The sequence below is a fragment of the Schistocerca cancellata genome, chromosome 6 (genome assembly GCF_023864275.1).
Source record: "Schistocerca cancellata isolate TAMUIC-IGC-003103 chromosome 6, iqSchCanc2.1, whole genome shotgun sequence".
Taxonomy (NCBI): domain Eukaryota; kingdom Metazoa; phylum Arthropoda; class Insecta; order Orthoptera; family Acrididae; genus Schistocerca; species Schistocerca cancellata.
Genome location: NC_064631.1, coordinates 548,971,012 through 549,115,190, shown reverse-complemented (window position 1 = coordinate 549,115,190; position 144,179 = coordinate 548,971,012). Strand labels below are relative to the sequence as shown.

The 144,179-nt window shown below is 40.8% G+C and overlaps 1 protein-coding gene across 8 annotated transcripts; it reads left to right on the top strand.

Moving 5' to 3' along the window:
* The first annotated feature begins 36,826 nt into the window (after positions 1 to 36,826).
* Positions 36,827 to 126,381, top strand: LOC126191291 (probable RNA-binding protein CG14230). 8 transcript variants are annotated; one of them, XM_049932108.1, is made up of 10 exons: positions 36,827 to 36,993; positions 45,757 to 45,971; positions 61,296 to 61,452; positions 63,660 to 63,842; positions 78,563 to 79,260; positions 86,269 to 86,457; positions 97,614 to 97,816; positions 112,977 to 113,272; positions 114,950 to 115,186; positions 125,827 to 126,381. In XM_049932108.1, the coding sequence occupies exons 4-10, from the start codon at positions 63,662 to 63,664 to the stop codon at positions 126,006 to 126,008; spliced, it is 1,986 nt and encodes a 661-aa protein (XP_049788065.1). In that variant the 5' UTR covers positions 36,827 to 36,993; positions 45,757 to 45,971; positions 61,296 to 61,452; positions 63,660 to 63,661; the 3' UTR covers positions 126,009 to 126,381. The 8 variants fall into 8 exon arrangements, with proteins under 8 accessions (XP_049788065.1, XP_049788064.1, XP_049788071.1 ...); XM_049932107.1 differs by having other exon boundaries at positions 61,229 to 61,452; XM_049932114.1 differs by lacking the exon at positions 45,757 to 45,971.
* Positions 126,382 to 144,179: the final 17,798 nt, after the last annotated feature.

Sequence of the window (144,179 nt, the reverse complement as noted above, 5' to 3'; positions counted from 1 at the left end):
AAATATTTTGGAACAGCTGAGAGGCATGTAAAAATGTTTTTCCACTCTTGCAGCATACAACAAAATAATTACCTGAAACTGAATCTGTCTAAATGTCAAATATGCACTTTTCATCTATGAAACAAAGATGCTAACAGCAAAATAAAAGTCATATCCAATGGCATGAAGATGGATCTCTGTCATAATCTAAAATACCTAGGGACACACTGTACCATGTGCTGACATTTAGGAAGCACTGTCTAAAAAAACAAAAATTAGCTGTCTGCAATAACTTCTTCAGAAAGTTCACGAGTATGAGATGGGGTGCCCAAGTGACAGTATCAAGAGCAAGGACACTTGCGTTATGTTACTCTACCGCTGATTATGCCTGCCCTGTCTGCTACAGTTCTGTTCATGCCAGGCATGTGGATGTTGCCCTCAATGAGACTTGTAGAATAAAATCGGGGTCCTTGACAACAACACCTACCTACAAACTCTGGTGGAGAAAGCTCCAAAAGATATAAGACAGGAACGTGCTGCAAACACAGAGAGATATAAAGTGGAATAAAACGCTGCTCACCCATTGCATGGACATCAACGTTCCCTAACTAGGCCGAAATCTAGGAAGAGGTTTCTAAAAACTTTTGTCAATGATAGTGCATCACCATCAATGGCATGACAAAATCTATGGACAACCAGAAATGCAGATATTGCATTATTGCCCCCACCTAAGAAGCCGGGTGTGTAGAATAAAGGATAACATGGCCAAAGTGAACTATCTACGGGATTCATCAACTTTTTGGAAATGTGGAACCAGAAAACCACCAAGCACCTGTGCAATTGTCGTCAGTGTCTAGCTTCCTGCATGCTGGAGGATCTATTGCAGGCCAGGGAGAATGTCATCAAGATCCTTAATTTTGAGTCTGATTATATTTAGTGTTTTTAATATGTTTATACATATTACTTTATGTCTGTATCTCACATTTGTAGTATTAATGTTGTGTAATTGGCCTGTTTCTCTTTTCTTGTCTATTATGTACACAATGCTTTTAACATGAATAAAAAAAAAGGTGTCGAAGAAAATGCGTTCATTTCCTGCTACACGCAAGTATTCTCCTTCCCATTTTCGCTTTTGTAATAGATTCTGGTTCTGGTTATTCATGTAACTGTAATATGCTCTGCACTCTTCAATGTTATTTATGTGCAGGATGTTCATTTAAACTGCAGTCTTTGAAACATTTCGAAAACTGCACATTGAGTCAAAAAAGCTATAATTCCAATTTGTTTGTTGTGAAGGGGGACATTCAGTGATGCCACACTCGACCTCCCTTCCCATCCTGTGTGTGGATGGTGGAGGGGCAACTTTGAAATCTTCAATGGGAATCCACCATTTTTTATTGCATATTACGATTCTATGGCAAAATCAACATACGTTTTGTCTGAAGCATTTTCTTTGCTTTCTCACAAGAGGTGCTGTAATTGGAGAAATAGAAATGGGTACACAATCGTAATTTACGACTTGCCACTCAATGACCCTTGAATATCCAATGCCACATGGAAGCCCACCTCCATGCTGTGAGGGTTGGACAGGGCAGTATTTCCTAACTTATAATTGGAAACCCCATTCACAATATTGTATCCCTCCCATAAATCGAACAGGGGAGTATTTGGCTCACCACGTGGCTGTGGCCTGAGGCAAATGCTACTCTATTTTTCCAATTAAAATGTGTTCAAACTTAGTACTGCCAACTTCAATTTACTTAATTATCTACTTTTCAAATAACCATAGACAGGACATACCTGTGGGAATGTGAGCACAGGTATTTCTTTTGTGGTTGACCATGCCTTTGTAGCCTGTTGGCACTAGCTGGAACACCTTATCATTTAAATGTCCCCAAAGAAAGAAATCCAGTTCTATCAAATCAGGTGACCTAGTTGGCCAGTTAATAGGATGACCTCTGCCATTCCAAAGTCTTCGAGGGTCTCATACCTCCTGTGCTTCAGCTGCATAATGTACTAGGCAAATGTTATGTTGAAACCACATACGTTGTCAAATGTCCAGAACAACATTCTGCATTAGTACCAGTAGTTCTTGTTCCAAAGTGTTCGATATTTTCAACCATTCAACGAGATGTCGATAAAATATGGACCACTGAGTTTCTTCCCCATGATGCTGAACCATACATTATCTGACCAAGGATGTTGATGATCAGCTTTCCACAATCAGTGGTAATTGTCTACCCTCTAGTATTGCATGCTGTGCCAGTTAACACTACTATGGTTTGTGAATGTAGACTCATCAGAAAATAGTATCTTTCCACATGTGGGTTGTTTGCATTTGTTGATGTCTCCATTTGCAAAACGCTGTCTGGTTATAGAAATGAAGTTCTTGATGCAGTGACATATGGTATGGATGATACTTACAACGATGCAGTATTTTGACAATACTACCTATGGACACGTCAGAATCATGGTGTAATTTCCGGGCACTTATCTGTGGGTTGTGGTGCACTGCTTCCAGTACGACTATTTCACAAGCATCTCCTGTGAAACCTTGGTTGCATTTCCTTTTGCCAGTCTGCGTACTGCCGTCAGACACAAAGGTTGTCATAACCTAGTAAAAGAATGAACGAGAGCGAGCTTTCTCCAGAAAACATTCGGTGTACAAGTCAACAGCAGCTTCAACATTTCTCCTACATTGTTCATAAATGAGATCCATTTCAATTCTTCTGTGGTTGCAACATTCATCATTCACTTGCACGTCTGTTCTCCAAATGATAGCTGGGTGTCCAGGCAATAAACATTGCACAAGTATTGCTATCTTTAGAGCCTCTGTCTATTCTATGCCTGCACGAAATGTGAGCTCCAGTTGCAGTGTACTGGCTGTTATGAGACGTTGTAGGTCCCTACACCACATGGTGGTGCGTCGAGTAGCCCCTGTTCGATATATGAGAGGAATTTAGCGTTGTGTATGGGGTTTCCAAGTAGATATTGTGTAATACTGGCCTGTCCTACTATCGGAGCATGGGGTGGAGCCCAACATGTCATTGGATATTCAAGGGCAATTGAATAGCGTTTCGTAAATTACGATTGTGTAACCATTTCTATTCCTCCGATTACAGCACCATCTGTGACGAAAAGAAGAAAGTACTTCAGACAAAATGAATGTAGATTTTGCCATAGAATCGTAATCTACAATAAAAAATGGAGCGTTCCGATTGAAAATATCAAAGTTACCCGCCGGCGCCGATGCACAGGGTGGGGTGGCACGTCTAGTGTGGTATCATTGGATGCTCGTCCAAGAGAAACAAATTGGAATTATAACTTTTTTTGATCCAATGTGTAGTTTTCGAGATATTTCAATATCATCAGCTAAACTGAACACACTGGGTAAGAGCATCCTCTTTAAGCAAAGTATTTCTTCGATTTTATGATTTCTGTCTGATTAAAAAGCGAAATATGAAACTCCTGCAAGTGAAACGACAAGCAATGTGTGGGATTGTGGGATTTTTACAATTTTAACAGTTGCTAAAAGCATCATTTCTTATGTGTCTGTTGTATTAGGTGATTTGCACGATCACTGTGTGCAATCTTTCTTCTTCAAATTTGAAATGAGTTTCTTAAACTTATAGGACATCTTTTATGCTTCTTACACATAAATAGATTAATAACGTTTACATGAACATATTTTCTTTTATTTATTTTACTTTACCATGATGTATTTCCTCAGTCAACTATAAATCACATTACATGCTTCAGGGATCGTTTTAGTTAATAATTGTGTGATACAAGAGCTCTGAATCTGAGGTCTTCTTAACTTCTGCCACTGGATAGAAATCCACCCTCCCCTTGCAGGTTACAGCCTATCTCTTGACTGTGTTCTTTTTCTTTAAGAATGGCTTGATGATGTTCAGCAGCTCCGAAATGCACAATTCATCCATTCTCAGATACTTACGAAAATCATTGGCTCCCAAATGCTTCAGTAACGGAACTTACATTAGCCAATTCTTTCTCCAAGCTTTCTCCTGGCTTTTTTACGTTGTTACCTCTAAAACAGCCAAGGCAACAGTCCCATTTTTATTTTTGTGTAAAGCCAAATGTGGTCTCATAGAACGCAGACTCAATGAACTTCATATAAACAAATTACAACAACAGAACAGCCGTGTAATTATTGAGTACAATCGGTCCGGATGTGTGTAGGTTGCCACGAAATTTGTCGGTCGGCTGGTCAGACGATACATTGGTGCATGAGTAGCAGCCTTAGGAGTACAGCTTAAAAATGAATTTGCTGTGAGCTTCAAATAGGCAAAACAAAACGAGAATACGAAGCACGTAATTTAAACTTGCACACGGGTGAAACTGTGTTTTTCGATTGGCCTCCCAGTACTGACTTTTCATTGGTCAGTTGGTTAGAGATCAGACAGCACCAACACATCAGGAGCACTTATCACTAAATCCCTTTCAAGGCAATGGCGCATTGAAGATTTATCACAAACGTCATTCTTTGTAGATTTGTTACATATAAATGTCAGGTAACGACACATCAACAGTAAAAAGCATTCAGCAGATTCTAAGATAAACAGTACTAAGGCCACCATTTGCATGTGAACGCTGTAGTCTCGTGGTCAGACACGAGTGTTATGGTGTCAGAGAAAGTGCCATTTTTGTGAGGCCCAGTCTAGCAATACTCCCAATTTCTCTAACAGAGGAGAACGATATTGAAATCTTAACAATAGAGCTAAGCAGTTGTAGAGTAACAACTGTCCACAAGCCTCCTCATGAAACGTTTAACCTCAGTCCTCCAGTGAATTTTTTAAATCACCCCACTCGCTTCATTGTGGGTGACTTTAACAGCCACAGTAGCCATTGGGGACACAAGGATGGTGATGTAAATGAAGGGGTGGTACTGGACTGGGCTGATTGCAGAAGATTAACTCTGTTACAGGAGTACAAGTTACCAACTTCATTTAACACTGACCGCTGGAAAAGGGGATATAACATTGACCTGCTTTTGGCCAGGACACAGTGTCTCATCAGTGTGTGAAGACTGTATCATCACCTGCACTTGGCAGCCAACATAGGCTTATCTAGTTTCAAGTATTTGGAGCCATCAAACCACAGGTGATCACATTCCATAGGCGGTTCAGCTTGAAGAAGGCCAACTGGAGGGACTTTGTGGGAACTCTGGATGAGGCAATACTAAGCATCAAACACATACAAGACGTCATAATGGTTTTGTAGACACTGTGGAGAGGTCCTCTCATGCTTTGAGCCCCAGAAGCTGCTGTAAGATGTCCATTCCGATTATGAACAAAGAATTGGCGTCAAAACTACTAGAATACCTTAGACTATTTGATGAAGATCGATAAAATATGGATACAGCAAAATCAGGACAGACACTATCCCAGGAATTTGCGAAAGCCAAACAAAATTGATGGATTGAAATGGTAGAGATTACTAACATGCCTAAGAGTAGGAGAGAAGCTTGGCAACTGCTCAAACAGCTCAGTAATTACCCTGTTGCATCAAAAGTAAGATCCAATATTACCCCAAATGAAGTCGCTCACAAGGTGCTGCTGAATGGCAAAACTGAAGGAAGAAAGGAAAAAATAGGGTTGACCTCACAACATCTAGGAACAAATGTGCTGTCCACTAAATTTACTTTGGAATACATGAAAGCTGGTATAGTGTAAATTTGGCAAGGCACCAGGATTTTATGATTTATTCATAGAGCAATAAAGCATTTTGGGCCTGTGACTATGGGTTGACTACTGCAATTCTAGAATGACTAATACAGTAGCACATTCCTATTATCTGGAGAAGGACAAGGAACAGCGCCATACTGAAATCCAACAAACTAGCTTTGGATGCCAGAACTTTCATCCTATATTTATTTTGTGCCATCTTTATAGAACCCCTGAACTAATGTTGCTTAATTGTCTGAGCGCTGTTACTAAGCCACTGATCCCGCAACAAGCTGGATTTAGAGCAAAATCCTCAATCTGGCACAGAATAATGAGGAAGGATTTGAGAGGGGCTTGATTATGTGAGCAGTATTCATGGGTCTCTCTGCAGCTTATGATACTGGGCAGCATAATATCATGTTTCACAAACTATATCAATTAATGAGAGAGAGGTTATGATTTTACCAGCTTCATAGGAACTCTCCTTCAGCACTGTAGATTCTATGTCAACTGGACGGCAAGAAAAACAGATGGAGAATGCAAAAAAGCTATCTGCCCCAAGGTAGTGTCCTAACAGCAACTTTGTTTATCATCTGTCATAATGATCTGCCACAACTTCTTAACACAAAATCTTCATCTATGCTGACCATCAGGCCTTAATATCTCAAGCCAAATATTTTGGAACAGCTGAGAGGCATGTAAAAATGTTTTTCCACTCTTGCAGCATACAACAAAATAATTACCTGAAACTGAATCTGTCTAAATGTCAAATATGCACTTTTCATCTATGAAACAAAGATGCTAACAGCAAAATAAAAGTCATATCCAATGGCATGAAGATGGATCTCTGTCATAATCTAAAATACCTAGGGACACACTGTACCATGTGCTGACATTTAGGAAGCACTGTCTAAAAAAACAAAAATTAGCTGTCTGCAATAACTTCTTCAGAAAGTTCACGAGTATGAGATGGGGTGCCCAAGTGACAGTATCAAGAGCAAGGACACTTGCGTTATGTTACTCTACCGCTGATTATGCCTGCCCTGTCTGCTACAGTTCTGTTCATGCCAGGCATGTGGATGTTGCCCTCAATGAGACTTGTAGAATAAAATCGGGGTCCTTGACAACAACACCTACCTACAAACTCTGGTGGAGAAAGCTCCAAAAGATATAAGACAGGAACGTGCTGCAAACACAGAGAGATATAAAGTGGAATAAAACGCTGCTCACCCATTGCATGGACATCAACGTTCCCTAACTAGGCCGAAATCTAGGAAGAGGTTTCTAAAAACTTTTGTCAATGATAGTGCATCACCATCAATGGCATGACAAAATCTATGGACAACCAGAAATGCAGATATTGCATTATTGCCCCCACCTAAGAAGCCGGGTGTGTAGAATAAAGGATAACATGGCCAAAGTGAACTATCTACGGGATTCATCAACTTTTTGGAAATGTGGAACCAGAAAACCACCAAGCACCTGTGCAATTGTCGTCAGTGTCTAGCTTCCTGCATGCTGGAGGATCTATTGCAGGCCAGGGAGAATGTCATCAAGATCCTTAATTTTGAGTCTGATTATATTTAGTGTTTTTAATATGTTTATACATATTACTTTATGTCTGTATCTCACATTTGTAGTATTAATGTTGTGTAATTGGCCTGTTTCTCTTTTCTTGTCTATTATGTACACAATGCTTTTAACATGAATAAAAAAAAAGGTGTCGAAGAAAATGCGTTCATTTCCTGCTACACGCAAGTATTCTCCTTCCCATTTTCGCTTTTGTAATAGATTCTGGTTCTGGTTATTCATGTAACTGTAATATGCTCTGCACTCTTCAATGTTATTTATGTGCAGGATGTTCATTTAAACTGCAGTCTTTGAAACATTTCGAAAACTGCACATTGAGTCAAAAAAGCTATAATTCCAATTTGTTTGTTGTGAAGGGGGACATTCAGTGATGCCACACTCGACCTCCCTTCCCATCCTGTGTGTGGATGGTGGAGGGGCAACTTTGAAATCTTCAATGGGAATCCACCATTTTTTATTGCATATTACGATTCTATGGCAAAATCAACATACGTTTTGTCTGAAGCATTTTCTTTGCTTTCTCACAAGAGGTGCTGTAATTGGAGAAATAGAAATGGGTACACAATCGTAATTTACGACTTGCCACTCAATGACCCTTGAATATCCAATGCCACATGGAAGCCCACCTCCATGCTGTGAGGGTTGGACAGGGCAGTATTTCCTAACTTATAATTGGAAACCCCATTCACAATATTGTATCCCTCCCATAAATCGAACAGGGGAGTATTTGGCTCACCACGTGGCTGTGGCCTGAGGCAAATGCTACTCTATTTTTCCAATTAAAATGTGTTCAAACTTAGTACTGCCAACTTCAATTTACTTAATTATCTACTTTTCAAATAACCATAGACAGGACATACCTGTGGGAATGTGAGCACAGGTATTTCTTTTGTGGTTGACCATGCCTTTGTAGCCTGTTGGCACTAGCTGGAACACCTTATCATTTAAATGTCCCCAAAGAAAGAAATCCAGTTCTATCAAATCAGGTGACCTAGTTGGCCAGTTAATAGGATGACCTCTGCCATTCCAAAGTCTTCGAGGGTCTCATACCTCCTGTGCTTCAGCTGCATAATGTACTAGGCAAATGTTATGTTGAAACCACATACGTTGTCAAATGTCCAGAACAACATTCTGCATTAGTACCAGTAGTTCTTGTTCCAAAGTGTTCGATATTTTCAACCATTCAACGAGATGTCGATAAAATATGGACCACTGAGTTTCTTCCCCATGATGCTGAACCATACATTATCTGACCAAGGATGTTGATGATCAGCTTTCCACAATCAGTGGTAATTGTCTACCCTCTAGTATTGCATGCTGTGCCAGTTAACACTACTATGGTTTGTGAATGTAGACTCATCAGAAAATAGTATCTTTCCACATGTGGGTTGTTTGCATTTGTTGATGTCTCCATTTGCAAAACGCTGTCTGGTTATAGAAGTGAAGTTCTTGATGCAGTGACATATGGTATGGATGATACTTACAACGATGCAGTATTTTGACAATACTACCTATGGACACGTCAGAATCATGGTGTAATTTCCGGGCACTTATCTGTGGGTTGTGGTGCACTGCTTCCAGTACGACTATTTCACAAGCATCTCCTGTGAAACCTTGGTTGCATTTCCTTTTGCCAGTCTGCGTACTGCCGTCAGACACAAAGGTTGTCATAACCTAGTAAAAGAATGAACGAGAGCGAGCTTTCTCCAGAAAACATTCGGTGTACAAGTCAACAGCAGCTTCAACATTTCTCCTACATTGTTCATAAATGAGATCCATTTCAATTCTTCTGTGGTTGCAACATTCATCATTCACTTGCACGTCTGTTCTCCAAATGATAGCTGGGCGTCCAGGCAATAAACATTGCACAAGTATTGCTATCTTTAGAGCCTCTGTCTATTCTATGCCTGCACGAAATGTGAGCTCCAGTTGCAGTGTACTGGCTGTTATGAGACGTTGTAGGTCCCTACACCACATGGTGGTGCGTCGAGTAGCCCCTGTTCGATATATGAGAGGAATTTAGCGTTGTGTATGGGGTTTCCAAGTAGATATTGTGTAATACTGGCCTGTCCTACTATCGGAGCATGGGGTGGAGCCCAACATGTCATTGGATATTCAAGGGCAATTGAATAGCGTTTCGTAAATTACGATTGTGTAACCATTTCTATTCCTCCGATTACAGCACCATCTGTGACGAAAAGAAGAAAGTACTTCAGACAAAATGAATGTAGATTTTGCCATAGAATCGTAATCTACAATAAAAAATGGAGCGTTCCGATTGAAAATATCAAAGTTACCCGCCGGCGCCGATGCACAGGGTGGGGTGGCACGTCTAGTGTGGTATCATTGGATGCTCGTCCAAGAGAAACAAATTGGAATTATAACTTTTTTTGATCCAATGTGTAGTTTTCGAGATATTTCAATATCATCAGCTAAACTGAACACACTGGGTAAGAGCATCCTCTTTAAGCAAAGTATTTCTTCGATTTTATGATTTCTGTCTGATTAAAAAGCGAAATATGAAACTCCTGCAAGTGAAACGACAAGCAATGATATTTGTATTCTAATTTGTTATCAATACCTTGATGTATATTCCTAATATGTCGCAATTTCCTAGAGTGCAAACAGGCAGGACTCTAAAACGACTTCTTAACCTACTGTGAGTGAAACAATCAGCAATGACATTTACACTATGTGATCAATAGTATTCGAACACCTGGCTGAAAATGACTTACAAGCTTGTGGCGCCCACCTTCGGTAATGCTGGAATTCAATATGGTGTTGGCTCACCCTTAGCCTTGATGACAGCTTCCACTCTCGCATGCATATTTTCAATCAGGTGCTGGAAGGTTTCTTGGGGAATGGCAGCCAATTCTTCATGGAGTGCTGCACTAAGGAGAGGTATTGAGGTCGTTCGGTGAGGCCTGGCACGAAGTCGGCGTTCCAAAACATCTCAAAGGTGTACTGTGGGATTCAGGTCAGGACTCTGTGCAGGCCCGTCCATTACGGGGATGTTACTGTCGTGTAATCAATCCACCACAGACCCTGAATTATGAACAGGTGCTCGATCGTGTTGAAAGATGCAATCGCCATCCCTGAACTGCTCTTCAACAGTGGGAAGCAAGAAGGTGCTTAAAACATTGAAAGGTCTCTGTTCGATTCCTTTCACCCCATTTATTGGTGTTTTTTTAGACGTTGACTATTGTACTTTCAGAGCTGTTTTATTTATTAATGTTTGTTTTTGTGTGATGTATTAGATCTGTGATATTTTGTTTCGTAAATTCATTGCTGTGGCATTGCTTCGTTTATCAGTCAGATAGCTTTTCATTCTCATTGGACTGTGATCGATTAGCCTTTGTATGGGGCATATTTATAGAGAGGAACCCCATAAGGGTAACAATCACATAATTAATTGTGGTTTCAGTATAATGACACAGTGATCATTGTTTGCTAATTAACTGAAATATAGTAGAGTGATTAAATTAGTGCCACAAAGTTATTTTAATTCTACAAATTATTAGTTTTATAAGATATAGAAGTTTTTTGTGATAACCACATTGTAAAACATGTTTTTTTCTCTTATCATTTTTTTTGCTTCTGCGGATTGGGCATTGTAATGTTCTGCTTTATAATACTGATGTCATTTTCATGTTCTTTTTTAATTGCTGTGCCATCTTTGCTATTTTCATAAATTTTACTTGTTAATAAACATTTTCCTGTGGTCAGTTGGCTCTTGCAATGAGCAAATACTGATAAACTCCATAAGGGTAACAACCAGAAATTGTTTTCATATTAATGACACAGGGACCATTGTTTTTACTTGCTGACCGAAAAAGGTCTACGTGATCTTTTAAATAGGTGTCACAGATTGTGTTCTTTTTCTGTTTGAAATTGGTAGATTTTAAAGATTTGTTGAAATTATTGTGTTTTAGCAAGTAGCTGGTGACCGTTTCCCTTTTCTTTACACTTTTGGTTTAAGTAGGGTGTGAGAAGCCTGCTTGGGAATGTCCTAGCATGGCCAGAAAATTCCCTGCACAGTCTTTTCCCGGAGCGTTGGGGTTATGAAAGGTCTCTGTTGGATTCCTTTCATGTTAATTTCTTAAATCTGTTGTCATTTACGGCATAAATTCCTCTTCTAAATTTACTGTGGCGTTTCTGACTATCTGGGAGGAGACTGAGTAGTGGAACGTGTTACTTTTACACATAAACAAGAACGATCTGTCACACTACTACACTTTAAAACACAGTTTATATGTAATTCATGTCACACAGTCTCATATGGAACCTACATCCGCTTTCTTTTATATACTGTATATGATAAGATACTGTCATCCCCCTTCCCTTCTGTGTGAGAAGATGAATGAGCAAATGTATTTCTAGTTGCATGCTTCAGGATAGCAGACAAGCCTGTCTGCTAGAGAACAGTAGGACCAATGTCGGAACAGGTAGCTACGCTTTCTAAATGCAAAGAGGTTTCTATCCTTAGTATGGTCCTGTCCATCCCTTGTCATGTTGGTATAGGAAGCTGCCCCTCTGGCCACTTCCGTTTGTATTTGTGAGCCACCCTCAGGAAGGGACCACGTCAGTCTGTCCGTGGCGAGCGTTTGAAGTGGTAAGATCTCCGGCTAAGCGCGTCTCTGCTACGTCCGTAACACAATGGATTTCTTAAGTTCAGCCTAACTGAAAATTTAATTACCTTTATTTCAGGTTTAGCTCTAAAATATCTAATGTTATCTTAAATTGCAACACAGTGTAATTCACGTGTGAAGTTCAGAATATCTTCCGGTAGTTGCTTTGTCACTACTTTTTGAGTAAAGTGGAACCACATGTTGATCAGTAACTCTAACTAGCATCATCAATCTTCAGTGCGAATGTGCGTGAGATTATAACGTCTTGTCTTGACAATATTTTTCAATATAGCAACTTTTCTTTATGTTCAACCCACATGGGGTGTACTTTGTGAGACCAGTACCACGTGATTATACAATTGTTTGACCCATCAGGTTAATAGTAAGACGATAGTAACCAGTTTGAGGTTTTTCTTTTGTAAATTGCTTTTCGATCTAATTTATTTTAATTATCAAAATTATTGTGGAGTTACACTCTTTGTGTAAACCAAGTTGACCACGTGAAGCATGTGGTGTAATCATCAAAGTAGCCCTCAGCTATTCTTTTCGGGAAGATTTCACAGAGAGTTAGTATGAATTTAGTATACCAGTATGTGGTAATTACATGACGGACAGGATTGTGCTACGAACGTAACTTCTTTGGGTGAAAGTTGAATCGGTTGGTTGTGGTTAATTTCCTCTTGCATTGTTTCAATGTTCTTCATGTGTTATTTTTTGAATGCAGTGTTGTATGCAGTCTCCCAATCTTGGCTCCATATTTGATGTGTTCTGTAAGATTACAAACTCACATTTTCACAGTCCTAAATAAGGCACCAGCTTAGTTATGACTCACGTTTAATATGCTGAAATTTTAATGATCAATGTTAAAATAAATTTCCAAATATAAACTGATTTATTTATTTTTATTTAATTTCTCACACACACACACACACACACATATATATATATATATATATATATATATATATATATATATAAATCACCGGTTATTGTATGCCTATTAAAAGATTATAATTCATGTTAGTCTGGTTGGGAATTTGGTAAGCTAAACAGGATACCTGGTGAAACAGTTGCTTAGTAATGCAAGATTAACTTCCCCAGACAGCACACAGCTTTTAACCCGCTTTTATTGTCTAGCAGCACCGCTTACACCACAAATTGAAGCGACAACATTACACATGGCGACCCTGTTCTGTGATTCCGCTAGACTCTGGAATCTCTGAAACGTTAGATTGTGAGCGTTGTATAATCTTATTTTCTTTTCCCTACAGCGCTCAAACAACTTCTGCGTTGTTTCTGAGCAGACTTTCAAAAGATTCACGGCGTTGTTGAGCGGCGTTGTGTTGTTTGTCTTGTTTTGTTTTCTATATTTGTTTGTTTTATATGTATGTGTTTTTTTTCTCGCTTGTAGATTGCACTGACTTCGATCAAAGATATAAATTTGTTTTGCGTGTGAAAAAGTGCGTATGATGTTGTGTACCTTTCGTGTGGCTGTCGTAATTTTTGGGGGATGCGTTTATTCCGATTAGTGTGTTGCGTACTGGGTATAAATCGAACTAATGCAGACACGTAACCAAGCTAAAAGTAGGCGGTCCAACAACTTAAGCAACATGGACCAAGGGGTAATTTGATTTCGAATATTAACGCGTCAGACGGTTCCGAAAATGCATTGGGGAATACTTCAGAGGAAATGCAAATCAGGACAAACGGGCTCACATCAGAGCCAGAAATTAATTTGCCTCCAACTAACCAAATTGATTTGGCAGAACTCATGAAAGCCTTATTGCAACAAAATAAAGAAAACGCAGGGAAATCAGAAAAATCGTTCAGAGAACAAAAAGAATCATCCGAAAAATCGATGCGCGTGCTAGGCGAACAAATGACACAGAAATCTGAAAAATCGATCCACGAGCTAGGCAAACAAATGACGCAGAAATCTGAAAAATCGATCCGCGAGCTAGGCGAACAAATAGACGAAAAACTAATCCAGCAGACAAATAAAGTCGACAAGTCGATGCAGAGAGTGTCCGATGATATCTCACAAAGAATAAACAATCTGGCAAGTGAAATAAAAAGTGATATTATGAAAGAATTAGGCCGTACATTTGAGCAAATCGATGACTGTCTGCAAGCCTTAGAACAGGGCAAGCGGAGTCGCGATGCAGAATCTAAAGAGAGCGAAGAACAGCTACTTAGGAATTTCCAAGCGCTGAGACAAGAATGCCAAAGAGAACACCAGCAGGTACTCTCGAGGGTCCAAGAGGTGGAAACGCATTGTCCCACGTCCGTTAGCAACACAGTAGCGGACAACAGTCAAGCGATTCACGCACTGGAACAGCAAGTAGAACAATTGAAGCAGACTGGGGCGGAGGACAACAGACAAATACATGATAAGATTGCGGTATTAGCGGACATGGTAGGCACGATGAAGGTGACGGACAGCGAGAACAATACTACACCGGTAGCGGCCGCAGAGACCGAAGAAGTGCGTTCGCTTCTTAGATTTCAGAAGGGACAGTTCGAAGTGAACAGGTGGCACAAAGCTGTAACAGGCGAATTACAAGAACGCGTGGCGCATCTGGAAAACCGCATGGCGTGCGATTCCGAACTCGCCAATAGCACTAAAAATAGCCGTATGAACGGTGCAGAGAGGGACTCCGGCCACGAGGGAGATTTTGACGACAGGGAAGAATGTATTTTGAGGGGCAGACATGAGAAAAATAGAAACATTCAAGGGCCTCGCCGGGAGGAAATGCGGGGATTTGATTTCAAACATTTCCTTACGGTGAGAAAGTTTGAGATATTTCGAAATTCGCAAAAAGGAATACATCCACGAGCATGGCTCGAGCAATTTGAGTTTTGTCTTCCCCCTGACTGGGCAACTTCACATAAGATAGAATATATGCGTGGCTATTTGGAAGGCGAACCGGCGATTCGCATGAGGTCGGCAGCGTGTCACTGCAACTCCACTCCAGAGGTTCGACAAGCCTTTCTGTCCGCCTATTGGTCGGAAGCGGCACAAGATAGGGTCAAGCATGGCATAATTATGCTGCCAAATTTGAACCAGTCTGGTTTCGGCAGCCCAGCACACCTATTCGACCACATGCTGCAGGCAAATCAATTTTTATACGATCCATACGGACCTGCGGAACTAATTAGGACATGCATCACCAAATTGCCGATGAACTTGCGCCACGTCATTCTTGCGGGACGATGCAAAGAGGACGTGGAAACGTTTAAGACACTTCTCCAAGAGTTGGAATATAATACAGCAGAATGCCCGCCTAATCAGGCACAAAGTTATTACGGGGCACAGCAGTGCGAGCGCAGTCGTGGCCGTAGTACTAATCAACGGCGTGACTGGTCGTCACTAGAGATGGGGCATCCGCTCCTGAACTGATTCATAGAGTTGAATCTTTCAAAGGAGTGAACAATCAGTGATTCAGAAAAAAAGAACGGTAACTCCAAACGTTTCCCACAGCAGAGAGAAAGAGAGAGAGAGAGAGAGAGAAAGCGCCGGCCTCTGCCCTGCTTCTACCTTGGCTGCCTGCATTGTGCAGTGCCCCATTGGATTTTGTGTTTGTTTCACATATGCCGTGCCTTCACTGTGCTTCCTCTGCCGCGTGCAGTGTCTGGCGCAGCTTAACTTAGCATCGTACTCCGTTGGCGATCGTTTCAGTCGCACGTCCTGCCCTCTGGGCAGTTGATGCGAGCAACAGGACAGAGAGCATCCTAGCGGAGAACATAAGAACTACTTGCAACAACCTGCTCGCAAGAGAACGGACGATTTGTCTCGGAGCAGGTGAATGGTGGCCGTTCACCGCTCCCCCCACCCTCGGAACTCGCCTGCTCAACGCTCATCCCACCGTTCTCGACTCTAGCCAGAGCGTTGAGCAAAGCAACTCAGGTGTCACTCTGGTCTCTGCGGTCTTAGCTCACACAGTAATACAGCTCGCGGCACGACCTGCTTGACTCAGCGCCTCTGCATCAGAGTTCGTCTCTACTGGATATTGTTCTTCGTAGTAAGACCGCTATGTATATTACATTATTATGTTATGTATACATCATTTGTTTTTATTTTATTTTTATTTGTGTAAACTGATCTGATTAGATTCCTGACGACTCCTCTTACTATAGGATTTTTATTATGGACACTCGCATTTACGCTTTAATTACGAGCGAACTGATAAACGTATCGCAAAATGTGATACACCAATATTTTCCTTGTTTTATTCTGCGTAAGGCTATATGCAGCACTTTAGTCTTATAGTCAAATTTATATATTTTTTTCTTATTCTGGTACGGATTTTGCGATTTTAGGCATCTTCGGAAGGAAACGTTCACTTTAAAAATATATGGCTTGCGATGTATTTGTACGAGGTTAATGAAATTTTAATACATTATAGCCAAATATATTGTTAATGTAAATCTCGAGTTACAATATTTTCTGATCATCCAAAAAACCACGATAGTACAAAATAAATCAATAATCAAAAACTTTGCCATATTGTGGAAATTTCAATAAACAATACAAAATTCTTACTCATTATCTGTGTTACAAAATAGGATCAAATAAGATCAAAATACAGGTATAGTACTGGAATAAACCAAGTTTAAAGGGCAATGTGCCTTCCATTTATTTTCTATTGTGAATGAGTGGTGAGTCATGAAAAAGAGCTAGTTCATTTCAGGGAGTGAACAGTTCTGATCCGATCTCTGAAAAGAACAATTTTGCCCATCACTAGTCGTCACGACGCGAACGGAACAATAATCGAAACCGGCTGTGTAGAAACTGGGGTAACAGTCGCGAACACAGGTGGAACAACGGAAATGATCGAGTACGTGGTCAAGATCATGAATGCTACAGGTACGGCAACCAGAATCGATACTACGATGAATACGCTGGGAATAGGACTGTAGGCGGAGCACCTCATGATGTTGAAATTCGGCCGGCTAACCCTAGACATAATCCAGCAAATGGAAATGAACAAAACCGGTAATGACAAACGATCAGCGCAGAAGGCACCCAATCGGAACGAATGAGCGACATGGCAAATGTGTGGAAAGGACAGTGAAAAGTAGAGAGGACGGTGAGGAGAAAGAATTGATTAGTTTAAATTTGTGACATATGCATTTTGAATAATATGTTGGTAAAAATAATGATAAAGATGTTTCTATGTGATTGATTGAAGTGATGTTTTTAATTTTTTTTCTTTCCTTGTGCAATTAGGATTTAGGTTGGTTCAAAGGTGAAGATAAAAGGTTTCTTTGTGAACGAGTGAAATGCTGTTTATGTTTTTTTTGTCTAAATTGAAACGAGTCGCTCCTGGAGAAGCAAGATCTGTGTTGAATTAATGCAAAACTCAGGGGAATATCCGATCTGTGGGTATTATGGGACTGGCAAACCTAGGTCCCCAGCTGTTAGTAGCCTTGTTTCCGATTTTCTGCTTTCAGTGCTACTATCTATCTATTACTATTCTATATCTGTCAGTATAAATGAGGATCTCTTAATATAGTATGCGTGTTGTATAAATATTTTAAGATAGGATAACTCTGAGAAAGGAATGAGTAAGTATGGAATCTTGAAAACAGGATGCGATAATACGATTGTTTAACCAATGGCTTCCCAATATACGCTAATATGTTAATATTGATGATATATGTCTTTTTTGTTCTTTATAGCTGAGTACGTAAAGTGCTATCTGTGGATTTCGTAAGTAGATTGATTCCCTTCAAGATGGAAGAAGAGTTGTGGTTTGTGTAATTTACGTGGCCCTGAAATAGTATTATGGCAGTCAAATGATGAGCAGTTTTTCAGCAAATGGAGAATGGAACAGAAATATGGATCCTTTCTGTAGTCTTGATTGATGTTGAGCCAGAGCCTGAAAAATTATTTTGCGTTAATACTTGTCCTAGAAAAGCGACGTTTATGTGTTTTGCTGATGCTGTGAGCATTACAGCTTAATGTTTTCGCTGGTGCGGGATGCACTGCAGCCTATATGATTTGTACTGAGGAAATTTCCCTCTTGAAGGTAGAGGAAGATTAAATAATTTGGATTATGGGACCGAAGGAAAGCTTGGTTTAAGGTAATAAGGATGAAGCAAAACATTTGTCATTTAAACTACAGGAGGATTCGGATCTTTTGTGTCTGTTGTAAGTTCAATATGTTAAGATGAAACTGTTTTACAGAATAGAGGAGACCACAATTTTGCCATTCGTGAGAAATGAATCCAGAATAACCACCACAGGCGAAATAACTGATGTGGAAGCGAAAGGTAACTCAAAGAAGGAACGAAATCGCAGCAAAATGGGTAAGAAAATGTAGTATAACCTGTATGATGCAGATATTTTTACCGTTCTCAGAGTCATCTGTGTGATTAATTCTTGTGATGACGTAATTTTAGATGAAATTGTCTTACTGTTTTATGTATAAACATATGAGTATGATAGATGTATAATTGCGAGTCTCTTATCAGGTGTGTCAACTGGTATAAATGTTTTTGCGTGTAAATAACCAATGTTCTTTTTACTATGTATGTTTAAGGAAAGTATCTCCATATTTATCATGTGACAAGACATATGCCACGAGCGTCAAGAAGAGGACGAATTAGAACAATGTTGTAGTGGTATAAACACTGTGTTGAAGTAGCATTGAAGTAGCTTGTTGGATTAACTAGTAGTGGATTGAAGTAAAATTTTGAGTAATGCATGTTTATGGGTAGTTAGTTTGTAGAATAGACAACAGGTGTGCATCTGTGTGTGTAAATAACATGTGAACCCTATGCTGTCCTGACCTATACTTGCGCAAGGCATAATCCTATTCATTTTAGTGAATTAATAAGTAGCATTTGATTTATTAAAACACAAGTGAACCACATTAGTGCTGTGGATTTAGGTATTATATTGTTAGTTCATTCAATTTTTATTTTTATACTGTCAAGTCATTTCACTTTTATTTTTATGTTGTCAAGTCATTTAACTTTTAATTTTATATTGTCGATTCATCTAACTTTTTTTATTTAAAAAAAATTAAGTCTCACTTTTGTTCTTAAAAATTGTGGAAGACAATACTAAGTGGTATTATGTATGACATTTTGTAATCACGTAACTATGATGAACAGTTTCTGCGAATGCAGTTGAGAACGTGAAAGCAAACCGGCTAAACTCTTACGAGACAGCGGGAGCAGCCGAACTAGTTTTAAACTGGCGGGTTTCCCAGCAGGACACGCTGTCAACCGGGCCACTTCGGTAGCACGGTCGACAACAAAAGAAGGGCACGCGACAAACACATTCCCTTGCACCTGGAGCTAATGGGCGGCCGCCCCAGTGCGACCCTTCACGGAGGCGATGACCTGAGATGTCCGAGCGGTCCACCGCAAGGAAGTCCATCTGCTGGCAACGCACCAAACGCACGCGAACGTGACGAGACGGCCGCGGTGAAACGACAGAAGACAGGGGATAAAGGGGCGTGGAGCCTTTTGACAGGTACTGTCCAGAGAAACTTGCAGACGTCAACGACACCTATCGACATTTCCTGACGGATGCCTACTGTCAAGCAACAGTAAATCATGGTTCGATGTTCTCTGGTCGCTAAGGGTGGCACGAAGAAGAGCCATTAAGTGTCATCCTTGCCCAGGAATATCAACCTGGCGTGTCAAACGAGAATACCGCACGAATTTGACAACATAAACATGGAACCAAATCGAGATGCACGTGACACGGGCCACCAAGAGAAACTTCATGAGAGGGCAGAGACGGCAGGATTGCACGCAACAGATGGACAAAAATCTCTACTGACAGCTGCGGCGACGAACCCGCCCCCCCTCCCCCGCCCCTTATATTGTGCCTCAGAACAGTGGAAGTACTGAGTGTGTCAGTGAACAGTGATTATACGGTTCTTAGTCCAGTGCATATACGTGTGTTTCTGTCACAGAAACTTTGACTCGTGTGTTTTGCAGGGGTTCGATTTATTGGTGTTTATTAGACTGACTCTTGTATTTTGCAGGTGTTCTATTTATTGTTTTTTTAGACTTTGACTCTTGTATTTTGCAGGTGTTTTATTTATTGGTGTTTTTTTTAGACGTTGACTATTGTACTTTCAGAGCTGTTTTATTTATTAATGTTTGTTTTTGTGTGATGTATTAGATTTGTGATATTTTGTTTCGTAAATTCATTGCTGTGGCATTGCTTCGTTTATCAGTCAGATAGCTTTTCATTCTCATTGGACTGTGATCGATTAGCCTTTGTATGGGGCATATTTATAGAGAGGAACCCCATAAGGGTAACAATCACATAATTAATTGTGGTTTCAGTATAATGACACAGTGATCATTGTTTGCTAATTAACTGAAATATAGTAGAGTGATTAAATTAGTGCCACAAAGTTATTTTAATTCTACAAATTATTAGTTTTATAAGATATAGAAGTTTTTTGTGATAACCACATTGTAAAACATGTTTTTTTCTCTTATCATTTTTTTTGCTTCTGCGGATTGGGCATTGTAATGTTCTGCTTTATAATACTGATGTCATTTTCATGTTCTTTTTTAATTGCTGTGCCATCTTTGCTATTTTCATAAATTTTACTTGTTAATAAACATTTTCCTGTGGTCAGTTGGCTCTTGCAGGGACCATTGTTTTTACTTGCTGACCGAAAAAGGTCTACGTGATCTTTTAAATAGGTGTCACAGATTGTGTTCTTTTTCTGTTTGAAATTGGTAGATTTTAAAGATTTGTTGAAATTATTGTGTTTTAGCAAGTAGCTGGTGACCTTTTCCCTTTTCTTTACACTTTTGGTTTAAGTAGGGTGTGAGAAGCCTGCTTGGGAATGTCCTAGCATGGCCAGAAAATTCCCTGCACAGTCTTTTCCCGGAGCGTTGGGGTTATGAAAGGTCTCTGTTGGATTCCTTTCATGTTAATTTCTTAAATCTGTTGTCATTTACGGCATAAATTCCTCTTCTAAATTTACTGTGGCGTTTCTGACTATCTGGGAGGAGACTGAGTAGTGGAACGTGTTACTTTTATACATAAACAAGAACGATCTGTCACACTACTACACTTTAAAACACAGTTTATATGAAATTCATGTCACACAGTCTCATATGGAACCTACATCCGCTTTCTTTTATATACTGTATATGATAAGATACTGTCATCCCCCTTCCCTTCTGTGTGAGAGAATGAATGAGCAAATGTATTTCTAGTTGCATGCTTGAGGGTAGCAGGCAAGCCTGTCTGCTAGAGAACAGTAGGACCAACGTTGGAACAGGTAGCTACGATTTCTAAAAGCAAAGAGGTTTCTATCCTTAGTATGGTCCTGTCTGTCCCTTGTCATGTTGGTATAGGAAGCTGCCCCTCTGGCCTCTTCTGTTTGTATTTGTGAGCCACTCTCAGGAAGGGACCTCGTCAGTCTGTCCGTGGCGAGCGTCTGAAGTGGTAAGATCTCCGGCTAAGCGCGTCTCTGCTAAGTCTGTAGGACAATGGATTTCTTAAGTTCAGCCTAACTGAAAATTTAATCACCTTTATTTCAGGTTTAGCTCTAAAATATCTAATGTTATCTTAAATTGCAACGCAGTGTAATTTGCGTGTGAAGTTCAGAATATCTTCCGGTAGTTGCTTTGTCACTACTTTTTGAGTAAAGTGGAACCACGTGTTGATCAGTAACTCTAACTAGCATCATCAATCTTCAGTGCGAATGTGCGTGAGATTATAACGTCTTGTCTTGACAATATTTTTCAATATAGCAACTTTTCTTTATGTTCAACCCACGTGGGGTGTACTTTGTGAGACCAGTACCACGTGATTATACAATTGTTTGACCCATCAGGTTAATAGTAAGACGATAGTAACCAGTTTGAGGTCTTTCTTTTGTAAATTGCTTTTCGATCTAATTTATTTTAATTATCAAAATTATTGTGGAGTTACACTCTTTGTGTAAACCAAGTTGACCACGTGAAGCATGTGGTGTAATCATCAAAGTAGCCCTCAGCTATTCTTTTCGGGAAGATTTCACAGAGAGTTAGTATGAATTTAGTATACCAGTATGTGGTAATTACATGACGGACAGGATTGTGCTATGAACGTAACTTCTTTGGGTGAAAATTGAATCGGTTGGTTGTGGTTAATTTCCTCTTGCATATGTTTCAACGTTCTTCATGTGTTATTTTATGAATGCAGTGTTGTATGCAGTCTCCCAATCTTGGCTCCATATTTGATGTGTTCCGTAAGATTACAAACTCACATTTTCACAGTCCTAAATAAGGCACCAGCTTAGTTATGACTCACATTTAATATGCTGAAATTTTAATGATCAATGTTAAAATAAATTTCCAAATATAAACTGATTTATTTCTTTTATTTAAATTCTCTTATATATATATATATATATATATATATATATATATATCACAAGTTATCATATGCCTATTAGAAGATTATAATTCATGTTAGTCTGGTTGGGAATTTGGTAAGCTAAACTGGATACCTGGTGAAACAGTTGCTCAGTAATGTAAGATTAACTTCCCCAGACAGCACACAACTTTTAACCCGCTTTTATTGTCTAGCAGCACTGCTTACACCACAAATTAAAGCGACAACATTACAACATCAATGTAGACCTGAACTGTGATAGTGCCACGCAAAATAACAAGAGATGCAAGCCCCCTCCTTGGGAAACACTACCACACAGTAACAACATCGCCTCCGAATTTTACTTTTGGCACTACAAACGCTGGCAGATGACGTTCACCGGGCATTCGCCATACCCACACCCTGCCATCGGATCGTAACTTTGTGTAGCGTCTTTCGACAGTCCACACAACTTTTTCTACTGTTTAATCGTCCAGTGTTTGCGCTCCTTACACCAAGCTAGGCGTCGTTTTGCATTTACCGGCGTGATGCGTGGCTTATGAACAGCCGCTTGACCATGAAATCCAAGTTTTCTCACCTCCTGACTAACTGTCATAGCAATTGTAGTGGATCCTGATGCAATTTGGAATTCCTGTGTGATGGTCTGGATAGATGTCTGCCTATTACACATTATAACCCTCTTCAACTGTCAGCGGTCTCTGTCAGTTAACAGACAAGGTCGACCTGAACGCTTTTGTGCTGTACGTGTCCCTTCACGTTTCCACTTCACTATCACATCGGAAACAGTGGACCTTGGGATGTTTAGGAGAGTGGAAATCTCGCGTACAGACGTATCACACAAGTGACACTCAATCACCTGACCACGTTCGAAATCCGTGAGTTCTGCAGAGTGCCCCATTCTGCTCTCTCACGATGTCTAATGACTACTGAGGTCGCTGATATGGAGTACCTGGCAGTAGGTAGCAACACAATGCAGGTAATATGAAAAACGTATACTTGTTACAAATATTTAGTTATGATTGAATCGTTGACAGCAGTTCTGAAAATTCAGTGCTCAAGACACACTTTGCACCACACAGTGAGAGATAATGAACTTTGTGCAAAATATAGAATGGACACTGATGTTATATTGTCTGACTGAATTTTACCATACTTTCCATAGTTGAAGTTTTGTGTCTCACTAAATGATATTCGAAGATGAAATATACAGTTAATTGTATCAAATAACACTGTTCGCCAATTCAATTATTCAATACAAATTCTGTTACAAATTACAGATGAGTTTTGATTGGTTGGTTGATTTTGGGGGAGGGAACCAAACAGCGATGTTATCAGTCCCATTGGATTAGGGAAGGATGGGAAGGGAAGTCGGCTATGCCCTTTCAAAGAAACCATCATGGCACTTGCCTGGAGCGTTTTAGGGAAATCACAGAAAACCTAAATCAGGATGCTGATGCGGATTTGAACTGTTGTCCTCCCAAATGGAAGTTCAGGAAAGTTTTCAGTGAATCTTTATAATACATTAGCGTTTCAGAAGCAGAAGCTGGGATCATGAGCACTCACGTATTGAAAACATGGATCAAGTTATATTTTCCTCCCCTTTCTCACAACTGCTGTGACAAAATACACTATTGACAAATTATTCCCACAATGTTTCACATGTAAACATTCAGTTTCGTTATGTCTGCCATGGTGCTCACAGAACCAATTATTCTGGACTAAGATACAATGCACTTTCATGCGGTCTTTAGTTGTGGTATTGTCTTTGGAACTGTCAATTTTTTTTTTTACTTTTTGTTCTGTAAAACTGTCGTTTAACATCATAAATCACATTTTATGGTTTGTCAATACCATGTATGGCAACAATTAGAATTATTTAGAATACACATTATTACAAAATTACAACTTTTTGGTATTTCTTGTAAACAGTTGCACTGGACACTAATTGTTGGTTATACAACAGCGATGTTTTCTTTGGAGGTTACATTTTGTTATTAGAAAAATTGTGCATTAATAAATACCAATTATTTCATTGTTACAGTTGAGTTACAGTTAGGAATGTAAACACATAAGGGATATTACATTATATTGGGGTGTGAATTTGTTTACTATTGGGCCACTTTGTGGTTAGTAGCAGGTTTACTGTATTATGTAAAGTTTAAGAGTAGTTATGTGCTCAGTAGCAATTGGTCATTTAGAACCAGCTGAGGATTTAGGGCTAAGTCTTTGTTAATTTCAAGTGCTTCTAGTAGTCTGTTTTTCCTGCACTTATTGGCTTCCATGTTTCTTTTTGTTTCATAGTTAACAGAAGTTGGTTTCAGTATATTGTGCTTCTAAATACGACTTCCTATGTGTAAATATGTTGCTCATATTCTGACTGAGTTCTGCTGACATACATAATATAGGATGGAGTAAATGAGTCCATTTTTGGTTTTGTGTCACATAAAACAGAAGCTGGTTTCGCTACATAGTGTTGTGTCGACTTTTGTGTATTTGTTACTGCTTACAAGTCTGTGTGTCAACAGCATAATATTAAACATATTGGTTTTATTCTACTTTAGTTTTGTTTGCATCCTCATTCCATACTTTCTCGCATTTAATGGAAAACTCCATGTTAGCAGGTTTTAATAATACCAGTCTTTAGCTTTGTTACATCTTGTCACGGGATGAGCATGTAGAATGGTGTTGCTTCTTGCCACTGAGTGCCATGATTTCACAAAGGCTTACGGAGTGTGGGTTTAGATGTAGATGAGTATGGTTTGTAGTCTTGGTGACGAGAAATTCTTTCTTGGAAATGCTAAGAATGCGAGACAGTTATTCAAATGTTTTCACGTGTTACTAACAGGTACTAAAAACATTATATTATACCTGAAGTCAATTCAAATGTCTGTGACCTCCATTAGACGTGAGAGTGCGAAAAACGGATGGGTACAAAAATAACATTGAATATGGGCAATACACTTACATTGCATTTAAGCCGTGCAGTTCAAACATGGATTCATAAGCAGTAACAAACACACGTGAGTCTTCAGAATACCAAGTGACGAAAACAGCTTTGAATCATTTTCCCCACCCAATATTATGGATGAGAGCAAAAATTAAGCAGAATACAAGCAACATATTTACAGTGGTATTAGAAGAGTACAATAAACACAAGAAGTCGTGGCCAGGAACATAATTTCCATTTGTTCCACATGTTCAAAAATGCAGTATTGTGTTTTGTAAATAAATTCACTTTACCACTAGACTTCCATATCCACCCATAAAGTATAAATGAACAAATTTATCATATAGTATTCGTATTTCACAAAGCAAGTATACAGGTTATTGTGGCATATTTTCCCGAATTAGAAGGTCACTATGTTGGAATTGTGTGAATAATATATTTCGTGTGAAACAGCTGCAAAGTGCATCACGTTGAATATAATAGAACTTTCTGGTGCTATTGTACCCTCTGAGTTTTTGCGCATATAATGAATGTTCCTTGGTTGTTGTTTCAATGTATTTTACCTGGAAGTGCAAATACAGTTACTGGCACTCAGTGTGTTTTCCTCACTATTACTTATTCACCGGTGTCGACTCCAGTAGGTTATGGGTCCAGCGATGCATTTGGAATAAGTATATACATAATATAATAGTGAGGAAGTGTTGGAAAAGTTCCAAGTAGTGCACTTGCGTAATGTACGAGTTATCCTTACGAGACGAACCCAACTCTTTTGTATTATTCTTAGGTATTATTCTTTTCATCAAGAAAGATCAAAATTACCATTAAAATGAGCACGGAAAAAATTCCGCAGATTGAAAGACTAATCGGTCGCGAAAATTATGCAATGTCGAAATTTGCAATAGAAGCGTATTTACATTTAGACGACCTATGGGATTTGGTGGGTGGGACAGATTATATTTATTCAAGTAAGGATAGAAAAGCAAAGTCAAAGTTGATATTGCTAGTTGACCGAGTGAATTATGTTCACGTTGAAAAGCTGCAAAGGCGAAAGTAGTCTGGGATAAATTACGAAGTGCATTTGAGAATGGAGGTCTTACAAGGAAAGTATGATTATTACATGAGTTAATTACCACTCAGCTGAACAAATGCAAAAGTTTAGACGAATAATTCAGCAAAATAATAGCCACGTCGACCCGACTGAGAAACATTGGGTTTGAGATCACTGACGAATGGATACGGACACTGCTGTTGGCAGGACTGTCCGAAAGGTGTGCACCTACGATTATGGGACTGGAAAGCTCAGGTGTGCTGATCACGGGTGACAGTGTTAAAGTGAAAATCCTACAGGATGTAAAGAGTACTTTAAGCTGTCATGTACTGAAGAAAGAAACTGCATCTTCTCTTTATTAAAAAAAAGAAGAAGAAATCAGTGAGGTGCTATAGATGTCAGAAGAAGTTGCATATTGCATCTCAGTGCAGAGAAAAGTAAACCCAAGGTCAGACACACAGAAAAAGAGGTACATTGCTGATAGCCCAGAGAGGGAGACCAATAATAAAGGTAAGGCACTCTCATGTTTTTATTCTTTTGGAGATGTTGGTAATCATCAACTGGAATGGATTTTAGACTCAGGTGCATCAGTGCATATTGTTAAAGGCAAATCTCTTCTTTGTGATGTTAAAGATCAGACTCATATGCGAATATCTACTGCTGATGGCAGCAAGCTTCAGTGTCATGTGGCTGGAAAACTAGACATACAAGTAAGTGTAAATAGTGAACCCAATATGGTTACAGCACATGATGTTCATTAAGTAAAAAAATGTTGTGACTAACCTACTGTCTGTAGGGGAAATTGTCAAGAACGGAAATACAGTCATTTTTGACATGCATGGAGCAAGAGTAATCAACGAAAATGGTGGAGTTATAACTACAGCAAGTAACAAAAGGAGTATTTTTAAATTGGATACGATTGACAGTAAAAATAGAAATGTCATTCAGAATACTCAGTGGAAGGTTTTTTATTGCACCACAGACTTGGGCACCTAAATAGAAAGAGTATATCTTTAATGAGGGATATGGTAAAGGGAATACAGAATGATAGTGTGACCAAGGACCCTTGTGAGATAAACATAAAAGGAAAACAAGCGAGGCTACCTTTTAAGACTAGTAAAAGTAAATGTACACAGGTCTTACAGTTAATCCATACAGATGTATGTGGCCAGATTGAGTGCGAATCTATAGATGGGAGCCATTATTTCCTTAAGTTTATTGATAATTATTCACGATATACTAATGTTTATTTTCTTGGTTCCTAAGGCCAAGTAAATGACATTTTTGAGGAATATTGTAATATGGTCGAAAGGTGGACATGAAAGAAGATTAAGATCATCAGGTCTGATAATGGGAGAGAATGTATTAACCAGAAGTTAAAGACACTTCTGGCAAAAATGGGAATCAGGAATCAAACTACCATAAGGTACAGCCCATCTCAAAATGGGTTGCTGAGAGGGTTAGAAGCATGCTAACTGATCCTGGATTACCAAAAGATTTTTGGACAGAGGCGATATCAACAGATTTTTCGGCAGAGGCGGTATCAAGAGCCGCATATTTGAACAACAGATCACCTACAAAAGCATTAAGGAATAAAATACCCTACGAGATATGGGTAGAAAGGAAATCTGACCTAAGCAACATGAGGGTTTTTGGTGTGATTCAATGGTGCACATTCCAAAACAGCTAAGAGGAAAATGGGACCCAAAAGCTAAAAAGTATATTTTTGTATGCTACTGTGAGAATTCAGAGGGCTACCGATTAATGGAGCCATTGAATAAAAGGATAGGCAGAAGCACAGATGTAATATTCTTTGAAAATAGAAAGGAGTCTGAAGAGGGTAAGACTACTAAGTTAACTGCACCTAGTTCCGAGAGTGAAACCTTATGTGACAAAAGAGAAAGTCAAGAATAGGAAGAGGACAGTCGAAGACAAATGTAGACTATTTATGATGACAATAAGTTTGAGGACGATCAAAATGAAGAGAATAATGTAAGGCGTTCTTCTCGCCTACCAAAACCAAAAGAATATCTGGATTTTGATATGTGTGTAGTCCACTCTTTTAATGACGCGCCAGCAACACCAGAAGCAGCAATGGGCGGCTCGAACACTCAAGAATGGAAAGAAGCGATGGAGAGAGAATTGGATTCTTTATCTCAGAACAAAACCTATGAATGGGTAAATATGCCAGCAGATAAGAAGCCATTACAGGCAAGATGGGTATTCACTTTGAAGAGCTTCGAAAATTCATCACCAAGATATAAAGCACGACTTGTAATAAAAGGATATTCGCAAAAACAAGGGGTAGACTACAAAGAAACATTTTCACCTGTAACCGATTATGCCTCACTGAGACATCTTTTAGCCTTTGCAGCAAAACGAAATTTAACAATTCATCAAATGGATGTAGAAACAGCATATTTGAATGGGAAATTGGAGGAGGGGATATATGTCTTTCCACCAAGAGAGGCAATGAAAACCAGATCAGAAAGGAAAAAGATTTGGCGTTTGCGGAAAAGTATTGATGGACTTAAACAGAGTGGACATTGCTGGAATCGATGTCTACATAAAACTCTAATATGAATCTAAGGCAGATCCCAGTACATACTATAAAAGGGAAAGAGAAGGGATAATAATAATGGCAGTATGGGTGGACAACTTCTTTATCCTGGCTGAAAACGAAAGTCAAATGAGAATTTTTAAGAAACAGCTGCAAACCAAGTTAAGGTGCATGATTTGGGGGGAAGTTAAACGTTATTTAGGTATGCAGATCACTAAGAATGAAGAGAGACAAGAATTGAGAATAAATCAATCATCATCAATTTTAAAGAAATTTTGCATGAGTGATTGTAAACCCATAACTACTTCAATGGAAGTAGGAGTGAAGTTAAATATAAATGAGACAGATATGGAATGTGATAAGAATGTTCCATATTTAGAAGCAGTAGGGAGTCTGTTATATACATCTCAAACGTCACGACCAGGCATTGGTTTTGCCACTAATGCAGTGAGCAGATATTGCAGAGACCCAAAGGAAAAGCACTGGAAAGCTGTGGAAAGGATATTCTGATACCTAAGAGGGACTTCAAACAACGAATTAAGATATCATAGAGGAGGTAACGCAATACTAGAAGGCTACAGCGATGCAGACTAGGGTAGTGAATTGGGTGATAGGCACTCCACTATTGTCTGCTGCTTTAAATTAATGGGGAGGCTCATTTCATGGTCCTGTCAAAAGCAAAAAACCGTTGCATTGAGTGCTGTAGAGGCCGAGTATATGGTGCTATCTTACACCACACAGAAAGCATTGTAGCTGAAACATTAATGTATGAAATGGAACCCAATTTAATAGTGGAACCCATAACACTCTTCTGTGACAATAAAGGAGCTATTAACCTAGCTAAAAATGATGTCACTAGTGCTAGAACAAAACTTATTGATACGAGGGTAATCCCAAAAGTAAGGTCCCCTATTTTTTTTTATAAGTACAGAACTCTGTTTGTGTGGCAGTTGGTCACACTGTTATGAAGAGTGTTTCAAATGCTGTGTTTACTCAACTGTCACGCGTGACGAAACCTGGGCATTCTACTTTACACCTGAGACACAGCAACAATCACGCAAGTGGCGGCATCCTTCTTCGCCAAACCCACCGAAATTCAAACAAACACAGTCTGCAGTAAAGTCATGACAACCGTTTTTTAGGATCGGAAATGGGTATTGTGGGTCGACTTTATGCCCACCGGGACTACAATTGACGCTGACAGTACCGTGAGGCTCTGAAAAAACTCAAACAAGCAATTCAGAACCGGAGAAGAAGAATGTTGAGCGAGGGCGTACACATTCTCCATGACAACGCTCGCCCACACATTGCTCGGCAAACCATTGCTCTCCTGTAACGGTTTCAGTGGAACATAAACACCCACCTACCCTATAGTCCGTCAGCCACCTTCTCCAGTTTGCCGATGACACAGCCTTCCAGGTCCTTGCCTCCACCCTACAGCGCTCCCAACACCTTCTCCAATCCCATCTTGACCGGTTCACCGCTTGGTGCAACCAGTGGTTGCTCAAGGTCAATCCCTCCAAAACCCAGGCGATCATTGTAGGCCAAACCACCCCCTCCTTCCGCCTCCTTGATTTCTATCTCACCATTTATGGCCATCCTATCGCCCTCACTCCCACCCTTAAGTACCTTGGCGTCACCCTCGACCGTCGCCTCTCCTGGACTCCCCACCTCCGGACAATCCAAGCCAAGGCACGCGCCCGACTCAGTCTCCTCAAGCTCCTCTCCGGCTGTACGTGGGGTCTGGACCCCTCCACCATCCTCCACACCTATAAGTCCCTCTCCGTCCTATCCTTTGTTATGCCCATCCGGCTTGGATCTCCGCCCCCCTACCTTTTACAAATCCCTCCAAATCCTTGAACGCCATGCTCTCTGCCTCGCCTATCGCATCCGTCTCCCCTCCCCCACGCGGATCCTGTACGATCTCATCCCCTTCCCCCACCTCCTCCTTTTCCTTGAAAGAATACGGATCCTGCACACCTCCCATAAACTTGATCCTCCTCACCCGCTAGTCTCCCCGATCCTCTCCCACCCCCGCCCACTGCCGCGCCTGTATTCCCACGTCCCACCCGGTCTCCATCTCTCCACCCTCCTTACCCTCTCCCAAGGTGGTTTCCGCCAGCTCCCCCTCCCTGATGATGTCCTCCTCCCCTCCATCTACCCCTCCTACCAACTTTGATCCTCCCCCTCACTTCATGTGTCCCTTCCTTTCGGCACCCTCCCTCCCTTCTCTTCCCTTTTCTTTCCTTTTCCCCTGTCTCCTCCCTCCTCCCCTCTTCCCCCGGGCTTCCCCTCCCCCTTCCTCCCGTCTACCCTGCCCTTGGCATCTGCTCTCCCCTTTCCCTCTCCCTCTCCCTCTCCCACCCCCCTCCTCCTTTCTTGGCAGGTCCCCGGACTCGTACACGGTTAGTGAACATTCGCGCGCCAGAGATCTACGCCTCGTGTTCTGTGTGTATCGTCGTTTCGTGCTTTAGTGGCTCTGTATTATTCGTTTTGGGCACCTCTGTTCATGTGTGACAATATTCGTCTCTGTCCAAGTGTCTGAACAAATTTTATCTTGGACTCTACGCCTGTGAACGGCTCCATGTGTTTTAAATAGTGATTTTCTCCGTTTCTATGTCCACCATGTTTTTTCTTTCGATGTCTTCCTTTATATCTTGTGTGTATCTCTGAGGCCAAAGAGCGGCGTAGCATGCTGCTGCTGGCCTGCCTGTACCCAGGTTTGAAAATAACAATAAAGAAAAAAAAAAAAGCTTACACTACTGGACGTGAAATTAATGTGTATGAATTGCAAAGTGCTAAAAAAACAATAAAAGTCCTAAAAGCAAAGCTATGTGAATTGAATGGCGTATCATCACTTAACACAAACTCCGAAATCTACAGCACATCTATTCTTCCAAAACGAGTGTAAATTTAAAAAAATACGAACTAAAAGCAACTAAAAAGATCGCTGTACAAAACAGATACAATGCTCTGGAAATATGTGACGAAATAAAATCTTGCGGAGAGAGAGTGGAAGCAGTAAGTGTCGTGAGAACTGAAAGTAAACAAGCCTCCGAAAAGTTCGTTGCACCTAACATACAAGCAACTGTTAACAGAAACCTCGAGCGAAAACTTAACAATTCAGCCCATAATGTGCTCAAAACGTTAAAATCTGTTAATAATATAATACATAGAGACTGTGAAAAGAAAGAAGATCGTATAATAGACTGCAAAACTTCGGAAGACTTGAGCACAACAAATAATGCTTTTACTTTACATATACTTGCCGATAGTCTCGGAAAAAGACTGGCAGAAACCCTATATAACTCAGGATGCAGTGTTACTAGCGTAATAAAACATGATGCTCCACTGAAAGAGATCGTCAACAACTGCGAAAATCTGAGTATCAACATAAAGAAAAATGATTGTGTTCTAATCCTAGGGGGCGGAGTAGACGCCCGCTGCAATGATGTATTATCAGCAAGACGAGCGCTAAGAGAGACGCTCGAAAAGCTCAAAAATGTACATGTGATGGTAACCAGCATTCCATACGATTTTTTTAAGAACTCTCGTGTTAATGAAGAAATAAAAAAAACTAACAAACTGCTTCACAAAATAACAAAGTGCTACCCAAATTCAACATTTGTCCAGCTAGATTTCAGAAAACAACATTTCATAAACAGTGGAGATCTCCTAAATAGAGCAGGACAACTGTATGTCTGTGCTCAAATTATGAAAACAATAAATAATTTCAATGATCAACACAAACTGCCTGGTATCCTCACCATAGCAGTAACTGAGCAAATGAAAATTTGCAAGGAAACGTCTAAGATGAGAGAGATACCTAACATACCGGTACCAGTATCTGAAGGAGTGGTAGAATATGGGGTACCAGCAGAAATGTCAGGAACATCTAGCAGAGTTGAAGAGGAAACAATTTCTTCAGATGAGAAAGCCTACAAACCTGGTGTAAACTCATGTGCACCTGAAACCTCCAAGGATGAAGCTTTCAGCACATTCGACACACTTAATGCTTCATGCTCACTTGTAACTAGGACTGCAACCACACCAACAGCCAAGAACCATTCAATTAGATCCAGAAACTCATCAGCTGCTCTGCAGACATCTCAAAGGAAGAGCCTCAGGATAAGAAGAGCTGCTGTGCGTAGTGACTATTTTTTATGGGATCTTCGCAATTTGAAGAAGAAGAAAAGGCAGAATCTTTACAGTGTCAGCAACAAGAAAGTACAAAGGTAAATAGTGCAGCAAATCCACTACATGAAACTTTAACAGTTGTATACCAAAAAGTGCAAGGACTAGAAAGTAAATTAGCTGAAATAGAAGTTCTATTAACTGACTATCTAAAAGACATTAACATACTATGCATAAGTGAGCACTGGGTAAAAGAAATGCAAGTGTCTAGCATAATTATTCCAAATTTTGAAATGATTAGCAAATTTTGTAGAATCAACCATAAAGGGGGTGGGACATGTATTTATGTTAGGACAGGGGTAGAATCAAGAGAAATTAAATGTAAACTATAATGCATAGAAAAATATTTTGAATACAGTATATGTGAACTAACCAAATTAAAAATTACTATTGTGTGTTTGTACCGATCACCACTAGGCAACTTTGCCATTTTTATGGAAAACCTTGAGGGACTGCTGAATGAACTTAAACATAATCTAATTGTTCTTGGTGATTTTAATGTTAACTTTAAGAATGATTGTAGTAAACAACAGCAACTGTGCAATCTGTTTTTGTGTCATAATATGATGGCAACTGTAAATGAAGTTACCAGATGCGGAAATATGTCTGAAACTATAATAGATCAAGTATTTATAAACAAGGACAAGTGTGAATATAACACTGAAGTAATGGACACTGGTTTCTCAGATCACAAGGGTATCAAATTGAGTTTAAATGACACATCTTACAAGGACCCTGTTATCAATAAGAATTACAGAGAAAGGAGATTTATAAATGATGACAGCATAAGAATTTTTAATTACATTCTGGAAAATAACAACTGGGGTAGTGAATCAAGTGGTGATGTCAACAGAAAGTTTGACTCATTCCTTGAAAGCTACAAACACTGCTTCGATGTTGCCTTTCCTATAAAAATAGTCAAAACTAAACATAAAACCAAAACATGGGTTACACAGGGGATTAGAAAGTCATCAGACACTCTCAGAAAGTTAAATAAATCAGCCAGGAAGAATGTAGTACTGAAAGCACATGTGAAATGTTATAGAAGCCTGTACAAGAAAGTAATAATTGCAGCTAAGAAGCTTGATAATGATACCTTTATTGAGAAAGGTAACAACAAAATGAAGTCAACTTGGGAGGTAATAAATAAAAATATAGGTAGACACAAAAGAAAAGATAACAGCTTTGTCATTAAAAGTGGGGGTAAAACTGTTAAGGACGCACTTCAGATTGCCAACATATTTAATGAACATTTCACAAATATAGCCACAAATTTAATTAAAACTAAATGCAATTCCAACAGCAAGGTAAAAATCCCCATGAATGACATGACAATGTTCCTTTATCCAGTAACTAATTCAGAGGTACTAAATGCTATAAATAAGTTAAAAAATAAAATGTCATGTGGGTGTGATGGGATTCCTGACAAAGTCATTAAGCAAAGTGCTAGAAACATAGCCTCGCATCTCACTGAAATTATAAATGAATCTTTTAAGACAGGGGTGTTTCCATCAAAACTTAAAATGTCTACTATAAAGCTACTTTACAAGAATGGTGATAAATATGATGTTAGTAACTTTAGGCCTTTATCAATGTTGTCAGGTTTCTCAAAAATAATAGAAAGTATAATGTATCAGAGACTATACAAATTTCTTATTAAGAATAGAATATTGGTTAATGCGCAAAATGGTTTCCGTAAAAATAAATCAACTGAAACAGGTATCTTCAATTTTTTGTAATTTGTTCTAAATTCCATAAACAGAAAGGAATTAAATTGTGGATTGTCTTTAGACTTATCAAAGGCCTTTGATGTCATCGACCATAAGTTACTACTTAGGAAGTTATATGCCTATGGGATACGTGGAGTTGCCCACAAATGGTTTTAATCATATCTGTCAGACAGGTATCAGAAGGTGAAGATAAGCCAGGCAGATAGGACATATTCATCAAGATTCGAGAGAGTTTTGTATGGAGTACCCCAGGGATCTGTATTAGGGCCATTACTCTTTTTAATATTTATCAATGACCTACCAAGTCAACTACCTGAAGCAGAGGCAGTACTGTTTGCTGATGATACAAGTTTGTTTGTTAAAGCAAATAGTGAAGCTGACTTACAGGAAAAAGTCACATTAGCAACAGACGAAGCAGACAGATGGTTTAATGAAAACAGACTCATTGTGAATGCCAAAAAAAACAACGTGGATCAACTTCAGACATATTACAAATAAAATAAAAACTAACCTTACAGTAGAACTGGGTAAGAGTAAGATTGAACAAGCATCATACACTAAATTCTTGGGAGTATGGTTTGATGAACACTTAAGATGGGAAAAGCATGTAATATCATTGAACAAAAAATTAAGTCAAACATGTTATATACTTAGAATGCTTCAAAGCTCATGTAATATTAAAACAGTGTTATGTGTTTATTTCTCATTCATGCACAGTTTATTAAGATACGGCGTACAGTTTTGGGGGAACATCAGTCTAACAAAACACTCATTTAGACTACAAAAGAAGGCAGTCAGAATAATAAAAGGTATAGGATATAGAGACTCTTGTAGGCAAGCTTTCAAAGAATTAAAAATCATGACACTACCATCTTTATACATATATGAAAGCGTATGTTTCTTAAAAGAACACGAGGAATTTTCTACATTAAACAGAGAATTTCACAACTACGAAACAAGGAATAGGAATGATTTCCACAGAGAAATTCATAAAACAGCTATGTATCACAAAAGTGTACTATACCAACCCAAAATCCTCTACAGTGCTCTCCCCAAAGAACTAAAAATAATACCAAAACTGTACATATTTAAAAGAGAATTAAAAAAAACATGTTATTGAGCAATAGTTTTTACAGTATTGAAGAGTTTATGAATCGTTGACAATAAAAGCGCAGTTAATATTTCCCTGACATAATAAATATGTGTAATTGCCCACATTTAAATACTTGCTGTTTGTATGAAAGTGTGAAACAGTGTTAATGTAAGAATGTAAATAATCTTTGATGTGAGAATGACTAACTTTGTTTTTTTTTTGTACGTTGTTATCCTACTTGTAAATTTTTATGTTAATGTTCTAAAAGTTCTATTAAAATTGTAATGTCTAAGTGACAAGTAAATTCAATTACAAATTTTCATGTATATGTATTTTAAATTGTAATGTTTATTGACAAGTCCTATGTCATTTCGATGATGTACTACAAGGACGCTAATAAATTGAATTGAATTGAATAATACACAAGTTATACAATGTTTGGTCTCACGAGTTACGAAGTTTATATGACTCGCTTTTTTGGTTATATTTATTAAGTTCATTTATTTTTTCATTTGTGGGATGTGCCATGGGTTTGAGCACACACACACACACAAACACACACACACACACACACACACACACTGGTGCAGAAAATCAAACATAAGTTGCTGTTCTTGTGGTTCTAGAAGCTGCGAAAGTGTATATGCCGACTGTTTTCATTTTTTTTCGAAAATAAAATAAAAACACACTGAAATCGAATGGAGTAGGCTGCAGCAGCAATTATTGCACGATAACTGCGACAGAATGCTTGTGTTTCGAGATACTGTCACCAGGGAGCAATGGTGGTAGGAAAGTGGCTCAACAAAATACAATCAAGCTGAACTTTCTGTGATGTGACGAAAGATGCGTCTCGTAAGTTGCGCCACTAAAAACTGGGAGTTTACACATGTAACTGGAGTATGCCACTTGCTATGGCGACACCTTCGTTGCAGGTGCGAACCCGGCTTTATGAAACCTTCGATTTTATTTTTTTGGATCTGGCAACACTGGTTGTTGTGGTTCAAGCACAGTACGATAAGTGTGATCTCTGAGATGTGTACACTCACTACACTGCGTGTGAGGGACAGTGGGAACGTGTTGTTTGTGTACAGGCGAGGAGCACTTGTTATTAATGTTATACAGTAACAGGCTCAGTATTTGTTACTGTGTAGGTGTCAACTTGTGTACAGAGGTATGGTTCATTTACCCTTTTTTTCTTTTTCTTTTGGTTGGCAGTAGCACGTGCTAACTTATGTTGACATGATAGATCTCTCAATATTCAATATAAGCTTAAACCGTGATCCATTTTCTGTACTAGATGAATAAGTTAAAATTTGCACCTATTGAACGTCTTTTTCATCACTTAAGGCATCAGATTCTATTTGACGTCACAAATTTTCCTTGGTTTGGTTGGCGCCACATTTGAAAGTGTTAGAATCAAAGTAATTTATGTGCATAGAAATAATTGCTAGCTTATAGAACTTGGTGTTCAGTCCAACAGTTTGTTAGCGTTACTTAGCTGTTGGCGTAGTAAACATCAATTTACAAAGGAAATGTGACACGATTACCAATGAACTGCTAACAGCAGAAAACTTCATAGTCCAAGATTCGAGAGAGGCATGCTGTCATCATCGGATCTTATGCTTTAAAATATTACTATTATTAAGTGAGCATAGTTTACCCTCCATGGCCGAATAGATTACCTCACATCTTAGCATTTATATTTTGAAACTACTACTAAAACTAAGATAACGGACAAAAGCATTACACAACACTGATGTTATAAATAATGGTAGTAAACAACACTGTACAACTCTTAAATGTTTCCAGTTTGTGGCTTCACATGTGATGGTGTCATGTTGAGCAGTTTAGAATTCTACTTATAGAGAAAAATTGATTTACAGAATATAGTGGCTGTTGATTGAGCACACTCATTAGTCTATTTCAAAAAGAATATTGGCATCCTTTAGTGCCTCAGCTGAATTTCTATGCTTAGTCATTAATGTTGTATCATCTGCCAAGAGCAGAGCATGGCTGTCACTTCTTGGGTCATTGACAAATATTAAAAAGAGCAGATGGGCAAGTATGGAGCTGTGTGATTCACAGTGTTAAAGTGCCTTTTCACAAGACATTCTCCCTGGATATAGGGACCAATCATGCAGTTTGGTCCCTTCCACCCTCTTTAAACCAACTAACTTGGATCCAGACACTTTGCCACCAGTCTCTTAGGTAAGATGACAGTCTCAAAAGTGACACCCTTTATACTGTAAGAGTTAATTTTTCTAATAGTATCTTACAAGTGCCTTGTTTGGATCACAAAGAACTGAAGCCCTGCAGTTCTTTTCTTCAAATGCATCCACTATTTTTGTTATTACACCAAGCATTTTAGTAAATCTACATTTCCCTCTTCAAAATCCTTGTTGATTGTCCAGGAACAGGCTGTTGTCTTTGAAGTAACACAACAGTTGATTTGTTGTTATAGTTTCAATCACATTCGCTAGTATAGGTATTATGGAAATTGGTCTATATCTGGCTGGACTGTTACGATCACTTTGTTTATACACTGGTACTGCCTTTGCCGGTTTAAGAAGTCTGCAAAAATACCAACCCCAAGGCACTGGTTAATGGCAGCAACCAAGGTTTCAGCGTCAAATACTGTTTTCTTCAGTTCAGCACACATCATGTCATATATAGGGTGGAGAAAAATTGTGTCATGAAATTTTAATCCTGGATAGTTGATGCCAGTAGGAACCAAAGTTACTTATATTGTGTTGGCTGACAACACACAATTTTTAAACTACGCAAACTTGGCGCCATGCATTCCAATTGGCTGTGGGATTGCCATGTTACCGGATGCTCCGGGCAACACATGACTGTGAATGCTTTGCCTGCCGGAGATCGTGATGTATCTGACAAGGGAACCTCCCCATCGCACCCCCCTCAGATTTAGTTATAAGTTGGCACAGTGGATAGGCCTTGAAAAACTGAACACAGATCAATCGAGTAAACAGGAAGAAGTTGCGTGGAATTATGAAAAAAATAAGCAAAATATACAAACTGAGTAGTCCATGTGCAGGATAGGCAACATCAAGGAGACTGTGAGCTCCGGAGCGCCGTGGTCCCGTGGTTAGCGTGAGCAGCTGCTGAATCAGAGGTCCTTGGTTCAAGTCTTCCTTCGAGTGAAAAGTTTAATTTTTTTTATTTTCAGACAGCTATTATCTGTTTGTCTGATGCGAGGTAACTGTGCCCTAGTATGGGGACGTTGCAACTAAACAAACATCGAAACATCCACAAGAAAACCTAAATCGGGCAAGGTAGTAGTTTTTACCCATTTGTCAAGTGTACAAGTTAGGTGGGTCAACAACATGTTCCTGTCATGTGACGCAGATGCTGTCACCAGTGTCGTATAGAATATATCAGACGTGTTTTCCTCTGGAGGAATCGGTTGACCTATGACCATGCTATCAAATGTTTTCGGTTCCCATTGGAGAGGCACGTCCTTTCGTCTACTGATCGCACGGTTTTGCGTGAGGTCACAAAACACAGACACTAAACTTATTACAGTGAACAGAGATGTCAATGAATGAACGGACAGATCTTAACTCTGCGAAAATAAAAAAAGTAAACTTTTCACTAGAGGGAAGATTTGAACCAAGGACCTCTCGTTCCGCAGTTGCTCATGCTAACCATGGGACCACTGCGCTCCTGAGGTCACACGTGTCCTTGATGTTGCCTATCTTGTGCATGGACTATTCAGTTTGTATATTTTGCTATTTTTTTTCATAGTTCCACACAACTTCTTCCTGTTTTCTCGATTGATCTGTGTTCAGTTTTTCAAGGCTTATCCACTGTGGCAACTTATAACTAAATCTGAGGGGGTGCATTGGGGAGGTTCCCATGTGAGGTGGCCCCCATGCTCTGTTGTATTGCACCAGCCTTCCACTCTTGAGGCGAATCTGCCGGGATCCCGGCATATGTATTGTAGCGTCGTGATAAGACGTACCGGGAACAAACCCATCAACAGCTGTCAGTTCGCATAGAAAGTCTTTTGCAAATTATGTCGGTTCTGAGAAGGGCCTTTTTTGTAGCTAGGACCTTGTTTACTTAAAGCAGGTGCTCGAGCTGGCAATCCTCAGATGCAACACAAGCTTGGTAATGTCGAACAGTGTTTCGCCAAACTCTTTCAAAGATTCCTGGCATAGCTCTGATGTGATTGGTGGCCCGTTGAATGCGATCCATTAATTCCTCTTCATTTCTAGGTGGGTCGTGTCTGGGTGGTTGAACTGAAACCTTGAAGAATCCCCACAGTAAAAGGTCTGGTGGCATGAGGGCTGGTGATTGTTGGGGCCGTGTCCTACGAGCACCTCTGCCAATTACCAGGCCGTCAAAGAGATCATTTAAATATCCGTGCACAGCATGACTTGTTATGTGCGGGCGCCCCATTGTGCTGCAACCGCATGCATAGCCCTATGTCCAGGGGAACATCTTCCAGTAGGCCGGGTAGAGTTTGTTTGCAAGGAGTGATGGTAATTTGCCCTGGCAAGTCAAGGAGGTGGACGGACTGACCCAATCAAATGGTCACCCACAGTGCCTGCCAAAATGTTGAGCAAAAATCGTTCCTGGTGTCTGTGGACTTATGTGACATGAGGATTTCCCCTTGCCTAGTAATGAATGTTTTGAGTGTTGTAAAGGCCATCCTGATGGAAGGTGCAATTGTTGGTAAACAACACAATGGCGGGGAAGTTGGGATCTCATGCAACATGTCGCAGAAACCAACGGCAAAACCCTAGCCCATGTTCATTGTCCACCACAGGATTTTGGCCTTGGACAGGGTGGAAACTAAATGGATACTGTCCCGTCATTCCTCAAAACAGTCTCTCCAAATGCAATATCCCATTGTGTTCGAGGTCTTCCGGCATCACCATGATATCTTGCAAGCGAGCCTTTTTCGCCAAGTAGCCGGTGAATTGCTGTAAATGGTTGCAGGTGTGGGTGGTGTCTTTCTGGGTAATGTTCCTCATACAACCGTCGAGTTTCATGCACATTACCGTCGGCTAGTCCATTAATAAAAACCATGTCTCATTGTTCTTCAGACTAATACTGTGCTGCCATGCTTACTGTATGAGTAAATCGTACGTGACGTGTGTGCTTCGAAGCGAAGCTTACATGTGAATGCCTCTGACATGAGGTGGAGACAAACAGCAAGACCTATTTGACATGTGGTTGTATCACGTTGGGGCATGATGGGGGCAGGGATGCTTGCATGTGTGAACTCAGACAACCATAGCACTGCCCGTCAACTGACGAAGGGCAAAAGGGCAATCCCACGGCCAATTGGAGTATGTGGCACCAAGTTTCCGTAGTTTAAAAATTGTACGTTGTTGACGTACACAACATTAGTAATTTTGGTTCCTACTGGCATCAGTTATCGGGGGTTAAAATTTTGTGGCACAATTTTCTCTGGCCTTTACATCTTTGCAAATGGAGCATTTAAAATCTTTCACAATTTTTACTTTGTCCTCTGGGATCTTCCTCCTGGTCAAGGCGTAACTGTTGCTAATGCTTATATTGCTTGTAATATCAATTTCTAAAATTTATTACTCCAGCCACATTATTTCCAACAACGTCAATAAAATGTTTGCTAAAATCATCAGGGCTGCAAGCATTTAATGGGGAAACTGGGCTTTTCCTGTGTTCATTAACTGATGCCCGCTTTGCATGGGTTGTGGGCATCAGAAAGGAACCTAACATTATATGGCTGCTTTTGCTTCCTTCCTTTACATTCTTGTATCTTTCAGATAATAAGAATGAAACATATCTTTGGCCCTGGCAGCTGTTGCTGTTTTAGCTGAGTCATATGGCAGCAAAATAATACCCTTAATGTTTTCCAGCTTGGGAGTGTACCATGGTTTGTCTCTACCTATTTTTATTTTACTTTGAAGTATATCTCAGGAATTCTTTATCACTACTGATGGGAAACAGTTGTCAAAATTTATTTTGAGTAGCTGGAAAATACATTTGAGAGCATCACTTGGTTCCAATCCTAGAACTTTAGACAATATGTTGTAATTTTTTAAAGCATATGATCCGATAATGACAACATGACTGTTGAAACCCATCAAACAATAAGAATACTTGTTTTAGCGATGTTGGCTTGTGAAGTTTTCATCAGTTATTGTAGATCACCCCCATACTTACAATTTCAGGAATATATTATAATTAAATGTGCCCTGTACTGCCCATGACTTAGCCTGTTTGATTTTTTTGCTGATATTGTAATTAGTTGAACCTGAGACCATTACAAAATAAACAACAGCTATACTTAACTGTCACAACTGAATGTATGCAGTGTTTTATTTATGCCATATGTAATCATTTCATGTTATGATGCATAGTCCTTATTCACTACTCTTGAGTTAGGGTTCAGTACCATTTTATGATCAGTAGAGTGCAGTCGTGTAAATGCAACCAATGATGATGATTCTGCAAAAACACAGTAATATGGTTTTCACTTTTTTGTTACAGCTTGGGTGTACTAATACCATTTTCTGTTTTTTTTAGACAGACTCTTGTCCAAATACACACTCCAGTCTCAGATCTCATGGATGTAAACCTATGATTTTGTGGTGTATGCATTTGCACAATTAAATTTTTGTTTGGGACCATCGTACGTATGAGTTCTGTAACCTATTCAACCAATGCAAATTACTGACCGATAAGAAGTACCTAACATATTTTTGAATGTGTTTTGCTTCCCCCTTGAGGCTGCATCCCAGTCATAAACCCTAAGAAGATACTTATCCGTCTCAGAAATATATTCAGTCTTAAGAAATTTCTCATTTTCAGAAATGCGTTTCCCTCTGTTATCAGCCTACATTTTGTATCCTCCCTATTTTGGCAGTTGTAAGTTGTTTTGCTGCCCAGTTAATAAATTTTTCAGAAGATATTTTCTAGAATAGTATCCAACCTGAGCAATAATCATATCCTCTGTACATATACACCAACATGATTACTCTGCAATTCAAAATTAAGTGCCTGGCAGAGGGTTCTGTGAACCACATTCAAGCTATTTCTCTAATGTCCACTCACCAGATATTAAAAGCATTAAATAACAAAATTGCGCTACTTGGCATTTTATGTGACATATGTAAGGCATTTGACTGTGTTAATCACAATATTTTCCTAGATATACCAAGATTTTATGAGCTTGATGGTATAGTGACACAGTGGTTTGTCATATCTTTCCCCCTTACTGGTTGAGAATAGTGTTGCAATCGCTGGCTGGGGTGGCCGAGCGGTTCTAGGCACTACATTCTGGAACTGTGTGGCCGCTACGGTCGCAGGTTCGAATCCTGCCTCAGGCATGAATGTGTGTGATGTCGTTAGGTTAGTTAAGTTTAAGTAGTTCTAAGTTCTAGGGGACTGTTGACCTCAGAAGTTAAGTCCCATAGTGCTCAGAGCCATTTGTTGCAATCAGTCCAAACATTCATACGGCAACAGATGACATAGCAGGTTAAATAATGTCCAAAAAAGTATTATTGAGTCTTTTCTGCCACCAAAATTTTGGTCACTTACCCAATGATGTATAATGTCCGACAGAAAGCAAAGTAAAATTTGAAAACAGGCTGATAAAGTTTCCTGTTGACAACTCGTGTTCTGTAGTATGAATTCTATTATTGTAATGTGTAAAAGGTGTGGGTAGGAATTACTAACTCACATAAGTATGCTTTAAAAAAAATTAAAAATAAAAACACATGCAAATGATGTACGTGTAACCTTTTTTTACAAAATAATTTGTCATATGAATATAAAATGACTCATTCCACATCATTATGATTTATCTTGCCAGTGATTCATGGAATGTGGAATTAGCCAAACTACTTTTAATGTCTCGTTTGCTAATCTGATTCTTTCAGCAGCACATATTTTACTACATTTCATTAATGTTGACGATAAAAATGTCAGTGAAACAAACATAGAATATATATATTTTCCAGTTATTCCCTTGTAGGAGAGGATGTGAACTTGACAGCTTCACTTGTTTTCTTTTTTTCCTTCTTCCCAAAACCTCCTTATTAATTCCCTGTGTTTTTGCTTCCTTTGGTCTGTCCATTTTTTCCCTATTGCTTTTCTTGAGACTTGTTCAGTTTTCCAGTATCTAATTTTATTCTTTTAATTGTTTTTTTGTCCGTAATTCCTTCTGAAATTTTCAGTCATTCCAGGTTTTCCTGTGTTATTTTTTTCCATCTAACTGGCCTTTAATTTGCTGCATTAATGATGTTAAAAATGTTTTAGTGAGTCTGCTTTCACCCATCCAAACACGTGACATCTTTTCCTAAATTAAACTGTTTTCATAGAGTTCCTCTGTAGGTTGACAAACCCAAGTTCCAGCTTGGAGAACAGTACTATAGGTTTTTCTAAGAACTTTTTATTCGTGTTTCTAAATTTCAAGACTTTTTGTCAACCTTCTAATTACTGTGGATTCTGCTGCATACAAGACTTCTTCTGAAATAATCATTGAGTGAACTGGCGCAGTGGTTAACACACTGGACTCGCATTCAGGAGGACAATGGTTCAATCCCGCATCTGGCCATCCTGATTCAGGTTTCCCGTGATTTCCCTAGATCACTTCAGGCAAATGCTGGGCTGGTTCCTTTGAAAGGGTATGGCCGATTTCCTTCCCCATCCTTCTCTAATCCAAGCTTATGCTTTGTCTCTAATGACCTCATTGTCAACGGGACTTGAAACACTAAACTCCTCCTCCTTCTAAAATAATCATGGTATAGTGTCATAGTTGTACCTTATGTGGTACCATTCTTTTGTGGTAGTGATTCCTTGTCAGATTGATGAAGACCGTGTTCAGTCCTGTGGGCTGTATGGCCTCTCCTAAGTACATGAGGTGAGAGACCTGTGGGATTTTTCCATCCTGTGCTTCCAGGGATGGTTTTCCTGTTGATTTGGTTTCTGTATCCTGAGATTTGTTTTTTTTATAGGAAATTTGGAGACTGGTTTTATAGATTTCATGGTAGTTTGGCTTTATCATTTTTGTTTGTTAATGTAACCATGTCATCTACAAAGGCCAAACGTTACACAGTGGGTCTTTTTCCTTTATGTAATTTGGATACATTTGATGTATTTTTTGCCATTCTGTGATTATTTTTTCCAGTGAATAAAAAAATGTGGTATTCGTATGACGACATGCTGGCTAGATACAAGATTTTTTTTTTTCTGTAAAAAATACTGTTTGCATTCAAGATTACTTTTAAAGTATAGAGAGAGTAGTTAAGGAGAAACATCTTAGATCTACATTTCAAAACACCTCTGCTATCTGTGAGCCATTTTATTTTAGGTAAATTGTCAACCAGTTTTACAGTTACATATATCACCTTTTTCTGTGCCAAAGATAGATTCACCATAGGGTAATGCAGGACATTTTCCCTTCTAGTGGTGTACGTGTGAATATTTCTGTTATTTTATTTTTAATTCAGATGGGTTTTTGAAAGCAGATTTCATAACTGAATACATGTAGTATGAGAATGTGGCTAATATTCCAAGCTGCTTAGAGACAGGCCTGCAAAATGTATATGAGTGAAACCTGCTCATAACTCTAAAGTGAGAAGTTACCCCTGAACATTATTCCATAAGACATCAGTGAATGAAAGTATGTTATCTTACAGACTTCTGTTGACTACCAACAAAGTTGGCAATTATTTTTATGACAAAAGCAACTGAACCTAAACTCTTTTTCTGCTTTCAAGTTTTTATCAATACGCATACCTAAGAATTTAGAATATTCTACCCTGTTTATTATTTTTTGTTGGCACACTATGTAAATAGGTGGTGAGATGGATAAGCTATGTTTTTTCCAAAGTTTAAAATTAAACCCTTTGTACGAAATCAAACAGTAATTTTCACAAACATATTGTTTATTATTTTTTATGTTGATGTTTTTTAGCTTGGTTTCAGAAGAATGGTTGTGCCATTTGCAAATGGGACTAATTATGGATCTAATACAAATGAAATGGTGGATCATTAACATAAACCAAGAACAGGATACTGAAGATTGTAGTACCATACATTGACTTTGACTTAGGACATCATCAAGATGGCAGACATACCAGTTTCAAGCTTATACAATATGGCAATCATGATATGACATTACACATGCAGGTAGGCACAAATAATATGCAAAATATTTCATTGCAGAAATAAAGTGAAACTAACAGAATGACACTGGAATTGAAGGCTTTGGCCTCACGTGATCTGTATAGTACACACACACACACACACACACACACACACACACACACACACACACACACACCTCCAAAAACTGGTACCAGATATTTCACTTTATCTGTTTAACTCAATCAAAGTCCACAATACTACAAAATCACACATAACTTTACACATAGGGTATAAAGCACTTCTCTTGATTTATATAGCTGACACAAAGTTTGCATTACCACAACATCAAAATCTATGATACACCTGATACAAAAATGTAACTCCAGCAATTTCGGTGGAACATACTCCATGTTAGCTACCAATCACAATCCAGCATAATTACCTATCACTAATAACATAACCCAAAAATTTGGGGAAAAATTGCATTAACACCAATTTTGAAAAACAAGGAACATACAAATCTGCCAGGAAGTTTCATATCAGCGCACACTCCGCTGCAGAGTGAAAATCTCATTCAAGGAACATACAGTTATGCACATAAATTCACATACTCTACATGCTACAGCTAAAATCAACTGTAAAAATATACTTATTCACCTGTTTGTGTGTGCACACGCATTCTCTCTCTCTCTCTCTCTCTCTCTCTCTCTCCCTCCCCCTCCTCTCTCTCTCTCTCTCTCTCTCTCTCTCTCTCTCTCTCTCTCTCTCTCTCTCTCTCTCTCTCACACACACACACACACACACACACACACACACACACACACACACACACACACACAGAGAGAGAGAGACAGATATATATCACATCATCAACATACTGTCTCGAATGGCCAGCCTAGAATTCTCAAACTGGGAACCTCTCCACATAGAATGGTCCGAGATGCCAGAGATTTGCCCAGTCTCATACCTTCTCCACGTACTTTACCATACTGGGCAACAGTAGCTTTGATTAATCTCATACCTTCCCCACAAACATACTACTACTACTTGACACTACTGCCCTTGTTGGGCCTTGGCCTCCCGGACAACCTCCGCCTACGCTTCTCTGGTGGCTGCCTTGGCTCTTCCATCTTCTCACTCCCATCCTTCTCAAGTCCACTTCCATTTTGTCTAGCCATCTGGTCCTTGGTCTGCCCCTTATATGACATCAACTGGGTTTTCCTTTGAAAACTGTCTTGACTGTTCTGTTCTCCAGCATTCTTTCTACATGTCCCAACCAAATCAGTCTTCCCCCTCCCCCCCCAGGGGGTTCACAACTCTTTTGTGGACACGTGCGTAACGAGCACGGGACCCCGAGCTAATGTGGCCCTCCTTCCTTTCCGGGCTGCATACCTTCCCTTTCCTCATCCGTCCCCCTCCCCCATCTTCGCCTCCCCCTCACCTCTGGCTCTTTCCTTCCCTTTCTCCCTCTCTGGGAGTATGGTTTGTGCCTACGTCCGGAGACGGACGCTCTAAACTGTTACAAATTCCTTGCTCTCTATACTTGCAAGTCTTCGTCCTTCCTCTGTCCTTCTCGTTTCCTTCCCGCTTCTCTCTGCACTTTTCTCCGCTGCGGCGTTTGAGACCCCTCTTCTTTCCTTTCCCTTTCTCTTTTTTCCTCCCTGTGCGTGTCTGAAGGCCGACCCACGCACTTCCATGCGTAGCCGGTGACGGGGTAACGCGTAATTCCCCGCCCCGGGTAGACAGGTAGGACACGTACGTACCCCCTGGTAACGGCCAGGCGCAGGGAGGGGTGATTACCTGAGCTGATACCTTCCGAAAGTGCTGATTGGTCCCTCCGTCCGTTTGTCGGGAGGTGTGACCTGAGGTGTGAACAATCACCTAAGGCGGGAGTGCCCTCAGTGAGGGCCCCCACAAGGGAGGAGCGCGCCATCGGAGACGCTGGTAATCATGGGGATTCTTCCGCAATGGTTTCCTCACATTCCACTATGTCTGCTCACAAACGAAAGTTCACTGAGTCTCAGCCACAGACAGTTCTTCCATCGTTGCCACAGTTCCTTGTTGTTTCTCGGTCTGACGAAGGTCACGACTTCTCCACGGTCAACCCTTTCATTATTCAGAAAGGTGTCGACGCAATTGCAGGTCCTGTAAAGTCTTGTTCCAGATTACGGAATGGCACCCTGTTGTTAGAAACAGTCAGTGCCCTCCAGGCACAAAAATTGTTGCGTACTTCTCTGCTCCACACCTTCCCTGTCTGGGTGGAACCGCACCGTACCTTAAATTCCTCGCGTGGCGTCGTTTATACATGCTCCCTCGATGGATTGTCTGACGAAGAAATTCAGCACTACCTGTCTGACCAGGGCGTAACGGCTGTTCATAGAGTTATGAAAAGGGTTGACACGAACATCATTCCAACCCGCACTGTCTTCTTAACATTTGACAAAGTTCAACTCCCATCGAAAATCAAAGCAGGCTATGAAATAATTTCCGTTCGCCCTTATGTCCCAAACCCTACGCGTTGCTATCGGTGTCAGCGGTTCAATCACACCAGCCAGTCCTGTTCCAATCCGGCCAAATGTGTTACGTGTGGCAAGGATGCCCATGAGGGTGCTTGTCCACCTCCATCCCCTCGCTGCATCAACTGTATGGGTGACCACGCTGCTTCCTCTCGAGATTGCCCTGTTTTTAAGGACGAAAAGCTCATCCAGGAAATAAGAGTGAAGGAAAAGGTGTCGACCTTTGCTGCTCGAAAATTATTCGCCAGTCTACAGCCTACCGTGCCTCAGGCAGGAAAATACAGCACTGTACTTGCTTCTCCTCGGCCAACAAAGGAGGCGGCCACGCAGACTTGCGACCTCACCTTTAGTGCCACGGTCGTCCGATCGGCCAGCGCAAAGATCGCCCGTTCAACCTCACCACTTTCGCCTGCCCACTCTATGGCTCACCCTTCATCGGGTTCTGCTAAATCTCGAGCCCAAAAGTCAGACACCAAGCCTTCCAAAAAAGAGCATACTCGTGAAGAGTTTTTACGTACCGCAACTTCCCAACCATCGGTTCCTCCTTCATCTAAACATCATACTTCTAAGAAGGCTACAAAGAAACCCAGTTCCTCTCCTTCTCCGCCAAGGCGCGTCCCATCTACAGCACCACCTGGCGGAAATCGCCCTCGGCCGTCTTCTGTCTCGCCGAGGCGCACTGCTGGTGGCCGGTCAACCGGCCGATCGCTGGTGGCAGGAGCTGCTCCTGACCAACCTATGGATCAGGATCTTCTGCCTTCGACTGAATGCCATTCCATGCTGTCGGTCGCTAGCTCCGAGCAGTCTTTGAGTTGACAGCACCTTTGGTCACATTCCTCCATTTTCTGTTCACCCCATGTCCATTATCCACTGGAATATCCGCGGCATTCGAGCCAATAGGAATGAATTGTCGATCCTCTTACGATCCTACTCGCCGGTCATCTTCTGTCTTCAGGAAACAAAGCTGCGTCCCCATGACCGCTTTGTTCTCCCTCATTTTCAGTCCGTCCGATATGATCTCCCCTCTGTTGAAGGCACTCCAGCCCGTGGAGGACTCATGATTCTTCTCCATGATACTCTCCATTATCACCCAATCCCCTTAAACACTTCCTTCCAAGCTGTCGCCGTCCGTCTTTCCCTTTCCGGATACACGTTCTCTCTTTGTACTGTATACATTCCATCGTCCACACCAATGGCACGAGCTGATCTCCATCATCTTCTTGGTCAGCTTCCACCCCCCTATTTGCTGGTTGGGGACTTCAATGCCCACCACCCGCTTTGGGGATCTCCACATCCTTGTCCACGTGGCTCCCTATTGCTAGACGTCTTCCACCAAGCGGATCTAGTTTGCCTCAACACTGGGGTCCCTACATTTTTGTCTGCCTCCACGACAAATTTATCTCATTTGGACCTTGCGGTCGGTACTGTTCCGCTGGCTCGGCGCTTCGAATGGTTCGCCCTTGATGATACACACTCGAGTGACCGCTTTCCATGTGTCCTTAGACTGCAGCCTCAACTGCCATATATGCGTCCGAGACGCTGGAAGTTTGCCCAGGCCGACTGGACACTTTTTTCGTCTCTAGTGACCTTCGATGACCATCACTTTCCCAGCGTTGACGATGAGGTCACACACGTTACCGACGTTATTCTTACAGCTGCGGAAAGTTCAATACCACGCACCTCCGAATTGCCCCGGCGCCCCCCAGTTCCTTGGTGGAACGAGGCATGCCGTGACGCAATACACGAGCGGCGACATGCTCTCCGCGTTTTCCGCCACCATCCTACTTTGGCCAACTGTATCCGCTATAAGCAGTTCCGTGCGCGATGCCGTCGCGTCATCCGCGATAGCAAGAAGGCAAGCTGGAAATTCTTTATTAGCTCATTTAACACCTTCACTCCGTCCTCGGAAGTTTGGAGTCGGCTTCGACAGTTCTAAGGCGCGCCTAGTTTCTCCCCGGTCTCTGGGCTCACTGTTGCGCATGATACATTCGTGGACCCCGTCGCAATTTCTAACTCATTGGGTCAGCACTTTGCTGAGATTTCGAGCTCTTCCAATTACCCGCCAGCGTTTCTCCTGAAGAAACGTGCAGCGGAAGTGCGACCTCTTGCTTTCTCCTCTCAAAATCGCGAAAGCTATAATACTGTTTTCTCCATGCGGGAACTCCAACATGCACTCTCTTCTTCTCGCTCCTCCGCCCCAGGACCAGATGGTATCCACATCCAAATGTTGCTGCATTTATCAACCCATAGTCTGCATTACCTCCTTCGCCTTTATAATCGAATTTGGACCGACAGTACTTTTCCCAGACGATGGCGGGAAGCTATCGTCGTTCCCATTCCGAAACCTGGAAAGGACAAACATCTCCCCTCTAGCTATCGCCCCATTTCTCTCACGAGTAGTGTCTGTAAGGTTTTGGAGCGTATGGTGAATTACCGTCTAGCGTGGTGGCTGGAGTCCCGCAGTCTTTTAACACCTGCCCAATGCGGATTCCGACAGCATCGTTCTGCCGTTGACCATCTTGTTGCTCTCTCCACTTATATCATGAACAATTTTCTCTGGAAACGCCAAACAGTAGCAATATTTTTTGATCTGGAGAGAGCATACGATACCTGTTGGAGGACGGGCATCCTCCGCACACTGTTCTCTTGGGGCTTTCGAGGTCGGCTGCCCCTTTTTCTTCGTGAATTTATGGCAGAGCACACATTTAGGGTGCGGGTGAACACTACTCTCTCCCGTACTTTCTCCCAAGAAAACGGGGTACCCCAGGGCTCCTTGCTGAGTGTTGTACTGTTTGCCATTGCCATCAATCCAATTATGAATTGTCTCCTTCCTGATGTCTCGGGCTCCCTCTTTGTGGACGATTTTGCGATCTACTACAGCTCTCAACGGACCAGCCTTCTTGAACGGCGTCTTCAAGGATGTCTCGATCGCCTCCACTCTTGGAGCATCGAAACCGGCTTCCGTTTCTCTCCCAGTAAGACCGTTTGTGTTAATTTTTGGCGACGTAAGTAGTTTCTTCCACCCTCCTTACATCTAGGACCTGTCAACCTTCCGTTTTCAGACGTCGCTAAATTCTTGGGTTTTATGTTTGACAGAAAACTCTGCTGGTCCTCCCACATTTCGTATCTTTCGGCTTGCTGTCTGCGATCCCTCAACACCCTCCGTGTCCTGAATGGTACCTCCTGGGGAGCGGACCGAGTGGTCCTTCTCCGCCTCTATCGCGCCTTAGTGCGCTCGAAATTGGACTATGGAAGCATAGTCTACTCCTCTGCTCGGCCGTCTATTCTTCGGCGTCTCGACTCTATCCACCACCGTGGATTACGTTTAGTGTCTGGAGCTTTTTACACCAGCCCTGTGGAATGCCTTTATGCTGAGACTGCTGAACCTCCGCTGTCCAATCGGCGAGCAGTCCTTCTGAGTCGTTATGCCAGCCATCTGTCTTCCATGCCTGCTAATCCAGCCCATGATATATTTTTCGACGCCTCCTTTGATGTAGGGTATGCAGGCCGCCCCTCCTCCCTACTACCACCGGGAGTCCGCTTCCGTCAACTGCTCCATTCTCTTTCCTTCCGCTTTCCTAAAACCTTCTTGACAACTTGGGGTACAGCACCGCCTTGGCTCCGTCCCCGGATCTGCCTGCTCCGTGACCTTTGTCGATTTCCCAAGGATGGTACCCCTTCACTTGTTTATCGTCGGGCATTTGCTGCTCTCTGTGCACAAATGACGGAAGCCACATTTATTTACACCGATGGCTCGAAAACGTCGTTAGGTGTAGGGAGTGCCTATGTTGTTGGCGACACCCCAAATCACTTTCGGCTTCCCGACCAGTGTTCGGTCTATACTGCGGAGCTTTACGCTGTTCTCCAGGCTGTCCACTACATCCGCTGCCATCAGCGGATACAGTACGTTATCTGCTCCGATTCTCTCAGCTCTCTCCTCAGTCTCAAAGCTCTTTATCCTGTGCACCCTCTGGTCCACCGGATTCAGGACTGTCTGCGCTTGCTCCACCTGGGGGGCGTCTCGGTGGCGTTCCTCTGGCTCCCGGGACACGTTGGTATCTGCGGAAATGAGGCGGCCGATATTGCAGCCAAGGCTGCAGTCTCTCTTCTTCAGCCAGCAATTCAATCGATTCCTGTCGCCGATCTCCGGAACGTTTTAAGTCGTCGTGTTGTTCATTTGTGGCGCGCGCACTGGTCGACACTTCACCAAAATAAATTGCGGGACGTAAAAACTCTTCCTTGTGCTTGGACCTCTTCCTCCCGAACGCGTCGTCGGGAGGAGGTAATTTTAACTAGACTCCGGATAGGGCACTGTCTTTTTAGCCATCGACATCTTTTAAGCGGCGATCCTCCCCCACTCTGTCCCCACTGCTCTCAGTTGTGGACGGTAAGACACCTTTTAATTGAGTGCCCTTATTTTACTCCGTTACGCGCCCGTCTCCAGCTGTCGCCTGATATATCGTCAATTTTAGCAGATGACACGCGATTGGTCGATCGCGTTCTAGAGTTCATTCGTGCCAGTGAAATGACGTCAGTCATTTGAAGTTTTTTTGGGGGGTACCCAACCCCTTTCTGTAATGGATTTTTAAGCCTTCCTTCTACTTTTAGTTTCTCCAATTTTATGACTTTCGTTCCCACTGCTGCTGGTTTCTATTTTAAGTTTTTTACTGTTTCTTAAGTCCCGGACCGGGTGCTAATGACCTTAGCAGTTTTGCGCCCTAAAACCACAAAAAAAAAAAAAAAAAAAAAAAAAAAAAAAAAAAAAATCAGTCTTATTACTCTTTATTTCAGTCACGATATCTGGTTTGTTGTACAACTCTCTAATCTCCTTATTATTTCTGATTCTCCAAAAATTCCTATCATTCACTGGCCCATAGATTTTCCTAAGTATCTTCCTTTCCCATCTCAGCGAAACGTGTCGTAGTCCAGGTCTCCGAACCATAAATCACCACAGGTATAACTACTGTGTGATATGCTGTCAGCTTCTGATCTCTGCTAAGGCTCCTTGCTTTAAACACTTTAACCAGTACAAAGTAGCTCCTGTCACCAGCTGCAGTTCTTGCAGTGACCCAAGATATTTAAAGCTCTTACACCGTTCGTATTCTTTTCCATTCAAAGTCATGCTTTTTTCTCCTTACTATATCTTTTCCTAGATGTTAACATATACTAGGTCTTTAATTGGTTAATGGTCAGCCCCATCTTTCCATTCCTCGAGGTCATGTTTTCTCCTGGGTAACAAATGAATATCATCTGCATATGCAAGCTCCTCAGCCACTGTATTAAACTGTTCCCCCAGGGTTGTTGCTTTGTGTATTTCACATTACACTCTCCAAAGCTACAACCCAGGTTTTAGGTAAGAGGTCAGCCAGTCACGATTACCTCCTTGTTTCCCTTCGGTTTCTGTTCTCTTTTCCTTGTGTTTCCTTTCCTTTTTAGTGTGTCCCTTCTCCTCTCGTTTTGCCTCTGTGTGTGAGGATTTGGCACTGCGTCAGGTCTGTGTGTTTTAGCTGTTCTCCTTGTTCGCTGTTTGTCTTAGTCCCTTCACTGCATGTGTTCCTGTTTTTATGCGTTTGGGCGCTGATGACCACGCTGTTTAGCGCCCGTAAACTTCAAACACATACAACACATCCAAGGCTACATTAAACAGAATAGTGGAGAGCCATCACCCTGCCGCAGTCCTCGGTCAACTTCAGATGCCTTTGATAAAGTGCCCTTGATCTTTACTTTGCATATTGTTCTTCTCAAAGTCATTTGAACCAATCTTATCAGTTTGTTATGGGCTCCTGCCTTTTACATTGCCTTCCAAAGTTGATCCCTTTTGCTACTATCATAAGCTTGTTTGAAGTCAATGAACAACTCGTGGACATTGATGTTGTACTCATAACATTTTTCAAGGATCCGTCTAATAGTGAAAATGTGGTCTGTAGTGGATCTGTTAGTTCTGAAACCACACTGGTAGTCTCCTAGATACTTTTCTACATAGGTTCTTAACCATCCAGCCATTATTTTTCCTAGTATGTTATATACTAGACAGAGTAGTGCAATTACTCTATAATTCCCACAGTCAGCTTTGTCATGATTCTTATGTATAGGACAGAGTGTTGCAGTACTCCATTGTTTCGGCATATTTTCTTTCCACCATATTTCCACTATAACCTCATGCAAAATCCTTACTAGTTTTTCTCCATCATATTTTATCATTTCTGCTGTAATATTGTCTTCTCCTGGAGCTTTGTTGTTTTTAAGAGTCTTGATACTAACTTTAATTTCTTCCAGTGCAGGTTCTGCTACTGATCCCTGGTGTTCTTCATGTCTGTGTACTCCCTGCTCTACCTCTTTTGCCATACCGGCATCTACCCCACCTTCATTTTCCGATTCTACATTCAGTAGTTCACTAAAATACTCTACCCATGTGCCTAAAGTCTGCTCTTTTCCTCCAACCAGATTTCCCTCCTTATTTTTACAGAAGACTGCTCTGGGTTGGAATCCTTTCCTTATATCTTTAATATAGAATTTCCTTGTTTTTTGAGCAGTAATTCTCTCTTCTAACTCATCAGTTCACTGTTTTTGAGAGTCTCTCCTTTTCCTCCTACATTCCTTATCTGCTTCCCTTCTCTTCTCCCGGTACTCTTCTACAGTACCTCTAGTTCTCCTCTGCAGCATTCTTTTTGTTACCTCATTTCTTTCTTCTATCTTCCTCCTATAGTCTTCATCAAACCAGCTCTGGGTTCACGATTGCTTCTTCCTCCCCAGTACAGTTCCAGCTGTCTCATGCATTATTCCTTTAACTGTTTCCCATCTTTCTTCAATATCCTCTCCTGCCCGGTCTTCGGCTTCATTAAGTCTATTTGTCAAGATAGTTTTATATTGTTGTACTATATTTTCATTGTTTTTTAACTTGGTATCATCAAACCTTAGAGTGATAGCTTTCTTGATCTGTCTATAATTGGCTATCCTCTGTCTGTATTTGATTCTTACCAAATAATGATCTCTATCCCCATCTGCACCGCGACAGCTATCCACCTCTAATATATCTGAAGCAAGTTGTCTATCTATGAGTATGTGATCAATCTGATTTTCTGTGATCCCATCTGGGGAGCTCCATGTAACTTCCCTTATATCCTTCCTTTGCATTCATGTGCTTTTAATAATCATGTTATTGTTCATGGCAAAATCAATTAGTCTGATACCGTTATCATTAGAGACTTCACGTAGACTCTCCTTACCAGCCATTTTTCTGTATGCGATTTCTTTTCCTACTTGAGCAGTATGAAGTGCCCCATGGCCACATCATGTTTTGCCAGCCTTGCTGTTTCCTGCTCCAGTTGCTCATAGAATACATCTTTTTCCACCGACTCTGAATCTTCTGTTGGTGTATATGTACATATGAAAGATATATTGAAGAAACGGGCTTTCATTTGTAATACACAGATTCTTTTGCTAACAGGCTTAAAGTTCATTGTGGCAGCATTTTGAGAATTATCAACCAGAAAACCTGTTCCGCCTTTGCTTCCGCAGCTGTAAAACAGTAGTCCTCCAGGCTTGTTCTGTGTTCTCACATTCCAGGTCGCTAAATACCAATTCGTGTGCTGTTTCCATTGCCAAGGCCGTTTACCTGTTACATCCACCCGTCTTTCTTTGTCCTTTGGTTCCATAACAAGTTTTTTTCCGGGGTGAGGTTGTTAGCCTCATGAGCAACCCCCATCTTGGAGGACCTGGATTTTTTTTAGGGTTCACTCCTCTAGGAGGGTTGGCTTCCCTACACCTATAGAGCCCCCCCCCCCCCCCCCCCCCCCCCCCCCCCCCACTCTATGTTGTGGGACACACTTTGCTTGTCTTCTCCGTCGAGACCAATCCAGCGCTTGGGTGACCCTGCCAGTAGCTATGCTACTGCCGCCTCAGCTCTCGGCTTAATCGGAGCACGCAAATGCCCTTGCCCACCACTGAAGGTGCCTATGATAAGACAGCGTCCCCTGGTAGGGTCCCCACAAACATGAAAGAATTTAATTGCTGTCAACAAGTCATGACCCGCGGGTGTACAGCAAATTACCTGTGAACTTCACTTTCCTAATCATAACTCACAAAAAACAAAACAAAGATTTAAATCTCCAGACATAAATGCCTCACCACACTAATAATTCCAGATCCTGAAATGAATCTATTCCCATAATCAAAATGACTTACCACAAACACTTGTAATATTATTTTTAACAACAGAACTAAAGCAGTCCTGTGTATCATTAACATCATACACAAACAATTGAGAAACATAAACATGCCACTCTAGAGAGCATCATCACATACTCTTAACATGCTTTCTGCAGATGCAACCATTTCAAATATGTTGCACCATGATGATGTCACTAAAATTGTTGGTGTGGTACTGCAAACTTCAGTTGACCACAAGAACGGTAGTGGGTCAAGGATCGAACCTTGTGGGACTCCCATTGTAATTTATCCCCCAGCAGATGATTTTAACAGCCTAAGATAACTTTCCACATTCTGTTTGTTCAATAAGAAATAAACCAGGCATTTGCTGAACTGTGTATTCCATAAAAACATAACTTCTCTTGTAGTGTGTGGTGATTGACATAGTCAAATGCCTTCAGTTTGATTCGAAGCTTTTGTTATACACTCAGTAAATGTGTAAATAGCTGTCTCAGTAGAGTGACCCTTTTGAAATTCAAAGAGTAATTGCGTAAATATCTCATTACTACATATGTAGATGACAACCCTCGAGTTAGTTTCATGTTCCATGGATCATGTGTATCATTAATCATAATGATGTGAAACAAGTCATTTTACATTCATTCTGCAGAAAGCATGTTAAGAGTATGTGATGATGCTCTCTAGTGTGGCATTCCTATGAAAATGTAGCTACATGCTGATCATCTGCAAATAGTTTTTTTATGTACTCATTGTTGTCTTCGTGTCCTCTTCATCCAGCATCAGGCTGGGTTGGAACATTTAAGATCCATCTCCATTTTCCCATGTTTTTCCACAATTTTTCTTTGTGACTGTTTTGTTCTAGTACAGATTCCATCACCATAAACTGGTCTTTATTGAAGCAGAGCAGCTTGCTCTGGATCTCCCTCATGTCCTCGAACTTGGCTTCCATCATTCATTTTTATGTTTCCCATCTTACATTCTCTTTACAAGTACAAACTATTTAACCTGTTCTTCTCAGTTCTCTTATTCAGCTTTTCTACTGCAGTTTTGTCCCTAAAATCTTCATTTATGACTGTCTCTATCTTTGTTTTTCCTAACATATTTCTTAAGAGTTTCGTTTCTTGGGGTTGGATTCTACTCTTCTTTCTTCTCGCTGTTGTCCAGGTCTCCACTGCATAGGTCAACTGGACTGTAAAGTAAAATATGTCTTGAACATCACTTCCTTAACTTCATTGGTATCTGTCTTCCTCTGACTAAGTCCCTCATACACTGGTAAAATGCATTGCACTGTTATATCCTTTTGCTGATTTCTGCCACCACCCTCGGTCACTATTATCTCACTGCGTTGGTATTTGAAGTTCCCCACAATTTCAGTATCCTGTCCTTTAATATTACTCTGTCCTTACCATTCTGTCTCTCCTCTGGTTCCACACTGTACCTTTTAATCATTGCAGAATTATAAATTCTTGTATGAAATGGAAGCTTATTTTCCACTGTAACTTTGCTGTCTGTCAGACATTTTATATCATAGGGTAAGTGATCAGAAATTTTGGTGGCAGCATTATACACCCTTTTCTTCTCTCTCTCTCTCTCTCTCTCTCTCTCTCTCTCTCTCTCTCCCCCTTTTTTTTTTTTGCTAAAGGTAATGTTAATGTAAAGTAATGAATATAATTTTTTTCTTCTGGTTTTGTAATTATGTGCATCTTTCTTCCTTTTGAACTTGTTGGATCGTTCACAGGGAAAAAAATATACTGTGAAGCAGTAGTCAGAGTGCCTTACTCCTTAAACAGATGCCTACAAAGGGATCATAGATGAAAACCACATATTATTATTACAGCACATTTTTGAACAATGAACACTTACTTCCTTAAAGTTGAGTTACCCCAGAACATTATTCCGTGTGACATTTTTGAATGAAAATATGTAAAACGTGTCAACTTACTGATTTCTCTCTCTCTCTCCAGGATTTGCAGTTCAGATGTGTCTGAAATGGGAGTACCAAAATATGCTGTGTCCAGTTTAAATTCTTATCGGTGTGGACACCTAAAAATTTTGATGTTTCCACCCTAGTTGTTATTTCCTCACCATGTGTTACATCTGTCATTATTTTAGTACCTCTGGATGTACAGAACTGAAAATGTTGTCTTTTTGAAATTGAGATTGAGACCATTCACAGAATACATTTTTTACCATTTCTTCTGCTGCTGTTTGTATGTTTGGATTGATTAAAATCCTGGTGCCATCCTTAAAGAGAACTAATTCGGCTTGTTGTACATTAGACAGAAGGTATTTACATTGAGATACAATAGGGAACCTAAGATTGAGCCTTATGCTTTATTTCCAGTCAGAAGAATGTCCCTTTCTTACATTGCTTGAATTATTAAGTCTAACTTTCTATATCCTTGTAGTTAGATATTACATGATCAGATTGTTTGCTATACCATCAGTTCCATATACCTCAGTTTATCCAGGAGAATATTGTACTCCACACATTCAGATACTTTAGGTAGGCCACAGGAAGTATCAACTGGTGCAATTTTGCTATTTAGTTCTTGTAAAATTTGATGAGTGAATGTGTGAATGACATGCTCAGTTGAGCCAAACTGTGATTTACTGAGGATACTACTGTTCTCAGGTGGGATCTATTCTGGAAAATATGACCTTCTCAAAACCTTTGGCTAATGTCAATAGAGAAATGGGTTGTTGGTTATCGACTTCTCTCTTATCACCCGCCCTTAGTGATGCATTACATATTTCAGAAACGACAGTGCTTATTGTATAGTACTCTGTTGGAATTCGCATTGAATGCACATTAGTTTTTATTTTTGAGCAAATATATAATTTTCTTAATTTCAGAAGGAAGTTTCTTCTATGTTTAAGAAGTGATTATTAAACATATCTGCTACCTGTGACTGATCATCTATAGGCCTTCCATTTAAATTAATAGTGATGTTATCCTTTTCTATCTCTCATTTTACTACATTCCATGCAGTGTTATGTCTGTTGTCAGAATTATTTATTTCCGACATAATGTGGATGTTCCTTTTTTAAATAACTTTTCTTAATAATTTTGAGCAGTTCATGTATTGTGGAAGTACTGCAGGATCTTGACTTGTTCTTGCCAACAAATACAATTGCCTTTTCATTTCAAAAGATATTTTATTTCCTCTACTGATCCATGTTTTTTTTTAAGTATCTGTCTAATGTCTTTCATTAGCTTATGTGGAAAGCTACTTTGAAGTAATGATATGAATTTATCATGAAATAGATTAAATTTTGTCACCATTTGATTCATTAGAAGTTTCATCCAAGTTTATCTGTTGTAAAGTATTCTTAAAAATGTTGTCCTGGAATCAAATTATTTTAACTCTTTTCCACTGGGGAGTGTCTGTAATTTATGGCACTATCTTATTTATCCTAACTAACTGTACATTGTGATCAGAGAGAGCATTTTTTGCTGGGTATATAGTAATTTTCTTGTTTTGAGGTTTATCAATCAGTTAATTGATCAGTTATCAATTAGGCTCCTACTGTCCTTATCCACCTTTGTTGGACATGTAATTACTTATATCGAATTGTAGGATCCAAATAAGGTTTCCTGATCATTTTCCTATAAGAATCCTATAGAAAATGTACACTCAAATCACCACAAACTGTTAACATCTTGCTGCTGTCTGATAGCATAGTAGGGAGTCTATGTTAGTAGTAGACAGTTCAAAATTTTCCATTGGGGATCTATATACAGTTGCTACAATTAAAAGTTAACTATTTTTCAGTATTAATTCACAAGCACACACTCCTTTATGCTAATCATTACAAAATGTTTTTGAATTTGTGTTCTGTCTCAATGTAAGTAACAAATCTTCCTTTTCCTGTGTTAGTTCTACATGAGTTAGATGTTGGAGTGTAATCTTTTATATTTAATTTGTCGAACCAAATGGTTATATGGTGCGCAGATACATTACATTAGCTTCTCAAAAATCTTAGCAGATGATATGAGGAGTGACATTGGGTGGTATTTATTGACATCTGTGGAGTCAGCTTTTTTTTAAACAGCACCATAACGGTGACATATTTTAATCTGTCTGGAAAAACACCTTGAATTAATGATTGATGCATTACATAAGTGACTAAGAACAATACATATTATAGGACTACAAAATTTTAGTGTCTTGCTGGAGATAGTATCCATCCCACCATCCCATATCAACTTTCACTTTTTAGAGTCATGATAAGCTACTTTATTTCTAATGGAAACGGGAGAGTAATTTTTTTCCCCTAAATGTACTCTGTATTGCTTCTTCACTGTACTGTATCAGTTTACCTTGTCAACAGTTTGAACCAATTTTCTCACCTATTTCTAAAAAGTAATCAGTAAAAATATCTGCTACACATGAATAGTCTTTTACAATGCTCCCATTCTCCCCCTCTCTCTCTTTTAACAATTTTCCAAGTTGTTTTTATTGTTTGATCTGTCAGTTTTTGGCAAGATATGCGTATTCCTGTAAATTTTTCACACCTTTTCTTCGTATGTTACAGTACTCTTTGTAAAATGTAAATATTCCCAAATCATTTGGTTTTCTGGCTGTTTTGTACAAGTCCTTTTTTTTTCAGGACTCTACCACCTTTAGTAGCCCAAGGATTTTTTAATAACTTCTCTTTATTACATTTATCTTTTTAGGAAAACTACTTCAAAAATGGATACAAACTCTTTAAGAATTGCTCATTGTAAACTACACTCCAATCAACATTTTTAAAGCTTTTTTAAAGTCTTCAGTAGTTTTGTCAGTTAACGAGCCTGACTGTTTTATTAGTGTGTATTTGAACTGTAGAAAGAGGTGAGTTACATGACTGTACATTGTGATCTGACAGTATGTTTATCATAGCATAAACATGCATGCTTTTACTTCTGTTCATTGTATGAATACATTAACTACAAGGGTACTACTATCTCAAGCAACTTTGGTTAAGGAAAATTCATGACTGTTACCAAATTACAAGTGTGCTAAAAGATCACTCTTACTGTCAAATTCTTTCAAGAAATTTACATTAAAATCACCACAAATTAATAATCTCTTCCTTCTGTCTGTCACATAGCACAACAATCCATCAAAATTTTTCATAAACCATTCCCAATTTCCCAGTGGGGACAATGTATACTTTAACAGTCACAAGTATTAAATTTCCCATTATTAACTCACAATCACAAGCATCCATATCCTGAGCTATATAGAATTTATGTATTTCTACATTTTTGCATTTGTATTTATTTTTTATGAAAGTGAAGACTACTCTTTTGCTCCTATTGAACCTACGTGAATATGCTACTATTTTATAACAACATACATTAAGATTCGCTGTCCTTGTGATTACGTAAGGTGCAGATAGGCATATAACATGAACTTTTGTTTAGTGAATAAGATCTTGCAAATGAATTAACAACTCATTTACATTATATATTAATAAATTTTCAACATGCAGCTATATTTACAAACTAATTTGTGTTGTGAATGTAAAATGACTTGTACCACATCATTATGATTTCTTGTGCAAACGATCCCTGTAACTTATACCCCCTCCCTCAAATATTTTGACCAAGCAAGTTGTCATTTTTCAGTCTATTGTTATAAGATGAACTGGATCTCTCTGTGTGTTTGATGTCCTTTAATTTATCATTCTGAATTTGACCTAAAGCTTGTGTCTCACCTGACCCCAATAAGCTTTGTGTGCTGGTGACCCTTCTTATAACTTCTGTTTGGTTTCTGTAAAGTTACATGTAACATTTTGCCTTCATTCAACTTAGTTCTCTCAGTGCTCTGCCAAATTCTTCTTGCAGTACTAAATTCTACATTTCATCTTCATCAACTACTTCTTTCATTTTCATAATATTGTCTTCAAGGTTCTTTCCTTTATGTAGCCCTTCTATATATTCCTTCAACCTTAACTTTCCCTTCTCTGTTTAGTGCTTGCTTGGCATCTGCGTTCTTCATGTTCATTCAGATGATTCTCTTTTCTCAAATTAGGCTGTATATTTAATTTTCCTATCCATAGCACTTATTTTTCTCATAGTCGTGTGTGCCATTCATAGCTTTGCATTTCTCCACCAGCTATGTCTACTGTTCCATTTTGCATTTTTTAATAATCTCATGTGATTTAATTCCTGTTTGCTTATCTCATTTGCTCCACTTTTATGTTTTCTCCTTGCATATTGTTTGTTAATCCAGAGTTCCTAATGGGCCTTGCCTGTTTGATGCTCTACTGTCTTTACTGTTTCAGCTCTCAACGACACTCATTCGTCTGTGATTGTATTTATTTCACATATTTCACTTGTTTATTATTTAACGGCCTGTTTAAAATTTCTATACTACCTGTGGTTGTTTTGGTTGTTTCATCTTTTACAAGCCCCAATTCTTCAATTTTGCATCTTTCAGAAATTTCTTCAGCTGTAATTTACGGCTCATAACCAATAAATTGTGATCAGTGTCCACATCTGACCCTGGAAATGTTCTGCTGTATAAAATTTGGGTTCTGAATTTCTCTGACAAACATTCCAGTGTCTCCAGATCTATGATTTTTAATATGCTCTGTTCAAAATTGTACCAGGTGACTTCCGTATTCATTAGTTTATCATCTTCCATAATATACTAAAAGTCTGTTTTATATCATTTCACACATTTTTTTCAGTCTCATCATCTTTATTTATGATATTGTGTTTAAATACAGAGAATTCATAGAAGTGTTCAACTACTGATAGTCTATTCGAATATTATAGGAAACAAAACAATGCATACAGGTAAAAATCAACAGGCTTTCCTTGGAGAATAAAGTAAATTTAGCATAACTGAAGAGTCTAATATAAAAGCAAAGAAATTAACCAACATTACCTTATGAAGTTTTAAGAACTGTATATTTGTGCAATGACTATTGATACTGTTAGTTCAACATTGTATAGCAATATTTTACTTAATAGATTGTATTACTGTAATGTTTCCCCTTTTTTTTTGAGGGTTCATTTATAGTACACTACATGCTTTTTTATTTGTAGAAATGAAGTTAAATGTACAACGAATATTTGTGGGTAACTTACCCACAGTGGTAACTGAAGATGATCTTTTGAAGAGGTTCTCCAAATATGGAAAAGTACAATCAACTGAAATTAAACGACGCTCTGATGACTCAGTGTTTGCTTATGTCAATTTAGAGGCTGACAGGAGTCATATAAATGAATGTGAGTATGTAAAATGTCTTTAGAAAGTACTGAAGTGTGCACTTTGTGTTCCTTAAGACTGCAGGTGCAAAAAAAGTGGGATTTTTATATATATATATATATATATATATATATATATATATATATTTTAGCTTACCATTAAGCTTCATTAATATACTGTTCCATCTCCATTTTCATATATAATAGAGCTTTGGTTTTGTCTTATGCCATAAGCAGAATCACAGTTAAAAGGACATTGATACACAGTATCTTGCCAGGTTTCCCTATATGAAAATGTGCCATAGACTAGTTCTTTATTGACGAGATTAACTTAAATTTTTTTGGACCAAGTCCAGGTTGAAATATCAACAACGTTATGAAAAAGATACAGTGCTCTCATCTTAAAGATGATACGTTGAATTGCAGACAGGCACAACAAAAATACTGTTATTCATTGAGCTCTCATCTAAAGTATTCTTCAGAAACAAAATCCCACACACATTCACATAAGCAAACACACTTCACACACATATGGCTACTATCTGTGGCTGTTCCATCCAGAATGCAATGATGCTGATCCCAATTTCTGGTAGAAGGTATGACATAATCCCCAGTCTCGAATTAAATTTGTTTAGGCATTTTTTGAATCTGGGAAGGTTAAATGTTTGTGGTGCCCGTGCTTCTAACTAAGTGTTCTTAATGATTTTGGTATATTAAATTGTTACATTGTTTATTTTGTAGACCCATGTGAAATAGATCTTCCTGGCGGAACAAGTCAGGTAAAAATAACATAATATAAAATTACAGAAAAAGTCTGGCCAATACTTATCTTCAGATGGAGAAATTCCAATACTACTGATAAGATCTTGGTTTTTGTCTTTTTTTATCAATACTTCTGGTAGAAACATTTAATAGCGAGAAAACAATTTCCTAGCTTTTAAAACTATTAGTTTCTTCTTCAGAGATTAAAGATGGATTCGTTTGTTGAAGGTTACACTGGAGGGGCGGGTCACTTAGGCCCCAGGATGAGAGGAACCCACCTGTTGGGGGGGATAAGGGAAACAAAGGTTTATGGGCAGACATAAGAAATAATCAAAGATAGTACAGTATGTGACCAAAAGTATCTGGACACTCCCAAAAACATACATTTTTCATATTAGGTGCATTGTGCTGCCACCTACTGCCAGGTACTCCATATCAGCGACCTCAGTAGTCATTAGACACCGTGAGATAGTAGAATGGGGTGGTCCACGGAGCTCACAGACTTTAAACGTGGTCCTCAAGAAACCTTCCAGGACCTGTTTGAATGTATGCCTACGAGAGTGGAAGCTGTCATCAGGGCGAAGGATGGACCAACACCATATTGAATTCCAGCACTAACGATGGGAGGGCACCACAAATGTGTAAGTCATTTTCAGCCAGGTGTCCGAATACTTTTGATCACAAAGTGTATACTAGTTATCACTGATTTAGTTCAGAGATGACATAAGGACAGGTTGAGACATACATTTGGATGAGAGCGAGAGAGAGAGAGAGATGTTTAGTGAATTCAAAAATTATGTATTTGTTTTTCATTTTGAAATGGTGGCCATTTTTGTTTCAGGATCCAAGCTTTTTTTGCATTTGCAAGCATGTGCAGTTTTTCAATTATTGAGTAATGGGTTACTATAGACCTTTCAAATAAAAAGCAATATTTTCAGCTCACACTGGCCTACAAATTAAAACTGTTATTGCCTAACTGAACCCTTAATGTATTTTTAATAGCTCCAAGGTATTGGTCATCTTAAAAAAAAAAAAAAAAAAAAAAAAAAAAAACCCCGTCAATTTTTGAGCAGTAGTTTTCCAAAGGAGGAGTAATTTCTCATCTGTAATATTTTTTATGCTATTGCACTATATAGTATATTTATTTTCTACTGAATTTCAACTGTAAGAAGCTAACACTTGAGAAAATATGCTGTTTTAAAATGGATTCTTCGAATATTTTTTTCCTTTAATATCTTTGCTAGGGGACCAGATACAAATCTGATAATTACCCACTTAATAGACCCTTATGATAGCAAACTTTAGGGAAATTTCAACTTTAAGAATCAAATGGAAGTTATGGAAAAAAATTACAAAATCAGTCAAAAATGCATTTTATAACATCTAGGCTAATGGAATAAATTATATCAGTTATATAATTTAAGCATATCTACAGTTACTTGTCTTTTTATATTGAAAGAGAGCCAGCTAAATTGCATTATGTGGTCTCATCTTATTTGTTTTTGCTACACTGTGCACTGAGCATCTGAGAATTTTCTTCACTCGTGTTGGGTGTTAGATTAAAAGTTCACCCAGTCACAGTTGTAAATTCCAAGAGTGATAACTTCTTCAATACATTTTTAACTGACATTCAACCTTGAACCTTCTCAACTTTTTTAAACGGGATCCTTGGTCATGGCGTGTAGTAAAATGTTACATGCACATCTTGGTTTTGACAATCCGTGTTATCAACTTTGGCGGTCAACCACTGTTCATCATAGACACCAGCGGCTATGTCTTTGTTTTGAAGTGTCAGTGGTACAAGTTTTTCACATTGATAAAACTCACTATCAGGGGATGTAGGTGTGAACCTACACTTGAACACGACTTGACTGGGGGATAAAACAGTGAAGAGATAGAGTGCCTTTAATCTTCCGACAGGTGTTGAATCTTTCCTCCAAGACATTGGTGTAGAGTTCTTGTATTTCTTCACATTTTACAAAAACGTAAGTAACACCTTTTACCTATTCTTTTCAAAATTTAAACATTTCTGAAGATGTCAAGATATGCTTCTTGTAGGTCTGCTGCAGGCTAGCATTTGTGTCAGCTCACTTTGTTATACCTCTGACACTATCACAGTTATTCTTCCCATGGCTTGATGTGAAAATGTACAATTTTACATCAATTCCAAAATCTTCTTTTTGAAAGGATATGTTAATATTTGTTTTGTTTTTATATTGGTGTTCAGCACCTTCAGAGAAATAGATTAGTCTGTATGGAAAGGTGGTGGTGTTTTATGTAGTTTGTTAATTGCAGTTGAAAAGCATGCACTGCTGTAGTGTGTGTTCAAGGTGGTCACTGATGACACAAAAACTATGACTCTTTAGTTTATCTTGATCTTTAAAACGAGTACAAATGGATGAAATGTGGCCTGTTTGTTTGCCCATTGCTGCCCTTACCAAGTGGGGTGATGCAATGGTTAGCACACTGGACACACATTCAGGATGATGATGGTTCAAACCCCGTGTCCTGCTATCCTGATTTAGGTTTCCTGTGATTTCCCTAAATCGCTTCAGGCAAATGCTGGAATGGTTCCTTTGAAAGGGCAATGCCGATTTCCTTCCCCATCCTTTCCTAATCCAAGCCTGTGCTCGATCTCTAATGACCTAATTGTAGACGAGACGTTAAACAGTAATCTCCTCCCTCCATTGGTCCCTAGTGATTCAACTTGAACAACAAAGGAATAGTTTCCAGAAAAGTCAGCAAGCACTAAGCATTCACCAGCTGCCAATGTTTGCATTTTGTCTTTCAAAAATTTACCTGGACATTTGACAATAAAATGATACATTTTCAACTTATTGAGATTAGCTGCCAACACATCAGAAAACTCCTCTTGTGAATTTATGATTTTCCACATTTCTATTCTGTCTTGTGTCACCCATTGTTTGTATTCTATGTTATCAAGCATCAAATCATCTTCTTCAGATTCCTGAAACATGTCATGTAAAGCTTGTTTGCATAGACAATTGTGACATTTTCCCATGTTTATACAATTGTAACTGTTAATATTGCATACCAGAGTGCCAGCAGGTCTAAGATTAGCCCCCTCTATCATCAAATTTACATTGTGGTGATACAAACAAATGCAAACGTTATGGATACCAGATGCTCCTGCAACAATACACCATTTTGAACTCTACTTGCAAAATTTCGACTTTTCAGTTTTAATGTCGTCATTTGGTAGTTCATTTAAATTACACAGTATTAACCATTTTTGCCTTTGAACCTTAATACCATTTTGTTTCAGAGGAACTCACACTTTTTTACCACGCATCAAATAGCTGTTATTGTCATCTTTATAAAATCTAATAACCTTTTTGAGCATGTTTTCGTCTATCAAATTACTCACATTCTTCATTTGTAATGCAGGTAAAATTTCCCATTTTGTTACTATATGTATTATTAATTTAACCAAACTGTTATAGCTTAAAGTTGAACAAATATATTTCAAGGACGACGCAATACATGAAAGTCACAGATCAAGTAAACAGAGTAAGACGTGTGTACACTTTAACAGTCAAATCATAACTGAGTCCAAGTCTAGCTGCCGCTGGCTGGCTGACCGCGTAGGTGGCGCTGCTGCTGCATGGCTGGCAGACGGCGCCGCATGTAGAGGACGCGCGTAACTGCATGGCGGCACTTTGAAAGATCGGCGACTCACAACACTTTTCCCCCCTTTGAATTTTTTGCACAGGTCTTGATGGAGGTGGCCTGTAGATTGCTAACGTCCATAAGTGTTGTTTGACTGGCCGTAAAGTCTGGAGGAGGAGGCTTCCCGTATGGACGGAAGTGTCCCCGATGATAATGGTCGAGATGACAGGAGACGGGGGGTTGAATCTGCTGGAGCCCCGTGCATCAATCTGCCTGTTGCGGCAAGTGTGGTTGTTGTAACAGGAGACATGGGCTATGTGTCGGCATCCGTAGGAGAAGGAGGCGAGTAGAGTTGCTCCGACAGATGATGGTCATCTGGTTCCTGCATGGGCACGTCTCCTGGTGGCGTCAGTTCTTGTGCTGGCACCGATATGGTGAGAGGACTGCGTTGTGAGTAATGAGAGATTCCAGTATCCCGAGCGTCAGGTAGAGCCGAAGGTGGTGTAGCAGCATCCGGAACAGGCGTTGTCGGCACACAAGGCCAAAGCTGGTCCGAATGACGCACTGCAACACCCGTGTCCGTCTGGATTTCATACAGGCGTCGGCCACGATGTCGTAAGATGCGGCCAGGACTCCATTTTGGCCACCTGCCATATCCCCGTACCCATACAAGGTCATTGGCGGTGAACCGGCCAAGCGAAGGCACCTGCGGCCGTGAGGTGGAAGGCCGTAGAAGATGAAGTAGCATGCAGGGCTGTTGTTCATGTAAGAGCTCAGCCGGGCAGTGGTCATCCATGAGGGTGAACCGGTAAGAAGCCAGAAGTTGGAGAAGTGCATCATCATCAGCAGCAGAAGAAGTCAGGAGTTTTATCATCTGAGCTTTAAATGTGCGGACCATTCGTTCAGCCTCACCGCGTGACTGTGGATGGAACGGAGGGGCCGTGACATGCATGACGCCGTGACGAGCACAAAAATGCGCAAAATCGGACGAGGCAAATTGCAGACCATTATCAGTTACAAGAGTAGAGGGAAGGCCCTCCAAAGAGAAAATGCTAGCTAGAGCATTGGTGGTTGCTGCGGTGGTAGGCAACGTGCAACGGACAATGAGAGGAAAGTTAGAGTAGGCGTCAATGACGAGATGCCAATAAGTACCTAAAAAAGGTCCCGCGAAGTCAGCATGAATATGCTCCCAGGGCTTCTCAGGCGAAGGCCACAGTGACAAAGATGACTTCGGGGCGGCGGCCTGTGACGCACAAGGGCCGCAGGCAGCGACCATGTGTGCTATTTCAGAGTCGATGCCAGGCCAGTACGCATGATGGCGTGCCAGAGATTTCGTGCGAGAGACACCCCAGTACCCTTGGTGAAGGAGGCGCAAGACCGAAGCACGCAAAGACGCAGGTAGCACAACACGCGGCGAAACATTGTCGGTGGAAAGGAGGATAACACCATCCCTAGCTGTGAGGTGGTAATGCAAAGTGTAGTAGTTCCGCAATGGATCAGAAGTCTTAGTGGACGGACGATCTGGCTAACCCTTCTGAATACAGCCTAAAACCCGGGAGAGGGTAGGGTCAGAACCCGTAGCAGCCGCCAGCTGGTCCCCGGTGATGGGGAACCCGTCCACAACCTGCTGCTCGGCAACATCCTGGTGGAAACACAAAAGTTCGTCCCTATCGAATGCCAGATCAGGACCCATGGGAAGGCGAGACAGTGCATTAGGATTCGCATGTTGAGCCGTCGGCCGGAAATGAATCTCAAAATTGAAACAAGACAAGTAAAGAGCCCAACGCTGGAGGTGGTGTGCAGCTTTGTCGGAAAGTGACGTTGATGGATGAAACAAGGAAACAAGTGGTTTGTGATCTGTAACAAGATGAAATTTTGAGCCATAGAGAAAAACACCAAACTTGTGAAGAGCATAAATGATGGCCAAAGCTTCTTTTTTGATTTGAGAATACTTTTGTTGGGCATCCGTGAGCGTTTTGGAGGCATAAGCAATGGGTTGTTCAGAACCATCAGAAAAACGGTGCGCAAGGACTGCACCGACCCTGTATTGAGAGGTGCCCGTGGCAAGAACAAGATGTTGGCCAGTTCGATAAGTAGCCAGGCACGGGGCCTGTTTCAGCATAGTCTTCAATTTCTGGAAAGCCGCATCGCGTGACGCGGACCAGTGAAAAGGCACATTTTTATGCAACAGGCAATGCAACGGCTGAGCCACCGAAGCAGCAGATGGTAAAAACCTGTGATAGTATGCTATTTTCCCCAAGAAGGCCTGCAGTTCCTTAACAGATGTAGGGTGAGGAAGGACATCGATCACTGCGACAGTTTGCTGAAGTGGACGAATACCATCCAGAGAGACTTGAAACCCCAAGTACGTGATAGATGCCTGAAAAAATTTTGATTTCTGAAGATTACACTTAAGACCGGCAGTCTGTAAGACATGAAAAAGTGTGCGGAGATTTTGAAGATGTTCTTCAGTGGTGGAGCCAGTGACAACAATGTCATCCATGTAATTTATACACCCAGGGACAGTGAGCAATAATTGTTCCAAGAATCGCTGAAAGAGAGCAGGGGCACTGCAACTCCGAATGGCAATCGTTGGTATTGATAGAGGCTGAAAGGCGTTTTAAGGACCAGAATCTGCCGGGAAGCAGTGTCGAGAGGAAGTTGATGATAAGCTTCTGACAGGTCAAGTTTAGAAAAATACTGGCCTCCAGCAAGTTTAGTGAACAATTCTTCAGGTCGAGGCATAGGGTAAATGTCGATAAGGCATTGAGCAATTACAGTGGCTTTGAAATCGCTGCAGAGACAAATATCACCATTTAGCTTAGCAACCACAACGACAGGAGAGGACCACTCACTGGAAGTGACAGAAAGCAAGACCCCCAAAGCAGTGAGCCGATCCAGCTCCCATTTCACCCGATCACGAAGGGCCACAGGAATGGGCCGAGCCCGAAGAAACTTAGGCCGAGCACTGGGTTTGAGCATGATATGAGCTTCAAAGTCGTTTGCACGGCCTAACCCAGGAGAAAAAAAGAGACGAAAATGTCGTCGACAAGGAATCCAATTGAGCATAAGGAATAGCATCAGAGACGATATTGACGGAGTCATCTATGGAGAACCCAAAAACGCGAAAGGCATCGAAACCAAAAAGGTTCTCCGTGTTTCTATGGTCAACCACAAATATGGGAACAGTGTGAAAGACAGATTTGTTAGATACCTCAGCATCAAATTGTCCCGAGAGAGAAATCGTCTGTTTATTGTAAGTCCGTAATTGCCTAGTGACAGGTGACAGGATTGGAGAACCCAACTGAAGATATGTCTGAGAATTGATGATAGTGGCAGCAGAACCAGTATCCAACTGCATGCGAACATCTCGACCAAGTATTTGGACAGTGAGGAATAACTTCCCTGAAAGGGAAGAAGTACAATTGACAGACAACACAGAATCAGAATCAGTGCCATGTTCATGAACATCATGTATGCGGTCGGATTTGCAAACGGATGACACATGACCCTTTTTTTTTGCATTTGTGACACACGGCCCAACGTCGTGGACAATCCTCTCGTGAATGCTTCGTAAAACACCGCGGACATGAAGGAAGTTGCCGTGGGTTTTGCTGCAGTTTCTTAGAGGTTTGTTTACGGTTAGGCCGAGGCTGCACTTGGGAGCGTACTGCGGCCGCGTCGGTCAGCGGGGACACGCCACACGCTTCTTCAACAGCGCACAGAGGTTGTATTTTCCCGATGGCACCCCATGCCTCTATTTGCGCTCCAGCAGTGCGAGAAATTTCAGAAGACTGAGCGATGGATAGGACTTCATCTGGAGTCGGATTTGCCAACTGAAGGGCACATTGCCTAACTTATTTGTTGGGCGCCGACCGGATAATAACATCCCGTACCATGGAATCGGCGTAGGATTCTTTGTGAACTTCAGTAGCAAATTGACACTTTTGACTGAGGCCGTGAAGTTCAGCAGCCCAAGCACTATAGGATTGATTTGGTTGTTTTTGACAACGATAAAAGACAACACGAGAGGCTACCACATGCGTATGCTTTTGAAAATTGACGGACAGAAGTGAGCACATTTTAGCAAATAAAAGAACGCAGGATCTTTGAAAGGAGCCAATTGCAACAACAACCGATACATTTGAGGTGAAATCCATGAAAGGAACAGAGACTTACATGTTTGGTCGTCCGCGACGTGAAATGCCAAGAAGTGCTGTCGAAGATGTTTTTCGTAATCAGACCAGTCTTCCGCCATCTCGTCGTAAGGAGGAAAAGGAGGTAGAGACGATGGCGAGAGACGCCCCGCATTTGATGCCGCGACGAAATCGCGAATCACATTTGTGAGAAGCGTTTGCTGTTCTATGAGACCTTGCAAGAGTTGATCTAAAGAAGCCATGGAAACCTGTGGGTCAACGATGAAAAAGAAAAATTCACTACCTCGTCGCCAATTGTTATACCTTCAAGTTGAACAAATATATTTCAAGGACGACACAATACATGGAAGTCACAGATCAAGTAAACAGAGTAAGACGTGTGTACACTTTAACAGTCAAATCATAACTGAGTCCAAGTCTAGCGGCCGCTGGCTGGCTGGCCGCTTAGGTGGCGCTGCTGCTGCTGCATGGCTGGCAAAAAGCGCCACATGTAGAGGACGCGCATAACTGCGCGGCGGCACTTTGAAGGATCGGAGAGTCACAACACAAACATTCTGTCAGATTAAATTTATAACTAACATTTGCTCAACTCCAGGAATTTGGCAGGAAACTGAAAATCTTGATTTTATCCCCTGTGTCTGAAACGCTATTCAGTTTTTAGCTGTTCTATCAAATCATCATATTCATGTGGTGAATTTTTAGAACTTTTATGAGGTTTAGTACAACTTTGTTTGTGAAATAAAACTTCAAATTATTTTTGACTGTTGTTGCCACTTGCTCAATTTTTGCATTCAAAGTGAAACGTTGCTTTTCTTCATTTGGTTTTCTAACTTTACCAGTAGGTGATACACCTAGGATTTCACAAGTTATATTTACTTTTTTATAGTTTGTTATTAGTCAATTTTTTTTTATTTGAACTATTAGTATCTGTTATTCAGTTAATTACAAATATCTTAAAGTAAGATTTTGGGCACAATGATTTTCCTGTTATTGTATTGATAAAAGAGCTTTTAATTTTAAGAACCATGCTCAAACATTATTTTTCTCAGGCCATTTACACTGATCAGTCAAAGCATGACCACTGCCCACCACAACGTTGGATGCCACCTGGTGGCATTGTGGGCCTTTGATGCAGTAACAGAAGTATGTAAATGGAGCAGATATGGATTGGGGATCCCACTAACAAACATACAGGCAGTAAAAATGGAGAAATCGATTCAGATAAGCAACTTTGACAAAGGGCAGATTATTATTATGCAGAGCCTGTGAACTAGAATCTTGAAAATGGCAAAGCTGTTGAATGTTCACATGCTACTGTCATGAACATCTATGGAAAGAGGTATAGGGACAGTGAAACTATTACTAGGCACTAAATGGTTGGACACCCATGCCTCTTCACAGAATGTGGGTTTCAGAGACTTGTCTACTGTGTAAAATAGGATAGCGGGTGCTCTGTGGCGTCTCTGCTGGAAGATCACAATGTTGGTGTACGCACAAGTGCTTCGGAGCACACCTTTCTTTGTACACTATTGAACATGCATCTTCACAGCAGACCACCCCTATGTATTCACATGTTGATGCAACAACATCATCAGTTACGATTGTATTGAGAACAGGACCATCGGGATTCAACTGTTGATCAATGGAAATGCGTCAGCTCTTTGGATGAATCACTTTTTCGATGCTAGGTTGATGGTCGTTCCCACAAACACCGTCGTCAAGGTGAATGGCAGCTCGTAACTTGCAGCAACCCACGGACACAGACTGGTGCTGCTTGTGGACAGATGATGGTGGAAGTTGGAAGAGAATCCACAAGCTTGTACAGGCTTGCATGTGAGCCTTTACAGACTTCAAGCTACTATCTGCTATCATGATGAAATTTTCGGCAGAGGGTTTTATCAACAAATAATCATTGGCTGCTTTAATTTGTTTTATTTAAATTATTTAATTGATATCCTTTATTCAATTTCCCTAGATATCACAGATAGTAAAAAACATATTTTTGTCCCAAACAGTGGAAAATCCAAGGTGACATAATGACAGTATTATGAAAAGGATAATTGCTACTCTCCATATAGGAGAGATGCTGAGTCACAGATAGGCACAACAAAATGATTGTCAAACAAGTAAGCTTTTTGCCAAAAAGGCCTTCATCAGCATTAGACAACATACACTGCACACATTCATGAAAACACAACTCACAAACACATGGCCACAGTCTCTGGATGTGTATGCCTGGCCTTTATGTGTATGCGTGTGTTGTCTATGTCTCATGAAGGCCGCTTTGGCCAAAAGCTTACTTGTTCAACAGTATTTTTATCATTCCTATCTGCAGCTCAGCATCTCTGGTATATGGTGGGTGATAGCTATACTTTTCTTAATATTTTTGACTCATATTGGTAGGTCGTACAGGGAGACCAAGAGATGAATACACTAAGCAGATTCAGAAGAATGTAAGTTGCAGTAAGTACTGGGAGATGAAGAAGCTTGCACAGGATAGAGTAGCATGGAGAGCTGCATCAAACCAGTCTCAGGACTGAAGACAACAACATTGGTAGGTTTCTTTCATAGTGCACAGTTGAATCACAAATTTAGATTTATACTTAAGTTTGATATCATAAAGATCTATTAGTCTGTAATTTTCAAATTTTGTTTGGTCCTTTAACAAAGGTACTGACACGAAAAAAATGAAAAAATCTGTTTTTTAAAAATAGTGTAGTTTTTGTTAGTGAAGGCTTCTCACCATTGACACTCTATTATACATAGTGTAAAAGCACAAAAAATATTAAGGCTGAGAAATTACACCCATGGAAAAATGCTGTTCAGGAATTGAGCTGCTTTAATTTGCAACCATTATTTTTGAGCTGTCACAAATATATTAAGGAATGCAGTCAGCTAGGTGGCAGTGATTTTAATTTGTGTGCCAATGTGTGCTGAACTAAATGCTTTTTATTTGAAAGGCCTAAGACAGCCCATTACTGAATAATTAAAAAACATAGATACTTGCAAATGCCAAATAAATAAATAAATAAATAAATAAAACCCTCACACCCTAAATCAAAAATGATAAACAATAAAAAAATTTTCAAAATATATTTGAGTTCACTAAATGTTAGGAAATTCACCCAGCAAATATCACATTTTTCTAGTATGGTCAAGAAACCAATTATTTTTCTCCTAGACCACTTGGGTCACTGGTATGACCCAGGGATAGTGTGGTGGTGGTGGTGGTGGTGGTGGTGGACAGGAGGGAGGGAATGATGGGAGGCTGGCAACAGAGGGCATTCCCAATCATCATATCTGATGTATATAGTTTTTATTGATTAACTATAATTGTGTCTCATTAATTCTGTAGCCAGATGGTACCAGCTTTTAACGTTTCATAAAGTGCAGGACTTTGCATTTATCTACATTAAGAGTTGGTTACCAATCTTTTCCTGAGGCTAATATTAAATGAAGATCTAAATTGACATTACTTCGTTTTTTATCATCTATAATTTCTTAATAAGGTGCATCACGTGTAAAAATCCTCAGATTGAAGTCAATTTTCTAAGTCATTAAAGTATAATAACTTGAACATCAACAATCTTTTTACACCTCTTTGGGGCTCTATAGATTAGGCTGTTCAACCTCCAGGTGGACACAGGCACCGTTGAAAAGGGGTGGTCAAATGGCTGACATAGACAGTGTTACAGCGGGCCGTAGCACGTGTGATCATACTCTACTTGCTAAGTGCCCATGGGCAGTGTTGGCCAATAAGCTCCTGAATGTGCAGTATGCATGCAATACGGCTGTCTGGCAAGTAGCTTACACTACCTGTGCCTGCCCGCAGATGCAGTGAATGGTGGGCACGGATGCCCTTATTCCATGGTGCAGTGTTGGGAAAGCCTATTCTGCATATTACTTCAGTATCAGTAGATGACTCATCATCTAGGATAATGTGTTGCATCAGGAAATTTTTGAGTCAGTCTCATACCTGTTTAGATATTGCATAGGAGTATTCTTTCTTTAGAAAGAATCAAAATCTTTTCAGAGCAGTTGAACATTGTTCCCTGTACATATAGCACTGAGGATATTATGTGTGAAGAGCACTAGTTTAGCTTCAAATGATCAGTTGTTTAGGAACCCATGCTCAGTTCAATGGATAAAGTTATTTTGTTTGAGATACATCATAAAGTTAGAATTGATGTATGTATGTATGTAAGTAAGTAATGCATTAGTATTCTGTGGCATACAGGTATGAGAGGTATAGGATGATAGCTCTGTGTATCAGTTCTACTTTCTTTTTGTAGGTGAGTGTGACCTGTGTTCTTTTCCACTCATACGGAACATATCTCTGCTCAAAAAATCTGTGGGAAATTATGGTAAAGAGTGGAGCTAATTCCCTCACAGATTCTGTGTAGAGCTGAGAAGGGACTTTATCTGGCCGTCCTGAGGCCTAATTGGGTTTTAGTGATTTGGGCTGCTTCTTAACATAATTCTTAGTGCTGGACCAAGTGAGGTGGCACAGTGGTTAGCACACTGGACTTGCATTTGGGAGAATGACGGTTCAATCCAATGTCTGGCCATCCTGATTTAGGTTTTCTGTGATTTCCCTAAATTGCTTCAGGCAAATGCCGGGATGATTCCTTCCAAAGGGCATGGCCGACTTCCTTCCCCATCCTTTCCTAATCTGATGAGACTGATGACTTCACTGTCTGGTCTCTTCCCCCAAAACAACCCAACCAACCCTCTTAGTGCTGATGTGGCTATGGAATGATGTCAACATTCCTTCATTTCCCTTTTTGAAGAAAGATTTGAAAACAGAATTCACCATTTTTGCTCATGTTTCACTACTTTCTGCTTTAGTTCTTTTCTCGTTCACAAGTTCCTGGATTCTTTTTGCGTCATTTACAGTCTTTATATACAGCCAGAATTTCTTGTGTTATTTTTCTGTGGTGCTTATTGAAGACTTCGTGCATTGCCCTTTCAATTAACATGTGTCTGTCTGGATTTCTGATTTCTTTTGTCTGTATTATGCAGTAGGCACTGCTTCTGAAGAAGCTTGCTGATATTTTCTGTATAGGAAGGGGGAATCTATGCCATCTTTAATTATGTTGCTAGGTGCATATTTTTGTACAGCTTGGTTGATCATGTGTTTGAACTTGTTATAGTTCCTCAAATATTCACTGCCTCCATCCAATGCTTCTAACTCCTGTCTGAGAAATGGGACAACATCGTGTTTAAGATTTTATTGGTCAGTGTGCCATTATGTATCAGAATGTTTGCCCTTTATGTGCCATCATTTTTTAAATGTTTGTTTTGATATTGACTATGAAACACTTGGAGTTTATGACTTTGCCAGCTCACATTGTAGATAAAAATGTCACTGGGTATTTGATGTCTGTCTCTAATTGACTCCTAAACAAAATGAAAACAACTGCTAATGCATTGTAAAATTTGACAGTGGTGTGACTGATTTGATAAAGTTGATATGGAAGAGAAATAATAATTACAGCATAGTGCATGTAGACAGCTTTGAGCCTAAAACTAATGTACTTCATATTGGAGTGAAAAATGCCTCACTTTCCAGATTTTAAAAGGAAACAATATTGATGTGTTAGCTTCAATTTGTATAAAGTAACATGTGACCTAATATGTACTGAACATAAATTACCCTATGACCACATTCTTCACGCAAACTCCCTGAATTAACTGCAGTAGGTTAAGTAATTTAGAAGTATTGTAATAATTGTAATCAACAATTGAAAGATAGAGAATTCATTATCTGGCTGTACTGTGGGACAATAAGATGAAAAAGAATACATTTTTGACCATGTACTATACTTAAAATCCCTTGATAAAGACTGAATTGCAAATAAAACAGCTGGATGATTTTCAGTATTTTTATTGTAAGTAACATTTTTACCAAAAAATTGTTTCAGTAACTGATGTAGCTTTGCTTTATTTACATAAAAATATTTTTAGAGACACATGAGAGATGATACAAAATCCCCCAGTACTTGGCTCTCACCTGCCCTGTGCAGCCTGCCATGTTGACAATGGTCTGCATGTACCTTCAAAACAGTGTACACCCCAATAACATGACATCCAAGCAAGAACTGTGTTTTGACATTTTTAACAGTGAATTTTGATGTTGTGTATTTAACCATTTGCATTATTATTTGTACTTTAAAATCTTGTACTTTATAGGTCTTGAATACATGTCAAAAAGAAAATGGCATGGTCAGCACGTGAAAGTGGAACTTGCAAAAGAAAGCTTTTTGGACCGATTGGCGAGGGAAAGACAACAGCAACAGTCTGTCGTAAAACCAATTCAGATATCTGCAGGGATAAATCCTACAGGAAACTTTATACATAATGGAAGTCAAGATGATGAGTTTGTGCAGACGTGTAATTTCAAAAAGGAAAGTCAGGGAAATGCCAAACAATCAAATGTTGCAAAATTCGAAACTGAAGACTCAGGTATGGGCACTTGTGAAGTGAGCTACAATAAAAAATTACCAATGTTTAAGGGTATACTAAGTTCTTATGCAGAATTCAAACCCAAGTTAGAAGAAACACAAGTACAACCATCTTCACCACTAAAGAATGTATCAGAAAGTATGAGGAAAGGAAACAAAACGAAGGGTAATCTGGAAAATAATTTATTTCCTGCCAGTGAAAACATTCTTGGGTATCAAGAATCAAAATTTAATATCTTTAATTACGAACATAAGACACAGAAAGTCCAGTATGACCAGATACAATTAAAAGTTATAAAAAATAGGAGAAGTGTTCCAGAAATAAAAAGTTGGAAATCTGAGGAAAAGAGATTAAAATCTATTGAAGAAAAAAGAATGTCATTCAAAAATCAAGTACAAACTGTAAAACGAGCTTTAGCTGCTGTGGTAAGTACTACAACTTCTTATCTTCAATTTCTATAATTATTTCTGTTATTATCGTGTTTTTTTTTTTTAGCCAGTTAAGTAATAAAATATTTTTTTAAGATTTTAATGTTCTTAGAGCACAAGTTCATTGCCATATAATTGTCGAATCTTCCTGTAACTTGTCTTGTTCTTGTACTCATCTGGTGTGCAATGTGTTCACATATTTCGGTTCTGATAACAAAAAGAATGCCATGTAATGACAATGGCTATGAAATGCAGAACCAAATCTATAAGAAAAACTTTTTATGTTTGCAAGTGCAAATAAGCAGTTACTAAATGTTATCAAAAGTGGAAATGAGGGTATTGTCTAAAATTTGACACATTTTGAGGGAGTTGTGATCAAAGTTTAATATAATAATCTGCTACTCTCAGGGTAAAAATCTCATAAGACATGATGAAGGATGGAAAAAACTAATTCTGCCTTATGGTTTACATATGGAAAACAGGGTAATGATGGAGATTGTTACCCTCTTGTTACAGAAATGAATTTCAAGCGATAAACAAGGGAAAGTTAACAGCAACTCATGAATCTGTAAGGAGAGATGTGTGTGTTGCCTTTTCAGTCTTCTACTGACAGACAGTAGTAAATACTGTTTTACAAGGAGACGTCCCCAATGGTGGGAAAGACTTACTGAAACCATCTGTGTGGTTATGTAGGTTAAGATCCCAGGTATCACACCCTACAGCCATTTGTTGTGGTGGGTCTTCGTTTGCAACTAATTGATGGAAAAAATCGAGAATTACTCATGACACTCAATAACGTTAAATAAGTCATACAACTTGACTGGTTGTGTGGTGTAATGGATATGATAATAGCTTCACATCCAGGAAGTTGTGGGTTTGAATCTTGTCAGGTGCAGTAGTTATTATTATTTTTAAATCTTTATTGGAATGACTGTGATCATCATTTTTGTTCAATTAACTGATTTAAATGTAATTTTTTTATTTCCATTTATTTGTCACATAACTTTAATCATAATATCAGCGTCTTCATTTACTCTAATTTTTCCTCCTATCATTCTTTTTCTGCCTTAAATCTTTTTCCATGAGTTTTTAATTAATTTTATGTATCCATTTCAATTTAAATTATTTTGTTTTATCACCATGTTTTTTTGTCCACATTATTGTGTTTACTATCTCTCTTTCTCATTTTGCTTGAATTTTGTTTTACTTATGAACCCTTCTTTCATTTAAATCTTCAGCTACCATATTTCGTCCATAGTGCAACAGATCTTTAGGTTGTGTTTCATTTGTTTATATGAGGATTATCATACAAAAGGAAATTGCACCTCTGATTAAAAAAAAAAATAATTGTTCACTCCATTGCACAGACAGGGTAAACAGATTATTTTGTTCTTTGTTTTTTAACTGACAGATAAGAATTTTCAAGTAATTGAATATTTAAATAATTAAATTCATATTCACAAAAATCCGATTGGAGAAAGCATGATACAAAGAAAAAATAGAACAAATGAAAAAGTTCATATGGTGATTAAAACGATATGACAAAAGAATAGAAATAAAAAAATTACATTTAAACCAATTAATTGAATAAAATAATTATCAAAGTCACTTTGATAAAGATTTAAAAATAATAAAAACTACTGTACCTGAAGAGTTTCAAACCCATAACTTCCTGCAAGTGACGTTATTATCCTATCCACCACACCACACAACCAGTCAAGGTGTTTGGACTTCTTTCATGTTACTGAGTATCATGCAAAACTCAGAATCTCTTTTTGTTCCATCAGTTACTAGCAAACGAGAGCTCTCCAGGGCAAATGACTGCTGGGTGTGATACCTGGGAGCTCACCGTATGTTTGGTTTCAAAAAGCCTCTGCTTGGGACCTCTCCTTATTAGAGAAACTTGGACAGTAGGTTACATTTCTTGCAAAGCACTCCCATGGTGAATACTCCAAACAATCTGGAAAACAATGCATATTCTTCTGTTCATCACAAGGGCAGAACAGGTGCTTTAAATTATAGGTTAGTATTAATAACTTCTGTCATTTGTAGGTTTCTAGGACACATTCAAGTTCCCAGAGAGTGAAAAGCTTAAAATTTATGAGCATACATTGTATATCTGCAAATACTGAGTCAATTGAATTCACACTTGTAGAGCCTAGTAGTTTCTAGATTACTGAGTGTTCATTAGAAACAAAGTCAGTGCCCTGAAGAAGTGTGCGAAGACTGTATTTTTTTCTCAGTGGGAGTAAAAAACTATAAAATTATGATACAGATTTGCTGGTCGATACTTAACTTCAGGAGGTGAAATTTTTAGTTCTGCATGACCACATATAAATGAACTATCTGGTATCATGAGCTGTACATTTAGGTTGTTTGTTGAAAATCTACTTGTCTGCTGAAAATTATTATTGTTTAGTACAGCACCTATAAGGAAGTTCAGAATGATATAAACAAAATATCCACTTGGTTTGGATGACAGCTTGCCTTAAATAGCTTGGTGCCCATTAGTTGTGAGCATTATTTTTTGCAATTTCATTCATTACATAATTACATATGCAAGCATAATTTTACAAAATTATAAGAATGTGTAGTACATCAGCAAAAGTAGACAAGCAAAAGCCTAGTGTGATATATTTATTACTGTGTGCTCAAATGTAATTTAAAATTTTCACCGATTCAGATTAAAGGCAGAGACAGAAGATATTCGGTAGTGAGTTGCTAATTTTGTTGCACCACAATGTACAATCAGTATGAAAATGTTTGTTTTCGGAGGCTTTACATTGAGAATATTTAGATGAAAGATGATGATTCATAAAGTGCTTTGGTCAGTTTTAGATCACCAATATTCAGAATAGAATGCAGATGACTACTATCCCCGGTGTATAGAGGGTGAGTTGGGAGGAAAGATACATGCTTTGTGGGGCGATAGTGTAGGTGATTCAGAACAACAAACTTCAAATGAACATATACCCTTTTCTCAACCATATATGACATACACCTTTTTGAAAATCATGGGTATCAGTCATGCTGAAAGTACATATGATGATTGGTTACCAAAGGAGTATCCTCCAAGTATTCTGGTAACACATTTTGAAGGAAATCAAGATACTGTACTCCATTAAGATGATTATCTAAAACATTTGGACTGATGAGTTGGTCAGCAACAGCACCACACCACATGTTGACTGAGAAATATCATTGAAAATTTATTTCCACAGTAGCATGTAGATTTTGACCTGCCCACACTTGAGAGTTGTGCATGTTGTTGTCATTGCAGATAAATGTTGACTCATCAGTGAACGGAATCTGTGGAATCACAGCATTCCATATGAATGAGCTGACATCAGCAACACAGCAGCTGTGTACAAGAGCTGCAAAATGCATTGCAGTTGCCATTGAACTTTTTTAACATCTTTTGTGAGGAAATGTACACAATGAAACAAAACATAAGATCACACTGTTTCATTACTATCCTCTTAATTTGTGCCGTTCTCCGTTATTTTAATTAGTTTTCGCGTAAACTATTGAGAACACGACATATGTTCACAAGATGTTTTTTGCTCAGAATCACAAATACTATCAGCCTTCAGAGCTTGTACCTTTTTTCCTGACTCATCTTGTCTATAAGAACATGATAACAGAGGTTAGTGCACATATAGCGACATACAGGCAGTTCTACTGTGTTAAACTTGTTATTGAAAGAGGGAAGGGAATGAAAAATAATGGTACCAAAACCATCCACCATGCACAGTACAGAGGCTAGTAGTGTGTGAATCTAAATATTTTAAAAAATCAGTGGAGAATCCAGGTTGGAACAGCGACAGTATTATGGAAAGGGTAGATTGCTACTCGGCATATAGAAGACATGCTGAATTTGCAGACAGATACAACAGAAATACTGATATACATTTGAGCTTTCTTCGAAAGTAGAAAACACACACACACACACACACACACACACACACACACACACACACACATACATACACATTCACACAAGCACAACTCACATACAGATGACCATTGTATCTGGCTGCTGAGGCCCAACTGCTTATAGGACTGTGCCTGATGGGAAAGCAGACTGTGGGTGTTTGGGGTAAGAAGAAGGCTGGAGTGGAGAGGGGAGGGATAGCAGGTAGAGGTGGGCAAAATGTATTGCTACTTGGGGTCAGCATGCAAGGATGTAGAGGGGTAGAGTAGAACTGCTGAGTGCAGTTGGAAGGTTTCTTTTGGGGGGGGGGGGGGGGCAGGAGGGTGAGGGAGGGGAGCAGAAGAGGAGAGAAGTAGAGGAGGGGAATAAAGATTAGTAGGTGCATTGGTGGAATGGAAGATTGTGAAATGCTGGAATGGGACCAGGGAAGGGGATAGATAAGTGGAGGACAGGTGCTAGTAAAGTTTGAGGTCAGGGTGTTACAGGAATGTAAGATATGTGACAAAAAGAGTTCCTACCTGTGCAGTTCAGGAAAGGTGGTGTTAGTAGGAAAGATCTAGATGTTGTTTACTGTGAAGCAGTCATTGAAGTGAAGCACATTGCCTACGAAGCATGTTCAACAACTGGGTGGTCTAGCTGTCTCTTGGCTACAGTTTGTCAGTGGTCATTCATATGGGCAGAGAGCTTGATCAATGTCGTGCTCTTATAGAAGGCAGCACAATGGTTCCAGCTTCCCTTGTAGATCACCTGACTGCTTTTACAGATGGCGCTGTCTTTGATGGGGTAGAAGACGCTTGTGACTAGACTTGAGTAGGTGGTGGTGGTGGTGGTGGTGGTGGTGGTGGTGGGAGGATGTAAGGGACAGGTCTTGCATCAAGGTCCATTGTAGGGATATGGGCCATAGGGCAAGAGGTTGGGAGCAGGGGTGGAGTCGATATTGTCAAGGATATTGCGTATGTTATGCCAGGTGGTGGAATACCTCTGTGGGAGGGGTGGGAAACGTCCCAAGTGCACCCAGCAGCCCTACATTGTCCCCACCATTAGAAGGAGGCCTTGTGGCTGAAAGCTCAAATGTATGGCAGTCTTTTTTTCGTGCCTGTCTGCAACTCGACATCTCATCAATATGATGAGCAGCATAATATTGTCATTAAATGTAATAAATACACTCCTGGAAATGGAAAAAAGAACACATTGACACCGGTGTGTCAGACCCACCATACTTGCTCCGGACACTGCGAGAGGGCTGTACAAGCAATGATCACACGCACGGCACAGCCGACACACCAGGAACCGCGGTGTTGGCCGTCGAATGGCACTAGCTGCGCAGCATTTGTGCACCGCCGCCGTCAGTGTCAGCCAGTTTGCCGTGGCATACGGAGCTCCATCGCAGTCTTTAACACTGGTAGCATGCCGCGACAGCGTGGACGTGAACCGTATGTGCAGTTGACGGACTTTGAGCGAGGGCGTATAGTGGGCATGCGGGAGGCCGGGTGGACGTACCGCCGAATTGCTCAACACGTGGGGCGTGAGGTCTCCACAGTACATCGATGTTGTCGCCAGTGGTCGGCGAAAGGTGCACGTGTCCGTCGACCTGGGACCGGACCGCAGCGACGCACGGATGCACGCCAAGACCGTAGGGTCCTACGCAGTGCCGTAGGGGACCGCACCGCCACTTCCCAGCAAATTAGGGACACTGTTGCTCCTGGGGTATCGGCGAGGACCATTCGCAACCGTCTCCATGAAGCTGGGCTACGGTCCCGCACACCGTTAGGCCGTCTTCCGCTCACGCCCCAACATCGTGCAGCCCGCCTCCAGTGGTGTCGCGACAGGCGTGAATGGAGGGACGAATGGAGACGTGTCGTCTTCAGCGATGAGAGTCGCTTCTGCCTTGGTGCCAATGATGGTCGTATGCGTGTTTGGCGCCGTGCAGGTGGGCGCCACAATCAGGACTGCATACGACCGAGGCACACAGGGCCAACACCCGGCATCATGGTGTGGGGAGCGATCTCCTACACTGGCCGTACACCACTGGTGATCGTCGAGGGGACACTGAATAGTGCACGGTACATCCAAACCGTCATCGAACCCATCGTTCTACCATTCCTAGACCGGCAAGGGAACTTGCTGTTCCAACAGGACAATGCACGTCCGCATGTATCCTGTGCCACCCAACGTGCTCTAGAAGGTGTAAGTCAACTACCCTGGCCAGCAAGATCTCCGGATCTGTCCCCCATTGAGCATGTTTGGGACTGGATGAAGCGTCGTCTCACGCGGTCTGCACGTCCAGCACAGCACGAACGCTGGTCCAACTGAGGCGCCAGGTGGAAATGGCATGGCAAGCCGTTCCACAGGACTACATCCAGCATCTCTACGATCGTCTCCATGGGAGAATAGCAGCCTGCATTGCTGCGAAAGGTGGATATACACTGTACTAGTGCCGACATTGTGCATGCTCTGTTGCCTGTGTCTATGTGCCTGTGGTTCTGTCAGTGTGATCATGTGATGTATCTGATCCCAGGAATGTGTCAATAAAGTTTCCCCTTCCTGGGACAATGAATTCACGGTGTTCTTATTTCAATTTCCAGGAGTGTATTATAAAGAAATAAATACCACTCTTAAATCCATTACTTCTGAAAAAAGAATTGTTTGTAATTATACATGGATATCTTTTCCTCTACAGCAGTACTGAAGAATTCATTAATAGCAAAATTTGTTTGGTGAAGGTGCTGGTGGAATTGTAAAATGTTGCAGACAAATAACAATAATTAGTATCTTGGTTTGTAAGAAGCTGAATGGAGATGGAATAGGCATGATTTTTAAATCTGCCGGTGGATTTCCGGAAACAATGTCTACTATTTTGCAGAAATAGCTATAAAATTTAAAAGTATTCAAGCCAACAACTTTGGTCTATTTATTTTATGTATTTGATTCTGTTTCAAAGTGTCAACTATTCTGTTAACAGTTATAATCTTAATGGTGAATAAATGATAGTTAATTGCAGTAAAATTATATACATTCACTTGCTCCTCATTTCATTTTTTATTTCACAAAAAAATCCTTATATTTTTCAGGATGCTCCACCAAATAAAAAAATTATTTTCAGTGATAATGAAATGTCTACTGTACATACAGATGATGAAAATGATGATGGTGAAAAGCCAGTTGACAAGCCATCTACACTCTTTGATGATGAATCATCAGATGATGAAATAAATGACTTCAAAATAAAAGCACAGTTTGAAGGAAGAAAAGGTCAGAAGGTAATTTTTTAATTTGGTTTTCTGCAGTGTAGTTCTTCATTTTTCCTGCATTATTTTAGGTGAAATTTTTATAGTTGATGGCTACACTTGAACTAGAAAACATACAAGAGTAATTAAATTCGAGTTATGAACAGTCATCTCTCACAAGCAAACAACTGCTTTGAACCCAGTGACTAGTGTCTTTTTACAATGAATTTCCTAAAGGTTCTTGGAATAATAGTAATGAACAGACATACTACAGACATAGTAATGAACAGACATACTACTGTGGTTTTTTGTAATGGGAACAGAGATAGGATACACTGGCATGTTGTAGAATTGACGTGTAGATGAACAACGGTGGTGACATAGATGTAACTGATTAGGACTTGAGTCTCATAGCATGTCAGGTTATTATGTAGCTTGTATGTAAAGAATTGGAACAGTATATTGGCTCAGTGTTTGAGACCCCACTCTAGCTTTGGCTAGACATTCCTCCTGTTTGACTAATATGTGGGTGCCAAAAACTGTGCCATGATTTGAGAAATTTAGGATGCAGATATTGTGGAGTATCACTAACTTAAGGCCCAACATAGAGAAGGGAGTGATTCTCAGATCAATTTTATTCTTTCAAAGTTACTCTGAAAGAGGTGGCCTGTGATTAATATCATACACTTAGATGTGGGAGAAACAGATACCCATTTCCTGTGATCATCCTTATTAACATCAGGCAATTAACAGGTCGGTTAGGTCATCAAGGTCATGGCCCATTTCCTATCCCATCTTCCTCCACATGAACTAGCACCCCATTCCTAATGACCTTACTATCAATGAGATATGAGCTGTGGTATTGTAACACTCCTTACTTAATTTCTGTGGTGATGTTATGCTGCAACTGTATAATGTTTATAAGGGGCAGTCAAATAAAAATGAGACAGATGGAAAAAAGTAAATGAACAGTTTATTACTTCAAAAGTAATAACCATAACTGATATTACATGTACCCCACTGTAAGACAAGACAGTCAGTCGATACCTTCATGGAAAGATATTTGCAGTTGCCTATGAACCATGATTACCCCAGGTGTGCATCTCTTTGTCTGAAGCAAATCCCTGGCCACAAATGTCTTTCATCAGGGCTCCGAAACTAAGGACATTGTGTGGAGGGAGATCAGGAGGATGTTTAATGGATTCACAGCCAAACTTTCACAGTGTAGTCGAAACAGCCTTGGCAACATGTGGGGCAGGCATTATCCTGCAACAGCATGACACTGTCAATCAATGTTCCTGGGATTTTGGACTTGATGGTGCACTTTAGTTTTTGCAGTGTACTGATGTGCATTAATTGTGGTGCAGAAAGTCTTGGAGCAATAGCCCCTCACAGTGAAAGAAAATAATAAACAGTTTAAGTAATTAATTTTACATCTGTATCGTTTTCATTTGACTTCCCCTTATGTGTGACTGACACCCAAACCGCCAGAGGTCAGACACAGAAATGTGCTTTTGGCAGTCTGCTTTTGTTTCATTAGTTGAAAGTAGCAAACATATAGAGTACATTGATATAGATTGGTGTGGTGTTCTGTCGGGCATGTGCAACAGAACAGACACCACTCATGATGTTGCAGAGCGACTGTTGTATCTGTACAACATTGGAAATAACTGAAGATGGAAGAAAGTGTACAGCATTCCTACTGGACATAATTGATCAACAGAATGTTTCAAATGTCACAAAAGAGGAAACATAAGATATCGACAAGCGCACACCAGGTGGAGCGGAATCTTTTGTTAGTGGGCAAGTGAATGAACTAGAATCGACATCTTCCATTTTGTTGCCAGAGGGATCCTCAAATGATGGAAATGATAAAATATCACAGAAGGAGAAGACGGTAGTGCTTTACTCAAGAAACAAGAAAATCTAAATGCTCAAATATTAGCTTAACATCAAAAAGCAGTGAAAGCCAATGCAAACGTTTGCATATCGTACAATATCTTCAGGGAAAAACTAGATTTTGCACTTGATGCCCTGCATGGTGTATGTTGTATGAATGGAAATGGCAGTGGGAAAGTGGAGAGTTAATACCTGTGAAAGACAAGTACAAGCATATTACAACCGTAATGTGTAGTGTAGCATTATGCTTGTGTCATTAAAGGTGGTGAAAGAAAAGGGAGAGGGTGAAATCTGCTGCTAGTATATAGGATTCTTCTTTTGAATACCATGAAGGGGCACCGAGTGCTGTAACCTGCAGTAATAAGTAAACACTAATCAAATATTACTGCAACTTAACTCCCTGGATTCTTGCACCTACGAAAAATTAGTCAGCAAGAGAATAAACAAAGGAGAAGGAATTAAAACTTGGAAGTTCCAGAAGTTCAGCATCCTTCTCAGGATGTAGTCGGTGATTTTTCCACAATAATGTGAACAAGTTCAGAGCGTTCAACATGACATAGGCCACAGTAGCACAGACATCCATAGGAAATGTTTCCAAGTCTTAACACCTGCAGACGAGCACTGGTAACAGAGTCCAACTGCTGTGGTAGTACAGTAGAGCAAGATGATGAACTCGGCAGAGTACAATGATGCTATATTCTTGAATACAGTGGCAGTTGTGGTGAGAAAATTGTCTTCGCTGCACCCAATTGTACTGACTTCTTCATAGTGCTCAAGGCAGCCAACTTACGTGGCACATCATCTCTTCTCATGAGCTACTTTGGAATGTATCAGCACAAATGTTGATGAATAGACTAGATTTCCACCTCTCCTCTCCTTGCTAACCACATACTGGCATCCAAAATTTTGTACCATTTCCAGGATTGTAACCAGTTATCTCTAAGTCATTTGAATGTACACAAGCATACATTTTTCACCTTGACTATGAGGATGAATGGCAAGTTGTTACCAACTGGCACTAGTCTGCTGCCAGTTGATTGTACTCTATTCATCGTAAGAATGAGCCTGATGTAACCAAACACTTTCACAGTGATTAGTCACTGGCCGTAGTACACAATCATGGGTGGTGTTACGCCAGTGGAATCTAATTGTGTGTTAGACATTTTGTGTTATACTACCACTAATTCCCTCCTGTGGGTCCGGGGTTTAGAATAGGCCTGAGGTATTCCTTCCTGTCGTAAGAGGCGACTAAAAGGAGTCTCACATGTTTCGGCCTCTATATGATGGTCCCTTGTAGGGTTTGACCTCCCATTTTTCAAAATTTTCCCAAAGGGTGAGCCAATTGGGGAAGGGTGCCTTACATGGTGCATAGTGTCTATCATGCGCGGAGACCTCTCGCATCCTTCATCGATGTGGATCTGCACTTCCGCTCATTTTTCAGCTGTTGGACGAGGTCACCCTCCTGGGTGTGTTTTCCTCCATCCTCTGTGCAGTATCGCTTTCTGCGCTGTCAACGATGATGGACTTCTTAGCTCATTTGCGCCTGACATCCAGCACGGTAGCCAGTCCGTTATGGTGGGGCCTCCATGTACCCTGTCAGTTGTAGCCCCCTGACCACACAGGGATCGCTCTGCTGATGCCTAGATTGTTAACTCCCCACTTATGCCAAGGAGTAGATGCCAGTCACTGTGGGGCATCAGGCCTCCCCACAATGGCCTTCCTGCCAGGTGGCCTTTGCTGTGGCTGGGTGGCGCCCGTGGAGAGGGCACCTGGTCGGAGTGGGTGGCATCAGGGCAGATGACACGCCATGAAGCGTAGTATGCCATCTCATGCTGGTGGTCAAACACCAGCAGTCTCTAAGCGGTCAAGGTCTAACTTCAATGTAAGAAATACAACCCCAAATTGTTTCCCCCCTTGGCTACTCTATGGGAGGAATGCCAGGCTAAGGATGGCATTGAAGCCTATTCACACCTGTACCTCGTATGTACAAGAGTTGATGGGGAATCTTTCTTGTCAGTGAAATCAGTTTATTATATTTTGACTAAAGTTCAGTCTTGATCACACCATTTATGTTCCAATGACATAGGTAACCGGTTTCGGTTATTTTTACATAACCATCATCAGACCCATGGCTCCCTTAGGATGGTAGGCAGAGCTCTTCTCAGCTGCTACGAAGTCAACTGATGTTGACTTCGTAGCAGCTGAGGAGAGCTCCGCCTACCATCCTAAGGGAGCCATGGGTCTGATGATGGTTATGTAAAAATAACCGAAACCGGTTACCTATATCATTGAAACATAAATGCTATGATCAAGACTGGTTGGTTGGTTGTTTTGGGGAAGGAGACCAGACAGCATGGTCATAGGTCTCATCGGATTAGGGAAGGATGGGGAAGGAAGTCGGCCGTGCCCTTTCAGAGGAACCATCCCGGTATTTGCCTGGAGTGATTTAGGGAAATCACGGAAAACCTAAATCAGGATGGCCGGACGCGGGATTGAACCGTCGTCCTCCCGAAGATCAAGACTGAACTTTAGTCAAAATATAATAATCTATTGATCACTGTATTCCAAAAAAAGTTTACAAAAAGAAAAAAAAAAAAAAAACTCCGTTTCTTGTGGATCATTTAGAGGACAAGTTTGGGGATGTGGAAGGCTTGTCCAAAAAGCGGTTGGGGTTGGCCTTGATCAAACCAGCACCCTCTGCCCAGTCAAGGGCACTACTCGCCTGTGACAATCTTGGGGGATGTTTCTGTTTCCATCACGCCCCGTAAGAGCTGAAATATGGTCCAGGGTATCATATTTCTCAGGGACCTTCTTTTGCAGTCTGACGATGAGCTGTGTGCCAATTTAGAGCAGCGAGGTGTCCATTTCATCCGGCGTGTCCACCGGGGTCCAAAGGATAATCAGGTTTCCACCGGTGCCTTCATCTTGGCCTTTGAGGGTGACGCATTACCCGAGAAGGTCAAGGTGATGGTATACCGCTGTGACGTAAAGCTCTATATCCCTCCTCTCATGCAGTGCTTTAAGTGCTGGAAGTACAGCTGTATGTCTTCCCACTGTACTTCCAGCATTAACTGTCGGGGATTGTGGATGTACTTCACATCCAAATACTCCCTGTGCCCCGCCTCCCATCTGTGTCAACTGCGGAGAGCACCATTTGCCTTGCTCGCCAGACTGCAGGACAATAATGGAATACAATACCCTGGACCGACTGACCTACACTGAGGCTAAGAGAAAATATGAGAGGCTACATACTGTGCATATGATGTCAACCTATCAACCTATGCCATCGCTACAACAACGGATCTACCACCTTCCATTCCACTGCGTACAGTTGGCTCTCAGAGTCGTCAGACTCCACCTGCCCCCTTGATGGTAGAGAGTACTTCCTTTCCCGTTGCTCCTGCACAACCTACTTCATGAGCAACACCACCCCCCCCTCCCCAACCATCGGGGACATCAGTCCCCACTTCTCACCTGGAGAAGCGTTAAGTCTTCTTCGGCTCCTCTCACCAGGAAGGGATCCCTTGGGCCACTCCCTTCCCAGGATCCTACAAGTGGCAAAGCTGATGCCCGCCAGTGGCTGAAGCAACCAGAGGTAGCTGGTCATAGGGCTTCACGGTCCTCCTCAGTCCCAGAGACTGAATCAGTGGATCCCTCCCAGCCGGACAAACCTAAGGAGCAATGAGAGAAACCTAAAAAGAAAAAGACCCCCAAGAACCAAGGCACTGCGGTGGCATCTGCCTACAAGCTCTGGATCTGAGAATGAGGTGGAGATTCTGGCATCCGCTGAGGACCTAGAGGGCCCTCATACACAATGGATGTTGATCGCACAGGTACTCATCTGGTGGTAGCAGGTGACCCTGAGGCGTAGACTGCCTCATTGAGTGTTTCATGCCTTCCCAGTCTCACAATCATGTAATCTTACATTGGAATTGCGGCGGTTTTTACCACCACCTGGCTGAGCTGTGGCAACTGTTAAGCTTTACACCTGCTTTCTGCGTTGCCCTCCGAAACCTGGTTCCTGGCAATGCGGACTCCTGCCCTCTGTGGCTATAAGAGATATTAGAGGAACTGTAGCAACTGTAATAGAGTGTCAGGTGGAGTTTGCGCCTATGTCCTGAGCTCGGTATGTAGTGAACATGTGCCCCTACAAACCCCTCTTGAAGCTGTGGCTGTCAGGATAAGGATGACACAGGAAATAACTGTCTACAATACCCCTGAACGTATTAGCTACACTGATTGATCAACACCCTAAACATTTCCTACTTTTGGGAGATTTTAATGCGCATAACCCCTTGTGGGGTGGCGCCATGCTTACTGGCTGAGTTAGGGAGGTCGAAAATTTACTGTCACAGCTCGACCTCTACCTCTTAAATGCAGGTGCCGCCACACATTTCGGTGTAGCACATGGCACATATTTGGCTATTGATCTCTCAGTTTGCAGTCCTGGCCTTCTCCCATCAATCCACTGGAGAGCACATGATGATCTATGTGGTAGTGACCACTTCCCCATCTTCTTGTCACTCCCCTGGCGTCATGCCCACGGATGCCTTCCCAGATGGGCTTTAAACAAGGCAGACTGGGAAGCCTTCACCTCTGCTGTCAACGCTGAATCTCCCCCACATGGTGCCATCGATGTTGTTGTCGAGCAGGTCAGTACAACGATGGTTTCTGCAGTGGAAACACGATCCCTCATTTTTTTAGGGCGCCCCCAGAGAAAGACAGTCCCTTGGTGGTCGCCGGAAGTCACTGAGGCAACTAAAGAGTGTTAGCGAACTATACAGTGACATAAGTGGCTCCCTTCCGTAGAGCACCTAATGGCCTTTAAGTGGCTCTGTGCCCGCATTTGTCAGCTTGTAAAACGACAGAAATAGGAGTGTTGGGAGAGGTATGTGCTGACCTTTGGTTGCCATACGTCACATTCCCAAGTCTGGATGAAGATCAGATGTCTTTTTGGGTACCAGACTCCAACAGGTGTCCCTGGCATTAACATCAATGGCGTGTTATCTACCGACGCAAACATGATTGCCGAGCACTGTGCTGAGCAGTATGCTCGAACCTCTGCATCGGAGAACTACCCCCAAGCCTTTTTCACCCTCAAACTGCGGATAGAAAGGAAAGTCCTCTTGTTCACTACGTGCCACAGTGAACCCCATAACGACCCATTTATAGAGTGGGAGCTCCTCAGTGCCCTTGCACATTGCCTCGACACAGCTCTTGGGCTGGATCGGATCCACAGTCAGATGATTAAACATCTCTCATCCGGCTACAAGTGACATCTCCTGGTCATCTTCAACCAGCATCTTTCTATCACAGTGGCAGGAGAGCACCATCATTTTGGTGCTCAAACCTGGTCAAAACTAGCTTGATGTGGATAGTTACCAGCTCATCAGCCTCACCAACTTTCTTTGTAAGTTGCTGGAACGTATGGTGTGTCGGCGGTTGTGTTGGGTTCTGGAGTCACATGGCCTTCTGGCTCCATGTCAGGGCGGCTTCCGCTGTGCTTGTTCTACCACTGATAATCTCGTGTCCCTCATGTCTGCCATCCGAACAGCCTGGATACTATCTTTTTTAATTTACGTAAAGCATACCACATTACCTGGGGACATCATATCCTTACCACATTGTATGAGTGGGATCTCCGGGGCCCACTCCCGATTTTTATCCAAAACTTCCTGTCGATTTGTACTTTCTGTGTCCAAGTCGGTGCCTCCCATGTCCCCCCCTCCCCCCCATTCCCTCATTCAGGAGAATGGTGTTCCACGGGGCTCTGTATTGAGTGTCTCTCTATTTTTAGTGGCTATTAACAGTCTAGCAGCAGCTGGTAGGGCTGTCAGTCTCACCTTTCTCTGTATGCGGATGACTTTGGCATTTCGTACTGCTCCTCCAGTACGGTGTTGCTGAGCGGCACCTACAGGGAGCCATTCACAAGGCGCAGTCATAGGATCTAACCCACAGCTTCCAGTTTTCAGCCTCAAAGTTGTGCGTCATCCATTTCTGTTGGCGTTGCACTGTTCATCGAGAACCAGAACTTTACGTTAATGATGATCCACTCACTGTAATGGAGACATATCGATTCTTAGGAGTGGTTTTCGATGCCCAGTTGACTTGGCTACCTCACCTTCGTCAGCTTAAGTGGAAGTGCTGGCACCACCTCAATGCCCTCTGCCAGGAGACCAGAGTCCCCCGCACTAGTCTGGAACCGCGCGACCGGTACAGTCGCAGGTTCGAATCCTGCCTCGGGCATGGATGTGTGTGATGTCCTTAGGTTGGTTAGGTTTAAGTAGTTCTAAGTTCTAGGGGACTGATGACCTTAGAAGTTAAGTCCCATAGTGCTCAGAGCCATTTGAACCAGAGTCCCCCCATTGAAGGTTAGGCGTTCACAACTGCTCGCCAGTTACGTTGCCCCAAGTTGTTCTCTTGCACATCTGAATTACCATCTCCTTTTCCCAACCTCGGCAGTTTATCACCCGCATCGGCGGCCCAGATCAGGACTTACGATTGCGGTTCACGTGCAGTCCCTTCTGTCGGAATTGGAGTCCTTCCCATTACACCTCTTCTCGATGTCCATTCACATACGCCCCCATGGTGTACACCTAGGCCGCAGATTCTTAAGGACCTATCGCATGGCCCTAAGGACTCCGTTCATCCTGCGGCTCTTTGCTATCATTTCCTCTCGATTCTTGACGTGTACAGGGCCCATGAAGTGATTTACATTGACGGCTCGATGGCTGATGGTCATGTAGGCTTTGCATATGTTCATAGAGGTCAGATTGAACAGCACTCCTTGCCAGATGGCTGCAGTGTTTTCACTGCAGAGCTGGCGGCCAAATCTTGTGCTCTTGAGCACATCCGCTCATGCTCTGGCGAGTCATTTCTCCTGTGTACTGACTCCTTGAGCAGCCTACAAGCTATTGACCAGTGCTACCCTTACCATCCTTTGGTAGTGTCCATTCGGGGGTCCATCTATGCCCTGGAATGGTCCCGTTGCTTGGTGGTGTTTGTGTGGACCCTAGGACACATTGGAATCGCAATGATAAAATCATTGGAATTTGCCGACAGGCTGGCCAAACAGGGTACGCGGAAACCGCTCCTGGGGATGGGCATCTCCGGAAATGACTTGCATTCTGCCTTATACCACAGGGTTTTTTTTGGCTTTGGGAGAAGGAATGGCATAACAGCATGCATAGCAAACTGTGTGTCATTAAGGAGACTACGAATGTGTTGAAGTCTTCCGTGCGGTCCTCTCGCAGGGAATCAGTTGTCCTCTGCTGGCTCTGCATTGGCCAAATGTTGTTAGAACCCACCTCTGTGTCGCTGTGGCTCACAAATGATGATCGTCCATCTCTTGCTGGACTGCCCACTTCTAGCTGCTCTGCGGCAGACATTTAACTTTGCCAGCACCCTACCTTCAGTGTTGGGTGACAATGCCTCAGCAGCAACTTTAGTTTTACGTTTTATTTGTGAGGGTGGGTTTTATAATTTGATCTAAGTTTTTGCACGTGTCCTTTGTCCCTCTGTGTCCTCCACCCTGGTGCTTTTAGGGGAGAGGTTTTAATGTGTTGCAGAGTGCTGGCTTCTCCATTTTATCATCACGGTCAGCCAGCCATGGTAATCTGCTCTCTTGTTTTGACTTCTTCTACATGTTTCTTGCATCTCTCTGCGGTTTTCTTGCCCGATTTTTGTCCATGTAAGTGTTTGTTGCCCTTCTGTCATTCTTGTGGTTCTCTCCTTTCTTCAAGCTGTGGTTTGTATGTCTTGATTATTTTACTCCTTCCCTTGTGGAATTATTTTAATTGGAACGAGGGACCGAAGACCTAGCAGTTTGGTCCCCCCTCCCGCCCTTTAAACCAACCAACCAACTACCACTAATTACACTATAAGACATTCCAAAGCATTAACAGAGAGCAATGGCTTTGCTGATCAGAATGCTAAATGCTTGTGCCATGTATTTCTAAACAATTCTGTGCATGATGTTATGGCTAGTTCTGATCAGTACATGTCAGTTTGCTTTGTACTCTCTCAGTTTCTCCTTTGAACATGATTTGCCAAACTGCTTCAGTTTTCACTTTCTTTTTAATAAATTTGAAAAATTTGATATAGTGTAATAATAAAAGTATTGCCAAATCTACACAGTTGCATAGTGGATATAGTAACTGACTTGTATACGCATGGTTGTGAGTTCGATTCCACTCTAAGTTAATTTTTTTTTAATGTTTATGGAAATGACATTCTGTGTTGTACACTTGAGAGTAAATGGAGTGTGCAGAGGCAAATCAACGATCACATGACTATGCACTGCTCACCATTCCTCAGATTGTAAGTGATTATCTTTGTGTACAGGAGCGTTCAGTTATAAACATCGATCTGAAGAAACATCAAATTGGTAGGAGAGTGCAAAGAACCTCTCTCTTCTGAGTACTGATGAAAATGGCAGGAAGTTGTAACCCCCCTGCCACAACTGCTTCTTGACAGTAATATGGGCAGTCATTGTTGTATTTCTTCTGACATGTTTGTGTTTCACCTGTGTATGGTGAAAATGGCAGCAACTGCATTGTGTCCTTTTGTGAAACATAGAAGAGGAACACCTTTAAAAAGCTGTGAAAAACTGATAATTCTCAATGTTTTTGAGAAGTTGTCGAAACAACATCCATCGCTACCAGTAAATATATTTGCAGCAATGACATCTGAGTTTACTGAGGTTTCTGTGACAGGTGTAATACATGTGCATAAAGAAAGACACTATACATAACTATTTATTTAAATCATGTTTTCAAAATGGTGACTTGTGTGCACGCTACAAATTATATATCAACACATTGTGAGCTATTTTCCCTTGTTCTAAAATTCCAGGAGAGTGGAGCGGAACTTCAAGTGGCCATTGTAACAGCCATGTCCAACTAGGTCCTTACTGCTGTCTCAGGAACTAGCGGCAATGTTCATCTGAGACATGGCCACTACACCAATCTGTTCTTGCCTAGATAGGAGAGAGGAGAGGGCATATTGAATGTTTTTGTCCAAAGCAAGTAGAATAAATCAACAGTTGTAATTTATTTGCTAATATAGTCCTTGTAAATAAATACACACACAATTGTGATAACAGTACAGATGAAAAGTGTCAATTTTTCTGTACGTTAAGTTATTCTTAGTTTCCCGTACTTGTCACATGAGCTGTCATCAGTGAGTGAGCTTTCTTCCCCACAGTATCACTTGGGTGATGATTCATTGTATTGATGGATTTATGGAAAGGCTGTTATGTTAGATATAATAATGGGTTTTATGTTTTCTAGCTGTTGGAGCTGCAGTCGAAGTATGCAAATGACAAGAGATTTACCTTGGATGAAAGGTTTTATGAAAGTGACGATGATGAAGCGTCAGTGGAGCCTGATAAGGTTGTTGAATTTCAAGATGAAAAGAAACGACAGTTGAACATTCTGCAGGATGTCCTGGGTGACACAGCCCACGTGTTACCAGAGAAGAGAGAAAAACCTAGGTAAGGTTTTTTTGTAACTCTTCTAGCTGAATGTCACTAAATGACTGAGAGACGAAGAACAGAAGATCAGATCAAGGGGGGGGGGGGGGGGGCGGGGTTGAGGAGAGAATACACCTTACAGAATCCTGTTATTGATGTTAGATTGGATCTTACCATTTTTTAAGCTGACCTTGAATGCAAACCACATCCCAGAAATGAGACTCAGAAGCAGGAGGAGGAGGAGGAGGAGGAGGAGGAGGAGGAGGTAAAAAAGAAACCCTCATTTCAAACCACATTTAAAAATCAAAACAATTTTCACTTATCACATATTGGATAAAATGGTCCCACTTCTCAGGAATTTGTGAGGAGTAATAGTACCTATTTATAGTACATTGCATGGAATTAAATCTAGCCTTTTGGGCACTTAAAATTACTGTTACATCACAAACACTGACAGCAGTGAGAATCAATATCTCTGTCAAAATATTCCAAGCGGCATTAGGACAGCTGGGGCCACCAAGAATTTTGCAGACTATACCGCAACTCATGCTTGAGATGTATGTCAGTCTTTCCATATCACATGGGTGTCATCCAAAGTGTCTTTTTCTTTCAGTGAAATATAGCATTTTTATCTAGGAAAGTTACGTCTTTGCTTGCCAAAGTACAAACTTGATTTGAAGGACTTAAATTTGGCAAAGAACTATCTACATATTCAGGCTGCTGATTTGTTACAATATTATGAAAGGGATAGTTTATGAAAGGGATATACTGGAGTTACTGAGTCGCAGATAGGCAGAATAAAAAGATTGTCAGAAAGTGAGCATTTGGCCAACAAGGTCTTTGTCGAAAACAGACCACACTCCCATGTGTGCTCGCAACCCCCCTCCACACACGCACGCACGCACGCACGCACCCACACACACACGCACACACCACACACACACACACACACACACACACACACACACACACACACAGAGAGAGAGAGAGAGAGAGAGAGAGAGAGAGAGAGAGAGAGAGAGAGAGAGATTCTCATACAAACACGAAGACTGTGGTTGTGTGTGTGTGTGTGTGTGTGTGTGTGTGTGTGTTTTGTCTTTTTCTGACAAAGGACTTGTTAGTCAAAAGATCACTTTGTGACAGTCTTTTTGTTGTACCTATCTGCAGCTCAGCATCTCTCATGTATGGTAAGTAGCAACTATCCTTTTCGTATCATCGTAACGTCCCAACCGGGCTTTACCATGTTTGGTTTTTGCAAGACACTGATTTGTGTCATCTCTGGTAGAGGTTAAACAGGGTACTTTATTAGATTACTATTTAAACAGTCTAAACAGTATAATATAACTACACAGTATCATTTCCAGCACAAGCAATACATACAAAGTGTAAACTGTAAGTATTGCCACCATTGCAGAAAATTTTTCTTCTGCAGCATCTCCTATGTCTGTCAGTGTTGTTTAACAAACAGATTAGGGCACGGCTAGGCAGCTATAATTAGGAACTATGTACGGGTGGTCTGTGAGCTGGAACATCACAGGCAAGTCTCACTGCACCACATAACTGAACAGTCGGGGTTGTTCATGTCTTCTTACATGGCTGGTGTAATGCTAGTATAAAGCCTCCTAAGGAAATCAACCCCTTCCAGCATCTAGAAGGGTACTACTACTACTACTACTCCTACTACTCCTCTCTCTCTCTCTCTCTCTCTCTCTCTCTCTCAATCTCTCCCCCCCCCTCTCTCCCCTCCCTCCCTCCCTCCCTCCCCCCCCTCCCTCTTCCTTTCTCTCTCCTTTTGGGAGGGGGCAGGGAGGGAAGAGGCTCACCCAGGCTTACTGCAGACCAAAAGACCTGTGCCGTGGAAAAACTCCAGCAATGTTATAAACAATAATACTAATTTACAACACATAATAGAACAAAAAGATGTAAAAAGGTATTAGATAAACATGAACCTAAGAAAAACACACTATGTCTTCTTATTCTTAGTGGCATATACTCACCAACTGGCTGGATACTGTCTCATATCTACAAAGAAAATGACTTAGAAATGAAAAGTGTAAGTACCAACCAGAAATTTTGTTGAACTATCATAAACATATATATACTGTTTTTAATCATTACTCAGATGATTCTGAGTCATTGTCACTCGATTCCTTGTTGTTACTCTCTTCATAGAAAGCATCATCCTCTATGTGCCAGCAGGCACATTTTTTTTTTTTTAATGGATGATAGACAGTTTTATTTGGGATACATTTTCTACTTCAGTAAATCTACTCACACACTTGAGACAAGCTTGCACACTGAACACACCTGTAAGCATTAATTGCCCATCTTCTTTCGTTAGCTACTATGTGTATATATTTTTAAGTTTGCCTGTACTTGGTTTGCTTAAACAAACTTCCATTGCCTGTAGATTGACATTATCCCTCCTACAATTACAGTCAAGTGAGCTCTGCCCTCTACTAATTGTCTCTTTACGGACAGAGTTGGATGACCTGCAAACATATCTACTACAAGTATGTTTGGCAAACATAGCAAGGCACCAGGATGACATTGCCGTGCAGGTTTAATCCACTCTAGTATCATATCCTCTGTGAACCAGCCACTTATGTTAGAATGTACAATAATGCATTTTGGAAATACCTCAGACTTAGGTAACCTCTTGTGTTCAAAAACAATGAATGGTCTCAGTTTATGGCCTTGGCTGTACAAGCAAGCATGACAGATAGGTGCTGCTTTTCACCCCCTGCAGGCAGTATCTTGACACACCTTTGTTCCCATTTGCTTCTACTGTGTAGTTTGTTGTCATATCAAAAGACACCAAAGTTTGGTCTGCTTTACCTATCTGACCAAGCAGATAATTATTTTTGGTGCACTGCCTGATTATGAAACGCTAAAGTATGAGGAGTTTTTGCTCGTAGTTATCTGGAAGCTTCTATTTAACTGAAGTCTGCCCACACAGAGAAAATCCCCAATGTTTCATGAAACAGACAACCCAATTGCAGCTTCCTTTCGCATTCGTAATTTTCTGCCATTGAGCAACTTCATGTGCTGTAACTTGGATAAATTCTGCACTGACAGGTATTTATTTCTGTTGCTGCTCCCTAACAGAATCATTCAGCACAACTTCTAATGTATAATAATGGCCATGTTTTGGCCCAGAAATTGCTTTTGTATTGCTGGAACAAGCTACAAGTTGTTTATTTTGCTGTCTCCAGCGTCCCACTTTACTCTAGCCTGCAGCACGTTTTGGTGTTTCCTTGGTGAGTGAAATCACTTCTGTCTTCAACTTCGCAGTATAATGAACACGCTTCACCATGGTAGACTAAAACCTGGCACTTCACAAAAGTACTAAAGTAGACTGACACAAAGGGTGAAATATGAGTGTACCATCCACAAACATTGTAGCTAGCACTGCTCCCACTGTCTCAGGGATTAGTGGAAGACACATAAATGAAGTTAGGGGAAGGGAGGGGAGGGGGAGGTCTAGCTTTGGGAAAATTTCAGCCATTGTGTGCAATGCAGATAATTCATATTGATCATCTGCTATAATAGAAATCTCTCACAGAAGTAACAAGATTCCATAAGGACTTTTGTGTCCAAATGTGGAACTTACTTGTAATTGTGAATATGAAATTAAACTAAGTCAGTGAAACATATAGTATTGTTATGTTGTGAATATTGGCAGCATTTAGAAGTGGTCTGATGTACATCAATGTGTGCTGATAGGTTCCGAATAGAGTTGGAACTGTCGAAATGTAAAACTGTATTGACCATGCTTGCCAACTTCTGCAAGTTTGTTAAAAACGTTTGCTTTGATGGCGAATATGGAAAGATATTTATTTTTATTGCTGTGAAATTTGAAAAAAACTGCTAAATTCAAATATGAGCTATATTGAATACCCCCAACTTAAAAAACAGTAAACATTCTATACTCAAAACACTAACACAATGGCTTCTGTGTAAAAATAAGTACTTACGGTGGCTTCTAGTGGCATTTTTCAGAACTTCTTAGGCTTTGCCCCAGGATCTTAAGCCGCAGGTGCATTGTTGGACCATGACAATCAGAAAAAAATGTCTGCTTGCATTTGGGTAAATATGATGATCTGACAATATTAAAAGGTGCTGTGTGGATTGAGTGAATTGTTTACATTTTATTTACAGAGAACTTGACACCATTTCAGCTTTTCATGTTTTCGGAGCTGCTTTTGGAATATGTTAACAGCTCTTTCATTCACACTTCTTACATTCTTAAGAAATTTATAGACAAATTATGTAGTTAATGAGCATCGTTATATTGGCCACAAAAAACTGACAGTGATAGAGGATGTAAAATGAAGACTGGCAGTAGGGAGAGAAGCTTTCCTGAAAAAAGCAGTGATTTAATAAAGCCTGATATAAATTGAAGCATTAGGAATTTTTTTCCAAAAGTATTTCTTTGGAATTTAATGTTGTCTGGAAGTGAAATGTGGAAATAAACAGTGTAGGTGAGATGAGAATAAAAGTTTTTAAACAGTGGTGTTACAGTGGAATGCTGAAAAATATATGTATTAGATCCAGTACAGATCAGTAGGTGCTGAGTGAAATCGAGGAGAAATGAGCTTTATTATACAACTTGATTAGAAGAAGGGGTAGGCTGGTAGCATACATTCTGAGGAACCGAGGCATAGTTAATTTGGTAATGGAAGGAAGTGTGGATGGTGAAATTGTAGTGTGTGCGCATAACGTGAGCTGTAGATGGGCTATCAGCAAGGCATATTGGGGGGGGGGGGGGGGGGGGGAGGAGTGGTAGTGGTTGGGTTCATGGGCAGGTGTAGTAGGGGAAATGCCGAGTGCTGGAGGGGGAAGAACCATTCTAAACTAAAGCCTATGCTCACATTTTTTGTAAATATTAAGTGGAGCCCCTCCATACTGACACTTGCATGGTGACCATTCGAAAAGATCTACTGTCACCACTTCTTTAGTTATAGTCTAGAAAAAATTATGCTGAAAATGCAACAAAAGCAACAAAATGGCTTGTTAACCATTTGTAGCTTTCAGAGAAGTGTCATGAGCGGCAAATTTGGGATAAAACCTACATGTTTTCTTGTTGCCATCTTAAAAATTGCTTCTTTTGCCAAAACACAGTGGAGTTTACATAGTGTCACCTCACTAATATGTTGTGCAGATGCAGTTGTGAAAGAAGTGTGAAACAGTGATTTAAGTGGCAAACTGAGGAAAAGTAAGCTTAGTAACATGAAAAAGCACATGCTCGGTACAAAAAGAAACATGTAGTGACTTTACTTATTTTGTTCCAAAACCCATGCATTTCTTGTTTCACCAACTATCAGTGGCACTTAAAAATTACATCCTTTCACTGAAAAAGTCTGTAGGTAGGGAAATAACACAGTAGATAAAAAAGGTTTGCATAGTAACCATATGGCAAAATACTCTCCGTTGGGCCACTATCATTTGCTAACATCTCATTTTGATATCTCATACCATTTATGAAATACGAGTAATGTTGTGCATATTTCACTCTGGCTTTATCGCAACTGCATGCAATTACAAATGTATGTGCTACATCAGATCAATTTTCTCGAGATTGGTGGCAGGTAGAGATGTCCACCCAAGTATTATAAAAATTCAGTATGTTGGCTAAATTTCATACATAGTAACATATTATACAATATCCACCAAACACAAAATCGTAGTGACCCATAATTTTCATTACAAACTTTTTCGAATTTTGTGCACTGTCTCACTTACATGGAAATATCACAATACCTGAAATCATTAACAAAATGTTGGGCACATCAACATAAAGCTAACATAGAAGGCTATATGTACTGCAAACGTGATTTTTTTTTTTTTTTTTTTTTTTTGCTGTATAGTTTCTGTAAAATCATTTGAGAAAGACGGCAGGGAGTGTGTCTTGATTCTATCATTGCCGACTAGCAGAAAGGAGGATGAAACACTGTCGGTCTCCCCTTCTGAACAAACAAATGAACTTGACCAGCACTTTGGTCACTGCGCATTGGCCACAGTATCCTGCTTGGACTCTAGAGAGAGATCAAGGCTTGACTACAGTTAGTAGCTTCAAGTGAATGCAGATTCCAGTAGTTACGCAAAGTTGCAAAATTTGCAAAGGGTGTACGAGTATGGAGAGCTCCATCAAACTAGTCTTAAAGCTGAAGACCACAACAGCAACAATAATAACAACAACAAAACGTCTAGTAATTTCACAGCGAGTTAATGAAGCCCATAATCCCAAGTTTAGTGGCAGTATATCAAATGATTATTTGAAAGGTGTTGAATATTTGTTGATGTAATTGGAAACATTTATCTGAAGTCAGCCATTACCAGTTTTGTATATTCACATTTCTAGCAAAATAAAATACAATTGAGCAGCATTTTTTCAAAAGATGATAAATACTCAGTTGTTTAAAATTTATATTTTTGTAGTTACAAATAAAGATTGTTGCCTTATGTGACCTTATTTTCTCAAAGCTGAAATATGCTGCTGTTATAAGGTGTTGAAAATAAGGGTTTTAAAAAACTTGATTCTTGCTTTTGTCCATTTAAGCCAAAGGTCAATATATGTAAACTGTACTTTGCTTCTGATTATTGCTCAGTTCGTGCAAGCTGTGTGAGGGAGGAGGAACATCAAGAAAGAAGTGAAAAAAGAAGAATACTGTTTCAATAAAGTACAGCATGAGGAAAAAATATGGCCAGGCCGTACCTGTATGTGCTGCAACATTTCAAGTAACATCAAGGATGTCCAAATACAGAACCTCAAAAAGAATGTGACCCGGAGGAAAAGAATCAATCAATAACAAACCATAGGTTGCACAAACTTTGAGCAGAAAAGTTCTATGCAATAATGGAGGAGGAAAATCTAAATGTGATTAAAGAATCAGCCAATACAAAAGCTCTCTGTAGGTGAAGTATTCTGTTGAAGACAGGTTTGGCTATGCAATTTGTGCATTATGATTCATTCACAAGTACAGACCAGATGGAGGAGAGGATTGCTTTTAATACTTGGCTTGAAACAAGAGGACAAAAACATTCAACCATGTAACCTCTGCTCTATTGGATTTTGTCAGAAACCTCAGGCATTCCAACCAAAAAATGGTCCAACTGAAATTCATTTATTTTCTGACTCCTGTACTATTCAAAATAAAAATACAGTAATGATGTGCACACTAATGGCCTTCTTGGAAGAGAGCAGAAAATTTAATAAGCTGGTACATTATGTCCCTATTTGTGATCACAGCTCTAAACCTATCAGAGTGTTGGATAAAATGGGTAAAGACTGTCAGAAAAAAGAAGATATTCTTTGACCAACTGAATACTACAAAGTGCTGGAACAAACAAGATACTAAATAAAGATTGGGAAGAGAAGGATCTCAAGTCCAAGGCATTAAAAGCCATATGATGTAAGGTGCACTTCAGAATAATTACTCAGTGAGTGATGGATTATGAAAAGTCTAAGAGGAAGGTATTATTGTCACTACCAGATACTTATAATGGAAATTCTGTAAGAATTGAGGTACAGGAATCCGGAAACTGTAGCCAGGAAGTGAACCCCTTTGGAAAAGAACATCATGGTCAGGACGAAAAAGGGAAAGTATGTCTTGAAACTTATGAGACATTTTGTGCGTCAGAAAGAGCAGGAAAGCGTTACTAGGACATTGTTGAAAGTGATCAATAGATTTACAGTGTAATATTGTGTACCTGTATTCTGTGTTGTATTATAATATTGTTTATTGGTATTTTGCAGTTCTGCTTATCAAACACTTATGAAACAGTGTGATTCTGAAGTGTTATACTGTAGTAAATTATTGTATTTCTAAGCAAAATGACCAATAAAGGAGCTTTGTTTGTAACTAATGTTAAAGAAAGAAAGAAGGAAAGAAATGTTAAAAATAGAAAATTTGAATTAACAAACTTTTAACTTCCATCCTCGCATTTATTGACTTTTTAAAAAACTTGGAAGCTTCATCCCTTTATTCGGAAATTTTAGAAATATTGAACTCAATCTGAAATGCGCATACAAAATCTTTGTAAATGTTAAATTACCTTGTTTATGTAATTGCTCTTTCAGTACAATATTTTAAAAAAATGTGTTTCCTCAAAAATTTGCTTTCTTTGTTTATCAAGTTTTGAAAAAAATGCTGCTAAATAAATTTCTTTTCATATTTGCCATGTGTTCTGGTCATTTGAACATTTTTACAGCACTCTTTACTTCATTTCACTCATACAACTGATATGTGTACCTCAGCATTTCTGAATCTACATCTATACTCCGCAAACCACTTTGAAGTCCTTGGCAGAAGGTAATTTCCATTGTTCCAGTTATTGGGGCTTCTTACCATTCCATTCACATATCAAGTGTGGATAGAATGACTGTTAAATGCCTTTGTGTGTGCTGTAGTTAATTTAATCCTGCCTTCATGATCCCTGCAGGAGCAATAGGTATATGAGGATTGTAATACGTTCCTAGAGTCTTTTAAAGCTGATTCTTGGAATTTTGTAAATAGACTTTCATGGAATAGTTTGCATCTATCTTCAAGAGTTTGCTAATTCACTTTCTTCAGCATCTCTGTGACACTGTCCCACAGGTCAAACAAATGTGTAACCATTCATGCTGCCCTTCTCTGTGTATGTTCAATATCCCTTGTTAGTCCTATTTGGTACAGGTTTGTCAAACTTGAGCAGTATTCCAGGATATTATTATTATTATTATTATTATTATTATTATTATTATTATATCCTGGAATACTGCTCAAGTTTGACAAACCTGTACCAAATAGGACTAACAAGGGATATTGAACATACACAGAGAAGGGCAGCATGAATAATAATAATAATAATAATAATAATAATAATAATAATAATAATAATAAAGTATACACAACATTTATTACCAGATACCCGCAATTAAAATTTTTAACAGAACAACGACTAGCTGATCAGATCCGTGTAATAATCAAAAATAACAGGATACCCCAGTCAGAATTAGAAAACATCAAACAACAAGTACAACAAATACTGGAACAAAATAATGTGCAATCAGAAGAAGAAGAAAACACAGTAATGGACTCAAACATCCCAGAGCAAACAAACAAAGACCAACACGCATCAATTAAACAATCAGAGGAAAACGAAATCTTAAGACAGCCACCAGAACAAGCACAAATAGAACACGAAGAGACACACGTGTTAGATATAGAAGAGAAATTTCAGCTGACATATATAGAATACAAAGACACAAATACAGACATTAGACCATTCTTGCATAGACCGCCAAATAACCCGCAAGTCGAAACAACAATAAAAACTATCAACACAATCATACACAACGAAATAAATGAAAACACAACTATGGAAGAGTTACAACTACTGGTTTATATAGGAGCACTCACTACACTAAATATACACACTAGGCAGAGATCAGAACAAACCAACACACAGAAGAAACCCACAAAACCAGCATGGCAACACAGGCTACAGATCAGAATAGAAAAACTGAGAAAAGACATCGGACAGCTACCACAATTTATAAGAAATGAAATATCAGACAAAAAACGAAAAAGGTTAGGTAAAATCTCACAACAAGAAGCAATAGAGCAATTAGATGAAAAAAAGCAGAAATTGCAAGCATTGGCCAAACGACTTAGAAGATACAAAAAAAGTGAAAATAGAAGGAAACAAAACCAAACATTCAACACAAACCAAAAGAGATTTTACCAAACAATGGATAACACACACATCAAAATAGACAATCCACCAAACATAACAGACATGGAACACTTCTGGAGCAGCATATGGTCAAACCCGGTACAACATAACAGGCATGCACGGTGGATACAAGCAGAAACAGACACATACAAGATGATACCACAAATGCCTGAAGTGATAATTTTGCAACATGAAGTCACCCGAGCAATTAATTCTACACACAATTGGAAAACCCCTGGAAATGATAAAATAGCAAATTACTGGCTAAAGAAGTTCACCTCAACACATTCACATCTAACTAAATTATTTAACAGTTACATTGCAGACCCATACACATTCCCTGATACACTTGCACATGGAATAACCTATCTGAAACCTAAAGATCAAGCAGACACAGCAAACCCAGCTAAATATCGCCCCACAACATGCCTACCAACAATCTACAAAATATTGACTTCAGTCATCACACAGAAATTAATGACACATACAACACAGAACAAAATTATAAATGAAGAACAAAAAGGCTGCTGCAAAGGAGCACGAGGATGTAAAGAGCAATAGATACAGAGGTGACATATCAAGCTAAAACTAAACAAAGGTCCCTACACTACGCATACATTGATTACCAAAAAGCCTTTGATAGTGTACCCCACTCATGGTTACTACAGATATTGGAAATATACAAAGTAGATCCTAAATTGATACAGTTTCTAAACACAGTAATGAAAAACTGGAAAACCACACTTAATATCCAAACAAATTCAGATAACATCACATCACAGCCAATACAGATTAAGCGTGGAATATACCAAGGAGACTCATTAAGTCCTTTATGGTTCTGTCTTGCTCTGAACCCACTATCCAACATGCTAAATAATACAAATTATGGATACAATATTACTGGAACATACCCACACAAAATCACACATTTGCTGTACATGGATGATCTAAAACTACTGGCAGCAACAAATCAACAACTCAACCAATTACTAAAGATAACAGAAGTATTCAGCAATGATATAAATATGGCTTTTGGAACAGACAAATGTAAGAAAAATAGCATAGTCAAGGGCAAACACACTAAACAAGAAGATTACATATTGGATAACCACAGCGACTGCATAGAAGCGATGGAAAAAACAGATGCCTATAAATACCTAGGATACAGACAAAAAATAGGAATAGATAATACAAATATTAAAGAAGAACTAAAAGAAAAATATAGACAAAGACTAACAAAAATACTGAAAACAGAATTGACAGCAAGAAACAAGACAAAAGCTATAAATACTTATGCTATACCAGTATTGACCTACTCATTTGGAGTAGTGAAATGGAGTGACACAGACCTAGAAGCACTCAATACACTTACACGATCACAATGCCACAAATATAGAATACATCACATACATTCAGCAACAGAAAGATTCACATTAAGCAGAAAGGAAGGTGGAAGGGGATTTATAGATATAAAAAACCTACATTATGGACAGGTAGACAATTTGAGAAAATTCTTTCTAGAACGAGCAGAAACTAGCAAAATACACAAAGGAATCACTCATATAAATACATCAGCTACACCATTGCAATTTCATAACCACTTCTACAACCGTTTAGATCACATAACATCAACAGATACAAAGAAAGTAAATTGGAAAAAGAAAACACTACACGGCAAGCACCCGTATCATCTAACACAGCCACACATAGATCAAGACGCATCCAACACATGGCTAAGAAACGGCAATATATACAGTGAGACGGAAGGATTCATGATTGCAATACAGGATCAAACAATAAACACCAGATATTACAGCAAGCATATTATTAAAGATCCCAATACCACAACAGATAAATGCAGACTTTGCAAACAACAAATAGAAACAGTAGATCACATCACAAGCGGATGTACAATACTAGCAAATACAGAATACCCTAGAAGACATGACAATGTAGCAAAAATAATACATCAACAACTTGCCATAAAACATAAACTAATAAAACAACACGTTCCCACATACAAGTACACACCACAAAATGTACTGGAGAATGATGAATACAAATTATACTGGAACAGAATGATTATAACAGATAAAACAACACCACATAACAAACCTGACATCATACTCACCAATAAAAAGAAGAAATTAACACAACTAATTGAAATATCCATACCCAACACAACAAATATACAGAAGAAAACAGGAGAAAAAATTGAAAAATACATCCAACTGGCTGAGGAAGTCAAGGACATGTGGCATCAGGATAAAGTCGACATTATCCCAATTATACTATCAACTACAGGAGTCATACCTCGCAATATCCACCAGTACATCAATGCAATACAGCTACATCCAAACATATATATACAACTACAAAAATCTGTAATTATTGATACATGTTCAATTATCCGAAAGTTCCTAAATGCAATATAACATATACCGTACAGTTACAAGGAAGTCATGCTTGATCGAGGTCCGCGTCACGTTCCATTTTTAACCAGACTTAAGTCTGAGAAAAAAAAAGTCAAAGATAATAATAATAATCGCATGTGACGAGGGCCTCCCGTCGGGTAGACCGCTCGCCTGGTGCAAGTCTTACGATGTGACGCCACGTCGGTGACTTGCGCGTCAATGGGGATGAAATGATGATGATTAGGACAACACAACACCCAGTCCCTGAGCGGAGAAAATCTCCGACCCAGCCGGGAATCGAACCCGGCCCCTTAGGATTGACAGTCTGTTGTGCTGACCTCTCAGCTACCAGGGGTGGACGATATTCCAGGATGGATCACATGATTGTTTTGTAAGCAGTATCCTTTGTAGACTGGTAGCATTTCCCCTAGTATTCTACCAATAAATCGAAGTCTGACATCTGCTTTACTTAAGACTGAGCTTATGTGATTGTTCCAATTCTTATCTCTTACAAAATGCTACACCCAGGTGTTTGTATGAGCTGACCAATCCCAGCTTAATGTCTCTTAGTTTATATTTGTGTCTCAACAGGGTGCCAAGTATTCCCTTAATTTAGGCCTTATAGTTCTATGCTGCGCTGAAAAGTATGCGAGACTGCTTTGTCACAGAATTCATTAAAAAAAGGCCTCAGATACAGAAATTATGTGTTTGTATGTAGTACACATGTTGTGTAAGAATCTTTTAAACTGAAATGTGCTCAGGATTAAATTTTTGCAAAGTACTTCGTTATTAAATGGTGCGAAGTTTTATGTTGGATGTAACTTATCTTACTTTGACTCGCCATCATGCTGAGTGCAATCAGTTTGAGAGCTACTTATATCTACTTGTATCATCTAGTGGTATCGGCTGCAACTCATTACTCCTAAATTATTTACAACCTGCAGGAATATCCCATAACCCAAGTATATTACATTCTGTCATGTATTACAGAAATTGTGAAGAATTAAACCACTATGGCACGCATACTATGATGTCTAGCAGACCCTGAACGGCATGTCGGACACATCCAAATTGGTATGCACATGATTGGTGCCTTCAGATCACAGCAAGCTTTACGATTCTTTGTGATATTACTGTTCTTTGTGGCTATAAATGAAATGTTACATAGAGACCTCATAAGTAAACCTCCTTTTAGAGTTGTTTTATTTGTTTTACATGAATCTCACAGACTGCAAAGGAGAAAATGCATGATTAGAGTAAACCAGGGTTTTAGAATGTAATATATTCCTCAACAGGAAAAGTACACTAAGATCTACTGCTGTTAAATAAAATAAAATAAGTCCAATGTTTATACATCCTGGGACAACTGAAAAACCTAGGAAAAACCAGGCAATTTTGTAGAATTTTGAGAAATTTTCATTCTTTCAGTTTTCAGTTAATTTTTTATAATTTTGACTGGTAAGAACTAATACAACAAATTTTACTATAGTCTGGCACTGCAGAACAATACTGCAGCAATAAAACATTAATGAGAAAAAACACCAAAATAAAACTTTAATTGCAAAGAAAATGCACCATATACATCAACAAAACACAGTGTACACACAAGTGTCTGCCAACAGCAGAATGTGTCACAGACTACACAGTACTTCGTAACAACAAACTGCTTTCAAAACATATTTTAGTGGCCTTTTGTTCCGTCACAACTGTTTGCATTTCTAACAGGTCGCAGCAAAATATGAATGGTGGCTTGAGAAGAGTTACTTTCAAAGCAAATTTTCTTTTAAGCAAGATGAATTATGTTATGTGTGAGAATGTGTGACAAATTTCTTACATCCAGAGCATTAGACTCTCACTCAGAACTTAACACTGAGGACCAGCTACTTAGAAAAATTTTGGGCCTAGAAGACCTGTCATTTATCCTATTATGTAAAATTTTAGTGGTACATTTATGTTTGATATATCTTAAATTGTAACACACACCAAAACAGACCAAGTTTCAAGGTTGGCTTATCATATTTATTTTAATTTTTTCGTAGATTACATATTATGCAATAATGATGGAAAAAATATAATTACTTTTAAAAAGGTGCAGAGTTAGTTCTTGAGCAATTTCAGACAAAATTAGCTTTTCTATGAAAAAGTCAAAGTGCTTGACAGAACATGTATTCAGCCAGGTAATCCATGAAATGATTGGTGCACAGCAGTGAAATTTATAATCTGCTTGTCAGAAATATCCAGCCGCTGCAATTTATGCTGTGCCCTTAGGTTACTGCTTAGTTACACCCTTGGAAAGAAACAGCAAAAAATTTTTGACATCCAATATTACATGTGAAAGCTTAGCTTTTCTTGTGACTGTACCATATGTATATTGATTCAAACCATTAACTTTTCCTATTTGTGTGTTCGCACTACTTAACGGTGATGTTACTCTTTGTCCTATGCTCTGAATATCTGCTGTCATTTGCCGACGAGACTGCATGACATTAACTATGATTGGCAGACAAAAGTGCATTTTAATCTTGATTTCAGTGCTTCGGAAGCTACCATTCTGTATTGGTGGAATTGATGTTGGAATTCATGTTTAGACTTTGGTAATACAAACATACGTTAGTGTAAATGTTGTCACACATCAAATATCTTTCCAAAACGTGTTGGTTTTTGCTGGGTTTTGTTTCCTAAAGTATCAGGTAGTTTTTTGCCAGTGTATGAAACCTTCATCATTTGAAAGATTGATATGTTTTACAGCTCCGAGGAATAGTATATTGTCACTTAACAAGGAAAAATGTACGTTCACCTGGGAAAAGTGCATTTTCAGCCAGGAAAAAGTACTTTTTTACAGAGAAATCCAGGAGTTTTCTTTCTTGTCTATGTATACACTATAAAATAGTAATTTACATTTGTAAGCATACACTGTTGACATTTGACATTAAGAACACTTTCCTGTAACTAACTGTGTGTGCCATTATTTGCATTATGTAGGGATATCTATATTGAAAAATTCATGTGAACCTCCAGTGTTATCCTTTGCCATCTTTCTGTTTCAGTAATAGTAGGAGCATGCTAAGGTTTGATCCATTGAAAGCAGATCATAAGAGATTTGAGGTTGCAACACCTGAGAAAATAGAGAATGAAAGCAAAAAAATGAATGTAGAGAATGGTCTGAAAATGCAGGACGAGGAAGATCATGAGGTTCAAGATGAGAAACCTGCAAAAGTGGAAGTTTCCAAAGAAAAATTTTACAATGTTACAGACAGACTAAAAGAAACCCTAAAGAGCAAAACTCAAAATGATGCCCAGTTCAGTCTGCTTGAAATGTTTGGGTCCACAGAAGATGATAAAGGTTTGTACTAAATTTAAGACCTTTCAATGTGTAAACTTGAGTGTACGAATATGCTGAAAAGTAACACAGAAGGATTTTGTCACTATATTATTGTGGTTAGGAAGCCAGGGACTACCAGGAAGTAGACCCATTATTTTTTTTCCAGATGTGAGTTAGAGCAGCCCTTGCCCTAATGGCAGCACCATCTGGTGATGGGCAAAAATGGCACCTGTCATAGCATCACCCACACAAAAGGAGCAAACTGTAGTCTCTTTTGTGGTAGCAAAAAGACTTGGCCCAAATGAAATTCAAACTGAAATGTTTGGAGTGTATGTATGAATCATAGCAACACCTCCATATGGTGCGTGGATTAAAGCAACATTTCCATGTGGTGCATGCCTTTGTTAGAAGCCATGTTGATGAGCCATTATCAGTAAATTTGACAATATTGCTGAATATCTTGGGCACTGAGAAAGCAATTTTAAATGAGTCCCAAGTTTTATCTATGTGTGTTGGAAAAGATATTCCATATTTTGTAAAGAAGAGTGTGTGATACTGTACATGGGTAGCTACACATTTTATGAATTAGTGCCTACTGCTTGCCAGGAATCTAATAGGTAACCTGTAGGGACAGAGGCTGGTGGTACATTTTGACCAGTTTGGAGGTTACATATCTGTGACCAAGGCATTCCAGAAGGGACAGTGACTCAAGGTGAATCTTGGGTACATCATTTTCTGTCTGATTCAAAGCATGTGTGAAAGCACTCTTTTTCACTATCTCTCAAGAAATTTGAAGAGATAAAATCTGGAAATAAAGCCCTTGTTAATGTGGCCTCAATTTGTGTGACTTACATTATTGGCAAGAGTGCATAATTTGCCCAAAATTGCTCCAGTTCACATTGGCTTTGTACCAATAGGTTTTGGCTCTGTTGATGTGGTTATGTTTGGAATATCCCCTCTCCTCTTTCCACAAGAGTTTAAGGAGACACATCCTAAAAATTCTTCATGTAAATTTTATGCTAATAAAAAAAACCTGAATTCATGTTATTAAATTGTCTACTTCCAAAAATTTTATTGTAATATTACTAAGATATGAGGTGTTGTATTGACAATTCTTTAACATGTCTGTAATGAAAAGTTTAATGTCTGTTCTATGACAACCTCTCACCTTATAGTCATTTATGCTCAGGAATGGAATTTGAAAATAATTTTGTAGTGTAAGTCAAGAGTTTTCATATACCAGTAAGCTTTTTGTTTTATTCCACTACCATCAAGGGTCTAGAATGAAAATTTGTCCACACACTTAAAGGTTTTGTCTATATGAATAAAAGTTCCAGAAGAAAGAATATATGTAGCAGTATGAAAAGAAGAATTGTTACATTTTTGACACAGCTTCAGAATTGATTGCATGAAAAGTTGAAGTAGTTACTCTTCACCCAAGAGACAGGTGAACAACAGTACTGTCATGCAGATAGTATTAGACAAAATTAAATGAAGATTTAGTATTATATTTTGAATCAGCCTTATCATGATTTCTTGACCTCATGTGTACAACAAATAGTGCATTCACAATAGTGTTTGTAGTAAGCCTCTGTTCTTTCATTTGGTAAAGTAACTGTCCATAATTACATGTGTCATGTGAATTATCTGTTAAATATGTAAACTCTCTTTGTTTTTGATTCTTCATAGATTATTCAGTTTTTGGCTTTATAGGTGCATGGTCTTCCCAAGAAAAATACAAGAACTCTGAATTAAATAAGAAAAAACAAATTGGCTGGTCACGGAATCCTTTTAAATACGATTCTAGTGATTCTGAAGATGAATATGAGGTGAAAAAATCAACAGAATCAAATCAGAACAGCTATGAAACTATTTCTGAAAATATGAAGGCCACCAGTTCATTCTTTTTTAAAGAAAATGATGCCCGTCTAAAAGGTAAGCTGTGGGGGAAAAAATTATATATATATGAATAATTTGTTACTACAAAAATACTCAGTTGGAACTGGGAAACAGTCACAGACAGTTAAACTGTGGAAACTGAGATACTAACAAAGGAACATATAGACAACACATAACTGAGTATTTACCTAACATTACCACATATTTTAGGCTAACTAATAGAGCAATAATATTATGAAAAGGTTAAATTACTATGCACCATAAAGATGACATTTTGAGTTGCAGACAGGCACAATGAAAAGACAGTTACACATGAGTTTTTGGCTAAAGTGGTCTTCAGAACACACACACACACACACACACACACACACACACACACACACACACACACACACACACACACACACAAAATTCACACAAGCATATGTATCTTATGAACAGATGACCTCTACCATTGCCAGTGGGACAAGGCTGCTAGGCAAAAGTGTCAGGAGGCTGTGGGAGAGGTGGGGGAGGGGAAGGAGGAGGAGCAGAGACGGGTGTGCGCATTGGCAGAGGATATTCCACCACTGCTTTTAGCTTGTTTGGGTCTCACTTAACCGATTTTTGGTTAAGACATGTCCCAGATATGGACCTCTTTACTTAAAAATTCATTTATCCACCTGCGATTTCAAAATGTTTTCTTCCAGAGATTACTTTCAAAAATTAGTATGTTATATAAATGAATAAGCAATTTTTCACCCTGTAAATCCATTAGAATTGAGTTCATCAATTTTTAGAAAGTGGCGGTTTCAGAACAATGTCCGATTAGCATTGTTGTGTAAATATAATACACGTACAGTCTACTAAAAGCTTTTCATGTGATAACGTCTGACAATATTCCTTAGTCAAGTATTGAAAAATATTTTGTATTGGCCAAACCTTTCAAAATTTTATCGAAATGGGTGGGTGGGAAGAGTGTGTTCACAGTTGTGTCATTTTGCTTTCTATAATTAGTTACCATTCTCCAATTATCGTTACCAGATGCATCCAAATTTTTGGAGTGTTATTAATGGAAAGTTCCTGGAGCTAGTTGAAGGCACTATTATATCATCCTGTTACATCTGATTTATCTCCTATTGTAACGCTTATGATATCCTGTAAGGACAGGAGCAAATTACTTGTCCCTCAGATTTGGGAATAAATTTAATTTGATGCTGAATTGTATCTGTATATTTCAACCTCTTGGCAGATGAAATACATCATTATACACAGAACACAACTCTGTTATGGGCTGCTTCTGTACAACATTTAAATGATGTAACCGTAAGTTCTCTTTTAATAAACTAATTCTTGATTTTTTTCTCACTTGAGACTTTTCTAACTTATGCACAGTCTGCTTCAGACTAGTGCTACGTTGTGGCACTTCTTCCATTTTAAATGTGAGGCATCTGAATAGAAATCACCTCTTCTTGTGTGTTTAACACTAATTACTCAAGAGTTTTATCATACCCTCACCAGCATGTCTGTTGCTTCTCAACAGTGCCCTCTCTTAGCTAGAATCTGTAACCTTTATCCTCAAAATCCTCTTCTCATGGGGATGCATCTTTATTTTAGTTTTAGGCTCTGTAGCTTCCATTTCCAGTCAGTGACATGTCTGCCTACTGGTAAGTGGTTTATGTTAACATTTCCTCAATGTACTCTTGTTTACTGTCTTGTTTGAGCAACTCTGGGAACTGTGAACTGTACTGCATTCACAGTTTGCAGTTTCAAAATCTGTTTGTGGCTTTCTAAGCCCCTGTTCCTGTGTACTTGTGCTTCTATCTCCTTACACAATTCAATTGGCCTGCTGCTGATCCACAGGGTTCCTTTGGTATAATCAGTTAATTCAACATGCTCCGTAAAGAAGTCTCAACCAATTAAACTAGCTTAGGGAATATCCAATTCCCCTCCTACCAAATGAAACTCACGTTTCAAACTTAGTTCCCGATCTATTCCAAGATCTGAAATGGCCGTCCCATAGATATGTATCACCAGACTGCTAGTACCCTTAATTTTTATACTTTCGTGGTCAATAACCAACCTGGCTTTACAGGTACTTCATATTGAATAAGCAAAATGTACTCGGTGAACAAGTCAGCTCTATGAACTCATTTTTTACTTTCAAAGTTTAATTCAGCATGAGGAGACTGTAATCTTATACTTCTCTTTCATTTTCCTGCTTTTCATTTTTTCACAGAATATCTTGCATTTTCGTACATTCTCTAGCCATGTCCCCTGCCCTGTGATTTGCGAAACACACAACTGGTTTCACTGTCTTACAAGAATAGGGTATCTATGTCCCAATATTTTTGCAACTTTTGCATCTGACTGGCCTTGGTGTCTCCAACTCTAAACGAGCTGGAACCAATTCTACTTTACAAATTCTTTTCTCAAGCAGCAGTCTTGCATTAAATGCCCAAATTTGCCACGTGTTTTGCATTTAATATTACCTTTGCCAATGTGTCCCCCTACCCCCCCTCCCACCCCATGTACCATGGACCTTGCCATTGGTGGGAAGGCTTGCATGCCTTAACGATACAGATAGCTGTACCAAAGGTGCAACCACGATGGAGGGGTATCTGTTGAGAGGCCAGACAAACATGTGGTTCCTGAAGAGGGAAAGCAGCCTTTTCAGTAGTTGCAGGGGCAACAGTCTGGATGATTGACTGATCTGGCCTTGTAACACTAACCAAAACGGCCTAGCTGTGCTGGTACTGCGAATGGCTGAAAGCAAGGGGAAACTACAGCTGTAATTTTTCCCGAGGGCATGCAGCTTTACTGTATGGTTAAATGATGATGGCGTCCTCTTGGGTAAAATATAGTGAAGGTAAAATAGTCCCCCATTCGGATCTCCGGGCGAGGACTACTCAGGACGATGTTGCTATCAGGAGAAAGAAAACTGGTGTTCTACAGGTCGGGGTGTGGAATCCCCGATCCCTTAATCGGGCAGGTAGGTTAGAAAATTTAAAAAGGGAAATGGATAGGTGAAAGTTAGATATAGTGGGAATTAGTCAAGTTCGGTGGCAGGAGGAACAAGACTTTTGGTCAGGTGAGTTCAGGGTTATAAATACAAAATCAAATAGGGGTAATGCAGGAGTAGGTTTAATAATGAGTAAAAAAAAAAAAAAAAAATAGGAATGCGGATAAGCTACTACAAACAGCATAGTGAACACATTATTGTGGCCAAGATAGATACGAAGACCACACCTACCACAGTAGTACAAGTTTATATGCCGACTAGCTATGCAGATGACGAAGAGATTGATGAAATGTATGATAAGATAAAAGAAATTATTCAGATAGTGAAGGGAGATGGATATTTAAGTCATGGGTGACTGGAATTTGATAGTAGGAAAAGGAAGAGAAGGAAAAATAGTAGGTGAATATGTAATGGGGGTAAGGAATGAAAGAGGAAGCCGCCTAGTGGAATTTTGCACAGAGCGTAACTTAATCATAGCTAACACTTGGTTCAAGAATCATAAAAGAAGGTTGTATACATGGAAGAAGCCTGGATATACTGACAGGTTTCAGATAGATTATACAATGGTAAGACAGAGATTTAGGAACCAGGTTTTAAATTGTAAGACATTTCCAGGGGCAGATGTGGACTCTGACCACAATCTATTGGTTATGGACTGTAGATTAAAACTGAAAAAACTACAAAAAGGTGGGGATTTAAGGAGATGGGATATGGAAAAACTGACAGAACCAGGGGTTGTAGAGAGTTTCAGGGAGAGCTTTAGGGAACAATTGACAAGAATGGGGGAAAGAATACAGTAGAAGAAGAATGGGTAGCTTTGAGAGATGAAATAGTGAAGGCAGCAGAGGATCAAGTAGGTAAAAAGATGAGGGCTAATAGAAATCCTTGGGTAAGAGAAGAGATACTCAATTTAATTGATGAAAGGAGAAAATATAAAAATGCAGTAAATGAAGCAGGCAAAAAGGAATAAAAACGTCGCAAAAATGAGATCGACAGGAAGTGCAAAATGTCTAAGTAGGAATGGCTAGAGGACAAATGTAAGGATGTAGAGGCACATATCACTAGGGGTAAGATAGATACTGCCTACAGGAAAATTAAAGAGACCTTTGGAGAAAAGAGAACCACAAGCATGGCTATAAAGAGCTCAGATGGAAACCCAGTTCTAAGCAAAGAAGGGAAAGCAGAAAGGTGGTAGGAGTATATAGAGGGTCTATACAAGGGCGATGTTCTTGAGGACAATATTATGGAAATGGAAGAGGATGTAGATGAAGATGAAATGGGAGATACGATACTGCGTGACGAGTTTGACAGAGCAGTTAAAGACCTGAGTTGAAACAAAGCCCCGGGAGTAGACAACATTCCATTAGAACTACTGACAGCCTTGGGAGAGCCAGTCCTGACAAAACTCTACCATCTGGTGAGCAAGATGTATGATACAGGCAAAATACCCTCAGACTTCAAGAAGAATATAATAATTCCAATCCCAAAGAAAGTAGGTGCTGACAGATGTGAAAATTACCGAACTATCAGTTTAATAAGTCACGGCTGCAAAATACTAACGCGAATTGTTTACAGACGAATGGAAAAACTAGTAGAAGCCGACCTCGGGGAAGATCAGTTTGGATTCCGTAGAAATATCGGTACACGTGAGGCAATACTGACCCTACGACTTATCTTAGAAGAAAGATTAAGGAAAGGCAAACCTACATTTCTAGCATTTGTAGACTTAGAGAAAGCTTTTGACTGGGATACTCTCTTTCAAATTCTGATAGTGGCAGGGGTAAAATACAGGGAGCGAAAGGCTATTTACAATTTGTACAGAAACCAGATGGCAGTTATAAGAGTCAAGGGGCATGAAAGGGAAGCAGTGGTTGGGAAGGGAGTGAGACAGGGTTGTAGCCTATCCCCGATGTTATTCAATCTGTATATTGAGCAAGCAGTAAGGGAAACAAAAGAAAAATTCGGAATAGGTATAAAATCCATGGAGAAGAAATTAAAACTTTGAGGTTCGCCAATGACATTGTAATTCTGTCACAGATAGCAAAGGACCTGGAATAGAAGTTGAAGGGAATGGACAGTGTCTTGAAAGGAGGATATAAGATGAACATCAACAAAAGCAAAATGAGGATAATGGAATGTAGTCAAATTAAATCGGGTGATGCTGAGGGTATTACATTAGGAAATGAGACGCTTAAAGTAGTAAATGAGTTTTGCTATTTGGGGAGCAAAATAACTAATGATGGTCGAAGTAGAGAGGATATAAAATGTAGACTGCCAATGGCAAGGAAAGTGTTTCTGAAGAAGAAAAATTTGTTAACATCGAGTATAGATTTAAGTGTCAGGAAGACTTTTCTGAAAGTATTTGTTTGGAGTGTAGCCATGTATGGAAGTGAAACGTGGACGATAAATAGTTTAGACAAGAAGAGAATAGAAGCTTTCGAAATGTGGTGCTACAGAAGGATGCTGAAGATTAGATGGGTAGATCACATAACTGATGAGGTGGTACTGAATAGAATTGGGGAGAAGAGAAATTTGTGGCACAACTTGACTAGAAGAAGGGATTGATTGGTAGGACATATTCTGAGGCATCAAGGGATCACCAATTTAGTATTGGAGGGCAGTGCAGAGGGTAAAAATCGTAGAGGGAGACGAAGATGAATACACTAAACAGATTCAGAAGGATTTAGGTTGCAGTAGGTACTGGGCGATGAAGCAGCTTGCAGGGGATAGAGTAGCATGGAGAGCTGCATCAAATCAGAGTCTGGACTGAAGACCACAAAAACAACAACAACAGATGTGTTACCCCCCCTCCCCCCCACACACACATGAGAAACACTTAATGGCTACTTTTCCCACTTTACTCAGAGGATTTTTATCACTAAACCCTTTTTCTTTGGTAGTGATAATTTCCGTTTCTTCTGTCAAAGCTACCTCGACGGCCTCAGTTAGGATGATGTTTTCATCCCTTGCATGCACAACTGTGTGTATGCACTCATCATAGATTTCCTGAATGAATACTGCTCATCTTAATTTTCATGTTAATGGAAAAGATCTTGCCAGTTATGATGCTGGCATTTGATCGTGGACAGCCTCATGAAATTGATACTCAACTGAATCTACTTTATGGGCCCAATCTGCAATCAGTTCGCCCTTTGATTGCCTACTGCAAAACATATTACAGTTGTAGAAATGTAAGCTACACTTACAACCGTAAATTTATAACAAAATATGTCTTACTACTTCGCATATGGGAAATAATCCATGCACGGGCAATTTATTTCATCTAAGACCCAGAATAGGAGTTTTCACTAATTTTAATAACATCAGATGATCTGCTTCACTCACTAGTTCTAAAGCTATGTCCACATTATTTAAAAATTCATTTAATTCAGATATTGTACCATCGAAAACTAGGGAATAAGTTTGAGGGCATCACTGATAGTAATGTTAGCTGCTGCTGCTGCTGCTGCCGCTGTTGCTGCTGCTGTTGCTGTTGCTGTTCCTCTTGTGGCACCTGTTTTTCTGATTGAGGCCATGACTGACCTTGGTTACTAAAGAGCTGTGCAGAGACGAGTTACGACAGTGCCGCTGCTGAAGGCGCTGCGCAGAGGAATGCTGAGATGGATGGGACGTGATGGTATGATGCTAGCTGTGTTGCACTGGTCTTCAGCTTTGTTGTGCTGGGATGTTACCCACTGCTCACAGCCTGCCTGGCTGCTGTTGAAAATTCTTGAAGGTGCCCCATGCCATCTGCTACTGGATTATAGTGTCGCCACTGGTCATTGCCCTGGCAGTCCTCTAAGAACTGCGCCCGCTACTCTTGTCTCATTTTCACTTTGACCATTCCTGCGATCCCCTCATGTCATGTGAAGACAGGCTGCCTTTGCTGCATCTTCTGCTATCTGGCATCGATCTCTGGACCTCTGCTTCTTTCTTTTGTTCTTCTCTCCCTGTCTGATGCCTTTAGAGTGCAAGTGCTGCTTCTTATAAGAGGCTCAGAGTCATCAGTCCGCCATGGTGTTGGGTCGAGTATCCCTGGTGCTTCTGGCCAACCATGTTCAGATCCTTTCCCTCCTCCTACTCTGTAGTTGGGGAAGTTGCTGGCCTTTACATAAGCAACTCCAAGTTTGGTAGCAACAGTGTTCAGCTGAAAGCTAAACATCACTGCCCTTCATATTATGGTTAGCAACAACAGTGTTCTCCTTCACTTGGCTCCACCCTGAGGCCTTTCATGAGTGGGATTGTAGTGTTTCCTTTCCTCTGGGTTCTGCCGTGAAAATACAAAATAGAAAATCTGATTGGGTTTTGAATTTTGATGGAATAAGTTACGGATAAGGCGGACTTCGTATTACTGATTGAGATAGTGCTGTAATTTGACTGTGAATGGCAGACCGGGTCGGCAACACTAAAAAAAGTGACTGTAAGAAAATAGCATCAGAAATAAGTTGAAATTTACCTTATAATTCTGTTAGAAACGTAGTATTTATTATAATATAGTCTTCGTGGCTGCGTCTGGAATACTTCTTAATTTTTTTGTAAGATGTCCTGTTTCTCATTGTTTGCTGGTCCTTTTGTTCTCCGTCTGATGAAAATTTCTTTAAGTTGTCACTGTCAAGATTAATTTATAAATTTGGTGATAACCATTTCGAATCACTACTGAAATAACTTCGCTTCGTAATATAGTTTTAATTTCCACTTAAAAGCATATTTAACACAGCGCCGAAAAATACACATCTTGAACGTATGAAGACAAGAGAGTAATCAATTATTTGTTAAAAACAAACACCTACGCAAAAGAAAAAGGAAAAAAAAGGATCAAAATTATTTATAAAAATCGGTCGCTGGCACAGCGCTCTTCTGCATGTGCGATCGTAAATCATATCTTTGTATTGGCGGAGGCGCGGTAGTCAAAGTACCGTTACAGGATCTGGTGTTCCATCAGGTTTTATCCATTTCCCATCTCACTCTGACCTGTGTAAACGCATTGACATTGCTGTTCTCAGGAGCAAGTATCAAGCTCGCTGCCTGTGCTAAGACGTGCCTGTTTGTGACCATCTTCTGCTGTAACACCTTACAGCAGCGTCTTGAGTGTTGTTACCAGTTAATTCTGTGAAGTGAAACTTCTACCCTAGGACAGCTGCCCAAAGTGTCTGCAATTCACAGGGCTCTACCATTACCATTTATCTTTGGTAACCCAAAAACTGTCAGTTTTGCCTACATGATGTCTTTGTTTCCTAACTTGGAGTGCCCCCACTAGCTTTCAACAGCTTCAAGCTTAACAGTGTACAAGCTAGTAAGTGGGACATGGAAATGGAAATGAACAAATGTCCCAGGACTGACTGGGGTTCAAACTCCAAACTTTTCTATTTGGAGATTGGCACTTACTGAGTGAGCTCAGAGCCCCAGTGAAGGCAGTCCTTGTGGTATGAATTATGAGAGTACTCAGAATAAAGCTAAGTTTAGGGGTAAAACTGTCATGATGTGTGCTGTACAGAACATAAAGAAACTTGTATGATAGAGGGCGTTACAGGTAGTGTTGTTATTGTGGTGGTATATGCAACAGAAATAGTAAGGATGATGATCTATCATCAGTCTCCACCTGTGCTAAGTACTCTCTGGAACTACAATCGTGACAGTGTATCAGTGGATGGGATTTAGATGTAGTACAGTGTGTTCATGCTGCCACATCAATGCTTGTTGCTCACCGGCATGGCCTGGTGATGCAGGAACAAGGCCACAGTCTCACCAGCCCATTTGACCTGCATCATTGCTGCTTGCCATGCTGCATGATCTCGCCGGGTGGTGATATCAAGCACATTTGTGTTTCATATCACAATCATTGCCACATGTCCGGAAACTTGAGCACTGATGATGGGCTGCTTCGAGGTCATTCCAGCAGTGCTCTGTTTGACTCTGCTAGCATTCTGCTAGCTATGTAAATAGCTGCAGTGTAATTACTCCCAGCGACCAGCGAGGCTGCAGTGTAAGCGTAACAAGATTCCTGGCGAGTAGTGAGGTGTGATGTGCAAGCAGCGAGATGTCAGCAGCGAGGCTGCAGCATAAAAGTACTCTTATGTAGTCCTTACAAATGTTTCACAGCTGCTATTATTTTATAGGACAGTATATTACTGGAAAATAACATTGTATTGAGTTGTAAACTTTTGTTTTTCACATGACAAACATACTAACAGTACTATTTTTATACACTCCTGGAAATTGAAATAAGAACACCGTGAATTCATTGTCCCAGGAAGGGGAAACTTTATTGACACATTCCTGGGGTCAGATACAGCACATGATCACACTGACAGAACCACAGGCACATAGACACAGGCAACAGAGCATGCACAATGTCGGCACTAGTACAGTGTATATCCACCTTTCGCAGCAATGCAGGCTGCTATTCTCCCATGGAGACGATCGTAGAGATGCTGGATGTAGTCCTGTGGAATGGCTTGCCATGCCGTTTCCAACTGGCGCCTCAGTTGGACCAGCGTTCGTGCTGGACGTGCAGACCGCGTGAGACGGCGCTTCATCCAGTCCCAAACATGCTCAATGGGGGACAGATCCGGAGATCTTGCTGGCCAGGGTAGTTGACTTACACCTTCTAGAGCACGTTGGGTGGCACGGGATACATGCGGACGTGCATTGTCCTGTTGGAACAGCAAGTTCCCTTGCCGGTCTAGGAATGGTAGAACGATGGGTTCGATGACGGTTTGGATGTACCGTGCACTATTCAGTGTCCCCTCGACGATCACCAGTGGTGTACGGCCAGTGTAGGAGATCGCTCCCCACATCATGATGCCGGGTGTTGGCCCTGTGTGCCTCGGTCGTATGCAGTCCTGATTGTGGCGCCCACCTGCACGGCGCCAAACACGCATACGACCATCATTGGCACCAAGGCAGAAGCGACTCTCATCGCTGAAGACGACACGTCTCCATTCGTCCCTCCATTCACGCCTGTCGCGACACCACTGGAGGCGGGCTGCACGATGTTGGGGCGTGAGCGGAAGACGGCCTAACGGTGTGCGGGACCGTAGCCCAGCTTCATGGAGACGGTTGCGAATGGTCCTCGCCGATACCCCAGGAGCAACAGTGTCCCTAATTTGCTGGGAAGTGGCGGTGCGGTCCCCTACGGCACTGCGTAGGATCCTACGGTCTTGGCGTGCATCCGTGCGTCGCTGCGGTCCGGTCCCAGGTCGACGGGCACGTGCACCTTCCGCCGACCACTGGCGACAACATCGATGTACTGTGGAGACCTCACGCCCCACGTGTTGAGCAATTCGGCGGTACATCCACCCGGCCTCCCGCATGCCCACTATACGCTCTCGCTCAAAGTCCGTCAACTGCACATACGGTTCACGTCCACGCTGTCGCGGCATGCTACCAGTGTTAAAGACTGCGATGGAGCTCCGTATGCCACGGCAAACTGGCTGACACTGACGGCGGCGGTGCACAAATGCTGTGCAGCTAGCGCCATTTGACGGCCAACACCGCGGTTCCTGGTGTGTCGGCTGTGCCGTGCGTGTGATCATTGCTTGTACAGCCCTCTCGCAGTGTCCGGAGCAAGTATGGTGGGTCTGACACACCGATGTCAATGTGTTCTTTTTTCCATTTCCAGGAGTGTATATAATAAATTTGCATTACTGTAACAGAGTGATTAACTTTTTTTCAGAGGGACTAGAGTTTATCACAACAGCAAAAAGGATTGGAGAAGAGGAATTTTCAAAAAGGCGTAGGGAATTAAAGCTAATCATTAGAGCAAAAATAAAGAACAACATGAGGAAAAAAAGACCTTGGAAGAAAAAGCTTGGTGGCCAGAAGAAAAAACACGCAGGGAAAAAAAGTAAACATTAAGATAACTAAGGTTACATGTTACATAAAACGTACCTCATTTGTGTTGTGCAGTTTGATGCTGATGGATTTGTAATTTTAATTTTGGTGCTTTATCTGTGGAAACAGCTGTTTCTTTATAATGAGTGTGTGAAGAAATCTATGTTGCAAGACATGGGAAGCTGTTGTTTTTATAAGTCCACATTGAAAAGGGAAGAGACTATGGATAACTGATCACAAGTATATTTTTTTATTTAATACTACCTTTAGAAGATCAGTTTGTACATAAACTTTGTATAAAATGAAGAGTATTTTAATGTAACTGAGTTTTAAATTATTAATCTCAACAGCGGAAATAAAGCCAGCGAAACTGAAGGCTCTGTGTGAACTTTACGTTTATGAGGGTGTGCTGAAAAAAGTAATACCTCCAAATGTTTTATGTTAAAACTGTTAAAGCTTTTTAAATAAAAAAGCTAAATTATCATTCTACATCTTTAAATGAACACATTTCTCCTAACGAGACATCAGTTTGTTGATACCATCACTGTAGAATGTTTTACTTTGTTGACAGAGCCACAACCTCATCTCTTGCAGTGCTTCATCACTAACAAAGTGAAGCCTTGAAGGTGTTCTTCAAGTTTTGGAAGTCTGAAAATTGGATTGGGTCAATTCAGTACTGTATGGAGGATGATCAATGACAGTGAGCCCAGGGTGCCGGATTGCTACAGATGTAACAGTGCTCATGTGGTAGGCCATTGTTGTGTTGAAGGAGAGGGTACTCTATATATTTGCACTTTTAGTTTTTCTGATGGGTTACAGCATTTTGTTTCTCACACTCATGTAGTTATGTTACATGCCACCATGTTATATGCTACAATTCTGAGTGCCGCCCCCCATGTGGGGACGCTCAACTCTTTTGTCAGTATGCCATTGGTTACCATGGTGCCCCAGCCTTTGAAGCACTACTGCCCTTTCTCCCTTTCTGTGCTACTAGTGCATGCTTCCACTTCCCTTTCCCCTACTGCCTTTCCATTGGATGGCCTCCCTGCAGACCCCACATGGACTTGGTATGTGACTTAGGACCCTAGCTTTCCATTTCCCTTCCGTTGCTCTCAGCACCTTTTCATTAATGAATATGTTGTCTCCATTGTTGGATTCAACCTGCCACCAGTTTTCCAAATATTTCAGGTGTGCAGATCATGCAAGAAAGGTCACCCAATGTAGTGTGTGTTCCACCATTTTGCCATTCCACCTTAGTGTCCGTTCTTTCCATCCGGTTATTGGTGGGTTGCCAAGTAACTGGTGAGTTGCCAAGTAACTGCAAGGTGGTAGCCCCCTGACTCACACAGGGATCTCACTTTTGGTGCCTGAGGTGGAAACTCCCTATGTATGCCAAAGAGTATGTGCCTATCATGACTGGGGCACAAGGACTCCGAGCAATGGATTACTGGCCACGTAGCCCTTGTTGACGCTAGGTGGCACCCGTGGGAAGAGCCTCTGTTCAGAGTGGGTCATACTATGTCAGATGACTTGCATATGAAGCTTGCTCACAATGGTGGTTTTACAGCCCCAGCAGCCTCTTAAGAAGGAAATAACTCATTCAATACAGAGAGCTACAACATCAAATGTCCACTTCCTTCGTGACACTGTGGGAGGCATGTAGGGCTAAGTGACAAGCAGAGGAATACTATTCTCCCCCCCCCCCCCCCTTCCCCAATCCCAATTCGTACAAGGTGAGATGGGGATTCCTTTTTGGCTACAAAGACTTTATTATTTGTGTAGAATAATGAGGACAAATTTGGGCAACTTGCACCCGTCTGCAAAATGAAGAGTGGGTCAGTTTTGATTGAAACAGTGTCCCCTGCCCAGTCATGGGTGTTGCTTGCTTCTGACTGGCTGGGAGACTACCACTCCCCATAATAGATTAAATATGGTTCAAGGCATCGTTCTCCACCATGATCTTCTCTTGCATTCGGATGATGAGCTACACGCCAACTTGGAGCCACGGGGTGTACACTGTCTCCGTCATGTCTGTAGGTGGCCAAAGGTTAAAGGGTTGCCACCAGGGCCTTCATTTTGACGTTTGAGGGGGATTCGTTGCCTGAAACTGTTAAGGTGGTGGTATACTGATGTGATGTGATGTGAAACCGTATGTTTGACCCCCCCCCCTCTTGCATGCGGTGCTTCAGATGCATGAAAGTTGGGCACATGTTCACATTGCAACACCAACCCTGTCTGTAGGGATTGTGGACAACCGTTGCATGCAAATCTTTCTCTAGCCCCCCAACCCGTCTGCTAACCAGACAGAGAGCAAAAAAAAAAAAAAAAAAAAAAAAAAAAAAAAAAAATACAGGAATATAAGACTCTGGGACTAACATACCAAGAGGCCAATACAAAGTACTAGTGTCTAAATCCTGCACGCATGTCAATGTCAAATGCTACTGCTATGATGATGTCACCCTCTCTGACAACAGTACTCTCACCCATTATGCCTACTACAGTGGCCCCTCAGGGCTGCTTGACACTCCCTGCCTACCTGATGGTTGGGGCTCTCCTTCTGCCACTTTCCCCCTACACCTACTTTAGGAGCAATGGCTCCCCACCCACCAGGGATGTCGACCCGCATCCCCCAGCCCAAGATATATCACCCTTGCGTGGCATTTCATGCCAGGAAAGGGTCCCATGGGACACTCCTCTCTGAGGTTTCTGCCAGTCTGCAACAGATACCAGCCAATGTCTGAAGGAGCCACAGGCTGCTGGTTGTAGGACTTTGCGATCTTTCTCAGTGCCTGAAATTAATTCAGGGAAGCCCTCCCAGTCATCTGAAAGCCCTAAGGAGAAGGAAGATAAAAAGAAGGCATCAAAGACGAAGGAGATTCTGATGGCTCCCACAACACCTGATCCCACATGTCCCACTCTGTGGCCGAGGTGACAATCCATGGTGCCCCTGAGGCTTCAGATTGCACTGCAAGTGACTCAGAATGTATATTTGTTGATACCATAGCCTTTCAAACAGTGGCAGCAGGTGACCTTGGGGCATAACCTGCCTCCTTGGTCCCTTCACGCCCTCACATTATACAAGCAGCATGATTCTACAGTGGAAATGTAGCATTTTTTCCACTATCTGGCTGAGCTATGACATAATCCCCTCCTCTACTTTCTGCATTGCTCTTCAGGAAACTTGGTTTCCATTTACACAAACTCCTGCCTTTCATTGTTACCAGAGATATTTTAAGAATAATGCCGACTATGATAGGGTGTCGGGCAGAGTTTGCACTTATGTTCTGGATTCTACACATAACAAAATTGTGCCTCTTGATACTTGTTGGGAGGCTGTGGCTGTTTGGGTAAGGGCATTTCAGGATTTTACCATCTGTAATGTTAATTTCCCTCCTGATGGTGAAGTGCCTCAGAACGTATTGTCTGCGTTGGTTTCTCAGCTCCTCCCACCTTCACTAACCTTGGGCGACTTCAATGCCCTCAACCTTTTGTGGGGTGGAACCACAGTCACTGGCTGCATTAAAGACTTCGAACACTTGCTGGCAGATCTTGATCTTTGTCTCTTGAATACTGGTGCCCCCACACACTTCATTGTGGCACACAGAACTTAACGCACCCATTGATGGGCTCTCAAACCTGTTGATTGGATGCTTTCACTTCCACTACATGGTGATATTGGCATGGCTGTCTCGAGTGCAACAGCAGTCATTCTATTGGCAGCCAACTTGGCGATCCCCTATTCTTCGAGATTCCCCCCTCTAAGGTATATAGTACCCAGATGGACCTCTGAAACTGCCGAGGCCATAAGAGACTGCATCCATCGATGCAGCACCTCGTTGCCTTTAAATGGCTCCATGGCCGGGTCGGCCACCTCAAGCACGCGCCTGCCACCCTATAAAATAATGGAAGCAAGAATCTGGGCAACTGTGTGTTTCAACCATTGGGCCACATACGCCTCCTTTGCAGATGTGGATGAAGATCAGATGCCTTTATGGATATCAGCCCCACACAGGTGTACCTGGTATTTCCTTGAACAGAGTTGCCTTACTGACTCATACGCTGTCACTGAACATTTTGGTCTGCATTATGCTTGAGTCTCTGCGTCTGAGAACTGTCAACCTGCCTTTCATGTCCTCAAACAGCTGGTGGAGCAAATGCACCTATTTTTCGTTACATGTCACCTGGAGCCCTATAATGCTCCATTCAGTGAGTGAGAATCCTTCAGTGCCCAAACCCTTCAACCTGTTGTACAGTAGGGCTGTAGCACATCCAAAACCAAATGCTCAAACACCTATTGGCTTATTGTCCATGTCATCTTACCTTACCGTATCTGGAGTGAGTTCCCATCTCAGTGGCAAGAATGCACTGTTTTCCCGGTTGCTGAAATTGGGTAAGCAGCCCCTAGAGATGGACAACTATTGCCCAATTAGTCTCACTAGTGTTCTCTCTAAGTTGCTCGAATATATGCTGAGCTAGCAGCTGTTTTAGCTCTTTGAGTCGTGGAGTCTTTGGGCTCCATCCCAGGGCAGTTTTTGCTAAGCTGTTCCACTGCTGACGATTTGGCTTTCCTGGAGTGTGCCACCTGGACAGCTTTTGACCAATGTCAACACCTTATTGCTATCTTCTTTGACCTATAAAAGGTTTATGACATCACATGGTGACACCACATCCTTGATACCTTACCTGATTGGGTCTCTGGGCCTGCTTCTGATTTTTTTACAGCACTTCTTGTCACACCGTATTTTCTGGGTTTAAGTTGGTGCTTCCCACAGTACCAAGAGAATGAGGTCCTGCAGGGCTCTGTATCGAGGGTCTCTCTCTTTCTAGTGGCCATCAATGGCCCAGCAGCAGTTGTGTGGTCTTCAGTACGACCCCCCTTGTATGCTGACTAGTTTTGTTTTTACTATTGTTCTTGTAGTGTCGTTGTTGTTGAACATTGATTGCAGGAAACCATTCGAATGGCACAGTTGTGGGCGTTCACCCATGGCTTTCAGTTTTTGGCCACCAAGACTCACGTCATGCCCTTCTGTTGACATCCTACTGTTCATCCACAACCAGATCATTACTTCGATGACCAATTACTCAATGCGGTGCCGACTTATCACTTTTTGGGACTGGTCTTCAATGCCCATTTAATGTGGCTTCCCCATCTTTGCTGCCAACTTAGGCAAAGATGCTGGCTACACCTTAATACACTTCACTCCCTCAGTGACACGAGCTTTTATACAGACCACACTACCCTTCTGCAACTTTACGAAGGCCTGCGTCTCCCATCTTGATTATGGGAGTCTAGCATATTGTTCGCCATTGCTCTCAGTACTGCGGTTCCTGGATCCGATACACCACTATGAGATCCGACTTGCAACAGCAGCCTGTTAAACTAGCCCTTTGAACAGCATACTAATGGAGGCTGGGGTCACTCTACTACAGATCAGGTCACCAACAATAGCTACCCAATGACAATATAGTTGTTCATGGCTTCCCTAAGCATCTGAATTGCTGTGTCCTTTTCCTAGTAGGTAGATCCACCTCCCACAACGGAGATCCAGAAGTGAGGTCACAGTTGCAGTTCAACTACAGTGTCTCTGCTCTGGACTCCAACTCCAGCCCCCCCCCCCCCCCCTCCCCAGTCTTTTCTTGTCAGGGAGCAATAATCGCATGCACCCCCAAGGCTTGTACTCTGATCTTTCTTGATTTATCCTTTGGAGTGAAAGATTCAATTGACCCCATTGTTTTTCGTCGCCTTTTCCTGACAGTCCTCGATGTGTTTCTGTGTTCGGAAGTGGTATACGCTGATGGCTCAATGGCTGATGAATGAGCGAACCGGTTTTGCATACACACATGCAAGGTGCAGTCCCTGCAGAGTGGATGCAGTGTCTTCACTGCGGAATTGGTGGTCTCAAACAAGCCCTTAGCCCATGTAAGATACTTTTAATCTGCAGCAACTCCCTGAGCAGCCTTCAGGCTATGCACCAGTGCTACCCTCATCACCCATTGGTCACAACTATCCAGTATCTTCTTTTGACCTCCATCAAGCTGGACAGACTGTCATCTTTGTTTGGGCGCCTGGAGATGTGGAGATCTCTGGGAATGAATATACCGATCGGTTGGCTAACAAGATGACAATTTTGGAAATTGGGGTCCCAGAATTGGGTATTCAGTGTACTTTATGCCATCAAAAGCTGGAGGTCTGGAACTACAATTAGTCCACCCTGCGCTCCCCAAACAAACTGAGGGCAATAAATGAGACCACAAGCACTTAGCAGTCTTCCTTTATGCTTCTCATTGGGAGTCCACTGTCGATGTGGTGTCCACCTGACGGTGGCCGACATCCTACTAGAGTACCGAAATTTGCCTGCTTTGCAGCGATATTGTGAACTTACTGACTCATTACCTCTCATGCTAGGGGATGATGCCTTGCTTTACATTTCACCTGTGAAGGTGGTTTCTACTCATCTGTGGGAGGTGGGGCACTTTGGCTTCATTAACTGCCTGAGGAGTTGGAGGGGCATCTCTCACCTGCTGTGGCCCAGGGTACCTACTGTGACCCTTGCTCGTTGCTCTGGCCTAGTCCTACCCATCCTACCATTTTATTCTCCTTATTCTTCTATATTTCCCATTTTTAATGCTTTGTCTTTCTTAAAATTTTTCTCATCTGGTCTATGCTAATTGTTTTCCTGGGCTAATGGAGGGTGAGGTAGTGCTGGTCAGGTGCAGAGGGTGCCTCTCCCACCACATACCACGCCCCAGGGACCTCCAACTCCATTCTGGGTAGAGTGGCTCACCCTCTCACTTCTCTCGAACTTCTCCTTGCTGTTATCTCTGTCTTATATCTTGGTTACAATCAGTCTTCCCAGGATTTTCTTTTTGTATCCTTCTGCTGAGGATTATTCTTGGTTCGATGCATATAGCATGAAGGGACGAGTGACCTTGCAGTTTGGTTCCTTTAACTCTATAAAACCAATTAATCAGTTTGGAGCCTTCTGGCGGCAGGGGGCTATAACTTGCATCACCAAAGCAGGAAAGTTGACTGAGTAATATGCAGATATGCATGACGCTTATCACATCAAACAGAATTTAAAAAAAATTGAGGTGTTACTTTTCTAGCACGACCTTGTACTTCTTTAATTTTCTGTGTCTGAAATTGTCTGATTGAACATGAGAGGAATTGTGATTAGTGCAGTTATGTATTTTGTTCCCAGATAATAGTTTAAAAATTTTGTGGCATCTGCTTTTATATTTGTAATCCACAAGCCATTTTCCAGTGTGCAGCATAGGGTACTTTGGGCTCTGTTGTCATTTCCCCTTTCCCTGTTTCATGTTCCATTCATTGATATTTTGTGTGTGTGTGTGTGTGTGTGTGTGTGTGTGTGTGTGAGAGAGAGAGAGAGAGAGAGAGAGAGAGAGAGAGAGAGAGACCGGGGGGTGGGGGTGGGGGGAGAATAGAATAGGATGACTGTTGGTGAGCCTCTGTATGAACTCCAGTTGCTCTGTTTTCTCTTCATAGTCATCGTGTGAGACGTTTTGCTCAGCTTTTCATGACGTGAATGTTCTTGGAATTGGAACAGTAATGTGCAAAAATGCCTTTCTTTTTGTATCTGCCACTAGAGTTTATTTAGTATCTCCTTAACATTCTGATTGTAAACAAACTCATGACGAACTGTGCTGATCTGTATTGGACTAACTCCTCTCTCTCTCTCTCTCTCTCTCTCTCTCTCTCTCTCTCGTGTATATACACACACACACACACACACACACACACACACACACACACACTCTAATCTGATCTCCCAAGGGCACTTGACTGATGAACAGTGTTGTGGCGGCGTATCAAGACAGCCACGCCACTCGGAAGTAGCCGAAATGCACGCGTTAAATTCAAGCAGGCTTGCTGAGGTCTGAAACAGGATACGTAATGAATGCTATAAAGAAAAGTACGTAGCTTCTGTAATACTTAACTTTAATCCATCCTTTGTATACAGCATTCTTGATGATACAAGTGAGACTCTCTCTAGATATGGTTAATGGCGCCTTGCTAGGTCGTAGCCATGGACTTAGCTGAAGGCTATTCTATCTATCTCTCGACAAATGAGAGAAAGGCTTCATCAGTGTAGTCGCTAGCAACGTCGTCGTACAACTGGGGACGAGTTCTAGTCCGTCTCTCTAGACCTGCCGTGTGGTGGCGCTCGGTCTGCGATCACTGACAGTGGCGACACGCGGGTCCGACATGTACTAATGGACCGCGGCCGATTTAAAGCTACCACCTAGCAAGTGTGGTGTCTGGCGGTGACACCACAAACAGCACTCATGACTTTGGCAACTACTGTTTTGTAAGCACCTCTCATGTGGTTGAATTACATTTCTATGAGATTCATCCAGTGAATCTGCTTTTTATGTGGTCATTCTGGAAAGCTAAGCCTAGGTATTTTATGGGTGGTACTGTCTCCAGTTATCACCAATAATTGAACATTAATAGAGCTCTTTGCGTATTGTTACACAATTCATTGCATGTATTTACATTCAGTGTCAACTGATAGTTCCTTCAACAATCGTTAATCTTCTAAAGGTTATCTGCAATTCTCCAATGGTGTTGACATTACAATATTCCTATAGACAACAGAATTTCTGCAAGCAGTCTCATCGAGATTCTTATGTTATCCACTAGATCATTCTTGTTTATTGTAAACAGTAACAGCTCTAGAACAGTCCTCTGGGCTATCATAAAAATTATCTTTATGTCTGTCGATTTTGTCCTATGAAGAATGATGTGTCCTGCCTGTAAGAAAGTCAAGAGTCCAGTCTCAGGTCTGGCTTGACATTCAGTGAGTTTGTATTTTGTTCATGAAACTTCGGTGTGAAGTTGTATCAAGTCAAGGAACACAGCAAGCTGGATGCCATTGTTATGGTGTTCTACATTAAGGGGACAAACAGAGTGATTTGAGTTTTGCAAGATATTTTTTATGGCATCCGTATCATTTTTATAGAGGAGATTTTTGTTTTCTGAAGTGTGTGAGCATTGACATTAATCAAAAGCCCTGTAATTAGGTACATCTGTCTAATCACCCTTCTTCAGACCTGCACTTCCTTCCAATCGTTTAGTGCCTTTTGTTGGTCCAGCAACTCATGATAAACAGCTATTAAAAGTGGAGCTATTTCTTTCGCGTCATCTTTGTAAAATTTTCCAGGTATCTCATCTACTCCAGATGCCTTTCCACTGTTGGATAATTAATCGTAACTTTTATATGTTTCAGTAGTTGAGATTCTCTCTCTCTCTCTCTCTCTCTCTCTCTCTCTCACACACACACACACACACACACACACACACACACACACACACACACACACACACACACTCACACACATTCTGTCAGTGGTGCTACATCATTCAGGGAGCTGTGTCAGAAGTGAATGGTGGCAGTGTTGAGATTGTTAGGACTTCATCCAGTAGTGAAGCACTTATTTTCCTTTTTTTATGTGCTTGTTGGCTACTAAGCACCACATCTATTTGTTGAGATGTAATCTATTACCTCATGCATATTATCTTCCATCCTAGATTTCCCATTGTTGTCTGTGTCATTTACTTTTGTGATAGAAAAGCAAGTACTGATTTATTTGGTGTATTTTTGCTGGTAGGCTAGAATCTTTAAGGGTATTATAGTGAAGTAGTCTCTACCACTTTGGTTGATGTTTGAACTGCAAGGTCCACTTCTTTCCATTGGCATGTCTCAGATAATACAATTTTAGTAAACCTCTTCAGTCTAGAATGTTTGCTAATTCACAAGCGGTCAAGAAGAGTTGAAATAAGCTTCAAATGTAAATTTGGGTTTTTGCGTTTAAATTACTGTTACTCCTAGCAAAGCATTGTGTATATGAAATATGCAATTTTTGACTGTGTTATGAATTCCACATTAATCTTTAGAGCCTCCAATGTCTAAAGCAATTTAATGAGTCACAGTTTCCCCTAGTTTTGCGTTGTAGACTGTAATATTAAAGGCAATCTTCAAACTGAGGACAATTTTTTTAGTTATAAAACCATTACCCTTTAAGTACTTCTGTTTTTGTTAGTTTGATCAGATGCTAACACCTTTTTGACAAATGATGGTTTAAAAAACATGGATGCATTACTGATGAATGTTTGGTAGGTTTTACTTATATTGCTATTCTGATGCAAGAACAGATTGTCTCAAAATACTAAGAGCATATCACCGTTGAGCAATACCTTTCAATGTAATATATAGTGAACTTTCTACTGCAATTGATAAGACGTGCATGACTAGTCACTACACTGATTCATTTGTTGACAGACCACCAAATTATTTGCAGCAATATTCAGTGACCACATATCTAAAGGTTGTGTCTATTAACTCTCCTGACCCCTTCCCTCCTGCATTTTGATAGACAGCCTAGGATATCTCATTTGAACACAGTTACACTCTTACAATGAATTACATGTGAAGTCTGTTCAGAAAATTCTGGAACTTTGTCCAAAAAAATTATTCTACACTTACCTTTTACTTATTGTGCATGGTCTCCTTTGAACCTCGTGAATTGATACATTGTTCCCAATGCTTTTTCCTCTTCTGGAAGCAGTCTAGGTATGCCTCTTGCTGGATTGTGCAAAGTGCTGTCTGAGAGTTTTCTTTTATCTCGTCTATCATTGCAAGTATGTGTCCTTTCAACATTGTTTTCAAAATTGTAAATAAAAAAAAGTCCTCAGGGATCAGGTCTGGAGGGAATGGAGGATGAGGCAACAGAGTGATGTCGTTTTTTGTGCAGTTGTTCATGCACCAAAAGGGATGAATGTGCAGGTGTATTTTCATGATGCAAGTGCCATGAATTGTCTTGCCACATTTCAAGCTGTTTCCTTCTCACATTTTCTCACAGGCATCACATGTCCTGACAGTACCATTTATTAACTGTTTGTCCCTGTGGCAATAATTCATGATGAACTAATCCTTCAAAGCCAAAGAAAATTATCAGCATTGCTTTGACATTTGACCTGACCTGACGAGCTTTTTTTTTTTGTCTTGGAGAAACTTTCCCAACCCATTGTAAAGAGTGAACCTGGGTCTCAGCATCATAAACATAGACCCACATCTCATCACTAGTTATGACTTCTCTTAAGGAACGTCTTGTTCTCATCTGTGTGATCCAAAAGTTCTTCATAGATTGTGAGGTGAAGGTCTTTCTGGTCTTGACTCGTGAGCCGTGGGACTCGTGAGCCGTGGGATGAACTTGGCAGCAACACGACGCGTTCCAAGATGCTGTGTCAGGATTTCATGACATGATCCAACTGAAATGTTACATTCTTCTGCACGCTCTCGGACAGCCAGTCTTCAATTGACAGGCACAATTTCATTGACGTTCCTGACATGAGCGTAGTCGATAAACGTCCTGAAGGAGGGTCATCTTTAACTTCCATCTGGCCATTTTTAAACTGTGTGAACCATTTGTAACACTGATTATGGCTTAAACACTCATCACTGTAGGCTTTCTGCATCATTTGGTAAGTCTCTGTAAACGTTTTCTTGAGTTTCACGCAAAATTTAATGCAGACGCGTTGCTCCTCTAACTCTGCCATCTCGAAATTCGCAAACTGTGCGACACAACATTCTACTCAATACAGCACTGAACCCTGACTAACAGATATACAACAATGAAACTTCTGTCAGTTACACATTAAACACAGCCGTGCACAGGGATGCCAACTGCTTTTCACTTCAACACACCATTGGCATGACATTATGAATTTTCCAGAATTTTTTTAAACAGACCTCATATGTTCAGTTGTGTATTTTTGCCCACTCTACAGATGGATCTATATCATCCTGGGGTCTGATTGATCTACCCTTCATTTTTTACATCCCCAAAATATCCTTCTGTCATCACTAAGGTTGGACTAACAGTTCCAAAAGCTAGGATAGTGTCATCACATTTATTGTATATGTCTCTATCAAAAATAGTAAATATTTCACCTTCTGAAGGTAAGTAATGGCGAGAATTCTGTCTCATAATTTGTTATATTATGTAAACAATTTAGCAACACTTGAAAATAATATAGATTTTCCAAGCAAGAAAATAATATAGATTTTCCAAGCAAGAAAATAATATAGATTTTCCAAGCAAGAAAATAACCATATTATAATTTTATGTTTGTGCTCAGCTGGACATTTATACTGCAGTACATACATTGATGATGCAAAACAGCAACAGAAAAGTTATTTGTTTGTCTTAGAAGATAAGAGTTTGAGGTCACCATTTTCGAAGATCAAAATTATCACCATGTACATGTATGACTTACTATATGGAAGAAAGGGAGGGGGTGAGAGGTGGAGGGGAAAATTTAGTTGTAAGTCAGCTCAGGGGCCTTAAAGTGTAGATTATGGGTGTGGAGGGTGCAACAGTAAAAACCAAATAATGTTACTGTTGAATCTACAGCTTTTTGGATCATTAGGCTGATTGATGTCAGTTCTAGTGACATTTACTATGGGAGGGGGATTATAGTAGTAAGAGGGAAGTGATGAGCAATTTCAGGCAATTGGTGTGGTTGTATCTTACTGTCTGGAAAAAAAGTGCTGATGGTCTAGGACACCATTAGAATTCTATGGGATGGAGTAACATAAGGTCTGGGAGAAATTTCAGTCAAAATTTGTAAACTGTGGCTTAGCACCTAGGAAAAATTGTTGTTGGAGTCAGATACCCCTAGCACCACTAGGAATGATTTGAAAGTATAGATGATTTGTAAAAATAATAAAAAATGACCAATATTTGTGTTTAAACCATAGTTTTCTGTGGCGCTACATTGATTGATGACAGTCCCTGATGATACTTAAGTATAGAACTCTGTAGAAGCAAATAAGTGTGCAAGACAACATTTTCCCATGTCTTTACATTTGGAGAAGTCATTCATCTATGTATACAAGTACACTAGACTCTCGCTACTCTGGCCCTCAGTAGTCCTGCCTCTCGGTAATGTGGTGCATATCCAAAAGCACGTGCACAATGAATTATTGTGCACAACAATGCTTAGTTAAACAATGCTTTATGTGCTGTATTTGAAATTGTAGGTTTCTTTACAGTTCGGAATCATGTCTTCCAAAAGGAAACATGTTATGCTAGACCTTAAGCAGAAGCTCGAAATTTCAGGTAAGTTAAATCGAGGTTCTTTGCAGAAAGTGATTGCTGCCGAGTTCAGTGTTGGACGAGAAACTATTTATGACATCAAAAAGAAAGATGATGTTATTAGACAGTACTCAACACAAATGGATAGTGAGTTGGGAAAATGGAAAGTTATGTGAAAGAGTGAGATTGAAGAACTGAACATAGCTGTTTATAGATGGTTCATACAGCAACGCAGTAAAGGAATTCCAGTCAGTGGCCCGATTATAAAGGAAAAAGCAGCTGTATTTAACAAACAACTTGGTGGTAGTAACTTGTTTGCAGCGAGCGAAGGTTGGCTATCAAACTGGAAAAAACGACATGGCATTCGACAGCTGACAGTCACCGGGGAAAGTCGCTCAACTAATGATAAGGATGCTGATGAGTTTGTAAGCAAGATACGGAAGATAATAGAGGAAGAAGATTTAACTGCTGATGAAACAGGACTGTTTTACAAGATGCTTCCTTCAAAACATTAGCTGCCAAGAACAAGAAGGAAGCTTGTGGTTACAAGCAATAGAAACGGTGCATAACATTAATGGCGTGTTGTAATGCAAATAGGAGTCAAAAACTACCACATATGGTGATTGGAAAATCCCAACATCCACCTTGTTTTCAACACACTGACATAAATACTCTATCAGTGCAGTATTGCACTCAGAAGAAAGCGTGGATGGACAGACAGATATTCTCTCGGTGGTTCCATGAGTACCAGAATGGTTCCATGAGTACCAGAAGTGAGAAAAGAACTAAAGAAGGAAAAGCTTCCACTGAAAGCTATTCTTTTAATTGACAATGCTCCTAGTCATTCTTCAGGCGTTTCTCTAAAGTCCAATGGTATACAGGTACAAGTACTGATTCTTCCATCCAATGTAACAGCCCTAATTCAGCCCATGGACCAGAGAATTTTGGAATCAATTAAACGCCCTTTGCGACATTCACTTCTCGTCTCATTGCTTAACGAAAGTGAAAAAGATTCTGTCGAAACTATGATGGAGGCGTGGAAAGCAATTAACATACGTGATGTTGTTTTCCAAGCATATGAAGTATGGGATAAAGTGGAGAGCGCTACCATAATGAAGAGCTGGAGAAATTTGTGGGCATCCATTGATCCCGAGTTGGATCCAGCAGTGAGTTACAGTGATAAGCCAATCAATTTGGAATTACCAATTACTTTGTGCACTGACATGTTCCACAACCTTCCAGGATGAGATGAAATTGACAATGATGATGTGTAACAGATGAAGAAATAATCAAAAGCGTGCGAGAAAGTAATGATGAAAGCGATGAAGAAGAGGACACAGGAGGAGAGAGCGTGAAGCTTTCTCACATTGCTGGTGCTGAACCTGCCGAGCTGTTACTGGAGTACATTATGCAACAACCAGGTACATGCAGTACCGATGTAATGCTTGTAAAGCGGTTGCGTGATAAAGCATGCCACCATCGCGTATCATCATTGCGACAGTTAAAAATTAGGGACATGTTTCATAGTGTATGATAAGACTGTATAATTATGTACAGTATATTGCACACTCAAGGACTAAGGTGTCTTTGAAAATTAATGTATTTTTGGATTTAATAAAGTATATCCTCTATGTTTTAAAATTGTATCCTTCGGTTTGATAAAATACAGTACACTATATCCCCTATGTTTTCAAAATAAATAAAATAAATGAATAAAATAAATTTCAGACACTCAATGTGTAGTAGCCACCAGAAAGATCGCGGGAGGCGCACATTGGCACGGCGCGTCACGAACGGTAGTCGCTGCCAGTAGAGTCCCGTCCACCAGAGGGCACGCGAGAATTCGGACGTGACCTCTGCCGGCGTAACAACAAGAACAACAACAACAACTCCGGCAGGACAGGCCGTGCGCAGTCAGTCAACATCGGGCATGCCTAGGACACAGTCCCGGTCTACGCTAAGTGAAGTGCGACGTAACGTGAACAGTGTTACTACACAATTGGCGACGAGTAGGGTCGTTCTTTCGCGTGTTGCGTCGTTGTTCCGGTTTCGCAGTTTCTCCACGGCATGGAGGATTTGGTGCGGGTTTTGGTTGCGCAGCAGACGGAGCTCATGGCCACCATGAAACAAGTGCTTCCGGCGTTGCTCTCCGCGCCGTCTGCTCCGGCGCAGTTCCCTCCTCCCTTTCCCCCGTATGACGAGACGGCAGAGGATTGGGACGCATATGAACATCGCCTTCGGCAGCATTTCCAGGCGTTTCATGTTGCCGATGCGGAGGTATGTCGTGCTCTCTTCTTGTCTTGGATATCTCCCTCGCTGTATCAAGTTTTGCGGCAGCTAGCGCCGTTGCAGGAACCCTCGTCCTTGTCGTTTGACGCATTGTGTTCATTGCTGTCTTCATATTATCGCCGCCGCACGCATGTTGTGGCGGCTAGGGTCGAGTTCTATCAATGCAAGAAACAGCCCCATCAGTCTTACCGGGCGTGGGCCGCTACCCTGCACGGTCTTAGTCGCAAGTGTCATTTTGTCACGGAGCAGTCGCGGGAGTCGTATGCCCATGTTATGGTCCGCGACGTCATTGTTCGTTCGGCCCCTGATCGGGAGGTCCGGCAACGGGCCCTGCAGTTAGAAGACCCTTCCCTCGAGGAAGTCCTGTCCATTGCTCAATCGTATGAAGTCTCTCACGCAGCAGGTCAACAGCTGGAGGCGTGGTGCGACGTCGCGGAGGTTCAGGGCGGCGCGGCCGCGTCCACTGTGTCCGGAGTGGACGACGTGCGAGCGGTACAATCCGGCCGTTACGGCCGCTCCCGCACGCGCGTAAACAGAATTCCGCCCGCCGGCCCCTGTTGCCGTCCTGTGCGTCGTGCTATATACATCACGATCGGTCAAAGTGCCCCCAGCGTTGGGCCGTTTGTCGCAAATGTCATAAAAACGGTCACATTGCTAAAGTTTGCCGCTCAGCCTCAAAGGAATCGAAGGAAGCAAGTACAGAGGACATGGACGTTGACGTTCAGGAAGTTTCATCGGGCCAGACTCCCGACGCATCGGCACGCAAACTCTTTATCGAGGTGTCGGTTCGGTCGCGCCGGTTACAACTGCAGGTAGATACGGGCGCGGCAGTTTCGTTGTTGAATGCACAAACGTATTCCGACCTTGGATCGCCCCCGTTGGCGCCAGTTTACCGGCGTCTACGCGGTTATGGTAAACAGTTCATTCCCCTCCTGGGTCAATTCACTACCGATGTGACTTACAAATCAGTCACTCGGCCTATTACTTTTATTGTTGTCAGTGATGCGAGCTCCGCTAACCTTTTTGGCCTGGATGCCTTTCAAGCTTTCGGTTTTTCTATCGCTGACACCATACAGTTGGTCTCCGAAGACGTTCCCTATCACTCATTGGAATCTTTGATCTCAGACTTTCCAGATATTTTTGAGGAGGGCCTGGGGCGTGTTTCAGATTTTGAAGCTCACTTAACGTTGAAGGCGTCTGCTCGCCCGCGTTTGCTACGCGCGAGGCAGATCCCCTTGGCTCTCCGCCCTCAGGTAAAGGAAGAGCTCGACCGGCTGACAGCCCTGGGGGTCGTTCTTCCCATTTCTTCCAGTGAGTGGGCTTCGCCCCTCGTTATTGTCAAGAAGCCCTCGGGAAAATTACGTCTTTGTGGCGATTTTAAGGCCACCATTAATTCCCAATTGGTGGTGGACACCTATCCTTTGCCTCGTGCTGATGAATTGTTCTCCGCCGTGGCGGGAGGCCACTATTTTTCGAAAATTGATCTGTCAGAGGCTTATCATCAGATACCACTTGATGAGGACTCCAAACGGCTGGCAGTCGTCAACACCCCGTTTGGCCTTTACCAATACCAGCGGTTGGCTTTTGGGATATCCAGTGCCCCGGCGATATTCCAGCGTTATCTTGAGCATGTCACGTTGACAATCCCTCATTGTATTAATTACCTGGATGACATCATTGTCACGGGCCGCAGCACGACGGACCACTTGCACAACCTTCGCACCCTCTTTCTCAAATTCAGGTCTGTGGGCTTGCGTTGCAACCTGCATAAGTCAACCTTCCAACCGTCCATTGAGTATGTGGGCTACACCATATCTCGGCACGGCATCCAGCCACTAGGAAGTTTGGTCCAAGGTATCGTCAACCTTCCTCAGCCCACTTCGCTGAAGGAGTTACAAGCTTTTTTAGGCAAGATAGCCTATTACCACCGGTTCATTCCCAGGGCTTCCACTATAGCCCACCCCCTGTACTGCCTTCTGCACAAGGGTGTTCCTTTTGATTGGTCGCCTGCATGCGAGCGAGCGTTCACCTCGTTGAAGGGCCTCCTCACGTCAGCCCCTTGTTTGGCTACTTTTGATCCCCATAAGCCGTTGGTCCTGGCTACGGATGCTTCGCAGTATAGGGTGGGGGGCGGTCCTGGCCCATCGCAACGCAGATGGTTCCGAGCAACCACTGGCGTTTGCGTCGAAAACGCTTAGTCCCGCTCAGGCCCATTACTCCCAGGTGGAAAAAGAGGCTTTGGCCATTGTCTACGCTGTTACCAGGTTTCACCCTTTCTTGTATGGCACGAAGTTTCAGTTAATCACTGACCATAAGCCGTTAATATCGTTATTTGGCCCCGCCTCTCAGATTCCGGATAGGGCAGCCCACAGACTCCAGCGCTGGGCCTTGTTCCTCTCTAAGTACCATTATGACATTCGTTTTCGCCCTACAGGCCAGCATGCCAACGCCGACGCTCTTTCCCGACTTCCGGTGGGCCCGGACCCTACATTTGATCGAGAGGAGATTATGTGTTTTCATTTGGATGTGGCGTCCCGCCAAGCGGTTGATGGCTTCCCGATCACTAGTTCTCGAGTCGCCAGGGAAACGGCGGCTGACCCGGTTCTCCGGCAAGTAGTTCGCCTCATTCAGCAGGGGTGGTCGTCCCGCCCTCCGGGCCGGGCCTCGGACCCTCTTCGTAATTATTTTCTTCTACGAGACCGTCTCTCAGTCTTGGAAGGAGTTCTCCTTCTGGCTACCGATGATACAGCTCCTCGCGTGGTTGTTCCTGCAAGTTTACGAAGG

What these genes read in the sequence shown, in the direction of transcription:
- LOC126191291 (XM_049932109.1), top strand. Translation starts at nt 63,662, where the DNA reads ATGAAGTTAAATGTACAACGAATATTTGTGGGTAACTTACCCACAGTG. An exon ending in AACGAGCTTTAGCTGCTGTG is followed by an intron (nt 79,261 to 86,268) that starts GTAAGTACTACA and finishes TATATTTTTCAG; the next exon opens with GATGCTCCACCAAATAAAAA. An exon ending in GAGAAGAGAGAAAAACCTAG is followed by an intron (nt 97,817 to 112,976) that starts GTAAGGTTTTTT and finishes TTTCTGTTTCAG; the next exon opens with TAATAGTAGGAGCATGCTAA.